Source organism: Ranitomeya imitator, chromosome 1 (genome assembly GCF_032444005.1).
Source record: "Ranitomeya imitator isolate aRanImi1 chromosome 1, aRanImi1.pri, whole genome shotgun sequence".
In the NCBI taxonomy this organism is placed as follows: domain Eukaryota; kingdom Metazoa; phylum Chordata; class Amphibia; order Anura; family Dendrobatidae; genus Ranitomeya; species Ranitomeya imitator.
In genome coordinates, this window is record NC_091282.1 from 857082475 (window position 1) to 857226653 (window position 144179).

Consider the following 144179-nt stretch of genomic DNA (forward strand, 5'->3'; position numbering starts at 1 on the left):
TTTTTACACTTGTGAAAATAAAAAAAATGGTTCTGAATTAAGATGTTTGCAAAAAAAAGTTAAATGTTAATTTTTTCCTTCCACATTGTTTCAGTTCCTGTGAAGCACGTAAAGGGTTAATAAACTTCTTGAATGTGGTTTTGAGAACCTTGAGGGGTGTAGTTTTTAGAATGGTGTCACACTTCATTATTTTCTATCATATAGACCCCTCAAAATGACTTCAAATGTGATGTGGTCCCTAAAAAAAAATGGTGTTGTAAAAATGAGAAATTGCTGGTCAACTTTTAACCCTTATAACTCCCTAACAAAAAAAAATTTTGGTTCCAAAATTGTGCTGATGTAAAGTAGACATGTGGGAAATGTTATTTATTAACTACTTTTTATGACATATCTCTCTGATTTAAGGGCATAAAAATACAAAGTTTGAAAATTGCAAAATTTTAAAAATTTTCGCCATATTTCCGTTTTTTTCATAAATTATCGCAAGTAATATCGAAGAAATGTTACCACTAACATGAAGTACAATATGTCACGAAAAAACAATCTCAGAATCAGCGGGATCCGTTGAAGCGTTCCAGAGTTATAACCTCATAAAATGACAGTGGTCAGAATTGCAAAAATTGGCCTGGTCATTAAGTACCAAATTGGCTCTGTCACTAAGGGGTTAAAGGGTTAAATGGCGGAAAACATTGGCGTGGGCTCCCGCGCAATTTTCTCCGCCAGAGTAGTAAAGCCAGTGACTGAGGGCAGATATTAATAGCCTGGAGAGGGTCCATGGTTACTGCCCCCCCCCCCGGCTAAAAACATCTGCCCCCAGCCACCCCAGAAAAAGGCACATCTGGAAGATGCGCCTATTCTGGCACTTGGCCACTCTCTTCCCATTCCCGTGTAGCGGTGGGATATGGGGTAATGAAGGGTTAATGTCACCTTGCTATTGTAAGGTGACATTAAGCCAAATTAATAATGGAGAGGCGTCAATTATGACACCTATCCATTATTAATCCAATAGCATGAAATGGTTAAAAAAAACACACACACACAATATTGCAAAGTATTTTAATGAAATAAAACACACAGATTGTTGTAATATTTTATTCCACTCTCAATCCACCTGAAGACCCTCGACCTGTAACAAATTAAAAATAATAAACCAACAATATCTCATACCTTCCGTCGATATGTCCCATGATGTAAATCCATCTGAAGGGTTAAATTATTTTACAGGCAGGAGCTCTGCTGTAATGCAGCTGTGCTCCTACCTGTAAAACCCCAGCGAATGAATGGAAAGTAGGTCAATGACCTGTAGTTACCTTCATTCGCGGTGATGCGCCCTCTGATGGATGTCCTCATATGACCTCGAGGCTGGGAAAATATTCAGAAAAGTTCCCACACTTGAGGTCATATGAGGACATCCAGCAGAGGGCGGGTTTAGGAAGGAGATAGCAAAGCCGGCAATTGAATTACCGGCTTTTAAGCTATCTCGCGCAGGATGAAATATTAAAATATATATATATAGACAGTACATATTTTTTTTATGTTTTTGGGAGCACATGGATCCATTGTATGTCCGTATGTCGGTTTTGCAAGCCTGCGAGAAAATCTCGCAGTACGGATGCCATACGGATTACATACGGAGGATGCCATGCGCAAAATACGCTGATACACCCTGCCTATGGAGCAGGTACGGACCACTATTTTGGGGACTTTTCTGCGCATTACGGCCGTAAATTACGGACCGTATTTTTATACGCTGAGTGTGACGCCGGCCTTATAAGCACCATTTTCTGTATTTGGCTGGGACTATTACATATGTTATTTGCCCATTTTGTGATTCAATATAGTATTGCCACACTGTTTACCCTCACCCTGTATTATCTGAGTAGATTTCATCAATGGTAATAAAGGAGCATGGGCATTTGGTGGGATGACCACTGGTCCATGCAGTTTCGGCTAGCGGATCAAAGCACCCGCTGACTAAACTATATCCCCCCACCCCCCGTGTCTCCACAACTCTGTTTAAATCATCCAGGATGAAAGCCTTCAATGAAAGTAGGGTAGCGATATTAATCCAATGTCCAGAAGAGCACACAAGTCTGTCCAGAGAGGCGACACTATGCATCTCCCATTATTGCTCTAAAAGTACATATGTATGTACAAGTCGGTCAAGCCCCCCCCCTTCCCCCTTGGTTTGGTGTGCCAACATGTCCTTATTTTAACAAGTGTGGAATAAATGTGAAGTTTTACTCATCTATGCAGGAGAACATTTTTTTATTTTTCTGTTTCAAGAAACGCCCAGGACCAGGGCTTCTCCAGGCGTGGATTTCCTCATCCAGTGCCAGCTATTCTCCCCTCTTTACATATGTATGTATCCCTACCACTCAAAGTTCATATACTGCTCCACATTTAATGCCTCGGCCATGATGTGACTTTCAAATAAATGGTAATACATAAAACCAATAAGACGATTAGATGTCATGGTAACCAACCGCCTAATTCAGATTATATTTTTGAATTCAAAATTATGAGAATGAAAGAAAATCAGCTTCTTTCTACTCCAGGTTTGATTTAATAAGTTATATTACAAAAGTTTATTTTTGTGTGTACTATTGATTTATGAAAAAATATATATAATAGAGCTCGATATCTACAGTACAGACCAAAAGTTTGGACACACCTTCTCATTTAAAGATTTGTATTTTCATGACTATGGAAATTGTACATTCACACTGAAGGCATCAAAACTATGAATTAACACAAGTGGAATTATATACTTAACAAAAAAGTGTGAAACAACTGAAATTATGTCTTATATTCTAGGTTCTTCAAAGTAGCCACCTTTTGCTTTGATGACTGCTTTGCACACTCTTGGCATTCTCTTGATGAGCTTCAAGAGGTAGTCACCGGGAATGGTCTTCCAACAATCTTGAAGGAGTTCCCCGAGATGCTTAGCACGTGTTGGCCCTTTTGCCTTCACTCTGCGGTCCATCTCACCCCAAACCATCTCGATTGGGTTCAGGTCTGGTGACCGTGGAGGCCGGGTCATCTGGCATAGCACCCCATCACTCTCCTTCTTGGTCAAATAGCCCTTACACAGCCTGGAGGTGTGTTTGGGGTCATTGTCCTGTTGAAACATAATTGATGGTCCAATTAAACGCAAACCGGATGGAATAGTATGCCGCTGCAAGATGCTGTGGTAGCCATGCTGGTTCAGTATGCCTTCAATTTTGAATAAATCTCCAACAGTGTCACCATCACACCTCCTCCTCCATGCTTCATCAAAGGAAAAGGTGGCTACATTGAAGAACATAGAATATAAGACATAATTTCAGTTGTTTCACACTTTTTTGTTAAGTATATAATTCCACATGTGTTAATTCATAGTTTTGATGCCTTCAGTGTGAATGTACAATTTTCATAGTCATGAAAATACAGAAAAATCTTTAAATGAGGTGTGTCCAAACTTTTGGTCTGTACTGTATGTGGCACCCCAGTAGTCAGGTTGCCACAGTGGCATTGCCTCCTTCACAGGGGGTGATGTCATGCCTGGGAGCAAAGAGGGGTCCCCTTACCAGATAACTTCCATATACAACATCTTTCCTGACTCTAGACCAGAAGGGGGAGCTCTAACACCTGTTTTAGGGGAGCTTCCGTATTAGTTCTGGCCTGGAAGCCGGGTTAGTTAGTCAGTGTGAGTGTTAGGCTGCTGTCACATTAGCAGTATTTGTTCAGTATTTTACATCAGTATTTGTAAGCCAAAACCAGGAGTGGAACAAATAGAGGAAAAGTATAATAGAAACATATACACCACTTCTGCATTTATCACCCACTCCTGCTTTTTACTGATGTAAAATACTGACCAAATACTGATCGTGTGACGGCAGCTTTAGTCTAAGGAGCAGACAGTGAAGAAGGAAGAGGCATGTGAGGAGAACCTGGCTAGGTGGACCCTGAAATGCTTCCTGGCTGCCCGTATCTCCATGACCACCTGTCACCTGTCACTAGTGCCCCGGACTGCATCTGCAATTAAAGGGAAAAGAAACTACAGTCTTTGTGTCCTCCAGTCATTTCCCGCACGTTCAGTCCTGCACCCCAATGTCCACAATCCCTGATAGACTGTACCCGTAGCCCTGGGGCCATGCTTCATCTGTGGGGAGCAGAACCATCTCAGCTGCGACACCATCGGCCCCAGTGGTCCCCTTAAGCAGCGTCTGCTACCCATTGCCGAACACCAAAGATGGCGTCATGTGAAATCCCCTACAAACATTCCCTCATCACTTTTATTGCGCGCCCAGGGCCACGGACCGGGTTACTGCTGCTGTGACCACCCCTTTAAGAACTGGGTCCAATGTGGGTCCGAATACCCCACGGTCCTAGGGGGCGTCGCATCTATATATCTCACCAGCATTTATTTGCATGCGCATGTAGCATTTATCTGCAGCTGAAAAGCATTAAAACCTTGTAGCCTGCTGTGTGGTCATGAGGCTACACAGAGAAAATTCAGTTTTATTCTCAGTGTAACCGATCTGTCGCCAGTGCAATGGTGAGACTACCGTATTTTTCGTACTATAAGATGCACTTTTTCCTCCAAAAATGTGGAAGAAAATGGGGGTGCGTCTTATAGTCCAGATGTACCTGCTCTGGCTGTGGTGGGGAGGTGGGAGAGCGGTAGCACAGCGAGTCACAGGAGGCAGAAGCTGGTGACTGCAGCTAACTGCTTGATGATAAAGAGAAATAAATATTCACTGCATTCCACACCCATGGAAGTGGAAAGCAGTGAATATTAATTTCTCTTTAACAGCGAACATGCTGTTAGTCTCAGCAGCCAGATTCCTGCAGCCGCCAGGCAATAATGTGTCCCCGCTATTTAAGGGAATGAATATTCACTCGACTCCACTCCCATAGGCGTGGAATAATTCCATTTAGTAGCGGGCACATGTCAATGCCCAGTTGTTGAATGAAGCAGGCGGCTGCGGCTAACACTGTGCCCACTATTAAAGAGCAATGAATAGTCACTGCCCTCCAGGCACATAGTCCCGCAATGCAGTGAGTATTCTGGCAGCTATCCTTGGCATGTAAGCAACGCATGACGTCACTGCCATGCACAGCTTATAAGCAAATCAGCTGCTGGCAACGGAACAAGATGCTGCGAGAGAGCGCAGGGAAGGCAAGTGAGTCACCCACCAGGACCGCGGGGTACTCGGTACCGGGTCCGGTCTTAAAGGGGATGTCACAGTGGCTGAGAACCAGTCCGTGGCTCTGGGCGCTCAATTAAAGGGGAAAGGTCTTTAAAGGGGTTTTTGTGATAAAGTCTGTCGTGACGCCACCTGTGGTGTTCGGTCAGTGGGGACCGACGCTGCCTTAAAGGGGTCCTCTGGGGGATGTTGTTGCAGCAATGATGGTGATGCTTCCCACAGGTGTAGCAGGGTCCCCAGGGCTACCAAGGTGTATGGCGATGATGGTGTATGCCAGTCAATAAGTAGAGGACACAAGCTGTAAAGTCTTTACCTGGTTTACTGTAGATGTAGCAGTGTAGTTAGGGTCCGGACGGCTTGGAGGCAATAGAGGAATCCCCCTCCCAGGTGAGGTCCGTAAGCCTTTCCAACTAGCGCTGTCCTATGAGGTCCCTGCTGCTTGAAGCGGTTTAGCAAAGTCCTCTTTCCCCCCTGTCCTAAGACAAGTACCTGCATGATGGGCAGCTTGAGCCATTTTACAGGGACTCTATCATGCCCCGGGCTCTTCAGGTGCTGCAGTGTCTCAGGCGTGGTGTGGGCCAATCACATAAAGTTCTTAGTCCTCCAGTTCTGCCAAGTGTCCTACAGTTCCACTAAGGCCTTGGGCTCCCAGTACCCGGTTACTGCACTCTGGCTCTGAGGGTGTCCTGCCGCTGTTCCCCGGCTGACCCCTGCTCCACTCCCATGCTCCTTTCCTTCTGTGCTCCACTGCACTTCACCTTTCAGGTTCTCCATCCTTTCCTGGAGCTGCAGCACTTCCCTGGCTGCACGGCTCCAGCTATCTGCTCCACGTCTCTCCTAGATGCCTGCTCTCCTTGGTCTCCCTGGACCAACTCTCTAACTCCTCCTCTAGGCCAGAGCACATAAAGTTGAGGGACGCTCCCCTGAATCCGAGTTCAGAACTCCTCCTTCTGGCATGGATTCAGAATGTGGTGCATGTGTGTGCTTACTTGGTAAAGAGAACCCCACTGCCTCCAAGCATGATATTGCCCTCCCCGAAAGGAAGGCAACATTACAGTAACAACCGGTCCCCTGGAGTGTTACACAAGTATAATGGTTTATGTTTCTTTAATATTTTTCTGATGGGGCCGTGCATACCAGAATAGAAATGAGGGGGACCATGCCTACCATGATAGTGATGAGGGGGGCCATGCCTACCAGGATAGGGATGAGGAGGCCATGCAAACCAGGATAGGGATGAGGAGGCCATGCATACCAGGCAGGGGTGTAACTACAACAGGTGCAGGGGTTGCACAGTCCACTACACTGTAAGGGATCAGGGTAACAAAACCCATATAGTAAAACACCACACAGTGAATTTTGATAAAAATAGGCAGTGATTTTATTTAAATTAAATTAGTTATGCTTAATTAAAAAAACAATCATAAGACTAAAAATATACCAATTTACCCCAAACCATTAAGAATTACGGTAACCAATCCACCCAGCAAGGACTGGGCGATTATCCCACTAATGAACATCATGACAGGGCCAGCGTTAGGGGCAGGCAGACCAGGCAGCTGCCTGGGGCCCCCGCTCCCCCAGGGGCCCCCAGCTAGCGGCATGTCACGCAGCCTCTATGGGGCCCCTGTGAGGCAGGGGGACCCGCCTGCCGTCAGCGCTGACTCCCCCACCGCATTGAAGTATACCGGCATCTGCTGGTACAGTTCAATGCAATGATGGAGGAGAGAGAGTCACCTGATGCTCCCTCTCCCATCATTCCCTGCTCTGCCTCTGACACTGCGGGTGCGCGCGCACTCACTGTGTTCCAGGCAGTGCAGCGGCAGCCGCCGAGACAGGAGCAGGGAGCACCGCAGGCACGTGAGGAGCTTGTGTTTTTTTATTTTATTTACTGGACTGTGGGGCCATTCTCAGGAGGAAAGAGGAGGGGAGGGAAGGGGGATGTGGGTAGTGCTATATGCTACTGTGTGGGCAGTGCTATATACTACTGTGTGGGCTGTGCTATATACTACTACGTGGGCTGTGCTATATACTATGCGACTGTTATATATTTGGGGGGTACGTTATACATTATATTCTATGGAGGGGGTTGTGTTATATACTATGAGGGGCTGCATTATATTCTGTGGGAGGGTTTTATTAGATTTTATGAAGGACGATTGCATACTCTTTGATGGGGCTACATTATATTCTATGGGGAGGTGGGCTGTATTATATCCTGCTTAGGGCTACATTACATTCTATGGGAGGCTTTATTATATTTATATTATATGAGGGTTGATTGCATCATACTCTATGAGGGCGCTACATTATACTATATGGGGGGGCTGCATTATATTCTCTGGGGAGGTTACACTATACTCTGTGGGGGGCTGCATTATACTCTGTGGGGTGGCTGCATTATACTATATGTGGGCTGCATTATACTGTATCAAGGACTATGGGGAATACATTATACTATTTGAAGAACTATGGGGTGCATTATACTATGGGAAGTGAATGTACTACATGGATGACTATGGTGGTGCATTATACTTTATGGAGCACTGTGAGGAGTGTATTATGCTATATGGAGGACTGAGGAGTATATTTTAATATATGGAGGACTACGAGGAGTCTATTATACTATTTGGAGGACTATGGGAAATGTATAATACTATATGGAGGATTATGAGGAGTGTATTATACATTTTACAATATGGAGGACTGTGGTGCACATTATAATATATGGAGGAGTATGGGGTGTATTATTCTAAACAAGCAAAATGCAGCATATTCATTGGGTGATTGGATTGTTTATGCCGGAATAAAAATCCTTGTTCTCAGCAGCACATCGCCGGTGTAAACAGTAGATGTACTGCTGATAACATGATACTGTATGGTGATCTGTTAGTGATCTATTAGTGATGGTTCTGTCCCCATCATTCTTTCTCAGATGGTGGAAAGAGGCTGGGAAACAAGCGTCCAACGACTTCAGTATTGTCGATCACACTCGTTTAGTGGCCTGAGATCAGTGCATGTAAGCACAACCGAAATGCTTCTATGTGATGTGCAATATGTTAGCATTTGGGGCCCCATTTTAAACTTTGCCTAAAACCGGCCCTGCATCATGAGAAGGGGTTACATGAGAAAAGAGGAGGGCTGGTGGGAGCTTTGCTCAGATGATAATGAATCAAATCTACGAACGTCAGTCTTTATACAGGTCCTTCTCAAAAAATTAGCATATAGTGTTAAATTTCATTATTTACCATAATGTAATGATTACAATTAAACTTTCATATATTATAGATTCATTATCCACCAACTGAAATTTGTCAGGTCTTTTATTGTTTTAATACTGATGATTTTGGCATACAACTCCTGATAACCCAAAAAACTTGTCTCAATAAATTAGCATATCAAGAAAAGGTTCTCTAAACGACCTATTACCCTAATCTTCTGAATCAACTAATTAACTCTAAACACATGCAAAAGATACCTGAGGCTTTTATAAACTCCCTGCCTGGTTCATTACTCAAAACCCCCATCATGGGTAAGACTAGCGACCTGACAGATGTCAAGAAGGCCATCATTGACACCCTCAAGCAAGAGGGTAAGACCCAGAAAGAAATTTCTCAACAAATAGGCTGTTCCCAGAGTGCTGTATCAAGGCACCTCAATGGTAAGTCTGTTGGAAGGAAACAATGTGGCAGAAAACGCTGTACAACGAGAAGAGGAGACCGGACCCTGAGGAAGATTGTGGAGAAGGAACGATTCCAGACCTTGGGGAACCTGAGGAAGCAGTGGACTGAGTCTGGTGTGGAAACATCCAGAGCCACCGTGCACAGGCGTGTGCAGGAAATGGGCTACAGGTGCCGCATTCCCCAGGTAAAGCCACTTTTGAACCATAAACAGCGGCAGAGGCGCCTGACCTGGGCTACAGAGAAGCAGCACTGGACTGTTGCTAAGTGGTCCCAAGTACTTTTTTCTGATGAAAGCAAATTTTGCATGTCATTCGGAAATCAAGGTGCCAGAGTTTGGAGGAAGACTGGGGAGAAGGAAATGCCAAAATGCCTGAAGTCCAGTGTCAAGTACCCACAGTCAGTGATGGTGTGGGGTGCCATGTCAGCTGCTGGTGTTGGTCCACTGTGTTTCATCAAGAGCAGGGTCAATGCAGCTAGCTATCAGGAGATTTTGGAGCACTTCATGCTTCCAACGGCTGAAATGCTTTATGGAGATGAAGATTTCATTTTTCAGCACGACCTGGCACCTGCTCACAGTGCCAAAACCACTGGTAAATGGTTTACTGACCATGGTATTACTGTGCTCAATTGGCCTGCCAACTCTCCTGACCTGAACCCCATAGAGAATCTGTGGGATATTGTGAAGAGAAAGTTGAGAGACGCAAGACCCAACACTCTGGATGAGCTTAAGGCCGCTATTGAAGCATCCTGGGCCTCCATAACATCTCAGCAGTGTCACAGGCTGATTGCCTCCATGCCACGCCGCATTGAAGCAGTCATTTCTGCCAAAGGATTCCCGACCAAGTATTGAGTGCATAACTGAACATTATTATTTGTTGGTTTTTTTGTTTGTTATTGAAAAACACTTTTATTTGATTGGATGGGTGAAATATGCTAATTTATTGAGACAGGTTTTTTGGGTTATCAGGAGTTGTATGCCAAAATCATCAGTATTAAAACAATAAAAGACCTGACAAATTTCAGTTGGTGGATAATGAATCTATAATATATGAAAGTTTAATTGTAATCATTACATTATGGTAAATAATGAAATTTAACACTAAATGCTAATTTTTTGAGAAGGACCTGTATGTTCTTTAATCTTCCCACTTTTTCAAAGATGGCCAATCAAAACATGTAAAAAAGAATGTCAAATCAACCAGCTGGAATCAGATAGAACTTGCTCATGTCACAGACACCGCTGACTGGATGACCTTTTGTAAGTATAATACAATGGTTAACACCATTACATCCACAAAAGAACCCACAACAAAATAAAATATAATTGGGGTGTGTTACCATGAGACCCACTTTCTATACTGGTTCAGGGAGGGCTTGCTGTTCCAAAAGTCCCCAGATAAGGAACCTGGGCTGATGTTGTGGTGGTCAGGGCACAATGCTTTGATGGTATAGGGTCCTTGAAAATATGCAACATGGGAGACTAGAGTCTAATGTAAAAAAAATAAATTCCAGTAAATATATGTATGCAGAACTGTTACAAGCAATAGCAGGCACAACACTTTTGGTACAAATCTTGTATCATACAGAGGCTCTTTATACACATCATTTGTGGAATTTTGAGCATATTGATATTCTGCATGAGTGTCAGTACTTCAAGCTTTCTAACCCTGGCCATCACTTCTATCCTCCACGACAGGTGTACCTTCATGTCCCCTCCTGGTCAGAGTAGGAACGGCTAGCTTCCAGGCCACGTTAACACTGCGCTCTTGTTGTCCACTTCTAGACATGGGGTATTCTGCTTCCCATAGTACGGATATGTTACAGCCATACACTCTGCGGGTGGAAAATATCTTCTTCATTCTTTTTGAAAAGTGAGGCATGTTACTTTCAGCATTTTTTTCCCACCCATAGAAAGCAATAAGTGCAAAAAAAGCAGCGAAAAGCAAAGATATCAGGTTTTGCTGTATTTTTTTGGTCCATAAACCTTAAGGAAGTTTCTGCGTTTTTTTGGGGGGGGAAGGGGAGGCACTACACTCTCAGCATGCACAAGAGACCCCCCCAAAAAACGCTGCAAAAACGCAGTGTGTGATCATAGCCTAACAATGTAAAAACCAGATAGCATATGGATCACACATGGATGGCAATGCAGTCCATGATTTTCATGGACAGACTAGTATAGGCGATTTGGATCCAAGACTTAAAATAAAATGAAAAAAAAAAAAACAGTCACTTCCGTATGTGAACAGCATAAGGGATAACTTCTACCCTTGAAAATCATAAGTAGGACACACATGAAAATCAACATCTGAATAAGACCTTAATTTAGCATGTTCTTCAACATTCGCTCTAAGCAGCACGTCAGGTACGGCATTATACTCAGCAATTGCAGCCGGTTTCTAGAGCCACTTTGGTCCTCCTCAGTCAGGTGACTTCTGTTCCAACTTGTTGATTCACACAAGTCACGTGACACAGAAAACAACCCGAGTTGCGTTGGAAACCTGGGAAGACTGTTGTTGACTGTATTCATGCACTTATCCTGAATATACATTTACGCAGGTTTAGTGAATGAGGCACTTCCATTACATTTTTTAAACAGCCAGTTCAAAATGTGAGGTATGCCAAAATGTAAAAAAAAATAAATCAGATGAATATCTGAATATCAGATTACAGACATCTGGCACTTCTACAGATCAGATGTTTTTGGGTCCCGCTGTGCCACATGTGTACAATGACTGGAGCTTAACAGCATAGTGCCCTTTACTGTGTAGTAGCCAGTCACATAGTAATGAAGTGAATGAGTTTAGTTGCAATCTCCGAGATTTGCAGTACCAGAAGACGGCCAAATATGGCGCTGTAGTGTTCTGGATCAGTTTACTGCAGCAGAAGCTGAAAGTGGCTTATCTGTGGAAGGTGGCAGGTGTTGAGCTTAAGTCACACTAAACGACTTACCAACGATCACAACCAGCGATACGACCTGGCCGTGATCGTTGGTAAGTCGTTGTGTCACACAGACAGCTCTCTCCAGCGACCAATGATCAGGGGAAAGACTTCGGCATCGTTGAAACTGTCTTCAACGATGCCGAAGTCCCCCTGCAGCACCCGGGTAACCAGGGTAAACATCGGGTTACTAAGTGCAGGGCCGCGCTTAGTAACCCGATATTTACCCTGGTTACCATTGTAAAAGTAAAAAAAAAAAAAAACTACATACTCACATTCTGATGTCTGTCACGTCCTCCGCTGGTGTCCACAGGGTTAAAACTGCTTTCGGCAAGAGCGCTGCTAATGCACACGCTGCTGCCGAGAGCTTCCCTACACTGACTGTGTCAGCGCCGGCAGTAACAGCGGTGACGTCACCGCTGTGCTCTGCTTTACGGCCGGCGCTGACACATTAGCAGCGCTCCTGCCGAAAGCAGCTTTAACCCTGTGGACGCCACGGGACGTGACAGACATCAGAATGTGAGTATGTACTGCTTTTTTTAAAAAACTTTTACAGTGGTAACCAGGGTAAATATCGGGTTACTAAGCGCGGCCCTGCGCTTAGTAACCCGATATTTACCCTGGTTACAAGTGAACACATCGCTGGATCGGCGTCACACACGCCGATCCAGCGATGACAGCGGGTGATCAGCGACCAAAAAATGGTCCTGATCATTCCCAACAACCAACTATCTCCCAGCAGGGGCCTGATCGTTGGTCGCTCTCACACATAACGAGATCGTTAGTGGGATCGTTGCTACGTCACCAAAAGCGTGACGTTGCAACGATATCGTTAACGATATCGTTATGTGTGAAGGTACCTTTGGCCCCCACTGATATGATTATCTTTAACATGGCTCATCAGTAGTGATGAGCGAGTGTACTCGTTGCTTGGGTTTTCCAGAGCATGCTCGAGTGACCGAGTATTTATGACCACTCGGAGATTTAATTTTCATTGCGGCAGCTGAATGATTTACAGCTACTAGCCAGGCTAAGTACATGTGGGGGTTGCCTGGTTGCTAGGGAATCCCCACATGTAATCAAGCAGGCTAGTAGCTGTAAATCATTCAGCTGAGGCGATGAAAACTAAATCTTCGAGCACCTAAAAATACTCAGAGGACACCCGAGCGTGCTCTGGAAAACCCGAGCAACGAGTACACTCGCTCATCACTACTCATCAGTAAGCACTGGAGAGCTGCTACTAGTGTATCAAGACCTGTACATAGACCAGGTTTCACAGTCATTTGAATATGCCCTTCGGCTGAGACGGCACAACGACTTTGCCCACGACCCACATCGCACGACTAAAGATCACATTACAAACCTATTACAATGCACCATAGCACTGCTCACAAAAAGGGATAGTTAGCTTTCGGGTGAAATTTCATTGTGATACTAAAATGCACTAAACTTTTCAGGTGAACTTAATTTAACTGTCTCTAAACTTTTGAATACACATGTCCAACTGTGCAATGTTTCAGTACAATTTGCTGTTCTACCAAAAAGGAGGTATTTGTTTTTGCGTTTTTGTTTTTTGCTCTCTACCCAGAGCCATAAGTTTTTTATTTTTTGGTCAAAATGGCCACGTGAGGACTTGTTTTTGCCAGACGAATTGTACTTTTGAAAGACACCATTGGTTTTAACATATCGTGTACTGGAAAACGGAAAAAAAATTCAATGTGTGGAAAAATTACAAAAAAAAGTGCAATTTCACGTGTTTTTGGTTTTTTTTACTATGTTCACTAAATACTAAAACTGGCCTATGAAATGTGTAGGTTGGAATTTTTTTTTCACCACTTAAATAAAAAACAAAGTTTGTTCAAAAAGTGCGCCATATTCTGATACTCATTGCGTCTCCATTTTTCATGATCTTGGCTTGGGTGAAAGCGTATTTTTTGCGTGGCAAGCTGTTTTTAATGATATCATTTTGGTGCAGATACGATCTTTACCAAAAAAAATGTAATTCTGGCGTTTTTACTTTTTTCTCGTTACGTTGTTTAGCGATCGAGTTAATTTTTTTATTTTGATTGGGCGATTCTGAACGCGGCGATATCAAATATTTGTATATTTGATTTTTTTATTGTTTTATTTTGAATGGGACGAAAGGGGGTGATTTGAACTTTTATTTTTTAATTCTTTTTACCATTTAAAATTTTTTTTTTTTTTTTTTTTAACATGCTTCAATAGTTTCCATGGGAGACTAGATGCTGCAGATGTCTGATCTCCACCAGGTGGCGCTCACAGCAATCCGGCAATGACAACCATAGAGGTCTGCTGGAGACCTCTGGTTATGATGCCAACCCATCAGTGACCCACAATCATGTCACGGGGTCACCGATGGGCGGGATTTCCAACGCGCTTCCGGTGAGCACAAGTTAAATGCCATCATCAGAGATTGACATCAGCATTTAACTGGTTAACAGCTGCGGGTGGATCGCACATGTCACCTGTATAGATCAGCTGACATGTGCCCGGAAAGGTGCGGGCTCCGCACCACAGTCCACACCAAACGGGGAGTCCGACATTTGCGTACTTTTACGCCCGATGTTGGAAAGGGGTTAATGGCAAAAAAAAAGTGTCTGATCCATGAAATCTCCAAATAAATTTTTAGGTTCAATTAGAATAGGTATTTAAGCAGTTCTCCTCATCATGCTGTTTACATTTTAACATCATGAGACTAAGAGGACACCTAACAATTGGTGAACAGTACCATGGTGAGGCTTCAATGGAAATGGCCACTGAGCTTAGAGTGTCAAAGTCAGCAGCAGAGTCCAACAGATCTAGAGATAGACTGGTAGAGTCACAGAAAGGTGACAACAGTGTAATCTGCACGCTAGATGACCTGCAATGGTACCAGGCACAGGTGTCAGTCTTGCATGGGCCAGGGAGAATCTACGCTGAAAGAGGGACCAGTGGGCCTCAGTGCTGTTTACTCATGAAAGTAGATTTGTGCTGAACAGAAATGATGGCTGCCAACAATGTTGGAGACATCAAGGGTAGCGCTATGTATCAGCCACTGTCAAGTGAGACTTTGATGGTGGTGGTGTTACAGTGTGGACAGGTGTGTCTAGTCAATACAAAACTGCTCTACACTTTGTGATCGGTGCAGTGACAACTAAAACATTAAAGGGAACCTGTCAGCAGATTTTGCCGCTATAAGATGCGGTCACCGCCTTTCAGGGCATATCTACAGCATTCTATAATGCTGTAGATAAGCACACAAAAAAAAAAGCAGAAAAGCACAACCGCACAGCTGCTGCTGGATCAAAGATTGACAGCGGTCCCTCCAGTTGAAAACGTGAACCTGACATCACGGTAGAGGTGCTCGTATAGAAAAAAGGAAACCATCAGGGAATGTGAAGAACGATACGGCAACACTCACCGGTCCAAGTGTGGTACAAATTCTTTATTGAAGCCTTAAAAAGCCATCTCGTTCACGGTGCGGGACAGTAAAACAGGAAAGGAGGTGAGCAGGATGTGACGACGGCCGTTTCGCGCCTACGTCAGCGCTTCAATGGGGACCCGTTGAAGCACTGACGTAGGCGCGAAACGGCCATCGTCACATCCTGCTCACCTCCTTTCACCTTCTCATTTTCATCCTGCTCACCTCCTTTCCTGTGTTACCGTCCCGGGCCGTGAACGAGATGGCTTTTTAAGGCTTCAATAAAGAATTTGTACCACACTTGGACTGGTGAGTGTTGCCATATCGTTCTTCACATTCCATGCTGGTCCCATCTGCAAGTGAAGAAAAATAAGTTATATTATACTCACCTGGGGGGGGGGGCAGACCAGTCTGATGGGTGTCGCAGGTCTGGGTCCGACACCTCCCATTAATCTAGTTATGCTTATGTGTGGCGCCCCAGGGTCTTGGTCATCACAGTGGCATTACTTTCCCCTTGGGGAGAGGGGTGTCATGCTTGGAAGCGATGAAGGATATCTTTCACCAGGTAAATCTCACATACAACACGTTCACACTCCAGGCCAGAAGGGGGAGCTCTGACCCCGGATTAAGGGTACGTCTTTAGATTCTGGCTGGAGGGAAAGTTAGAAGGAGTCTGAGAGAGACAGTGAAAGAGGGTAGATGGACATAGAGGGTTGGAAAGTCTGAAGGAGCCGTGTGGTCCAAGGAACCACAGCTCCTGGAGCAAGGGAACAGAAAGCACGTAGAAGGAGAATAGGAGGGAGAAAGCAAAGGAGAGAAACACCAGGGAGCAGAGCTGAGAAGAGGCTATCTCCCTGGCTAGTGCAGATTCCGGTAGCTGGAAGACCGAGGCCGTGCTGAACTCTAAAGTGGCATACAGGTACAGACTGGGGCTGAAATTCAGTCCTGGCATTTGAAATCACATAGGCCCATGTTGTCCCCATCCCCATGAACCAGATGGGATATATTACTAATATTACCCTGGATGGAGGAAAGGAAGATTTTCTACAAGACCAATATTTCTAATGATACTCGTGGCCTGCTGGGGTAAGTGACTGAGTCAGCAACTTTGCTCCATCACAACTCTTAACAGTATGGGTATCTTGAGAACAGTTAACAACGTAGCAGACAAGGCAGCCCATGATCAGACAGGCTCTTCTGGCATTTGCCAGAATTGCCAGATGGCCAGTCCGGCCCTGGTGGCATAGCTGAAAACGGCAGGACAGCTGGGTTGCAGATCGCCTGTCTGCATTTATACCCAGGAGACACAGTGATAATTATAGGGCCCGGGACATCCAAGAGAAAAAGGCCCAGTTCACCTGTCATACGGGTTTTGTCCTATCCTTTATGGGGGACAGCGAGAAACTGTGAGGACCTTATGTGAAGCCCTAGGCAGTAAGGGACCACATCACCACCGCACTTGGAGGAAGGCTTTGATCTCCACCTGGTGAAGGAGACTCTGGAATCGCTTCTAAGCCGGCCGGACCCTGCCTGCCCCGTGGTCTGGTGCCCTGGACTGCGGTTGTCTGAAGCTACAGTAAACCAGGTAGAGACTGCAAACCTGTGTCCTCGTTCTTCATCACACCATTCACCATCTTCACCTACACACCGGGAGCCCTGGGGACATACTTCACCTGTGTCTTCACCTACACACCGGGAGCCCTGGGGACATACTTCACCTGTGGGAAGTTATACCATCTAGCTGCATACCATCACCCCAGAGGACCCCCTTAGAGCAGCGTCGGTCACCCTGACCGAGAACCACAGGTGGCATCACGAACACAAACTCCATTCATAAAACTCCTTAAAGACTTTTCCCTCTAATTGGAGGCCCAGGGCCACGGACTGGGTCGCAGCCACCGTGACATCCCCTTTAAGACAGGACTTTGTACCAAGTAATCTTGCAGCCCTGGTAGGCGCGCCATATGCATGAACACCACAGGCTTAATTTCATCTTCATGAACGACAATGCTCCAGCTCACCGAGGTCACATCATTGGGGAATGGTTGCTGGAGACTGAGGTACCTCAAATGACATGGCTTGCACTTCCTTCAGACCTGAATCCCATAGAAAACCTATGAAATCAGCTGACTCGCCAAGCAGACGCTCGTAATTCTGTAGCCAAGAACATCAATGACCTGAGGGCCGCCTTTCAAGAAGAGTGGGATGCCATGCCTCAGCAGACAATAACTCGACAATGAAGTCTCATGCTGTTCACAAGACAATCTGTAATTTATACTCTAGGCCACATGAAAAGTTATTGAGACATTGTCATTTTGGCTGGTATACCCACAGTTAGCTATTGTTTCAATACATTGAGATAAGGAAATCACCTCTGCATGCTTCTACTTAAATGGCCTACTTTCGTGATAAAATATCACAGTAATGTGAAGTGTACATTTTACATAAATTTCACGCAAAAGCCAAAATATCCCAAACTTTCTTAGTAGAGCAAGTAAATGTGCTGGTTACAAAAACCAAAAGGATTTAGCTTTTTTTTTGCACTTCTGTGTCATGGTCCAGAAAACTTGTCAGTTGCAGTACAGCCGCATTCCCTTACATTATAGTGTTCAGGGAATTACAGCAAATGTTGCCATGTAACCCCATCAAGCTATTATCTCTGTGCAGTATAACCACTGCAAGCATTTCATATACAGCATCTTACTATGAGCAAATCATTGCACTAAGCAGCATTTCACACTTATCTCACTATTCCAATATAGTGTACGCAGGTGACAGGAACCCTCATTTACTCCTCCCCCACATGGGAAATATGTGGTCCTTTCTACATTTTGTTTGCCATTATTCCTATTGCCTTACGCTATACAGTATGTGTTATGCAGTATATAATGTCATGTGTTTTATGCTGTGATGTGTTTGCAATGTGTGTACCGCCATATGTTGCACGTTTACTATGTATTGTGATGTTCCACTTTAACTGGCTGTACATAGTTAGGGACAGTGAATAGCTAATACTGGGGGCTGTTCCATCAGCAGCAGAAAGGCGGAGGAGGCTGCTGTTCCTGGTCAGAAGCTCGGGTATTTTTGCCCAGAGCAGACGTGCTGAATAGATGGGACACTGCCAGACTCCCGGAGGGGAGAGATCTGTTGCCCCGGACTGAGGACTAAAATAGGCCTCAAGGCCTAAAAAGGCCCTAAGGACTAAAGGACAACTGAGGACTGCAACACGGGCCCGAGGACTCTGGAAGGGCCGCTGCGAAAGGGGTTTTACACGCCCAGATTCCAGCATGTGGACTACTGAAGATCTTCTGCTGCTGCAGCTGCTGTGGGTGTAGCTGTTGAGAGTGCTGGGAGAGATCAGGAAATTCAGTGTTGTACTCTCCATTTTATTCCATCCCTGTTCATTAAACGTTATTTCCTGTTGGACAACAGTTGCCTTATTGGACTCTATGTCACCTGGACTACCGTGGCCGGAGAGAGAACAAAGTAAGCTGTGGGAGGAGTTGTGTCGGTACCGTCTATTTATGTACAAGGAGCCAGGGGTGCTCGCTAACTTGCTCATTGGACTCTGTCTGTGAACTGTGCCTTTAAATAACTCAGCCACAACTACCCCCCCGGTCACCCTTGTTACAACAGCGCTCTAGCACCAAGGTAGAACCTGCCCCAGATCCCAGAATCGATCTCCCTGCTCTGCCATTCGATCTCCCTTCTCTGCCACACTCCTCCCATCATTCCCCCTGTCAGCGTCTGACGTCACCAACAGCGGGCGCGATTACGTCACTACTTGACACCTGCGGTCCAGAGTTGTGTGGACGCCCAAAGCAGCGGAGGAATCAGGAAGAAAGGCGAGTATTGGATTTATTGTTTTATAGGGCTGAATTACGCTGTAGAGTCTGCCTTTGGGGGGCTGCATTATACTATAGAGTCTGCCTATGGGGGTGCATTATACTATAAAGGCTGCCTATGGGGGTGTATTATATTAAAGTCTGCCTTTGGGGGGCTGCATTATATTACAATCTGCCTATGGGGGGCTGCATTATACTATAGAGTTTGCCTATGAGGGTGCATTATACTATAAAGGCTGCCTATGGAGGTGCATTATATTAAAGTCTGCCTATGGCGGAATGCATTTTATGAGAGTCTGCCTGTGGGGGGTGCATTATATAACAGTCTGCCTATGGGGACTGCATTTTATTAGAGTCTGCCTATGGGGGGGCTGTATTTTATTAGAGTCTGCCTGGGAGGCTGCATTCTATTAGAGTCTGCTTATGGGGGCTACATTATACTATAGTCTGCATTATACCATGTAGAGTCTGCCTATGAGGGGTGCAGTATACTATATGGAAGCCTATGGGGAGTGAATTATACTATGTGGAGACCTATGGGGCGTGCATTAAACTATATTGAGGACTATCTGTTGCATTATACTATATGAAGGCTATCTAAGGGGCCATCATACAGTGTGTCGATTACAGTGATGGAGTAATCAAACAGTTTGGGGGATACTGAGAGATGCGAACTCAGCTTCAGAAAAATGGCCGCCGCGATCTCCATCTGCGCACGCGCGGCATCCCGCGGCCATTTTCCTGAAGCCCCGGGAAGCCGAGAAGTACCATCTGCGCACGCACGGCCTCACAAAGATGGCCGTACCCACCAATAAACCACGGAATAGCGCAGATCGCGCTTTTTTCCTTTACCTGCGCACTGGATTCGCCTGCTGGGCATGCGCACACCAATACGCCACCAACGGAGATCTGGGGGAGAAACAGCGCTGTCACCACGCCTATATGACCAGACCAGCGTGAGTGACAGCCCAAAACGGCGACTTTTCAAAGGTATTTCGGCAGCATAGGTGGGGAATAAAGGCTCCAAAAATACACTAATTTAAAGCACAGCTCTGCCCCTATTTAGCGCTATTTTTATATCATCTTTAAAAAACGGGGTGACAGGTTCCCGTTAACATTAGATTTTTTACTATTGATGCCGCATAGGCAGCATCAATAGTAAAAAGTTGAGGACACACAGGGTAAATAGCGGCGGTAACGGAGTGTGTTACCCGCAGCATAACGCGGTCCATTACCGCCGGCATTAACCCTGTGTTAGCGGTGGCTGGAGGGGAGTATGTGGGCGCCGGGCAGTGACTGCGGGGAATAAGGAGCTGCCATTTTCTTCCGGACTGTGCTCGTGGTTTTTTTTCCGCGACCAATCAGTGACTTGGATTTCCTTGACAGACAGAGGCCGCGACCAATGAATATCCGTGACAGACACACACAGAAAGACGGAAGTGACCCATAGACAATTATATGTAGATTATCTTCAGTAACAGTGCGGTCATCTGCTGAGGTTCTCCTTTGCTATTAGGGCGCATCACCCAGTTGTATTCAAGGTTACCTGGTTAGGGGCCCACTCAGAAGTTTCACCACCCCCCCCCCCCCCGAACCGAAACCCTAGCTACGCCTCTGACCCGCCCACATGCAGGTCAGTACCTTAGGGCAGAGGTCCCCAACTCCAGTCCTCAAGGCCCACCAACAGGTCATGTTTTCAGGATTTCCTTAGTCTTGCCCAGGTAATAATTGCATCACCTGTGCAATGCAAAGGAAATCCTGAAAACATGACCTGTTGGTGGGCCTTGAGGACTGGAGTTGGGGACCTCTGCCTTAGGGCTTTAGAGAGAAACAGGCTGTAATATACAAGAATGTTAGGGATTCTCAATATTCTTATTGTACAGAAAGGTAGAGAACAGAAACAGAGCAAAGAGTCCATGTGCAAGAATGGTGTATGATCCTTCACTTTTAAAAGTGGTTGTCCAGGACGTCCATTTTTATTTTGGGCCTAAAAAAAACAGGCAGGTATTTAACTATCTGCCTTTTCTATCTGGTGCCTGGTCAGAAATATTACAGACCATTACATAGTTATAGGTTGAAAAAAGACCTAGGTCCATCAAGTTCTACCTTTCGCCACCAATTGTTTTTTGTCATTAAATTACACATAACCTAGAACAGGGGTGTCAAACTGCATTCCTCGAGGGCTGCAAACAGGTCATGTTTTCAGGATTTCCTTGTACTGCACAGGTGATAATTTAATCACCTACACAAATAATGAGTTGGTGATTAAATTATTACCTGTGCAGTACAAGGAAATCCTGAAAACATGACCTGTTTGCATTCCTCGATGGCTGCAGTTTGACACCCCTAACCTAGAAGGTTATAGTTATTGAGGAAATCATCCAGCCCTTTTTTTTTTAAAGCTGTTCTAGTGTCTGCCATTACTACCTCTTATGGTAGGGCATTCCACAGTCTGACTGTTCTAACTGTAAAGAACCCTTTCCTATTTAGCTGTCAGAATCGCCTTTCTTCCACCCGTAATGAATGCTCCCTGGTCCTTAGTATGGTTCTTGGAAGGAATGAGTCATGTGCCAGTCTTTTGTACTGACCACACATTTAGGCCGGCCTCACACTAGCGAGTTTTACGGACGTAAGAGCGCAGAAACTACGTCCGTAAAACTCGCATAAAATACGGCACAATTATTCTCTATGCCCCTGCTCCTATCTGCCGTATTTTCCTGATCAGTATTATACGGCTTTCTACGGCCGTAGAAAATCGCAGCATGCTGCATTTGTCACCGTATTGCGCAAATAAAACGTCAATGAAAGTCTATGGAAGCCCCAAAAATACGGATTACACACGGACCAGCAGTGTGACTTGCGAGGAATACGCAGCGGTGTTAGAGAGAAAAGCCGCTAATTCAGTGGGGTGTACAGTAAAATCACACTGACAGCTTACAGTAGAATAGGTAGAATAAATGTGTACACATTAATTATATATATATATATATATATATATATATATATATATATATATACCTATTCTATGTCATTGAGACACATATGTATATATATTATTACTTCATCCAGCGCGATATAGCAGAAAGTCGGTAATTCAATTACCGGCTTTTGCTTTCTCCTTCCTAAACCCGACATGATACGAGACCTGGTTCACATATAGTAAACCATGTCATATCCCCATTTTTTTTGCATATTCCACACTACTAATGTCAGTAGTGTGTCTATGCAAAATTTGGCCGTTCTAGCTAGTAATTTAAAAGGTTAAATGGCGGAAAAAATTGGCTTTGGCTCCCGCACAATGTAGGTAAAGTAGGTCATTGACCTATATTTACCTGCATTTGCGGTGAGGCGCCCTCTGCTGGCTGTTCCTAGATCGTGGGAACTTTCCTAGAAAGCTTCCTGGCTCGAGTTCATATGAGGACAACCAGCAAAGGGCGCCCTCTTATGATCTTGAGCCTGGGAGCTTTCTAGGAAAGTTCCCACGATCTAGGAACAGCCAGCAGAGGGCGCCTCACCGCAAATGCAGGTAAATATAGGTTAATGACCTACTTTACCTACATTCTCCAGGGTTTTGCAGACATGAGCAACGTTGCATTAGCAAAGCTCGTGGCTGCAAAATATTTTAACCCCTTCAGATGGATTTACATCGTTGGACGTGACAGATCCTCGGTATGTATATTGTTGGTTTGTTTTTTTTAATTTATTTACAGATCGAGGGTCTTCAGTGAGTGGATTGAGCGTAGAATAAATTAATACAACAACCTTTGTGATTTTTTCAATAAATTAATTTTTAATAATGTGTGTGTGTTTTTTTTTTAACCCTTTACTAGTATTGGATTAATAATGGATAGGTGTCAGAATTGGCGCCTCTCCATTATTAATTTGGCTTAATGTCACCTTACAATAGCAAGGTGACATTAACCCTTCATTACCCCATATCCCACCGCTACACGGGAATGGGAAGAGAGTGGCCAAGTGCCAGAATAGGCGCATCTTCCAGATGTGCCTTTTCTGGGGTGGCGGGGGGCAGGTGTTTTTAGCCAGGGGGGGGGGGGCAATAACCATGGACCCTCTCCAGGCTATTAGTATCTGCCCTCAGTCACTGGCTTTACTACTCTGGCAGAGAAAATTGTGCGGGAGCCCACGCCAATTTTTTCCGCCATTTAACCCTTTAATTTACTAGCTAGAACGGCCAAATTTTGCATAGACACTACTGACATTAGTAGTGTGGAATATGCAAAAAAAATGGGGATATGACATGGTTTACTGTATGTAAACCAGGTCTCATATCATGTCGGGTTTAGGAAGGAGAAAGCAAAAGCCGGTAATTGAATTACCGGCTTTCTGCTATATCGCGCTGGATGAAATATTAATATATATATACACATATATGTGTCTACTCTATATTTTTTTTTTTTTTTTACACATGGATCCCTTGTATAGCCGTATGTCGGTTTTGCAAGCCTGCGATAAAAACACACAGTACGGATGACATACGGATTACATACGGAGGATGCCATGCGCAAAAAACGCTGAAACACCCTGCCTACGGAGGAGCTACGGACCACTATTTTGGGGACTTTTCAGCGTATTACGGCCGTAAAAAACGGACCGTATTTTCATACGCTGAGTGTGAAGCCGGCCTTATACATATAAATAAGATCCCCACTGAGGAGTCTTTTTTTCTAAGCTAAACAAGCCTAACTTTTTCAACCTCTTATCAGATGAGAGGCCTTCCATCTCTTATAATAATCTAGTTGCCCACCTTTGAACTGACTAATTTCTGAAAGTCTTTTTAAATGTGGGTCCCAAAACTGGATCCCATATTCTAGATGTGGCCTTACAAGCAATTTGTAAAAGGGATAACAATACTTTGGGATAGCCGGATTTGTTTTCTTTTTATACACCCTAAAATTTTGTTTGCTTTGCGGCTGCTACTTGACATTGAGTACTACTGCTCAGCTTACTTGTAACCAGAATACCCAAGTAATTCTCCTGTTCTGTAGTCCCAAGTATACTCCTATTTAATGTATAGGCAGCAGTAGGATTACTCCATCCTAGATGCATTACTCTCAATTCAACCTCATTTGCCAAGTGTTTGCCCATTCGGACATCTTATCCAGGAAGTTTTGAAAAATGTTAATGTCAAGGTCAAATATTATCCTACATAGTTTTGTGTCATCAGCAAAGACTGACACTTTACTAGTAATGACCTTTTGGATGGGATTGAGAGTTAAGAGGTTGAAAAATATCTGTCATAGTACAGATCCATGCGGTACCCCACTGCGGACTATATCCCATTTAGAGAACGTTCCATTTAGGATGACCGTTTCCTGTCATTTAGCCAATTCCTTACCCATGTGTATACACTGCTCAAAAAAATAAAGGAAACACTAAAATCCCACATCCTGGATATCACTGAATGAAATATTCCAGTTGTAAATCTTTATTCATTACATAGAGGAATTTGTTGAGAACAATAAAACATAAAAATGATCAAAGTTAATCACAACTAATATCCCCAAGGAGGTCTGGAGTTGGAATGATGCTCAAAATCAAAGTGGAAAATGAAGTTACAGGCTGATCCAACTTCAGTGGAAATGCCTCAAGACAAGAAAATGATGCTCAGTAGTGTGTGTGGCCTCCATGTGCCTGTATAACCTCCCTGCAACGCTCCTGATGAGGCGACAGATAGTCACCTGAAGGATCTCCTCCCAGACCTGGACTAAAGCATTCGCCAACTCCTGGACAGTCTGTGGTGCAGCGTGATGTTGATGGTGCAAGACATGATGTCCCAGATGTGTTCAATCAGATTCAGGTCTGGGGAACAGGTGGGCCAGTCCATGGCATCAATGCCTTCATCTTGCAGGAACTGCTGACACACTCCAGCCACATGAGGTCTGGCATTGTCCTGCATTAGGAGGAACCCATGGCCAACCGCACCAGCATATGGTCTCACAACGGGTCTGAGGATTTCATCTCGGTACCTAATGGCAGTCAGGATACCTCTGGGGAGCACATGGAGGGCTGTACGGCCCTCTAAAGAAATGTCACCCCACACCATTACTGACCCACTGCCAAACCGGTCATGCTGAAGGATGTTGCAGGCAGCAGATCACGCTCCACAGCATCTTCCTAAGTGGACAGTTTGATTTCACAGAAGTTTGATTTACTTGGAGTTATATTCTGTTTAAAGGGAACCTGTCACCTGAATTTGGCAGGCCCTTTTTTGGCGGTGTTTTCAGGTCTTTTACTCACCCCTTCCTTTCCCGCTGGCCACAATATTGTCTGGAAGTTGATTCGCTTTCCTCCGTAGAACATACATGCGCAAGGCAATCTTGCCTTGCACAGTATGCTTTGCCCAACTGCGGGAAAAGCCGAAAAGCATAAGTGCGCATGCACTGGCACACCATGTCCCAAAACACAGCGAAATACTTCCGGGACATAGTGCGCCAGCACATGCGCACTAATGCTTTTCAGCTTTGCCCGCAGTTGGGCAAAGCATACTGCCCATAGCATATCCTTAAAAATGCCCCATTTATTGTCAGTTTCCCCAGTTACCATGAGATGGTCCCAGTCTAACTGAAGAGCTTAATCGTGTAATTTGTTGAAATCAGCTTTCCTAAAGTTCCAGGTTTCTTGCATTTCCCCTTTTGAATTTTTGATTGAAAATTACATTGCAATTCATCATATTATAGTCACTGCATCCCAAATGCTCCCTGACCTGTAGATCTGAAATTGTACAGAACCAAATCCAGCAAATAACCTCTCCTGGTCGGTTCATCTACCAGATGAGGGAAGTAATGGTCCTGAATTGTTAATAAAAACTTGCAGCTTTAGATGCATGGTGTTGTTGTAACGCATTTCTTGGTTAACATGTAATTCTGCCTGGTATCCTGTTGATCTACTTGATTGTACCGTTCACTTTTATTCTTTTTGCTTCACTCAATAAACATTATTTATACAAAAAAAAAAACTTGCAGCTTTTAGCACAACCAGACTTTATGTCCAATTCAATGTCTGAATAGTTAAAATCCCCCATAATATGGACTATTTGTTGTAGCATTTCCTCTACCTGTTCAGCTATATTAGGAGTTGTCAGGAACATGATGTATTTGATTGTCTATGATCACGCACACTGAGCTCTGCTATGTCCATTATAGCTGAGCAGACACGCCGCAGGTTTTCTTGCTCCCTGCTGACAAAACAGCCGTAACTTAAAACTCCACTGTGGGACTCTGTCCCCCCTCCCCTCTCGAAGGCAGTAGTGAACGGGAAAACAAGTCTTGTCTGAAATCATGTGCTCTTTTGTTCACATACAAACTTATTGGAGTCAAGTTATGCCTTACTACTAAGTGACAGATATGAAAGTTATATATTTGGTATCTGCATTGGCAGGGCCATCACCCAGTGTGTTTTCCAATTTCCTGTACCCTTGGTATCCGAGAAACGAATTACTGCTTACTGGTGCATAGCCAGGTCATGTTTGGTCTGAATAGAATGCTGGCTGCAAAACAAGATCAATGTTAATTCTATCATTGCTATACAAGGTTGAATCCTGGAGCTACGGTGGATATGAATGTTTCATAACTGAGTCCCTCTGAGAAAAGAGGAGTGCATTTCATAACTCAACCCACTCAGTGATGTCACGACCAGAGGGCATATATTAACCCTGCTGAGTTGTGAGGGAGTTTTTGCCCAGGAAGAGAGCCAACAGCTGCCCCTCACCCAGCTGCACGGTTGGCCATGATCTGAAATGATGAGAGAACTGTAAGCGTTTTTTTCCAACTTTAATCCTTTTTATTTGTAATCGTCTGTATATACATAATTGTCTCATTTTATAATATCCTTTCACCCTTTTGTAAACACTGCCTATCTTTTGGAGTAAAATATATAAAATTGCTAGCTTCGTTTCTCCTTGCTCTATAATGCATTGTCACATCCTCTGAAATGAATTACGCTACTAATTTGGGTTAGCTTCGGACCAGTAATTAATTAAGAAATCGGAGCTGGTGGCAGCGAAATTGTCATGCATTTTTGGGAAAACTGGCAGCAAAGGACGGCGTTAATTATTGTTCCCGCCTGAGTGGGAGTAGTTTTAGTTTTATCGCCCTCACTGCAGTGTGCCCATTTGCCAGTACAAAGTATGGCAGCCTTTCTGGCGACTAATTCTAGGTGTAGTACCCCGTCTGACCTGGGGGTAAGGTAGGGCGCCATAGAGCTGCAAGTTACAATCCGGAAGTGGGATATAGATAAATCCCCTTCAGAAAAGAACTGGGCAACCAAACAACCCCAGTTCATGACTTACTGGTGTGAGCGGTGGGGATGATCAAATTATCCTCCCTGTAGTGTAACCCTCTCTCATCCAGTCATGGCTTTCTTCAAACCTGGTCTCCGTAATGCCCACCCCATCGCATTCTCTTGCTGACATAAGAGTCTCCAGTTAATTTTGTTTGCAATACTTCTTGCATTTGCCAGTAGACATTTATTTAATACTATTAACACATGTATTACTCCTTCTCACCTTCCCATATTCCTTGCAGGTCCCAGTCCCCCAAAATTCTCAATCACCCCAACTGTCCATCTACTCTATCCTTTTTATCAAATCTACTTAGCTTCCAGACCTTAGTTTAAAAGCACCTCCATCCATCTGACAATTTCTCCCCCCCCCCAGCACAGCTGCACCCTCCCCATTGAGGTGTAACCCATCCCCACTGTAGAGCCTGTAGCAGACAGAAAAGTCAGCCCACTTCTCCATGAACAAACCCTTCCTTCACCAATTTCTAAGCAACTGCTGTCTTTCAAGTGGCACCGACAGTATTTTGGAAACCACCTTGAAGGCCTTGGCATTCAGCTTCTCTCCAAGCTCCCTGTAATCATTTTTAAGGACCTTCCACCCCCCTCTAACTTGGTCATGGTACACATCGGTACCAGTGTCAGTTGGGTTTATCCCAGCCCCTCCCAGCAGTCTGTCTATCCGATCCCCAATCTGCTGAACCTGAGCACCCGGCAGACAATACATTTTTCAGCATTCATGATCTCTGCAGCAAATTACCCTCTCTGCTTAATTATAGAGTCCCCTACCACCAACATCTGTCTGGCCTTTGCTGCACTCCTATGTCCTTCCTTCCTACAGCAGTCATTTTCCTGATTGCAAGCCCAGGATTTGCTCCTAGCATTCATAATATCAGCCAAACCGGCATATTTACTTAGTCCTTTTGTTTGCCCTTATTCACACACTGAGGTCAATTCTGACACATGGTAAGGTTTTTAATATTAGACAGCATATGACCTTCCCAATCAGGGCACCTTGCCGATGGTGTGATGGCTTCAGGGCCGGCATTAGTGGCAGATAGATTAGGCACTTGCCTATGGCCCCCACTCCCCCAGGGGCTCCCAGCCAGTCACCTGCCACCAGCACCGACACATTCAACTATACCAGCATCTAAGACTCCGGTACATTTTAATGCAATGATTGGTGAGTGAGTGTCAGCTGACGCTCTCTCCTCCATCATTCCCCTCTGCTTCTGACACTGTGGGTGCGCGATGGCGTCACATCACATACCTGCTGTGTACCGGGCAGACTGCAGCCGCTGAGACCAGAGCCAAGCCTGGAGCACTGGGAGCAGCACGGGACACGAGGAGAGGTGAGGATAGTGTTTTTTGTATTATACTATATGGAGGATTATGGGGAGTGCATTTTACAATATGGAGGACTGTAGTGAACCTTGTACTATGGAGTGCATTATACTAAAGAAACAAAATGCTGCCTATTCATCGAGTCACTGGATTGTTTATGCGGGAACAAAAATAATTGTTCACAGCAGCACATTGCCGGTGTAAACTGTAACATAGTTAGTAAGGCCGAAAAAAGACATTTGTCCATCCAGTTCAGCCTATATTCCATCATAATAAATCCCCAGATCTACGTCCTTCTACAGAACCTAATTGTATGATACAATATTGTTCTGCTCCAGGAAGACATCCAGGCCTCTCTTGAACCCCTCGACTGAGTTCGCCATCACCACCTCCTCAGGCAAGCAATTCCAGATTCTCACTGCCCTAACAGTAAAGAATCCTCTTCTATGTTGGTGGAAAAACCTTCTCTCCTCCAGACGCAAAGAATGCCCCCTTGTGCCCGTCACCTTCCTTGGTATAAACAGATCCTCAGCGAGATATTTGTATTGTCCCCTTATATAACTATACATGGTTATTAGATCGCCCCTCAGTCTTTTTTCTAGACTAAATCCTAATTTCGCTAATCTATCTGGGTATTGTAGTTCTCCCATCCCCTTTCCCCGTGCTGCTGATAACATGATACTGTATGGGGACAGATTGATCTAATAGTCATTGTTCAGTTCATCATTCTTTTTCAGTTGGTGTAAAGAGACCAGGAAACAAGCGAACTACTTCAGTATTGTCGATCACTCGTTTAGTGACCTGAACTCCGCACATGTAAATACAACAGAAATGCTTCTGTGTGATGTGCAATATGGTAGCATTTGGGGCCCCATTTTAAACCTTTGCCTAGGGCCCCACTTTGTCATAAAAGCCATCCAGGGCCGGTTTTAGGCATTTTTGATCAAAAACAGCATTTCTAATAACCGTTATTTGGATGAACTTTTGCCTTTTACTTAGTTACAACAGGGTTTATTTTGTTTGTTTCTTGTATGTTTTATATTTACTAGGTTCTGCCAGATAAGGACTGAGCTCCCTGGCACTTTTCCCCTACCCTTTATTGTAACATTTACCCAGCTGCGTACTCCTCATTCCTGCCAGCATTTCAGCCGCTCCAGGGAAGCAGCTCTTCCAGGCTACTCTGTTGATGGGGCGTGACTGCTGATTGATAACTGGTTTCCCACTGCTTAAGTAAATAAGGCAGCACACTGCAGCGCTAGAACATACAAACTTAAAAAACGAAATTTGAACTGCATTACTGCACTAGAAATATGAAAAATGAGAGCTTTTAGCGCATAAAAATGGCCAATTTTATGTGTACCTGGTAGCCCCGTTACGGCATCTCTCTTATACCAGGTCCTAAACTTGCCTTACCTCGCTGAGAATAAACGTCTCCATCTGAATGGGTACATGTGAAAACCTCTTACTAGACTAAAATTCTCTCTCTCTGTGGAGGGGTATTGGACCTGCTGTAATTAAAACACCTGAAGCTAGGAGGCGGAGTGCACGATCAGAAGGCTAAAGAATACATTTCAAAAACCTGACCGGCTGGCAGAGAGTGAAGGACCTTCGATGACGTCGCGGTCAGGTGACCGGTCACCTGACCGCGACATCATTGAAGGTCCTTCACTCACTACATTCTCAGGAACGGAGGCGGACGCTCGCAGCGGTGACAGCCAGGATTCTTCGGAGGGGTGAGTATAGCCATATATATTTTTTTTTTTATTCTTTATTTTTTATATTAATATGGATCCCAGGGCCAGAAGGAGTTTCCTCTCCTTCAGACCCTGGGAACCATACACACGGCACACTCCGATACCGATTTCCGATATCACAAAAATATCAGAACTCTATCGGAATTCCGATACAGCAAATATCGGCCGATACCCGATACTTGCAGTATCGTAATGCTCAACACTAATGAGCAGGGGTATACAAGAAAAAAATATAAACTCCTCTACACTAGGCTTTCTTTTTCGCAACAGAACTTTAAAAATGTAGGCCAAAAGAACTGCAGATTAGTACTGTACATTTTCACATCCAATTAAACTGTATTGTTGTGGACAATGGGATCACTTTCACACAGGGCCCTGTAGGTTTGGATTTCTTTGTCCATTAATAAAGACCTGCATTTAAAAACTGCATTTTGTGTTTGTCATTTTTGTCTAATATTTACATTTGTCACTTTTTCATGATTGGTGATCTGAAACAAGAATAGGGAATCAGGAAGGGTGTAAACACACCACTGCATGTGTAAAGGGAACACAAGAACACTACAGTTTAGTAAACGTGTATTTTTTATTCATTTATTTTTTCTAGCGTTCTAGATTGAATTCTTGAGTCTTGTGGAACTTCGTGTACCTTTTTATCTACAGGAACAAAGACCATAGATTAGACTACATTCGGAATACATATGAAATTTGATCTGAACAATCATTCTGTAAGGCTTGCTTTCACATATTAGTTTTTTTTGCCATCAGGCAGAATCTGTCGAATGTTACAAACAAAAAAAAACAAAAAAGAACAGTCGCAGATTGTGAAAAACTGATGCGACAGATCTGTTTGACAGATCCAACTAGCTTATCCAGCTAATTGGATCCTTGAAAATTGGAACATGCTCTGTTAAAAAAAAAAAAAAAAAAAAAAAAAAAACAGAATCCATCGCCAGATTCAGTCATTTGACGGATCTGGCGCCATAGGGTTCCATTGTAGCAAATGTCGGATGGATGGCGATGGATCCGTTAATGTCAGTTTTCGACAGACACAAATGTTACTATGTTATTTTTTTCCGGAATCCCAATTTGATGGATCCGGCAAAAAACGGATGAAACGTGAGACCATCCGTCACGAATACAAGTCTATAAGAAAAAAAATGGATCCAGCGGCAACTTTTGCCGGATCAGGTTTTTTTTTTTCCTTCCAGAATTCACCAGATTGAGCCTGACGGCAAAAAACCGGATGTGTAAAAGCAACCTAACAGAGTCCTTTTAACCAAGTACAGGTGATGAATGTTTGGTCACACCATGATTCATCTAAGTGCATCTTCCCACTGTTTTACTCCTCGGTCCATTCCCCTGTCCTGATCGACAGCTCTAGCTTTATAGCAGAAAACAAGCTGTTGGCAAGGAGCACTTGAATGTTTGGCCCTGCCATAGGTGCACGGAATGCCTGTACTTTATAAAAGTCATTTTTTTGCCGACATTACCCAAGAAAAAAAAAGTGACTGCAGACTTCTAGCCTATGGTTGGGCAACCCCTTTAGGAGTGATATGTCTATATACACAATTCTAATTTAATGATTTACCATTGTTTCAATATGTAAATTTTACAGCCCTGTTGTAATTTGATAAACTGTCCAGAAATAGGGCTATATCTGGGCTGCCAACTCCTTACTATCGAATAGATCAGCAAAATAATTTTTAAATGAAATACAACATCCAAGTTGAGGAATTAACTTTTGTAAATTTTAACAAAATGCTGTACCTTATTTTTCTTAATCTGTGTCAAATGTGGTCCTACAAGAAAAAAAAAATCATAATATAACCAATGTTAAAAAGGCAAGGGAAATAAAATGCAAGAAGAGTCCACAAACCAAACTCTCAAACAGAAGGCTTCAATATACAATATTAGATAATAGATTAAGCTACATATACTTATTCCCTGGAGATCTTTCAACTAGATTTCTACTTTTTTTTTAACCATTTACTCTTTTCCACAGGTGATCTATTCAAGGTACACCAGGCATAACAGTCTACCTCAACCACAACATATAATTTTGGTACCTGCACTGGAGACAGAAGAGGCCCTTGGGTAAGAACAATATACGGGCCCTTTGCAGCCCAATAGTTCATCATAATACACAAGTCCACTAGCTTTGGAGGTGGAAGTGAGCCCCTTACCTTGTGGCCCCCGGATGCACCAAAGATATGTCTGCCCCTGCATACGTGACCAAGTCAAAAAGGAGTGCACAGCTCAAATTGTACACTCCTGTAACACATGAAGTACAAGCAGAGGCTCATGCAGACTACTGTATAAATCGGATGTGCGCAATCAGATTTTTAATGCCAACTGTCCTTAAGGAAAAAAAACAGAACTACAGCATACAAGACTTTCTTTTGAGTCTCGTATGAATACATCTACGCTCATCCATTCCAGTCTGAATGCATAAATGTACATGATCATATAGTTTCCAAGAGAAATATAAAAAATATTTTTTTAAAATACACTTCTAAACTGATCCCACCAACATCCAACTGGCATCTGATTTATGGATACATTACTGTTAGCCTAGCAAACCATTTGTTTAGGTCCTTTTTAGCTCAATTGTAAGAAAACTGATCTCACACAGACTTAAAAACACTGATGAAAATTAGTTTCATCCAGGCAACTCAGAAGATTTTTTTGATTATGTCACGTACTAATCTGCAGTTGCGCCAAATCTGATTCTCGGTGTAAATCTACGGGGTCGGGAGGGAGGTAGAAAGCAGAGAAAAAAAAAGAAAAGTAAATTGAAATCTATCCATTTAGCTAGAACACACTTGTTATGGTGCACAGTCTTGACGCCCTCCCAGAAGGCCTGTGGATAGTGGTCATACTCAAAGAATCTGGATGGTGAGATGACAGGCTAATAAGGCAACATGGCTATTCCCGCCACTGCACAGGTCAAAAATAGTGATGAAGAGGGATCTCTTCTAGCCATTAGGTTAACTATTTTTTAGGGTGACCGTTATTGTTGTGTAATTCCACCTATTTAGCTACAGCAAGATAAAAAAAAAAAAAAAAAAAACGTGTGAGCACTGGCACATCGCACATTATCTGAAACGGCAGAATACCAAACATTTGTGTCAAGACCTTAGCATCTGGACTTAGAAGAATCTTAAGATTGTCCAGTGGGGAGGTGGGGGGGATAGTAAGTAGGACCCATCCGTTTTAGAATACTGTAAATGGACACCCAGGGCCGAATTCATCTCTTGCTGCCATTGTCTTTTTGGTGTGTATTCTGGTTTGCCAATTATTTTCAGTACTACATGGTGGGCCATTTATATAGATACACCTAAAATTAAATGGGAATGGTTGGTGATATCAACTTCCTGTTTGTGGCACATTAGTATATGGGAGGGGGAACTTTTCAAGATGAGTGGTGACCATGGTGGCCATTTTGAAGTCAGCCATTTTGGATCCAACTTTATTTTTTCCAATGGGAAAAGGGTCATGTGATACACTTAGAGAATTTCACAACAAAAACAATGGTGTGCTTGGTTTTAATGCAACTATTGTTTCATGAGTTATGCACATGTTTATGACCACTTATAAAATGCATTCAAAGTGCCGCCCATTGTGTTGGATTGTCAATGCAACCCTCTTCTCCCATTCGTGACATACTGATCGCAACACTGCAGAAGAAATTCTAGCACAGGCTTCCAGTATGACCCCAAAGACAAAAGTCTAAAGGGGTGAGATCAGAAGACCTTGGTGGCCATTCAACTGGCCCACAACGACCAATCCACTTTCCAGGAAACTTCATGTAGGAATGCTTGGATCTGACACCATAATGTGTTGGTGCATAATCTTGCTGGAAAAACTCAGGGAACGTGCCATCTTCAGTGCATAAAGAGGGAAACGCATCACGTAGCCATTTCAGATATCCATATCTTTGGATGGGTTTGTATGGGTATGGTGTGGTATATGGGGTACAAAGATAGTGGTGCCATTCTTCATCAATGGAAACCTCAATGCCACTGGATATCTGAAATTGCTACATGATGCATGATGTGTTGCCCTCTTTATACACTTAAGATGGCACGTTTCCTGAGTTTTTCCAGCAAGATTGTGCACCACCACATTATGTGTGTCAGGTCCGAGCATTGCTACATGAACAGATTCCTGGAAACTGGATTGGTCGTCGAGGGCTAGTTGAATGGCTACCAAGGTCTCCCAAACTGACCCTCTTAGAGTATGTGCACACATTGTGTATTTGACTGCAGATCCGCAGCAGATTTGACGCTGCGGATTTGCAGCAGTTTTCCATGCGTTGTACAGTACCATGTAAATCTATGGAAAACCAAATCCGCAGTGCCCATGCTGCAGAAAATACTGCGTGGAAATGCTGCAGTTTATTTTCTGCAGCATGTCAATTTTGTGCGGATTCCGCAGCGTTTTACACCTCTGCAGGTGTCAAAACGCATGTGGAAACCACACAAAAAATGCTGTAAATCCGCAAGTAAAATGCAGGGTGTTTTACCTGCAAATTTTTCAGATTCTGTAGGGAAAAATCCACACAAGTCTGCAACGTATACCCTTCGACAATTGCCTTCAGATGACCCCAAAGATAAGTCTATGCTGTGAAGATACAAGATGTGCAGCATCTGAAACATCAGATACTGGAAGCCTGTGCTAGCATTTCTTCTGCGGTGTTGCTATCAGTGTGTCAAGAGTGGGAGAAGAGGATTGCATTGACAATCCAACACAATGGGCAGCACTTTGAACACATTTTATAAGTGGTCATAAGCTTGTAAGTAATTCATGAAAGAATACAGTTACGTTAAAACCAAGCACACCATTGTTTTTCTTGTGAAATTCTCAATAAGTTTGATGTGTTACAACATTACCCTCTTCCCATTGGAAAAAAGTTGGATCCAAAATGGCCAACTTCAAAATGGCCTCCATGGTTCCCACCCATCTTGAAAAGTTTCCCCCTTCCCATATACTAATGTGCCACAAACAGGAAGTTGATATCACTAACCATTCCCATTTTAAATTTAGGGGTATCCATATAAATTGCCCACTGTATAGTTTATCATTGATCATCTACTGTGGCACAATGTATAAATGACATTTAACCCAGTGATCTATTCCTAGATCACAGCCAGGTCCAGGGTCCAGTAGTGTGCACTGGGATCACCAAGATTTCAGTGTTCTTAAGGAAGGAAAATAACCCTGCTATCCAGACTCAGAGTGCGCATATATAAATGTGACCAACGTTATTCAGAATGCAGTGACTACATGTTACCACCACAGCCTTAGCGGATAACACCACCAGCACCATGCCTGGATAATACTCCTATACCATGTCTGACTAATACTGCACAGTGGGGCTGGATTACACCTCCAGACTGAAAGTGACCATTTTTATTTAGTTTCCGTGTAGTGAAATTATTCAGATATCACACAGGTATACTTTAACCTGCGTCTGATCAATATGATATGTCCAGCCAAAGGCAAATTAATAAAGAGGTCACCTGTGAATTACGGATTTATCTCGTTGGAACCATTTGTGTTTTAAAAGTTGTCAGTATGGAGAAGATGGAAAATGTTAAACTATATATTTGACCAATTTGCATCCTTTAACCCTTCCTGACATTGCCATTTTTCCATTTTTGCATCTCCCCTTTAAGAGCCATAACTTATTTTCCCCATCAACATAGCCATATGAGGGCTTGCTTTTTTGCAGGATGAGGTGTAAATTTTAACGACACCATTCATTAATGTGATGTACTGGAAAGTAGGTAAAAATTCCAAGTGGTGCATTAGAAGAAAACAATTAGAATTACTTTTCTCTTTTTAACCCTTTGAGAGCTAGCCTGTTTTCACCTAAATGACCAGGTCAGTTTTCACAATTCTGACCACTGTCACTTCAGGAGGTAATAACTGAACGCTTCAGAGAATCCTAGTGATTGAGATTGTTTTCTCGTGACATTGTACTTTATGATAGAGGTAAAAATTTCTTTGATATGACTTGCGTTTATTTGTGAAAAAAAAAAATACGGAAATTTGGTGAAGATTTTGAAAACTTTGTAATTTTCAAACTTCATTTTTATGCCCATAAATAAGAGTCAGATCACACAAAATAGTTAAACATTTCCCACGTGTGCTTTACACCAGCACAATTTTGTAACCAAAATTTAGTCACCAAAATTGTGTTATGAAGTTAAGAGTCAAGTTAACCAGCGATCTTTAATTTTTATAGCAAATTTTACACTTTGAGGGGTCTATAAAAGAAAATACCCAAAAGTAACAAAGTGACTTAAAAAAACATTCTAAAAGCTACACCCCTCAAGGTACTCAAAACCACATTCAAGAAGTTTATTAACCCTTCAGGTGCTTCACAGGAATTTTTGGAATGTGGAAGGGAAAAAAAAAACCCACAAACATTTACTTTTTTTCACAAAAAACTTCCTTTAGACCTAATTTTCTTGTGCAGTTTCTTTTGAGCATGCAGATACCCCATATGTGGGGGAAATCTACTGTTTGGGCGCACGGCAAGGCTCCGAAGGGAAAAAGCGCCATTTCACTTTGAGCCCCTGATGTGCCTAAACAGTGGAAATCACCAAGTGATACCATTTTGGAAAATAGACCCCTTAGGGAACTTATCTAGATTTTTATTGCGCACCTTGAACCCACAGGTTCTTCACAGAAGTTTATAATAAGCCGTGAAAATAAAACAAACATTTTTCCAACAAATCTTTTTTAGCTATAAATTTTGTATTTTCTCATGGGCAAAAGGAGAAAAATCGACCCCAAAGTTTGTTGTGCAGTTTCTCCTGAATTCACCGATACTCCATATGTGGTCAAAAACTACTTTTGGAGGCACAGTGCAAAGATCAGACCAAGTAGCGCCTGTCATGATTCCAATGGCAGGGAATCACAAAAGGACAAGCACCAACGAGCTCTAGGGTGATGGAACCTGAGCTGACCGCGACCCTAAACCTGAACACACAAATAACAATAGCCGGGGAACTTGCCTACGTTGGTCCTAGACGTCTCGCACCAGCCGAAGATCTAACTTCCCCTATTAGAAGAAACACAGACCTCTCTTGCCTCCAGAGAAATACCCCACAGAAATAGCAGCCCCCCACATATAATGACGGTGAAATGAGAGGAAGGCACATACACAGTATGAAAACAGATTCAGCAAAATGAGGCCCGCTAAAACTAGATAGCAGAGGATACAAAAGTAAACTGCGCGGTCAGCAAAAAAAACCCTTCAAAAAACCATCCTGTAATTACTTGAACTCATGTTCCAACTCATGGAACATGAGGAGCAATTACAGCCCACCAGAGCAACCAGCAGCAAAGAAACAATTATATGCAAGCTGGACTAGACAAAAATAAAGCAAAACGTGGAACAAGAAAATCAAAAACTTAGCATGTCCTGAAGATTACTGAAGCCAGAAGCTGAGGTAACAAAACACTCTGATAACCTTGATAGCCGGCGGGGAAATGACAAGAAAGCCCGGTTAAATAGGAAACTCCCAAATGCTAATAGAACAGGTGGACACCAGAGACAGCAGAACACAAATCACCCAGTACCATCAGTAACCACCAGAGGGAGCCCAAAAACAGAACTCACAACAAGCGCCATATTACAGTGCATATTTTGCTGCACTTGTTTGAGGGTGCCATGTTACATTGACAGAGCCTCTGAGCTGCCACAACAGCAGAACCACACATAAGTGACCCCATTTTGGAAACTATCTCCTTTGGGAATTTATCTACACATGTTGTGATGATTTTGACTTCATGGGTGCTTTCCAGAAACAGGCAGCAGTGGATGTTGCTGAGTGAAAATTGCAAACTGTCATTGCAGTCACCAGTACATTATGCCCAGCCCATGCTTCGGGAGACACACGTAAATTTGGTGGGGTCTCATCACTACAGGAATACCAAACATGTGGGCGCTATATGTGGTTTAGGCACAATGGGGCTCAGAAGGGAGGGGGCATTGGGATTTGGCAGTGCAGAATTTGCTGAATTTGTTTGGGCAGGTGAGGAGCCATTTTGCTTTTCCAGAGCCTTTGTGCTACCAGTAACGTGAAAGCCCCCCTATATTTACGTTAACAGATGACAGATCTGAGTGGGGTCTTTTTTTGTAGATTGCGTGGAAGCTTTTATTGGGCACATTTTACATAATGTTTGGGATCCTATTTGGCGTTTTCATCTAAATCTCTGCAAATAGTGTAGGTGGCACTAGAGTTCTAGTCCTCTTCCTCTACAAAGACAAAGGTTACTACTTGGATCACAGCTATAACTTTTGCCATATTTTGTCCGACAGTCATGTCAGGGCTTCTTTTTTGCGGGACGAGTTGACGTTTGTTGGTATGATTTTCAGGCACATGACATTTTTTGATCATTCCATCTCAAAAATGGGAATAGAAAGCGAACAAAAACTAGCAATTCAGGAATTGATTTTTACCGCTCCGCGTGTGGTAAAATTGATAAGGCAGTTTTTTTTCTTTGGGTCAGTACAAATACAGCGATACCTCATTTATATTTTTTTATGTTTTGGTGCTTTTACACTATTTTAAAGAAAAAAAATTATTTTTGCATCGCTTTAGTCTGAGCTGTTACTTTTATTTTTCTGCTGATGACGCTGTATTGTGGCTTGTTTTTTTGGGACAAGATGACTATTTCTGGTGTACTATTTTTATTTACATCTGTCTTTTTGATCACATTTTATTGCACTTTGCTTGGCGGTATGATAAAGCATTGTATTTTGCCTTTTTTTAAAGTGTTCACTGAAGGGGTTAAACTAGTGTGACAGTTTTATAGTGCGGGTTGTTACTGACGCGGTGATACCAAATGTGTAATTTTATTTTTTTTATTTACATAAACAAATATTTTTCCCATATTTACATTTGGGGATTTAAAAAAATGTTTTTACACTTTATTAATTTTAATGTTATTAGATTATCCCAGTATGGAATATTACAGCAGATCGCTGATCTGACACTTCGCACCGCAGCGTGTCAGATCAGCATCTGACAGACAGGGAAGGCGGCATGTCGACGCCTGCTCAGCAGGCACTCAAGCCACTTCCCTGCAGGACCCGGAAGGACCCCGGGGCCACTTGGTGCCAGGGGTCTCCATGGAGACCATCAGAACAACATGATAACGCAATCTCATCACGTTCTGATGGAAGCGCGCAGGGAGCCCCCTCCCTGAGCAATGCTTCTCTATGCCACTGTCACTACTGACAGCGGCATCAGAGATGTTAATGCCCATGATTGGTGCCAGCACTGATCATGGGCATTGCTGCAGGATGTCAGCTGTTACACACAGCCGACACCCGCACACGATTGCCACGTGTTTTCTGTACTGCTGCGGACTTTTAGATACTGTGCTGCAGGGGACATTTTTGGCTGACAATTAGGAGTATTGCACATATGGGGGCAACTGGCAGATACTGGGAAACAGCAATGGGACTGACAACTGGGCATTGCGGCTCACACTAGGAGGACATGGTCTTGTAACATGAGCTTATTCACAATTATGTCTAACTAGATGGTGGCCCGATTCTAACCCATCGGGTATTCTAGAATATGCATGTCCACGTAGTATATTGCACAGCCCACGTAGTATATTGCCCAGTCACGTAGTATACAGCACAGAGCCACGTAGTATATTACACAGCGACGTAGTATACAGCACAGAGCCACGTAGAATATTGCATGGTGACGTAGTATACAGCACAGAGCCACGTAGTATATTGCCCAGCCACGTATGTCACAGGTTAAAAAATAAAAAATAAACATATACTCACCTTCTGAGAGCCCCTTGTAGCTCGGTCACATGACCGTGACGTCATGGTAGGTCCTTCTCCCATACCATCCTTGGCACCGGAACCTTCCGCTTGCATGGAGCGGTCACCAGAGCGTCGCGAAAAGTAAGTATATAATTTTTTATTTTTTTTATTATTTTTAACATTAGATGTTTTTACTATTGACGCTGCATAGGCAGCATCAATAGTAAAAACTTGGTCACACAGGGTTAATAGCGGCGGTAACGGAGTGAGTTACCCGTGGCATAACGCGGTCCGTTACTGCTGGCATTAACCCTGTGTGAGCGGTGACTGCGGTGAGTATGGAGCGGGCTCTGACTGCAGGGGAGGGACTAATCGGACTGTGGCCGTCGCTGATTGGTCGTGGCAGCCATGACAGGCAGCTGGCGAGACCAATTAGCGACTTGGATTCATGACAGACAGAGGCCGCGACCAATGAATATCCGTGACAGACAGAAGGACAGAAAGAAAGACGGAAGTGACCCTTAGACAATTATATAGTAGATGGGAAGAAAATCATTTATTCCTTATACACCCAAACAACAAAGTATAGTGCTTGTTCAAATTAGTTTCTTTTTCCCCTTAGTGACCAGGCCAAACTTCTGAAATCTGACCAGTGTCACTTTATGTGGTAAACTCTAGAATTGTTTAACAAATCCCAGTGTTCGAGATTTTTTCGTGGCACGTTAGAATTTTTGATAATGGTAAATTTAGGTTAATACGTTGTGTTTATAAAAAATATCAAAAATTTGACAAAAAAAAGAAAAATGCAAAACTGAGTGATTATCCCTTTAATCCAGATACCACAGAAAAACATTAACATTTGCTACACATCTACTTTACATCAGCACCATTAGTAAAATGTTATTTTTTTTTGCCAGCCGACGTACTATTCTGTCCATGTGACCTGGGCCTTACTACCCATGGACGGAATAGTACATCGCGATGGGCCGTGCACACGGGTGGGGGGGGGGGTGCGATTCTCAAAGCTGACACCCCGCACTAGGTGCTAGGAGAGGTCACAGACCGCTCCAAGCACTTTAACCCCCCAAAATACAGCGATCTAACAATCGTAGCATTTCGGAAGCAAGTGTGACGCCCCAGGGTCCTGGTTGTCACAGAGGCATTGATTTCCTCACAGGGAGAGTGATGTTACGCTTGGAAGCGATGAAGGATATCAGGTAACTATAATGCACACAACATGTTCATACTCCAGGCCAGAAGGGGGAGCTCTAAACCTGGTTTAGGGAGAACTCCCCTATAAATACTTTCTGATCTGGAGGGAAGGGCGAGTGAGTTGAGCATACTGTCAGAGACAGAGGAAGAGAGCAGACCAACAGTGTCAGAAGGTCTGAAGGGGCCCTGTAGTCTGAGGTACTACAGCCCCTCGAGAAAGAACAGAAAAGGAAAGCACATCGTTCAGGGAGCGTGAAGGATAGCGAGGTACAGAAGAGTGACAACAAGGGAGGACAGCTGCGAATGAGCTCTCTGAAGCACATATTACCGGTAGCTGGAACACCAGGGTTGTGAGGGACTCAGACTTACAGCAGAAACCGGCAGGACAGCTGAACTGCAAGTTACCTGTATGCCTCAATACCCAGGAGACACAGTGACAGAGCCCAGGTCGCGATAGAGACCCTGTAAAAAGGCTCAAGTCATCTGTCATACGGGTTTGCGTCCTAACCTATAGGGGGGACAGGAGAACTGAGGACCTCATCAGAAGCCGTAGGCAGTAAGACTAAAACACCACCACACTATAGGAAGGCTTTTAACTCCACCTGGTAAAGGGGGACTCAGGATTTGCTTCCAAGCCAGCCAGACCCTGCCTGTACCTGTGATCTGGTGCCCTGGACTACCTGGTTTACTGATGGTAGCAGGCAGCCACAAAGACTGCAAACCTGTGTCCTCTGTTCTTTATTGCAGCATTCACAATCTCCATCTACACACGGGAGCCCTGGGGATCTACTTCACCCGTGGAACGTTATACCATCTAGCTGCCATACCATCACCCCAGAGGACCCCTTTAAGCAGCATCGGTCCCTACTGACCGAACACCACAGGTGGCGTCACGAACAAACTTTATTCCTAAAACCCCTTTAAAGACTTTCCCTTTCACATGGGCGCCCAGGGCCGCGGACTGGGTCGCCGCCACGTGACATCCCCCTGTGAGTACCCCACGGCACTGGCAGGCGACTCACAGGCGCAGGGGCTGACCACCCCTCTGCATCGGAGACCCCGGGGCGTGATGTGGGGTCCCGGTCGCTGCCATGGTAACCCGATGTTTTTATAACATCCAGGTTACCACAGCTAAGAAACTTCCTGGTCATGCACAGTGCGTGATCAGGAAGTCTGTCAGACTACTGCTTCATCTGCATGCTATAGAAGCGATCAGCCTTCAAAAATATGATTGTCCCATAGTGGGGCAAAGTGAAAAAGTCAGAATAAAGTTAAAAAAAAAAAAAAAAGTTTAAATAGAATAAATATGGTTATTTTTTTTGTCTTTATATTTTTTACAATCACTAAGTAAATATTTGACCCAACCTATAAAACTGTCTTACTAGCTAACCCTTTCAGCGAACACCATAAAGAAAGGCAAAAAACTGCTTTATCATCATACCGCCAAACAAAGTGGAGTAACATGCAATCAAAAAGAAGGATATAAATAATCACAGCACCGCAAAAAAAAAAAAAAAAAAAAAAAATCTTGTCCCACAAAAAACAAGCCCCCATATAGCTCATCCACAGAAAAATAAAATAAAAAAAAAATGTTATAGCTCTTAGAATAAAAGGAGGCAAAAAGTGTTATGGTTTATGTAAACAAGTGAGGTACTGCTGTAATTTTACTAGCCCGAAGAATAAAACTGCCTTATCAATTTTACCACACGGAGCGGGATAAACTCTCGGGAACAGTGGAATTCAGAGACTACTTTCGGAAGAAATGGATCGAGACGAAGCACTATTGAATCATCCCTAATCAATAGATAAGGCTCTCTTATTGATAAAGCTTGTAATTCACCCACTCTCCTAGCTGTAGCTATGGCTACCAAAAAGATCGCTTTATATGCAAGGTTTTGGGGAGAGCAGGAAGACAACGGTTCAAAAGAGTGGACCTGTAAGCCCCTGGAGTACCACGTTGAGATCCCATGGAGGAACTATAATCCGTTTAGGGTTCATTCTGACTGCTGAGATCATAAATCTTTTGATCCAGCGATGACCTGCTAGATCTTGGTCAAAGACTGCGCTGAGTGCAGAGACCTGGACCTTCAGAGTACTAGGTCCAAGACCGATCTCTAATCCTTTTTGTAAGAAATCTAGAATTCGAGATATATTTGGTTTGAGTGGGTCTGGAAGGTTGGGTAGACAAAAGGATGAGAACTTTATCCAGACTTTATTGTAGATGGCGTTTGTTACTGGTTTCCTGGATCTTTGCAGGGTAGCTATAACTGGGTTTGAGAACCCCTTTTGCTTTCAGCACCTGGGCTTCAGTAACCACGTTGCTAGATTCCATCTCTGAGGGTCTAAGTGAAGAATAGGTCCCTGAGAGAGGAGTTAGTCTTTTACTGGTAACAGTACTGGCCCGTCCACCTGTAGCTGGATGATCAGATTGAACCAACTTCTTTTGGGCCATAAGGGGCTATCAATATAGTCCGGGTCCCGTCTACTCGAATCTTCTGTAGAACCTTTGCAAGAATTGGGATTGGTGGTAACGAGTAAGCTAGGTGAAAATCCCAACTCTGGACTAAGGCATCCACTCCTCTGGGATTGTCTCTCAAGTTCAAGAAGGTTTTGACTGTCACGTTTTGGTGAGGCAAAAAAGGTCGACTTCTGGAAGACCCCACCTGTGTACCAACATCTTGAAGGTCTGATAGTCCAAACTCCATTTCCAAACTCCATTTGCCATTCGCCCGGGTGAATTTCCTGGCAACTTAGGTTCTGCCAACGTTAAGGTAGATTATCTTTCAAGTGGACTGCCATCAGGGACAGTAGGTGTTTTCAGCCCAACAAAATATCCGAGCAGAAATCTTCTTTAGGCTGTTGAATCTTGTACTGCCTTGGTGTTTGATATGAGCCACCGTGGTCAGGTTGTCCGAATATATCTGGATGCATTGTCCAGAAATCCAACGACGTGCTGCCAACAGAGCTTCTTTCACGGCTTTGAGTTCTGAAATTTGACGATTTCCCTCTGATCGACTGATCCCAGAGACCTTGGAAAGGAACATGGTTTATCATTGCTCCCTAGTCCCTCCTGCTGGCATCTGACATGATCGTAGTTAGCGGAATCTGAATCCAGCTTACACCTTTGATGAGGTTTTTGGAATTCATTTACCATGTCAATGAGACTTTCACTTGACCCAGTGTGTGAATCCTTTTGCTCAGGGTACCAGGACGACCGTCCCAATTATCTAAAATGTGAGCTTGAAGGATTCTTGAGTGGGCTTGTGCCCAGGCCACCGACTATACAGGCTGTCATGGAGCCCAAGAGCGACTGTCTCCCGGAGTGTAGGATATCTCTGAATTTTTGAGCTTTGCCATTAATGGTAGCCTGTGGTCGTCTGGAAGAAAGGACATCTGTTTTGCAGAATCCAGAAGTACTCCCCAAAAATTTCTGGTTTTGGAGGGTTGAAGCTGGGATTTTTTTTAAATTCGGAATCCAACCCAGAGATCTCAATATCCCTAAAGTGGTTGACACGTGGGATTTCAGGATCATCTCGGTGGGAGCTACTATCAGGAGGTCGTCCAGATAGGGCACTATACAGACATCTTGTCTCCGGATAAATGACACTACCTCTGCCATTACTTTGGAGAAGACTCTTGGCGCTAATGAAATGCCAAAAGGAAGGACTCTGAACTGAGTGCTCCACCTGACGACTCCCCTGTACCGCAAACCTGAGATATTTTCTGTGTCTCGGGTGGATTGGAATATGGAAATACGCATCTTTTAAGTCGACGGTTGCCATAAAGGAGTGATGCCTGATCAGAGGAATGGCTGAACTTACGGACTCAGTCTTGAACTTGCGGTATATCACATGTTGGGTCAGACCCTTTAGATTTATAATGATACGAACGTTGCCTGATGGTTTGGGTACCAGAAATAAAATCGGGAATAATGTCCTAGCTCCCATTCAGATAGTGGAACTGGGGAGATCACGTCCAATTTTATAAGTTCCCTGAGACCTAATAATTTGTGAGCTTTTGAAGTTGGAAGGGAAGTGATCTTCATACCTGGGGGGGGGGGGGAAGGGAACAAGAGATTAACTATCAATAGGCCCTCTTTGAAAACATTGAGGACCCAGTGGGAACTGGTGATGTTTTCTCACTGACCGAGGGGGTGCTTTTTTCTTGTCAGTAGCTTTGTCTAGAATGTCATCTAGGGCTGGACCAAAGATTCTCCTTTAAAGGGTATAGCACACAGCTTGGCTTTGGAAGCAATATCACCACTCCACATTTTGAGCCAGAGAGCTCTTCTGGCAGAGTTGGAAAGCAATAGAGACCTGGCGGCAACTAACAGATTCCAGAGAAGCGTCCGCCAGGAATCCAGTAGCTTTATGAAGAATAAGCAGCGAGTCCAACATCTCACCTCTCAAGGTACCCTAAGAGATGTGTTTCCAATTTTTCTAGCCAGCTGGAGAGGGCCCTAACTACACAAGTGGAGGCGATGTTAGCCTTCAAGACAGATGTAGAAGTTTGCCATGACTTTTTTTTAGGAGACTCAATTTTCCTGTCCATGGGATCCTTCAATTGTGAAGAGTCATCAAAGGGGAGCACGGTTCTTTTGTCAACTCTAGCCACCTTAACATCAACCCTGGGAGTGTCCCACTTAACGAATTCACCCTCCAGAGGAAATCTATGTTTCATGTCCAAGGGAGTGCTGAGGCATTTCTCTGGTAGTTCCCATTCCTGATCTATCATACTAAGGATATTAGCATGTACCGGGAACCCCAACCTTTCCTCCGATCTAAGCCCACCAAACATTTGATCCTGGATGGACTGGGGTTCAGATTCCTCCTCCAGTCCCATGGAGTTACGAACTGCGGACACTAGATCCTCGATATACTCTGAGGACAAGAGGTATTTCCTGGCCTCAGCCTTGGGTGAAACCAGATCCTCCCATCCAGTCGACGAGGTATGAGAGAGGTCTGATTCAGAGTCAGAGTCCATGATCTGCATATTCCGCTTTTTAGCTGGAGAATGTGGTGGTGGAGGAGTAAAAGCTGCCAAGGAAGACTGCATTTCCTGTTGCACGAGAGAGCGATTTCATCTAATAGGATAGTGAGAGCCGAGCAACCATCTCTGTCAATGCATGGCTGGCAGAGTTTATCCCATAGAGGGGGGAATATTGTATTACAGACCGGGAACCTCTTCCCATAGGCGGCTTTGGGGGCAGACATGTCTCCCTAAAATGAAAAGGAGAGAGGAGTGAGGACAGATGATCCCCATAATTAACTACCTCCCGGACCCAATCCCTGCATACACTCAATGTAGCAGGGGCAGCGCTGGGCTCTGCAGACGCAGGGCATGACATCCATACTGAGGGTGTTTCAGTCTTACCTCTGTGGCGACTTCTACAGGATTTTTATGGAGATTCATCACCAGCACCTGCCTCCAGCATGGTACACTCCCCCTCCCCTTCCTGGGTCCATGTGTCAGCGACGCCGCTAATGCAGGCCTGTCACGCCGGCCGGCGAATCCCGGACGTCTTTGCGCTCCAGGAGGAATGCGAGAACCGGAAGTGAAGCGCGCACCCGCTGACATCACTTCCGGAACGCCGAGCACGGAGGGAGAGAAGCCGGGAAACTCCGGGAGGAGCCTGGCTGGGGATGCCTAGCCTGCTTTTCCCTCTTGGGGGCGCGGGAAAGCCAGGAGGAGTCCCAAGGTACCCACACATGGGACGACGGGGAGCAGCACCGGAAGAGGCGAGGAGCGACTACCAGCTGCCTGGCTACACAGGCAAAGTCTGTCACGAGGTACTGCAGTTGCCAGCCACTACAGCACATGGAACCTCTCCCTGTCCCATGGGGAACAGGAAAGACACTGGCAAGTGGAAGGTGGGAGGTCCTTTTAACCCCTCTGTTTCCTGTTCCCATCAGGGCAAAGAGACCACCTCCATATGCAGTCGTGGAAGGTGACTAGAGAAAATGGACATGTCAGCATGTTTTGCCCATGGACAAGGTCTGTGGAAACACACTGACATGTGCACAGACCCAGTCACTTGAATAGGCAAATAGCGCTCCGTTCCTCCAGAGTCTCTCCACATGGCTAAGGTAACGTTCACATTTGCGCTGTTGGGCGCAGCGTTGGCGACGCAACCAACAACGCATGTACACAACGCAGCGTTTTGCAACGCATGCGTTGTCATAAGATCGTACAGAGCAGGAATTTTGGCGCAGAGAAAAATCGCTACAAGTAGCGTCCTCTGCGCCCTGTCTGTGCGTGAATATGACGCATGCGTTGTAAAATGCAATACAACGCATACCGGCGCATGTCCATGCACCCCCCATGTTAAAGATAGGGGTGCATGACGCATGCGTCAATGACGCTGCGCCCAACAGCGCAAATGTGAACGTACCCCAAGTAGCACTGTACAGCCATATATGGGGTATTGCCACGTTCAGTAGAAATTGTGGAACAAGTTTTGATGCCTTTTTATTCATAGTTAGTAAGTAACATAGTAACATAGTTAGTAAGGCCGAAAAAAGACATTTGTCCATCCAGTTCAGCCTATATTCCATCATAATAAATCCCCAGATCTACGTCCTTCTACAGAACCTAATAATTGTATGATACAATATTGTTCTGCTCCAGGAAGACATCCAGGCCTCTCTTGAACCCCTCGACTGAGTTCGCCATCACCACCTCCTCAGGCAAGCAATTCCAGATTCTCACTGCCCTAACAGTAAAGAATCCTCTTCTATGTTGGTGGAAAAACCTTCTCTCCTCCAGACGCAAAGAATGCCCCCTTGTGCCCGTCACCTTCCTTGGTATAAACAGATCCTCAGCGAGATATTTGTATTGTCCCCTTATATACTTATACATGGTTATTAGATCGCCCCTCAGTCATCTTTTTTCTAGACTAAATAATCCTAATTTCGCTAATCTATCTGGGTATTGTAGTTCTCCCATCCCCTTTATTAATTTTGTTGCCCTCCTTTGTACTCTCTCTAGTTCCATTATATCCTTCCTGAGCACCGGTGCCCAAAACTGGACACAGTACTCCATGTGCGGTCTAACTAGGGATTTGTACAGAGGCAGTATAATGCTCTCATCATGTGTATCCAGACCTCTTTTAATGCACCCCATGATCCTGTTTGCCTTGGCAGCTGCTGCCTGGCACTGGCTGCTCCAGGTAAGTTTATCATTAACTAGGATCCCCAAGTCCTTCTCCCTGTCAGATTTACCCAGTGGTTTCCCGTTCAGTGTGTAATGGTGATATTGATTCCCTCTTCCCATGTGTATAACCTTACATTTATCATTGTTAAACCTCATCTGCCACCTTTCAGCCCAAGTTTCCAACTTATCCAGATCCATCTGTAGCAGAATACTATCTTCTCTTGTATTAACTGCTTTACATAGTTTTGTATCATCTGCAAATATCGATATTTTACTGTGTAAACCTTCTACCAGATCATTAATGAATATGTTGAAGAGAACAGGTCCCAATACTGACCCCTGCGGTACCCCACTGGTCACAGCGACCCAGTTAGAAAGCAGAGGGTGGTTATAAATGGTATAGTCTCTATCACTAAGCCAGTTACTAACCCATTTACACACATTTTCCCCCAGACCAAGCATTCTCATTTTGTGTACCAACCTCTTGTGCGGCACGGTATCAAACGCTTTGGAAAAATCGAGATATACCACGTCCAATGACTCACCGTGGTCCAGTCTATAGCTTACCTCTTCATAAAAACTGATTAGATTGGTTTGACAGGAGCGATTTCTCATAAACCCATGCTAATATGGAGTTAAACAGTTATTCTCATTGAGATAATCCAGAATAACATCCCTCAGAAACCCTTCAAATATTTTACCAACAATAGAGGTTAGACTTACTGGCCTATAATTTCCAGGTTCACTTTTAGAGCCCTTTTTGAATATTGGCACCACATTTGCTATGCGCCAGTCCTGCGGAACAGACCCTGTCGCTATAGAGTCACTAAAAATAAGAAATAATGGTTTATCTATTACATTACTTAGTTCTCTTAGTACTCGTGGGTGTATGCCATCCGGACCCGGAGATTTATCTATTTTAATCTTATTTAGCCGGTTTCGCACCTCTTCTTGGGTTAGATTGGTGACCCTTAATATAGGGTTTTCATTGTTTCTTGGGATTTCACCTAGCATTTCATTTTCCACCGTGAATACCGTGGAGAAGAAGGTGTTTAATATGTTAGCTTTTTCCTCGTCATCTACAACCATTCTTTCCTCACTATTTTTTAAGGGGCCTACATTTTCAGTTTTTATTCTTTTACTATTGATATAGTTGAAGAACAGTTTGGGATTAGTTTTACTCTCCTTAGCAATGTGCTTCTCTGTTTCCTTTTTGGCAGCTTTAATTAGTTTTTTAGATAAAGTATTTTTCTCCCTATAGTTTTTTAGAGCTTCAATGGTGCCATCCTGCTTTAGTAGTGCAAATGCTTTCTTTTTACTGTTAATTGCCTGTCTTACTTCTTTGTTTAGCCACATTGGGTTTTTCCTATTTCTAGTCCTTTTATTCCCACAAGGTATAAACCGCTTACACTGCCTATTTAGGAGGTTCTTAAACATTTCCCATTTATTATCTGTATTCTCATTTCTGAGGATATTGTCCCAGTCTACCAGATTAAGGGCATCTCTAAGCTGTTCAAACTTTGCCTTCCTAAAGTTCAATGTTTTTGTGACTCCCTGACAAGTCCCCCTAGTGAAAGACAGGTGAAACTGCACAATATTGTGGTCGCTATTTCCTAAATGCCCAACCACTTGCAGATTTGTTATTCTGTCAGGTCTATTAGATAGTATTAGGTCTAAAAGTGCTGCTCCTCTGGTTGGATTCTGCACCAATTGTGAAAGATAATTTTTCTTGGTTATTAGCAGAAACCTGTTGCCTTTATGGGTTTCACAGGTTTCTGTTTCCCAGTTAATATCCGGGTAGTTAAAGTCCCCCATAACCAGGACCTCATTATGGGTTGCAGCTTCATCTATCTGCTTTAGAAGTAGACTTTCCATGCTTTCTGTTATATTTGGGGGTTTGTAACAGACCCCAATGAGAATTTTGTTACCATTTTTCCCTCCATGAATTTCAACCCATATGGACTCGACATCCTCATTCCCTTCGCTAATATCCTCCCTTAAAGTGGACTTTAGACAAGACTTTACATAGAGACAAACCCCTCCTCCTCTCCGATTTTTACGATCCTTTCTAAACAGACTGTAACCCTGTAAGTTAACTGCCCAGTCATAGCTTTCATCTAACCATGTCTCGGTTATTCCCACTATGTCAAAGTTACCTGTAGATATTTCTGCTTCTAGTTCTTCCATCTTGTTTGTCAGGCTTCTGGCGTTTGCGAGCATGCAGTTGAGGATTTTGTTTTGTTCCAATCTCCTCACTGTGGATTGTTTTAGAAATGTTCTTACCTCCCTTCTGAGTATGTTTTCCTGGGTCGTCTTTGTTCGAGTCTAATGTTTTTCTTCCTGTCCCCTCTTCTTCTAGTTTAACGCCCTCCTGATGAGTGTAGCGAGTCTTCTGGCGAATGTGTGTTTCCCAGGTTTGTTGAGGTGTAGTCCGTCTCTGGCGAGGAGTCCATCATACCAGTAATTCACACCGTGGTCCAGGAATCCAAATCCTTGTTGTCTGCACCATCGTCTTAGCCAGTTGTTTGCATCAAGGATCCTGTTCCATCTCCTGGTGCCATGCCCGTCTACTGGAAGGATAGAAGAAAAAACTACCTGTGCATCCAGTTCCTTTACTTTCTTCCCCAACTCTTCAAAGTCCTTGCAGATTGTCGGTAGGTCCTTCCTTGCCGTGTCATTGGTGCCAACATGTATCAGAAGAAATGGGTGGACGTCCTTGGAGCTGAAGAGCTTTGGTATCCTATCGGTCACATCCTTGATCATCGCACCTGGAAGGCAGCATACTTCTCTTGCAGTTATGTCCGGTCTGCAGATGGCTGCTTCTGTGCCTCTCAGTAGTGAGTCTCCCACCACCACCACTCTTCGTTGCTTCTTGGCTGTACTTTTTGCTGTCACTTGTTGCTGTGTGCCCTTTTCTTTTTTGCTTGCTGGTATTGCTTCATTCTTAGGTGTGCTATCTTCATCCTCTACAAAGATTTGATATCGGTTCTTCAGTTGTGTGGTTGGTGATTTCTCCATGGTCTTCTTGCTTCTTTTGGTCACATGCTTCCACTCATCTGCTTTTGGAGGTTCTCTGACACTTTTTGCACCTTCTGTGACCAGTAGAGATGCTTCTGTTCTGTCTAGAAAGTCTTCATTCTCTTTGATGAGTTTCAAAGTTGCTATTCTTTCTTCCAGACCCCGCACCTTTTCTTCTAAAAGGGCCACTAGTCTACACTTCTGACAGGTGAAATTGGATTCTTCTTCTGGTCGATCTGTGAACATGTAGCACATGCTGCAGCTCACCATGTAGGTTGTCACATCTGCCATGTTGCTCCTAGATCCTGCTGACTTGCTGTGTGTTTTCCTTCTTGTGTAATCTACTCAGCCAAGCTCTCTTGCAATAATGTCCTACAGGCAGCTGGTCCCGGCTGTACCCAACGATCTTCTAGCTTAGGGAGACTTCGCTTCTCCCAGAAGGCACCTGGAATATGCAAATTAGCCTCCTGAAGCTTGAATCCCTGGTTTGGTGATGCTTTCGAAGCAGCTGGTCCCGGCTGTACCCAACGATCTTCTAGCTTAGGGAGACTTCGCTTCTCCCAGAAGGCACCTGGAATATGCAAATTAGCCTCCTGAAGCTTGAATCCCTGGTTTGGTGATGCTTTCGAAGCAGCTGGTCCCGGCTGTACCCAACGATCTTCTAGCTTAGGGAGACTTCGCTTCTCCCAGAAGGCACCTGGAATATGCAAATTAGCCTCCTGAAGCTTGAATCCCTGGTTTGGTGATGCTTTCGAAGCAGCTGGTCCCGGCTGTACCCAACGATCTTCTAGCTTAGGGAGACTTCGCTTCTCCCAGAAGGCACCTGGAATATGCAAATTAGCCTCCTGAAGCTTGAATCCCTGGTTTGGTGATGCTTTCGAAGCAGCTGGTCCCGGCTGTACCCAACGATCTTCTAGCTTAGGGAGACTTCGCTTCTCCCAGAAGGCACCTGGAATATGCAAATTAGCCTCCTGAAGCTTGAATCCCTGGTTTGGTGATGCTTTCGAAGCAGCTGGTCCCGGCTGTACCCAACGATCTTCTAGCTTAGGGAGACTTCGCTTCTCCCAGAAGGCACCTGGAATATGCAAATTAGCCTCCTGAAGCTTGAATCCCTGGTTTTCACTTGTGTGAAAACAAAATCTTTGGCTAAAACAAAATGTTTATGGCAAAAATTTAGTTATTTTGTCCTCACTGTCCAATGGTATAAAATTCTGCGACACCCATGGAGTCCATATGATCACTGCACCCCTAGATGAATTAATTGAGAGGTGTAGCTTGCAAAAATGGGGGTTCTGCTGTTTTGGCACCTCATGGGCTCTCCTAGTGGGTTATGGCACCTGCAAACCATATCTGTAAAATCTGGCACTCCTTCCCTTCTGAGCTCTGCCATGCACCCAGTAGTTTATTGGACCCCCAAAAGTTGTGCAATTTGTCCCGTTACTCTTAGTAAAATAAAATAAAAATTTGGTCTAAAAAAAAAAAAAAAAAAAAAAAAGAAATTGCTGTTCGGAAGCTAAAAATTAATTTTGTTTCCAAAATTGTGCTTATGTAAAGTAGACATGTGGGAAATGTTACTTAAGTATTTTGTGTGACATATCTCTGATTTAAGGGCATGAAAAAATAAAATATGTTATGACTCTTAGAACGGAGTAGAAAAATAAAAGCTCAAGACGAAGATTTACCAGTCACAAAAAAGGTTAAAGGGGAGAAGTGGGTTTAATTTGTTTGTTTTTTTTAAAACTTTTTGTATTAACTACAGTGAGGCTCAGTGGTTCGCACTGCAGCCTAGCCACACTGGGGACATGGCTTCAAATCCCACCAAGGACCACATCTGCAAGGAGTTTGTATGTTCTCCTCAAGTTCACGTGGGCTTCCTCACGGTTTCCACCCACACTCCAAAGACCTACTGATAGGAAATTTAGATTGGGAGCCCCAATGGGGACAGTGCCAATAATGTATGTAGAGCGCTGTGGAATTAATGGAGCTATATAAAATGAGTAATATAAATAAATTCACTATGCAGAGTGCCACAGTCAAGTCAAATCAGGACCGCTACACAGCTTTACAGAGGAAGCAGTTACACTGTCATCGCAAAGAACGTGTGACAAGACAACGGTCACTGGCTACAAGGTGAACTAGTCTGCGGCACTTTCAGCTCTTAACACGGCACGGCAACAGCATTAACCTTAGAGGTTTTTAGTAACAAGTCTGTAACCTGTCCTTCGTATACAATGGTAGGCTACTAGTGATGAGCGAGTGTGCTTGTTACTTGAGTTTTCCCGAGCATGCTTGGGTGTTCTCCGAGTATTTTGGGGGTTTGTAGATTATGTTTGAGTCCCCGCAGCTGCATGATTTGCTGCTAATTACAGGCAATCCCTGAATGTGTTCAGGTTGTCTGTTAGGGAATCCCCACATGTTTTTAGGCTGTCTAGCAGCCGCAAATCATGCAGCTGCGCGGGACTCAATCTACGAGAACGCCCAAAATACTCGGAGACCACCAGAGCATGCTCGGAAACCTCGAGTAACAAGCACACTCATCACTATAGGCTACCCAATAAGTTCTCACAGCTGTTGCCCAAACTTAGTGTTCAGTGGGGACCAAATTAAGCCATATGACGGAAACTGCAGCTCACAAGGCAATGTACTGCAATAAAATGGCATTTGGCTTCCTCCACAGCTGTGAACTGTCCATGAAATGAGGGTGCACAGTCCACAGCTGAAGTGGCAATAAAGGAGATTGACACTGCGAAAGTTATCTGTCTGACCCTATGGCCTATGTGCAGTAACACCAACACTATCAAAGGCCTACACAACATGCAGCCGGCAGACCTGCTGAACAGTGTTGTGCAGCCCACGTAGCTGTCTGGGAAATGCCCCCCCTTCTATTTAATATTGAACACTGCACCTCCGAAAGAGGGCCAAAGAAAACGCTGGTCAGCCCCTGCCGGGATATGCAGCATGATTAGGTCAGCACGCTGCTGACCTCACCACACTGCTGTCAGTGTCTCACAAGCAGGGGAGACCTCTGACTCCTTCATGGAGCTCTTGCCAGAGCCAAAGATTAAGGGTCATGTTATGTTAGATGAGGGGCCAGGGTAATGTTACTACAAGGACACATGTGGCAATTTGCAACATTATGGTGCCGATATGGAAGGGGTCACTATATGGGGGGAATATTATGGAGAGGGGTTGTGTGAGGGATATGTAGTAGAGATTATATAGAGGGGTAGATTGGAGAGAATTTGAAGGGCGGCAGTGTGGGGGGGGGGGGGGTTATTCTAGAGAAGGGTAGTGTAGGCGAGATATTTTGGAGCAGGGCAGTGTGTGGTCCTGATGCTGCATGCATTCATTTACAGATTGTGGTTCTGATCTTGTGCATATGTAGCAATCCATAAACAGTTTCATGACCAAGTAATACATTTTTAAAAAAAAAAACTCTCCAAATGCACCTCCAAAATCTCAAGTCTCTAAATTAGTGCGTGTTCACACTGAGCAGGATTGAGAGCTTGTTACATCACCAGAACCAAATTTTGACTATTGATTTTTTTTGTATTAACATACTGATGGTGGTTCTTGTGAAGTATTCATGCAAGTAACCCTTAAACAGCAACACATTTATTTAGTTTTTTGTTTTTGTTGTGCACACCTGAAGTAATAAGTGAAAATTGCGGTCCCCAGTGAATAATCAAGATAAACAGCGATGTCACACTTGGAAGCGATGAAAGACCTCATCAGGTAATCACATATGTACAACACGTTCATACTCCAGGCCAGAAGGGGGCCCTGAACCCAGATTAAGGGGAACTTCCCTAATATATTCTGGCTGGAGGGGAAGTTAATGGGCAGTCTGCCAGAGGAGCAAGAGTTGCTACAGCTCCTAGAGAAAGAATTTAAGGTACCGTCACATTAAGCGACGCTGCAGCGATCTAGACAACGATGCCGATCGCTGCAGCGTCGCTGTGTGGTCGCTCGAGAGCTGTCACACAGACCGCTCTCCAGCGACCAACGATGCAGAGGTCCCCGGGTAACCAGGGTAAACTTCGGGTTACTAAGCGCAGGGCCACGCTTAGTAACCCGATGTTTACCCTGGTTACCAGTGTAAATGTAAAAAAAACAAACACTACATACTTACATTCCTGTTGCGTCCCCCGGCGTTCTGCTTCCCTGCACTGTGTAAGCGCCGGCTTTAAAGCAGAGCGGTGACGTCACTGCTGTGCTCTGCTTCACGGCCAGCTGGCGCTGACACAGGATGCAGGAGGAGTGCAGGGAAGCAGAACGCCAGGGGACAGACACCAGAATGTAAATATGTACTGTTTTTTTTTTACATTTACACTGGTAACCAGGGTAAATATCGGGTTACTAAGCGCGGCCCTGCGCTTAGTAACCCGATGTTTACCCTGGTTACCAGTGACGACATCGCTGGATCGGCGTCACACGCCGATTCAGCGATGTCTGCGGGAGATCCAGCGACTAAATAAAGTTTTGACCTTTCTGCTCCGACCAACGATGTCACAGCAGGATCCAGATAGCTGCTGCGTGTCAAACACAACGATATCGCTATCCAGGACGCTGCAACGTCACGGATCGCTATCGATAGTCTTAGTTACTCACCGGTTAACGGTGTTTTTCGGAGTCCATGACCGCACTACGGAGAGAGGGGATCCGCCCTTCAGGAACAGGAAACCTACAGATACATAAGGGCGGCACCTCTCCCACGCATCAGTTGCTTTACAGAGCACAAGAGGACCACCAAGGTTAATAGCATACATAATAAACAATAATACAATAACTAACTATTCACTACCCGTGAATTATATATAAATAAAGGAAGAGGTGTACACCCAGAACTTAAGACGGGAGGGTATGTACAGGTGCTGTCATGGACTCCGAAAAACACCGTTAACCGGTGAGTAACTAAGACTTTATTCGGTCGTCCATGACAGCACTACGGAGAGAATTACAGAGAGTAACTAACTAGGGAGGGACTACAGCTTGCAGCACTCTTACACCAAAAGAGGTCAGAAGAGACACCCAGGTTCAATCTATAATGGTTATAGAAAGTGTTGAGAAGACCAAGTAGCAGCCTTACAAATCTGGTCGATCGACACCTCCAATCTTTCCGCCCACGAAGCCGCCATAGCTCTAGTGGAATGTGCTTTAAGACCTTCAGGCGCCGGCTTGCCCTTTGAGATGTATGCCAGCGAGATAGCCTCCCTGATCCATCTAGCTAAAGTAGATTTCGATGCTCTATGACCTTTCCTACTACCCTGATAGGGCATTATCTAACTTCCAGGGATCAGTTACCGCTAGATACTCCAGGATACATCTTCTTACATCTAAAGTGTGTAACTTCCTTTCCTTATCGTTAGTAGGATTGGGGAGGAAAGATGGAAGAACCATTTCCTGTGTTCTCTGGAAACTGGACACTACTTTAGGGAGATATGCTGGATCAGGGGATAGTATCACTCTATCATCTCTAAGCTGCATGTAAGGGGGAACCCTGGATAATGCTTGTATGTCACCTATCCTACGCGCCGATGTTATGGCCACCAGGAAGGCTACTTTAAGAGATAAATTTTTAATAGAGGCTGAGGAAACTGGCTCAAATGGGGCCTCTGTCATGGCTGAGAGGACTAGGTTCAGGTCCCAAGGCATGACTATTCTTCACAATTGGCCTAGACCGTTTTGTCGCTCTGATGAATCTGCTGACCCAGTGATTCTCAGCAATGTTGCAGCCAAAGAGGGCCCCTAAGGCTGATACCTGCACTTTAAGAGTATTTGGGGACAACCCCATATCTAACCCCCTTTGTAAGAATTCCAAGATCTGGACAATCGGTATTGACTGTCCAGCTGTTGCCCCCGAGTTCTGAAGAAATCTCTTCCAGATTCTGACAGATTTTTGTGGTCATCATTTTCCTGCTTTTCAGCAGCGTGTTAATGAGGGCCGGTGAGAACCCCCTATCTTTTAGCAGCGCCCGCTCAAAATCCACGCAGTCAGATGAAGGCCAACCGCTCGAGGATGGTAGACTGGGCCCTGGGATAGGAGATCCGGAATGTCTGGCAAGACCCATGGATCGGACATCGACATAGCCCTCAGGCATGGAAACCACGTCCTTCTGGGCCAGAAGGGGGCGATTAATATTACGGTGGCTTTGTCCTTCCTGATTTTCCTCACCACCAGAGGAAGTAGAGACAGGGGAGGAAAGGCGTAGGCTAGCCTGAAGTCACAGTTTATGAGGAGGGCGTCTACTGACAGGGAATTTTCTCTGGGGTTCAGAGAGCAGAATTGTGCCACTTTCCGGTTTTCTTTTGTGGCAAACAGGTCTACCTCTGGTTGTCCCCACCTTCCCACGATAAGGTCGAAGATGGTGCCGTTCAGGGACCACTCTCCCTGCCTCAATGTGTTGCGACTTAAGAAATCCGCCGTAGTGTTTTCTGCCCCTTTTAGGTGTAGAGCCGTCAACGAGAGAAGATGTTGCTCTGCTAGATGAAACAGACGATCTGCTACACACATCAGGGATCTGGAACGAGTCCCGCCTTGGTGATTTATGTATGCCACGGTGACCCGATTGTCTGAGAATACCTGCACGTGGTGGCCCTGTAGATAGACAAGGAGTGATTTAACAGCCTGTTCCACTGCCGTTAACTCCTTCAGGTTGGAGGACATCTCCATCTGATCACGATCCCAAAGCCCCTGGACCAATGTATCCCCCATGTGAGCCCCCCCACCCAGAAGGGCTAGCGTCCGAGGTGACAATACGAGTTATATTATATTCCCAGGGGACCCCTGTGGACAGATTCTCTTGGTCTAACCACCAACTGAGGGATACAATGGCGTCTTGGGATAGGGTCAGCATACTTTCTAGACATCCCCCCAACCTTTTTTGATGCAACAGCACCTCGCCCTGAAGTATCCTCGTATGATACTGAGCCCATCGGACCGCTGGAATACAGGACGAGAGAGAGCCTAACAGACATGGCTCTTCGTAGGGACATGGTGGGGTTTTTTGAGGCATTCAGCACCTGAAGGTGCAGGCGATCAATTTTTTCTTGAGGCAAACGGCATTCCTGAACCTGGGAATCCAGGGTCAGGCCTAAAAATCGCTGCACCGTCATGGGCTGTAACCGTGATTTTTTAACGTTTAGCATCCACCCCAGACGCTCTAGAGCCGACATCACTTTATGTAACTGTTCCAGACAGTGATCCGCCGTTTTACCTACGATAAGGAGATCGTCCATGTAGGGGATTATTAGAATGTTGGACTCATGCAGGTGTGCCATAACTTCCGCCATTACTTTGGTAAATACCCGAGGGGCGACCGAAATCCCAAAGGGAAGGGCCCTATACTGGAAGTGTTTTACTACCCCATCCAACCGTACCGCCACCCTCAGGTATCGTTGGTGACCTGCATAAATAGGGATATGGTAATAGGCGTCCTTCAAATCCAATACTACCATAAAGCAGTTTTTAAACAGGTGCTTTATTGCGGTGTTAATAGTTTCCATTTTAAATGGTTGAACGGTCAGAAAATTATTCAGCGCTCTAAGGTTAATGATTGTTCTGAAGGAGCCGTCTGGTTTGCTTATTAGGAATAGAGGAGAGTAGAAACCACTACCCTGTTCTCCTTCCGTAACCTCTGATAGGACATTTTTATTGAGCAGATCGTGAACTTCCGCTTCCAGGGCCGCCTGTTCCGCTGGAGAGGATCTGAGAGGGGTGATTCTGAAGAAGTTCTGAGGGATACAGGAGAATTCTAGCCGCAGACCCGTAGCTATCAACTCCAAAATCCAATCACTACTGGAGATCTTGGACCAGGCCGGGTAGAAGGCAGATAGTCTACCTCCCACCGGGGCGACTAGTCATTGGGGTGGTTTTTTGATTTCACAGGATGGCTCCTGACGTCCTCCACCAAACATGAATCCAGTACCTCTCTTTTTATCTTCCCATCTGCTCTGGTCTCTGGCTGGTCTCTTCCGAAAGAATCTTTTCCCTGCGAAGGGGCGCCTGTAAGAAGTAGTTGGTAGATTAGGAAACTTCTCATCTCCGGCTTTCTCTAGCAGCTCATCTAGAACTGGCCCAAACAGGTATTCCCCTTCGCATGGGATAGAGCACAGACGAGATCTGGATTGAAGGTCACCCGGCCAACATTTCAGCCATAGGGCCCTGCGTGCTGCGTTCGATAATCCTGCCGCTCTAGCTGCCATTCTTGCCGAATCCGCAGAAGCGTCTGCGAGAAAGGCAGCAGCATTTTGGATTGTTGGCAGGAATTTCAACATGGAATCTCTGGAAACACCTTCTTCCAATTTAGACCCTAGCTGATCCAGCCAGACCATCATCGATCTAGCTGCGCATGTCACAGCTACAGCAGGTCTCAAGGCACCCGCCGACATCTCCCATGTCCCTTTAAGGAACGAGTCAGCCTTTTTATCTAGAGGATCCTTTAGGGAAGCCATGTCATCAAAGGGGATAGATTATTTCTTAGATGCCTTAGACACCGCCGCGTCTAATTTTGGCACCTTATCCCAGGTGTTCACCATGGGGTCCTCAAAGGGGTATCTTCGTTTAAAGGCCGGTGGAAAAGAGCCTTTTTCTCTGGCTTCTTCCATTCTCTTTTGATGAGGTTCTGCACCTTGTCATTGAGCGGAAAAGACCTACGTTTTTTAGGGTCTAGACCGCCAAACATTAGGTCCTGCGTTGAACGTTCTGGCCTTTCGTCTGCCACCCCCATGGTGGATCTAACTGATTTAATTAGTTTGTCCATTTGGTCCAACGGGAAACAAACGGTTAGACTCTTCTTCCGAAGAGGACGCTGAGGAGACAGAGGCGTCTGAATCAGTCTCCCTACTTGGGCCAGCGGACGAATCTGAATTTGAGGCGCTAGGCTCCCTTCTTCTCTTGGAAGGCTCTCCCCGGGATAGGGATTTCAGGGAATCCTTCACCTCCTTCCTGATAATCTCCCTAAGATTTGAAGTGAAATCGGGAGACTCCTCCGCCACCGTCTGCCGCACACACGACTGAAAGTCTTTTAGGGTAGGCGTCTGGCAGAAGGCAAGCGCACAGCGCGCACTCCTTGTTTTTTGATTTAACCAGCTTTTTTTTCCCTTACGGAAATAAACATAGGAAAAGACTGCATCAGGGTACATTCACGAAGATCTCTTACCCAGGCAGTAGCGGTAGGTACCGGATCACTTTCGGTCCAGATCCTTCTGCCTTGATCTGCGACTGGCCTGATTACTGCGTCCGCGGGTCTTCTGCCGGGGGTTTGCAAGGGTCTCCGAGGATCTGTCCTGCTCCAGCAGACCAACAGCAGCTTCCGGCACATCCATAGCTGCAGATGGCCATAAGCAGCTCTGGCAGCAATCTAATCGGCTATATATAGCCTTCCCCCGCCGGAACATGTGCAGGTGTGTATGGCCAGTAATCAATCTCCCCCCTGCACCGGACCCTGCTCGATCCTCCCCCGCCCCTGAACGCTCCCCCCCTGCAGCTCCCATCACATGCAGGACGCGGCATTTCCAGCTGAAGCCGGCCGGCATCCGACTTCCGGTCCTGGCTCCGCCCCCCCGCCGCATCACTTCCAGAAACGGCTAGAGCGCCCAGAGACGCGCCCGGAAGCTGGGGACGGCGTCGCCGGATCCTCCAGCCGCACGCCGCTTTACCAACACTGCACGCGGCCCCAGCACAGCGACGATCGCGGCGGAAGCCGGTGCCCGACACCCGGATCCGGCCCGATCCCAAAGGAGTGCAGAGGGGCATTCCAGGAAGCCTGCGCCGCCTGGATAGGACCAGAGGTAGGGACACAGGGCACGGGAGAGTGAACGGACCGCGTGGGGGGGGTGGGGAGACATACTCACCTCGCTGACCCCAGAGACAGACCTCCTCTGGACGCTGCTCCCCTCTGCACCGCTCACTGTCGTGGAGCCCTACCCGGGCCCACCGTGGCGCTTCCAGGGACCCGCACTGCCCGAGGTAGGAGACCCCCTCGCTACCTGGGTCGGACAGCTGGCCTGGGTGCTTGATAGGTGACTGAAGATAAATCTGTAGGGCATCCTGTCCTCCAGGAACAGGAAACCAACTGATGCGTGGGAGAGATGCCGCCCTTATGTATCTGTAGGTTTCCTGTTCCTGAAGGGCGGATCCCCTCTCTCCGTAGTGCTGTCATGGACGACCGAATAAATCGTTGTTAAGTTGTTCAGTGTGACGGTACCTTAAAGGACAAAAGAGTAAATAGCGGCTGACAGCACTCTACATCGGAGCGCCCGTTCACCATCCAGGGAACCGTCCCGGATCCAATGTAGTCAGAGAAACGTAGAAAGAACAGCGCTCCATCCGGGTGTAGAATTTCTTAGAACAAATTTATTAAAGCCATAATCAAGCAACGTTTCGACCGGTATACGCTTGACAAAGACCGTATACCGGTCGAAACGTTGCTTGATTATGGCTTTAATAAATTTGTTCTAAGAAATTCTACACCCGGATGGAGCGCTGTTCTTTCTACGTTTCTCTGGGTACCTTAAAGGACAGCTTGTGGAAAGTGTGCAGGAGAGAAAATGCACAGGAGAGTGACACCAGGGGAGCAGAGCAGTGATTTGGCTACCTCCCTGGCTGTGCGCAGATTCCGGAAGCTGGAAGACCGAGGCAGTGTTGGACTCTGAGGCATAGCAGAAACTGGCAGGACAGCTGGACTTTAAGTTGTCTGCCTTTACACCCAGGAGGCACAGTGACACAGCCCAGGTCATGATAGAGACCATGTAAAAAGGCTCTAGTCACCTGTCATATGGGTTTGTGTCCTAACCTATATGGGGACAGAGGAACTGTGAGGACCTTATCAGAAGCCATAGGCAGTAAGGGACTACAACACCACTGCACTTTGAGGAAGTCTTTCATCTCCACCTGGTAAAGGGGACTCTGGATTCGCTTCCAAGCCGGCCGGACCCTGCCTGTACCTGTGATCTGGTGCCCTAGACTGCGGTTGTCTGAAGCTTCCGTAAACCAGGTAAAGAGACTGCAAACCTGTGTCCTCATTCTTTAATGCACCTCTCACCATCTTCACCTAGCCACCGGGAGCCCTGGGGACCTACTTCACTTGTGGGAAGTTAAACCATCTACCTGCCATACCATTACCCCAGAGGACCCCTTTAAGCAGCGTCGGTCCCCACTGACCGAATACCGCAGGTGACATCACAAACTTTAATCAATTTCCCTTTTACATAGGCGCCCAGGGCCATGGACCGGACACATCCCTTTAAGTACAGGACCCGGTCTAGAGCAGAGGTCCCCAACTCCAGTCCTCAAGGCCTACCAACAGGTCATGTTTTCAGGATTTCCTTTGCATTGCACAGGTGATGCAATTATTACCTGGGCAAGACTAAGGAAATCCTGAAAACATGACCTGTTGGTGGGCCTTGAGGACTGGAGTTGGGGACCTCTGGTCTAGAGCATCCCCATGGCCGTGGTGGGAGTTCCACATGCTGTGCAATAAATTATAATCTAGCTCACACAGACACGTGAAGTCTCCCAAGAGTGGCTGGTGGGTGGTCAGTGCTCATTGCTTGTTTACTCTTCAGCCAATTCAGGAGAATGTAGCAACATTCTGTTCCAGCTCCAACATTGCTTCACAAGAAGTGTTTCCCCCACTCCTTTCAGCTGATGCAGTTAACACAACCTGCCACCCTAGGCACTGGCCTTCAAGGGCTTTCTGAAGAACAGCCTCTACCTGATCAGCAGTGGTGCCACCATCATCAAATGCTTCATTGAGGAAGGTTTCAGAAGATTCAGTGGTTTGAATGTCTAGAGGTTCCAGGTCCTTAGCAGAATGCCTAGTCAGGGTCCTTGAAGAAGCTGAGCTGGAAGTCCTAAAAGTATATGGATGGGGGTGTAGAAAAGGATGAACACAAATAAAGACAGTTTCAGAGTCAATGCAAGATTGCGTTCTGTCAGATTTCATAATACAAACAGATCAGCTTTAAGCATTTGCAGTCCGTTGATGAATCTTCCACAAACTACATACCGTACATTAAAAATATTTCTACACTCATGAGGCTGGTGTATTTAGGAAATTCACATCAGAATAGCGGTACCAAAATTATGCTGGGACAACCCCAGCATAATAGATTCAGATCCCCAATAAAAACAAAGTATATTCACCTTGCACAGCAGTGCAGTTTCCAGCATGAGTAACATGGCTGCAGCTCATCAATATTCCAGGACGGCAGCTCTAATGTAAGACGCTGTAGCCAAACAGCAGCCTCTCATTGGCTGCAGTGGGCATGTGACTCAACGACACCAGGATCTTAATTTCTGCTCTAAACCAATTATGTTGGGTGTTGTCCTGTAGTGGATAACCCCCTTTAAATACTCAGCAGCTTTACTGTTCAATAAAGCGGTCAGGCTTGGTGGGTAGAAACTGAATACACGAACTCAGGCATCCATCGATGGAGAGCACTCAACAGTGCTCTAGGTCCATTCTGACATTTTCAAATAGCATACATTAGATTCCCCATCTGAGAGCAGTATAATGTTGGGCAGAGACCCAGATTACAACAATGTATCATTTATTGGGTTGCTCGCTGTCATTTTGATAAAATCATTGTTTTATCTGCAGCAGATCTCTGAATTCCAAGCTCTGTATAACCCCGCCCACATCACTGATTGGAAGGTTTGTGTACATCGGCGGAAACCTTCCATCCAGTGGTGTGGGCGGGATTACACAGCTCATGAATATGGAGGACTACCTGGCAGCAGGTTTACTAGTCCTCCAACAATCTTAAGTGATTTTATTAGATCTACACCAAGCAGCCCAGTGACATCGCTCAAATCAGGCTCTGTCTACATTATGCAGCTCTCAGATTAGGTAGCAGAAACCTGGTGGTGACAGGTTCCATTGAAGGCCCAGTAGCAAAGCTTGGAAACACTGCCCGTAGTTGGCCACCACTTCCACCTTTTAGGATGGGCTATAAAGATTACAGCAGGTGGGGTCCAAATCTCAGCATTCCTGCCCGTTTGAAGGGGCTGCAGCTCTGCAGGCTCTGTCACTTACATTTACTTTCACAGATTCCTACAAACCGACTGAAGATGTCAGCCATATTTTTTAAGGCTTTCGCCTGGACAGGCCATCAGTTTAAAAGCAAAGTGAAGCCATCTGGATTTTTAAAAAAGTGCATTGATGCCATGGCCCCAATACTCAGCGATCTGTTAAAGCTACTAACCTCTGTAAGGCTCTTCTTTGGGTCACAAACACAAAGACTCCAGCCCCCAATGCAAAGACAAATAGAACTGCAACTGTTCCAACAGTTAGGGGCACCGCTATAGGTTTCACCCCATGTTCACAGAAGTCTCCACTGTAGTCTGGAAAACAGCTGCATTTGATTACACCAGCATCTACTACACATTCTCCCCTCATGTTACAAGTTTCAGCGTTACATGGCCTAGACTCCATGTTTCTTCCAAAACCTTCATTATCCAGGCTATCATCATCACGTCCTTCAAAATAATCAGGGAACATTTTTCCTGGAGATGGTGCTTTGGTCTTTAACAATGTTTCGACAGTACCCGCTTCAAGTTTTGGAGAAACCATGCCCTTGGTGGGCATTTTGGATTTTGTTGGAGAGGTGACAGACTTTAAGCCTTTATCACTGCTATAGGTACCTGAAAAGAGGAGATAATATCAATAGAGTCAAGTTTTCATTAAGCAATAGTTTGTGTTACATCTCAATATGGAGGAATCAACTAAAAGTCTTCAGATGACAACACTGCCATTTTACAGCAGATCGGTCAATAGTATATTTTGACCACCCAGTGACTGAGCAATGGCTCAGTCAATGGTTAGAGGGTCAAAGAGCATCCTCACGACTAGTGCTGTTAATTTTTCAATCCCACCCAGGAGTTGGGACAAAAAGCGTATTTCTTTGTCCATATACATGTTACCTATAATGCATGACAGACCTACTAGAGTTCATGAAGGAGTAGTCCGTTTTGTTAGTCAGCTAGTGTAGAGTGTTAAAGAGGTATTCCCATCTCCATGATCCTATACCAATATGTAGTAGGTGTAATATTAGCAAATGACTCCAATTAGAAATGTAGTATAGTACAGTATACAGGGGACAGTACAAGTCCGGTTATGGACACATTACATACACCATTTGAAGTGTAGGTGGGCAGATAATGCTGCAGGTTCAACCAGCCACACAGCGAGGTGATAGGATCTACAGAAGCAGTGTGGCCGAGCTCCACTATGGAGACAGGCCCGGTTTATGCAAGCCAAGCACTCAGGACAACAGGTGCTGACCATTCACTGCCAGCATCAGTACTCCAAATGATAATGTAGACAACTGGACTAGGGGTTTATGGTGGGTGGGGGACACCTGCTTGTAAGAATTCCCCTAGAAAAAGTGATTTGCAGAGTTCCATAACTTATTTTTTACCTTTAAAAAAAAGTTTGTAAATTTCCGTTTTATTCATGCACATTAAGTTGGCCATAAGTGTCAAAATAATAGTCCAAATTACTGTCCACTGCTGCGGTCCTTCGTATGGGAGTCTAATACATTGTAAGAACTTCTTTAATGGTGTTTTGGCGTTATCAAACAGGATTTTTAAATGGACAATGATCAAACAGCACCTCTGAAATACCAGCTTTTTAAAATTTAAAGGAGGGCATGCAATAGACCGCATACTTATTGGATATGTTCATACATCTCAAAAGCCACTTACAGCCTTGCTCATCAGAACCATCCAAACAGTCCATCTGATTGTCGCATCTCTTGTTATTAGGGACACATTTTAACCCATCTTTGCAGAGCATATAGCCTTTGTGACAATTAGGTTCCTCGAGGCACATTGTTGCATTCACTAGATGGTACGTAGGTGAACAGCGGCATGTACGACTTCCAAGGTTTGGCAGACAAATTTGGCTACATCCACCATTGTTTTGGGAGCATCCATTTTTGCCTGGTATAAAAAAGGAAGAAATTAATTACAAAGTTCAATTTAAAAAAAAAAAAAAAAAAAAAACACAAGCGCTAGTAGTACAAAAAGTAAAAACCCAACAAACTTGGGTTATGACTATATCTGGATCGCTCATATCTTGAGCATTAGCATGCTGATTGTTGTCAGGGATAGGTGCTGCGGGAACTAGCAGAAGTTTACCACCATGGTAGTTTAACAGATGTTTGCATGGCAAAGAAGCAAAAGTTATAGCCTGTGAGTTTAGGTACAGGTTATCTGCAGTATAGTAAGAAGTTCTTCTGAGAATTGCAAATTGTCCCTGATCCAGAGGAGAACCTACTCATAGTTCATGGTTAAACTTCTGGGACCTGTAACCATCCTAAAGTGCTGCACTTTGCCTTCTCTGGCAGAAGTGACAATTTGACTGATCCGGTGTGTGAGTACATCAAGTTTATTTTTGTTTTTTTTAATAATTAAAAACCAACCACTTGCTCAGGCAATGCCTATTAAGTATCCTTGTGGCCAGGAAGTGGATATTGCTGGTTGCAAGCGAAACCATGTCTTTGCCCAAAGCTCAATTGACAAGCCAGAACCCCCTTTGCAGATTACCTGCTGCAGCCATCTCGAGGTACCGTATAGGGTTGTTTTAAAGTTGATATTCCGGTTTACGCTGTTCAGATCTTATGTAACTGCAGAGACATTCACTCTTCATTAAATACTCATGTCTTGTGTTCTTTATGATCAAACTTTCTTTTATTCCCTAGATCCAATCACTCACATGACCTGAAACTGATCTTTTGTCACTTGAAATTCTCAAAACTTATGGTCGCCGTTATTTATTCTACTATGGACTACTGCAACTCTACTGATCAGTCTCCCTCTTGCCAAACTTTCTTCAATCAGTTCTGAATGCGGCAGCCTGTGTTATACTTCTATCCAGCTGCTACAATGATGCCAACACCATGTGCCAATCATTGCACCGATCACCAATCTGCTACATTGTACAATATAAACCTCTCACCCACAAAGCCCTCAAAAGTTCTGCTCCACCCAACATCTCCTTCATTTGTCCATCACCCTACCTGTGTGGTCCATTGTGCAACTGATCCAAGACCAACATCCTCCACAAGCAGAACATCCCACTTCAGTCTTCAACACTTCTCGTATAGTGCCAGTTTTCTGGATTGCACTACCCCAGAAGATCCCAATAGCTAGTCAAACTAAAAAGTGTGTTTTTTTGTTAAGACATGCCCTTAATTCAGAACAGCCAGCTACAACACTGGTCGTCCTGCATAGGATGAGAGGAGACCAATACGAGTACCTGTATACTATACTTGAATGGGTTTGAGGTTGAGTAGAGAGACCTATTTGTCTCAAATGCATACATTTGGAGGTGGTTTTCATTGGGGAAATTACTTTGGCAAAAGAGGAATGCCGAGCACACCTTTTCAGAGAACATGGCAAAAGTGTTGTGAGGATGCTGAACCAAGTTATAGGACAAAACCTCTGTGTACTATTATATATTGTAGAGTTTATCTAGAAAAAAAAAATCTATTATATTAACTTACCTTGCTGAGCTGGTCTGCTATATACTTTTAGATCCACCACCTTTTGGTTTGTATCAAAATACTTATCTTCAGTTTTACCAATTTTGCTAAACCAAATTCTTCCCATTTCTAAAGAAAAGAAAACTAAATAGAAATCTATACAAGAAAACATTGCGAGCAATACTTTTGTAGCCCTTGCCGAACTGGACATACTATAGGTTAGCATTGACCAGAGAATATGGCATCTCCTGGTCAGGAGCTACTGTTTGAAAAGATTCAAGTTCAAATACCTAACCCTGGTCAAAGACAAATTTAATAAAATGATTATACTAATATGGATGAGCAAACCTGCTCGGATAACTTCTTATCCGAGCATGCTCGGGTGTTATCCAAGTATCTTGGGCGTGCTCGTATATTATGTTAGAGTCCCTGCAGCTGCATCATTTGCGGCTGTTAGACAGCTACAGCAGATGCGCAGATTCCCTGTTAGGGAATCCCCACAAATGTTGAGGCCAACAACCACAGTTGTTACAGTTAAAATAAGCAACTTTGTTCTTGAGAATGTGAAAGAATTTTATTATCCATTTTAAGAAGTTTTTACTTGGCCATTAACCTTGGAGGAATTTTTAATTTTATTTGAGTATCATTTCCAACGCTTCAGTCTGTGGCATTCTCCGAGGCAAGGACTTCCGTGCTTACAAGCCATTTTCCAGTGGATTACTAAGCCCAGCCAAATCTATGGCTCTGGTGTGCTCCACTGATCCCGCAGAGGTAAAGCGGCCTCAGCCTACAGAGCTCATTTCTGGCCAGCAGAATCAATTATGCTGCTACCGCCCCGAATGGTCAGTCAGGAGCACACCCCAAGCAAGCCAAGACTTAGGACATAAGCAAGCTTCTCAGAATGAGTACGATAGAGCTAGATATAAGGCTTTTGTGGTACATGTATTTTTAAAGTTCTAACAGCTTTTCAGATTACTTAACATTTTAGTCTTAAACTTTTAAAATGTGTGTAATTTGTATGACTGTACGAACATGCTCTGATCATACCACATCTCGTGGGCAAGGGTGGAAGCAAAAGTATAGACAGGACAGCATAGGTTTGCAAATGCTGCTTTCTGAGTTAAAACATTTCCCTGCCTTTTTATGTTCACGTTTTATCTCACAAGGAAATAAGCAGTTATCCCATGCTGTCCTGTATGTGTACTCTTGCTTCCTCCCCTGGCCAGGAGCTGTGCTATGATTAGAACATGTTCCTGCACCAGTGGCGTAGGAAGGGGGGTGCGGGGGGGGGGGGGGGTCCGGCCCGGGCGGCACAATGCTGGGGGCGGCCGGCGCTGCAGGAGAAGAAGATTTAAAAAAAAAAAAAAAAAAAAAAAAAGACGCCCCTTTAAATCTTCGGGCGGCGCCGTCCGCCGCCACGACCAGGGCCAGCTCCCCCCACCCCCGGGTCCCGCCCCCGCCCCCCGCTCTAATACTCACCTCTCCTGGTTCCTGCGGCTTCAGCGTCCTCTGACTCTGCGACGTCTCAGAGCAGAGGGCGCGATGACGTCACTACTGTGCGCGCCGCTCTGCCTCTCTGTCCTGAGCGTCGCAGAGCCGGAGAGACGCTGACTGCACCGGACCTGCGCTGGGAACGGGAGAGGTGAGGATTTTACTTTTTTTTTTTTCTTTATGTCTGACTGTCTGGGGCTGGGGCAATGCTGGAGACCATGGGGCAGATTGCTGGACACACTGGGGCAGTACTGGAGACCATGGGGCAGAATGCTGGACACACTGGGGCAATACAGGAGACTATGGGGCAGATTGCTGGACACACTGGGGCAATACAGGAGACCATGGGGCAGATTGCTGGACACACTGGGGCAATACTGGAGACCATGGGGCAGATTGCTGGACACACTGGGGCAATACTGGAGACCCTGGGGCAGATTTCTGGACACATTGAGGCAATGCTGGAGACCCTGGGGCAGACTTCTGGACACACTGGGGCAATGCTGGACACTGGGGCAGATTGCTGGACACACTGGGGGTAATATACTGGACACACTGGGGCAATGCTGGACACTGGGGGTAATATGCTGGACACACTGGGGCAGACTGCTGGACACACTGGGGAAAGGCTGGACACTGGGGCAGATTGCTGGACACACTGAGGGCAGATTGCTGGACACACTGGGGGTAATATGCTGGACATACTGGGGCAGATTGCTGGACACACTGGGGGTAATATGCTGGACACTGGGGCAGATTGCTGGACAACATGGGGGTAATATGCTGGACACACTGGGGCAGATTGCTGGACAACATGGGGGTAATATGCTGGACACACTGGGGGCAGGACTTGAGGCATGGGCAGAATGTAGATACGGGGCATGATTGGAGACACGGGGCAGGATTGGATCATGGGGCAGGACGGATACGATGGAGGCTGGTGGGGCAGGATGGGGAGATCATATGGGGTAGAATGGATACTCATGAGGGCAGGATACGACAACATATGGCTGGAGCCAGGAATGAGATAAACGGGGCCAGGGTGGGGAATATTATTACCATAGGGGATAATTAAGGGATATTGTTACTGCAGTGATGTATTTATTTTATTTTTTGAGTATACTGTTTTAAATGGGGGGGCGGTCCTGTTACTGTGCAGAGTGACACTATATCACCTTTTTTTCTTCATGTGGTGTAATGTAGAAGTTGTGAAAAATTAAGTAATGTGTTCTGCAAGCGGAGCTCGAGATAACTGTTATTTCCTGCAGAAACGAGTCCTGGCTGGAAGGAATGATGGCGGTCTGTGCTGGATGAAAGATGAAGGACTTCACCTAGAGACGTCACTGGTGAGTCAGTGTTACCTATACACTGACACTATACACTGTATACTATATAGAGGTCCTGTGTATAATGTCACCAGTGATCTCTGTATTACCTCTACACAGACACTGCATACTAAGTACAGATCTCCTGTGAATACTGGCACTTATGGTGATAGTATTGTGGTTTTTTTTTTTATTACTGATCAGTATTGTAGTATTCAGTCACTATGTGGTGGTAATATGTGGTCTGGAAATGGTGCGGCGGTATTTGTCCCTTGTATGTAGTATTATTCGGTCACTATGTGGCCTGGTCATGGTGTGGTGGTATTAAGTCACAGGTGTGGCATATGGGGGTGACACCATTAGGCCCAGTTTAAGTTCTACAAAACAGGAAAACCATTTTTGGTAACCTTTGTGTGTATTGAGCTGGGGGGGGGGATGGGGGGGGATGGGGGGGGCGCCAAACTCGGGATCAGCCCCGGGCGGCAAAAGCTCTAGCTACGCCTCTGTCCTGCACAGTCAGACGCAGCCATTACAAAATATGTAGCAAAGGCCCTTATTTTTACAAACACATACAATTGTGAATTATTCATATTTTTATTCCAAGAGCCATTGGTTAAAATGTACTTCATGGGGCATCCCACTTTAACTCCTCCAAAGCAATTCTAGTTTACCAGAATTGCTGAAGTCCTGTAAGGCTGTGTGCCCATGTTGAGTTTTTGGGGAGTTTGACGCTGCATTTTTTTTTTTTTTTTTTTTTTTTAATGTAAGTAACCTACTTAAGTCTGCAAGATCAAAAACTCTCCAAAAGCTCATTGTGGGAACGTAGCTTTAATGAGCTTACCATCATCAGAAGTGGTCCAGAATAATAAACCACCCCCAGCAGTGAACATGTTCATGCCACGGAGCCCACTGCGGAGTAGCTGGTAACTTGATCCATCTGCCATAATAGATTCAATAGAACCAAATCCTGCAGTAAGTCAAAATAAATTTACTCAAAGTTTTGTATAGTGAAAATTTAGCATTTTTTAAGTTGTAGCTACATTTGTTACAGTAAGGAGATAAAAATCGAAGTTTTACCTTTATCAGCCCAATAAAGTCTGGTCCCGGAGTCTGCAAATGTCAGACCTACCACAGCTTTGCTCTTCCGCCACACAACTCTCGGGTTACTTCCATCCATATTGGCACATTCTATCTTTAAGCTATTTTTTTTATTCTCTATTCCTGCATCAAAATAGCACATCAGGCCAATGGCTGGGTTGAGCACCAGGCAGGATGGTTTATACAAGTCATCATTTACTACAGCTTTATACATCCCATTTGAAGTTGACACTTGAATGGCTGCTTTGGATGTGCCAATCCAGAAAATATTGCCAGTTACCCAGTCCACAGCAATACATGTCACGCTGTCCTCAACAAAAACAACTTTCTTCCAGTCTTTAGATTCAAAATCTTTGACTTTTGTCAAGCCAATATATCCACCATACTTAACAGAAAAAACAAGGGATCGATCTTGTAGGTTGTGATCAATAGACGAGATCTGGTTAACGTTAGTTAGACCTGCAATCTTATGCTTTGGAGGAGGAGCCTTCTCGTCTAGCAAATTAAGTTTTTGCATATCAACCTATGGGCAGAAGAATACTAGATTAGCCATTTTCTAGTGTGGGCTTCCTAAGTATTAGAAAGTTATTAGAGTAGAACTCATTGCGTAAATTAATTGCAATATTTAAAGTACTGTATATGTACAGAAATTGATATAGCAGGTAATGCAAGGTGTGGGTTCAACTCTTTTAGATCTCACTGATTCCAGCTGCAGGTAATCTTAGTGATTTAACCCTTTAGATGTCACAGCCAATCGCGACTATGGCGGCCAGGTGCTTACAGAGAGGGGCTTCATCTGTCAACCTCATCAGCTCCTCCAAAATAAAATAGAACCGATTGGATCTCTGGAATATTAACCAAAGCCCTTAAAAAAGAATTACCATTTTATCATCACCAATACTGTAATGTGCAACATATACAAGTTAACATGTGATCACCAGTAAGGGTAAGTTCTCACAGTGCATTTTTGCTGCAGCAAAACCGGATCTTAGCAGGAAAGAAGCTGCGCCAAAAAATTAGGTTTAGGTGTGCTTTTTCCCCTCTTTGTCCATGCTACTGTCCTTGGATTTTCAGCAGCAAAAACGCAGCAAATAATGATACCTGCGTTTTTATTGACACCCATTCAAGTCAATGGGTGAAAAAAAAGCAGCAAAAACGCTGAAAGTAGTGACATGCTCCATGTCCCAAAAAAAGCAGCAAAGCACAATACACTGATCACAAAAAAAAAAATTATATATATATATATATATATATATATATATATATATATATATATATATATCAAAAACATAGCACTCAAGGCTTCATTGAAATCTTGAACAACCTGGTTCCACTGGGAAGGGGTAAGTTGGTTCATTATTAAAAATTGAATACGTGACTGTGCTGTGATTGACAGCATTCTTTGGTTTGTCTGATTAAGGGCTCACACTCACTTGCAAAGCAAACCGAACGAGTGCAATCCTAGAAAAAAAACAAAAACAGATTGCACTCGGACCAATGTTATTCAATAGGTGACATCTCCTTTGCAATTTTTTTTCTCAGCCGAAATCGGACTGAGGGAAAAAAAATAAATAATCGCAGCATGCTGCGAGTCTCGCCACTGCAAGTCAATGGGTGCGAGAAAAAATACGGACGGAATACAGACCATCCGTTTTCCGTCTGTTTTTTACAGATACCTTACCATTCTGTGGCATAGAACACTGTAAATGATTGTATAAAAATTGCAGAGAAAAAAACAAAAAAAAAAAAAAACAAATTGCATACGATGTCATACAGATGTAAAACGGATGGTGCGATTAAAATTCGCATTGAACTCACATGACAATCGCATAGTTTGCATCAATTTTTTCGGTCCAGATTACGGACTGTTTTTTTTCTAACAAGTGAGTATGAGCCCCAAGTCAGGTTATACTGATTCTTCTCACAAAACTATCAGTCTACTCCACTGCACCTACTCCAACAAGGTGCCTGCAGATTGTACTGTATTTTCATGATGACAAGTTTCCTTCAAATGTTTGGCCATGTCCTTGTGCACCAAGCTCCTGTACTTTGCTTCAATAGTCATGTGCTGATGGCGTCCTTCTAAAGAGGCCATGGCTCACCTGACCAGAACCAACAGCCTCATAAGCTTATATGAAGGTGGTGTAGATGACCTGTGGAAAGTTCAGGAATTCTGGATTTGTGGAACATGTCCATACACAGAGCTGGCTTAGAGAACTTATGAAATCTGTCTTTAGACAGCCCCCATACAAACGTAAGCTCAGCTCCATCTAGTATGACCTTTTTCTTTGAACAAGGATTTTTGTTGTTATTAGTTTGCCCTTGTATGATTTTTTTTTTTTTTTTTTTTCTTTTTACCATTAGTGATTATACAAGATTAGAGCATCCCTGTATGGTGAGGTTACTTGTTTGGCATGCGTCTTGGATTGTATTGGCTTCAGTAACCTTGAAGTGTTAATGACCCTCATTGCCCAGCAAAAATCAGTCTGCATCTAGTATTAGGAAACCATTTCAGTGGTTGACCAAAACCTCATGTACATAGCTTTACAGTAGTGTTTGGAGGCTGTATGCAGACTCGTGCTGATGGACAATTGCCATCTGTATGACCATGCAGCGCCCCAGAGTCCTGGTCGTTGCAGTAATGTCGTTCTTCCACCAGGGGGGAGTGATGTTACGTCTAATGGCACCAAAGGAGTTCACCTTGCCAGGTATCACAGCCACACACACACACACACACACACTTCACACTCAAGTCCACCAGGGGGAGCTAAGGGTTCTATCTACTAGGCCACTCCTCACATAGGGTAAAGCTGGTGGGTTGGTTAGGAAGTTAGTCAGAAGGAGGAGAGGAGAGTTCCTCGCTGGGGACCGACGAGGAAAGGTCTCCAGGTCGAGCTGGCTGGGGTGATCCCTGGTCAGATCCAGACAAGTCTGAGGAGGGGCGAAAGAAGGACACGGAGCTGCACCTGCAACCCATGCGGCAGCATCCTAAGAAAGGACACGGAAGGAATTGTGCTGTAGTGAGTGAGAAAAGAAGTCATGGCAACAGGAGTGAAGCATCAGTGGGAGACGAGCTAGAAGCAGGCTGCCTCCTTCTGGAGCGCCGGCCGGTGGCCGGAACACCGAGGGAGTAATAGACTACGCTTTACTTCAGAGACCGGCAGGGCAGTCAATTCCAAGTTGGCTGTCCGACCTAAACACCTAAGCAGACACGGTGGCAATTGTGGAGGAGGGGCGTCTCTAGGGTCCCTATAAAATAGCCTCAGGCCATCAGTCATACGGGTTTGTCCTATCCATCTTGGGGAGAGAGAGAAGAAACAGTGAGGACCTTATGGTAGCTTATGCAAGTAGGGACCTACTACGTTACTGTGCGCAAGGGGAAGGCGACTGATTTCCACCTGGATAAGGGGACTCTGGAATTGCCATCAGACCAGCAGGACCCTGCCTACCCTGTCATCCGGCACTCTGGACTGTGGATGCTGAAGCCTTCAGTAAAGGTAAAGAGACTGCACCCATTGTGTCCTCGTTATTCGCCACGCCTTACATCATCCACCATCATCTACACTTCTGGGAAGTCCTGGGGAAAAACTTCACCTGTGGGAAGGTATACCATCTAGCTGCCATAACATCACCCCAGCGGACCCCTGAGCAGCATCTGTCACTCTGACTGAATTCCACAAGTGGCGTCACGAACACTACCGCTATCTACGAACTCTGCCTTTTATTGGGCACCCCTCATAGGGCCACGGTCCGGGTCGGGCCACTGACATCCTCACTGAGGGAACTGAAGGACCCAGTACAGAGTACCCCACTGCCATTACATGGGGGCGATCCAACCAACTGTATAAAATGTAATTTTTCGGTCCAATTTCTACAGAATCAGATGAATCTTCATATGAAATGAATAAAATACTAATATTGGTATAGGCCACTTTTTCCTCTGCATTGATTTGTAGTCACAACCCAACAGAACATTTATGAATAATGGCACTTATTCTAAACCAAGTACATTCTGGATCCCTGGCCAAAGCAGCATATGATCAAACTAAGACTACATTTAAACGTTATCATGACTTATAACTAGTATACCTGATTGACTGATGACGATGATGCAATAAGAAGAAATGGCAAATCCTTAAGTAGAACACAAACAAACAAATTACTTGAAAGCATAAGTCCTATGGGACACCAGCAGCTTGCTTTTAATCCAGGACCAATTAGGCACATATGAGAACAACTCAGTTTTCGGCAGTTGTTGTCTACTGCTGGTTGTAAAACTTCATGCATCACCTAAAAAAAGTTTAATATAAATATTCATAGTAAAGTGTATACATTATAGCATTTGACTTGAAGACCTACACAAAAAAAGGCAAAAATATTAAGCCAATTAAAATGGGTATACAGAAAGTGTTGAGACAAATTTGAGACATTTAACTGTCCCTGTTCCTTCTTTTGACTCTGTAAAAGGCAATCTGTCAACATTTGAGTGTTTGATGTATTAACATAGGACTTTTCAACATTCTAGAACCTGTATACCTACTTGTGCGTTTCACATCAGATGGGTTGTTGTGGCCAAATCATTTATCACTTTAAGTCAATTTGTTCTTCCAGGCTATGGGGCATAAGCTGCCTCATCACGTCATTATCCCTCCTCTCTATTTCCATAGTCACTGTCCGAAATGTAAGGTGTACGACCGGAAATACCACACCTGTGTATTTTGACTTCAGTCACTCCTCTTCAATGTCACCCCCTCCTATGGGCATTGGCTTCAGTGGTGCTTTCACTCCCAGTGATCTTTAGCACGTTGAATAGGTGCACTCCCGACTTCCTCCCCTCCTTACAGTTTAAGAATGTCATTTTCAATGCCCCAGTTTAATAAAAATCACTCAGATCAGAAGTACCAGTGACTCAACTGAGCAGAATCTACATGCCAGTGCTCATAGAAGGACAGAACACTGAAGAGGAGCAACAGCAGTTGGATTGCACAGATGCAGGATTTCCAAATGTGCCTCAAATACTTAAAACGTTGTTCTGGTGTTGTATTAATGTACTGATTGTGGTTCTGGTGATGTATTTATGCAAGTAACCCCTTTATATATGTTTTGCAGCACTTGGGATTGGCTCAGTATGGAAATGTGGCCTTTGTGTACTCATAATATAGGACAATGGCCCCCTAGAAGAACTTTTTTGGGGGCCCAAGGAAACCAGTTGCAAAGGCAACTGTACCTAACATGTAAAAAAAAAAAAAGGGAGACTAGTTGTCAAAGCATAAGCCCTCAATGCACTTTTTTTGAGAATGTGTTCCAAACGTGTTTGGTTTAAATAGACATTTTGTGCCAACAGACCCTTACCCCCTTTATATCTGCTTAGTGGCAGACCATAAACTAAGTAATTGTGAAATGTAAGTGACATGTTACCCTTGGTAAAGTACCTTAAGGCCGTAAGGTTGTCCATGGCGCTTCATCAGAACAGATAAGTTCTTGCCAGTCTTCTTACTGATTTTTTGCACTGTCCTTGCTTTTATTTCAGACCAGTAGATCTCGTCCTCAAAAACAGCCAAGGCAAAGGGACTTTGAATAGTTGTTAGCTGAATCACCTGTTTTGAAGAGGAAAATACCAAGCCTTTCCAATTATTGTAAAGCCATTACTACAGATTTAAAAAGGTTTGTCTAAATGGGAAGAAATAGGCTCTAGACTCTTGTTAGCAAAAAAATAAAAAAAAATAAAATCGTACTTTGAAGGGGATGTGGATTTAACATGGTTGTCAATTTCCCAGTTCAGTTTAGTGTGTGTTGGGAGACTGGGCACATTGTGGCCAATAACCACTATTAAACATGTATGAGCAAGCTACAACTTACAGTTACAGTAGCTACCTTAATGTCAGTCCCGTCCAAACTAGCTGAACCAATTGCGTGAAACTTATCATCAGACCAATAAATTCTCCAACTCAGCAGATCAAGTGCTAATCCGGTTGGCCAACCAAGTTGTTCTGCAATTAAAACTCTTCTGTGACTGCCATCCATACCAGCACATTCAATTTGCGTCCGAGTTCCAATTTCACACCAGTACATAAGTCTGTAAAAAGTACAAGTAAATTAGTTTTTTCAATGGAAGATAAGATTTTTACCTCAAGATGACGATATTCACTTTACAAGTCACATGATTAGAGATTGGTTTACTTTTTGCTTCCGAGCACGAACAACTCACCCACTAAGTGGCTGTAAAACCAAAGAACGTGGTTGATCTACATCTTCATCGAGCACTACTGCGTATTCAGGAAAGCCCTTCCATGATGCATTGAGAGCTGTTGCAAGGATCTGCCCAGCTATTCCATCTGTCCAGTATAGATTGCGGCCAACCCAGTCAACAGCAATGCAATCAGATTTTATTCCTGAATAGAAAAACAAAAAAACATGATTCATCATGCCACATCTTGTCAGCCATCGACAGCCATACACAGAGTATAGTATGAAAGCATGCAAGATCAGCTCCCTACCTTTAACTAGGGTTCCTTTAGCTTCGGTGCCCAGAGTTTGCCACTTGACGCTCTCAGCATTAAGGTCCATCCAGAAAACTTTCTGCTCCATTATGTCATAATCTACAGAGAATATCATTGAGCTTTTATCTGTAGACACAAGAATCTCTTCATCAAATGACCGTAACTTGTATATTAGAAGATCAAATTGCACCGCTACCAGCAAAACTGGTTCTGTACCTAAAATGTTAAGGAAAAAAAAAAAAAAACACATGGGGAAATGAAAACACTACTTCATGAACTGCAAACTATGTATACCCACCAAACACCGTATACTATGGAAATTTAACAAGAGTACACAACGACAAGAGTTGAATTGGCAGTCAAAGCATGTTTTCTATAGTCAACAAGGATTATAAAACACTTTTGACCATTGACCTGAAATAAGACTGTAGACTGATAATTCACTTTCAACTGATGCCCATTACGAAGAACATTTTGCAGTTCTGAACTTTCATTTTATATAAATTAGTAGAGATGAGTAAATTGATTTGAAGTGAATCTGTGTCAAACTTGTAGGCATGTACGGAACCCGGCAAGTTTTAGTACAGCCACTGGCATTGCTCAAGGTTACATCAGCCAGAGAAACTTCACATGGCCTATAGCAAAGCCAGGCTTCCACTTAATGATTTGTGGCCATCACATGGTATAGTACAGCCAGTTAGCAGGGACTTTCAAGGCTTGTATAAAAGCAGGGGAAGGAAATGCAGCAGCCATTTTGTGGTGAATCTAGATAATGAGTATGTAGTTGCTTAGAGTAGCCAGGACCTAAACACAGAAGAAACAAAGTGACTGCACTACAGTGAAGATTAGTGTGCACGAGGAACAGTGTTGGGTTACTACCATTAGTTTACCAATAGCCATTACATGTTAAGATCATGTTAATGCAAACAGCCTTGGTAATCTTTAAGTGCTATGTCTTTTCACTTCAGTGGATTTTTTTTTGAAATCATAAGGATTCTTAAGTGAAAAGACATGTTTACCTGTAACTTTACATTGGAGACCGTCTCGCTGCAGAACATAACCTGGATGACAAGTGCAGTTGAATGTGCCATTAAGGTTGATACAAGACTGGCTGCATGGAGAAGGATCAAGTTCTTTGCACTCATTTATGTCAACGCAAAGACTCCCATTACCTTTAAACTTGAACCCTTTGTCACACATACACTTCTGAAATTTAAAAAAAAAAAAAAATGTTAATTAAATCGAAAATGCACAGACCACCATTAAGACAGGCGTTGAATTTTATGCTAAACATTTAAAGTAGTTTATAAAAACCACTAAAAGGTTTGCCAGAGATCATTTCCTAAAACATGACAAAAGGAACAAAAAAAAAAAAAAATGTGCAAAAATCCAAAAGTCAAAAGGGGATTAGCAACTACTCCTGACGTGATTAACAAATGATGGAAATTAACCATGCAAAAAAATCTGAAGTTAATGTTTTTTTGTTTCATTTTTCCAAATCCTCACTTACATCTCCTAGAAATTTGGATTAAAATGAGATCTGGGAGCTGCCATTTTAGCGCCAAGGGTGTGTTAATGCAGACTAAGAAAGGGAATCCAGCATTCCAGGTGTAGTAAATAGAAGTTTTATTTGTTATGCAATTCCAAAAGTAACACTTCGGTCTTAAAGGGCCACAGTCACCCCCTCCAGCTGTTATAAACTAAAAGCCACCTTGTGCAGCAGTAATGCTCCTTTCTAACAAGGTGGCTCTTTTAGTTCTTTGTTCATATATTCCCAAAATAAAGCGCTTTGAAATTTATCTAAAATACCTTTGTCCATGGAGGCGGGTCCTCACTCCCCAGCTTGAACCGGTACTCTGCCATCACTCCAATCTTCAGGGGCTTTTGGCGCTGCCCCCTCCGCGCTGTTTTCGCTTCAAAACCTGCACCTGCGCTGTGTACAACTGTGTGGGGCAGGCGCAGTAAGCTCTGGCCGTCTGACGTCCCAGCCAGGCTTGCAGACTGCGCCTGTGTGGGCAGTGCGGCCACCCACCTTGGGAATCCCAGCCCCACAGTGTGTTATGCATTATGCACAGTGCGGGGCTAGGATTCCTGGGCATGCGCACTGCGTGTGTCAGCCTGTCACCCAGGTCCCCTGCCTTACAGCGTCTGTATAATCAGCTGATCGGGCCTCCTCCTAGCAATTCTTTCCCGGCGATTGCTAGGAGGAGGCACGATCAGCTGAATATACAGAGGCTGTAAGGCGGGGGACCTGGGTGAGTGGCTGACACACAGTGCGCATGCCCAGGAATCCTAGCCCCGCACTGTGCATAATGCATAACACACTGCAGGGCAGGGATTACCAAGGTGGGTGGCTGCACTGCCCGCACATGCGCAGTCTGCAAGCCTGGCTGGGATGTCAGACGGCCAGAGCTTACTGCACCTGCCCCACACAGTTGTACACAGCGCAGGCTTTGAAGTGAAAACAGCGCGGAGGGGGCGGGGCCCGAAAGCCCCTGAAGATTGGAGCGACGGCAGAGTACCGGTTCAAGCTGGGGAGTGAGGACCCGCCTCCACGGACAAAGGTATTTTGGATAAATTTCAAAGCGCTTTATTTTGGGAATACATGAACAAAAAACTAAAAGCCACCTTGTTAGAATGCAGCATTACTGCTACACAAGGTGGCTCTTTTAGTTTATAACGGCTGGAGGGGGGTGACAGTGGCCCTTTAAATTCAGACCTTGAGAGATTGGTTCTCTTCCCTGCATGATGGCAAAGAGAAGCACTACATGTGTAGTAGGTAGCTGCCTCTGAGAATAACCGTTATTACAGTCTGGCACAATCGGAACAGATTGCTCAGTAGACTACTATGAACCCATCTATCAACACCCAGTTGTCAATTTAAATCATTAATACCTAGGAGGAGTAACCAATGGCAAAAATAGGATTGTAATAAGTCAAATTCAGTAAATCCTTGATGAAATCTCAGGTGCAGCCTCTGGTCCACTAACAGATTTGAGTACATACCCAATTGACCCAAACAAAATGTTTCCTTAATTATATAGTGGATGCTTTCCTGAAACGGAAAGTACTTGCAAGCAGCATAATACAAAGAATAGCAGGTTTACCCAGAATCCTTTGCAGTAGGCGGAGCTATGCAAATCATCTTTCCACCCCAGTCTAATCCACAGCGCTTGGAACCGCCAAGCGTGCAATGCTGCGGATTAGTATCGCTTGCTCACCGAGCCCCACTCCATACAGCCAACCAATTCCAGCCCTGTGCTGATGAGGGCCTAAAGCCCGAAACACGTGTCCACAGGTAGGAATTGGTTGGCTGTGTAAATTTAGAAACTAATCCGCAGCATTGCACGCTTGGCGGTTCCAAGCGCTGTGGATTAGACTGGGGTGGAAAGAGATGATTTACATAGCTCCGCCTACTGCAAAGGATTCTGGGTAAACCTGCTATTCTTTGTATTATGCTGCTTGCAAGTACTTTCCGTTTCAGGAAAGCATCTACTATATTTTCCTTTAAGTAGAGGGCTTTTCGGTCTTTCGTCCCGCTACATTTAGCCCAACTTGGGTCTCTCCCTAAGGTGGCTAGCATATATCCTTAATTATACTTTTTTTTTTTAACATAGAAACAGTATTTCAAGTTAGGTCTGAATGATGTTTAATAATGCTTAGTGGACATGAAAGGGAATTGGTCATTGAAAGTTGGATAAAACGACTGATTTGTACAATTAGATGTACATATTAATAAAATGTGAATTTTTCTAGAATAAGTCATTAGTTGGTAAGATCTGTTGGATAGAACACCTCTGGAGGCAGATACTCATGCAGCTAAATTACACAAAAAAGGTGTTACCATTAAGACATGTAGACCGAGCCTACTTGCCCGATCTCACTGAACAACTGTCTGCCATTACAGAGCCAAAGAGTGAGAGCGAAAACGAGCACAGTAGAGCCGACCGTACATCTGTAAATGTATTTGTTAAGAGTAGGGTTGAGCGAAAGAGCTTAGATAAGGTGTTATCCGAGCACGCTCTGGGGCTAGCAGCATCTTCGTCATGCTCAAATACCACGTTCAAGTTGCCGCAGCTGCTTGTCTTGCAGCAGTTAGTCAATCCCTTCATGTGTTGTGGCAATCTAACAGTCCACGCATGTGTTGCGGCTGTCGAGCAGCCGCGGTGATTCTAACATAGTATTCAAGAATAAAGATACTGTTAGCACCTGAGCGTGCTTGGATAACACCTTATTCGAGCACGTTCACTAAACACTAGTAAAGAGACCAGATTCAGCTAGGCCGTACTGCTGCTACAGAGCTGTGCATGATTACAACTGACATCACAATGAGAGGACAACATCTGCTGCAAATTTGTTTGCAATAAGACTAAAGGTACCTTCACACATAACGATATCGTTAATTTTTGTGACGTAGCAACGATATCGTTAAGGAAATCGTTCTGTGTGACAGCGACCAATGATCAGGCCCCTGCTGGGAGAGTGTTGGTCGCTGAGGAAAGTCCAGAACTTTATTTCGTCGCTGGACTCCCTGCAGACATCGCTGGATCGGCGTGTGTGACACCGATCCAGCGATGTCTTCACTGGTAACCAGGGTAAACATCGGGTTACTAAGTGCAGGGCCGCGCTTCGTAACCCGATGTTTACCCTGGTTACCAGCGTAAAAGTAAAAAAAACACACTACATACTTACCTACCGCTGTGTCCCCCGCTCTGCTTCTCTGCACTCCTCCTGTACTGGCTGTGAGCGTCGGTCAGCCGGAAAGCAGAGCGGTGACGTCACCGCTCTGCTTTCTGGCCGCTGTGCTCACAGCCAGTGCAGGAGGAGTGCAGAGAAGCTGAGCGCCGGGGACAGACAGCGGCAGGTAAGTATGTAGTGTGTTTTTTTTACTTTTACGCTGGTAACCAGGGTAAACATCGGGTTACTAAGCGCGGCCCTGCGCTTAGTAACCCGATGTTAACCCTGGTTACCGGGGACCTCGGGATCGTTGGTCGCTGGAGAGCGGTCTGTGTGACAGCTCTCCAGCGACCAAACAGCAACGCTGCAGCGATCAACATCGTTGTCGGTATCGCTGCAGCGTCGCTGAGTGTGAAGGTACCTTAAGTTCAGCTCTGCTTTATTGTGTTCTAATCACATACAGCTCTGCAGTGAGATCAGGAGGTCAGACTGTCAGGCAGTCATTACATCTCTCCAAATGGTAATGCCGTCTTTAAATGACTCCATGAAGGCAGATCCTCATGGAGATCTGGGTCTGACTCATATCTTAACAGCTCATTTACATTTTACAATAAGTGTCCATTTCTTTGGAATAAAAGATTGCCAATATCAACATTTTATTCAACTTCTTAGGACCTATACACACATAGATGGCTTAGGAGGGTTGATCGTATTGACAAATTCACAGATTCTGTTGTCTATACTTACTGGACCAAGTGGCGTGAAATGGCAGACATGGGAGCATCCTTCGTCACACGGGACTTGACATTTTCCGCCTTCATCTGAACCATCCGAGCAATCAATTTTCCCATCACAAACTACAGCTATAGAAATGCAGTCAAAATTGCTACACTGGTACATGTGACTATCACACTTTTTGGGTTCACCTGAAGAACACAAGAATAGAGCTGAATGCCCATGTAGCTATATTTGTGCAGACAAATTGACATGTTTACATCCTGCAATCAGCAATTTTAGAACCTATAATGACAGCCTAAAAATGTAAGATATTGGTGTGGCAGAAACAGGTCTTAAATGTGGAAGAGTTTAATCAACATGTTTAACGGGAACTTTTTATTGGAAATAAAGCAACATCTGCAACTTCACTTGTGGGGTAGTTTGGAGCTGAGCAAATGGCACCAATCTGTTAGGGTATGTGCACACATTGCAGATTTTCATGAGTTTTTTCATAAAGATTTGTATGAGTTTTGAAAACTAAATAAAGATCTATTGAACAATCTAATATATAATTGCCTAGAATACTACTTCCTGCAATTTGTGCCAACTTCCGTGGCTTTGTCCGGAGCTAATGTCCGGAGCTAATGTCCGGAGCCAAGTGACGTCAACAGTGTTCAGTGTCTGATTGGTTGCCGCCTGCTGCGAGCGACCAATCAGAAACGTGCCGTACTGTGACACACTCCGCACGCCATTTTGGTGTGATTTTTGAATTTTTACCTCACAGCAAGTTTCTACTGCGTGGAGGCGGGCCCAGTGACGTTGCTCTTCAAGCTCCTGCTGAATTTCGTCAAAAAAATGATACCATTTACCAAAACTATATATATTTAGTTGTGAAGTGGTTCAGTGACATTTTCACACCAATTTTGAACTTTTGTTTGGTGTTTTCTCCATATACTGCCTATTATTTTTGTTCTTTCTTACTATTATTTATTAATTGTATTATTCTTACATTTGAATAAATAAAGTATATATGGATTCTAGACTCCCGATTCTTTAGAATCGGGCTGCCATCTTGTAAAAAATAAAAAAAATTGTGATGTAATTTGTTAAACTTCATTTACATACGTCATTGAAGAATAAGGTTTACAGTTAAAGAAAAAAGAAAAAAAAGAGCTATAGATAGATCTATAGATAAATACCTAGCCCGATGTTTAGTAATAAACAATAAAATGTTACATAAAGAGTTAAATAAAGACAATCTGTTAGGCTGGGGTCACACTTGCAGAAACGCTCACGAGTCTCAAACCTCAATACCAGGCACTGACACCAGCTACATAGAAATGCATGCAGCCGCACATTCAGGTCCCGAGTGCCAGCGGCAGTGCCAGGTATTGATAGAGACTCATGCGAGTTTCTCGCCAGTGTGACCCCAACCTTAAACGCAATATCTGTTAAAAAAAAAAAAAAAAAAAAAATTGCATGGGCTCCCATTCAATTTTCTGCGCCAGAGAGGGAAAGCCAGTGACTAGAGGCCGATGTTTATAGCCTGGGAAGGTGTTAATACCCATGGATCTTCCCAGGCTATGAATATCAGCCTGCAGCTGTATAGCCGTTACTGGCTATTAAAATAGGGGGACCCCAAAGAGCAAAAAAAAAAAAAGCGTGGGGTCCCCTTTAATTTATAGCCAGAAAAGGCTATGCAGACAGCTGCGGGCTGATATTCATAGCCTAGGAATGTACCATGGATATTGCCCCCACCTACAAACACCAGCACACAGCCACCCCAGAAATGGTGCATCTGTAAGATGTGCCAATTCCAGCACTTACTGTAGCCTCTCTTCCCACTGCCCTGTGACATTAAGCCAGCTTATTAATGATGAGGTCTCAAAACATCTATCCGATACTAATCCTATAGTTATTAATGGGTTAAATAAACACATGCAAAATTAAGTATTTTAATGAAAAAACAGTTTTGCCATCTTTATTGTACGCTCATTCCTGCGACGCCCTCATTCTCCTGGAAAATAAAAATAACAGTATACTCCCTGGTCCGTCGCAGTCCATTTTATAAAGAGTGTCCCAAGACGATCTCTCCTATAGAGCTGTCACATCAGGACAGCTCTATAGGCATCCAGTGACACACTGAAAAGGAGACAATGTCTCCTGTAGTATTATCACCGAGGCTTTAATGGCCTTAAACTTTAAAGTGCTGCTGCATGAGAATTTTCCCAACCAGCAGTGCTGCAAGAGACAGTATAAACTCCGCACTCAGCGGCGGAGGGATTCAGTGCAGAAGGATACCTTCAGTCACCATCAGCGGAGCCCCTGGAGAGCCGTCGCATCTACAGATGTGACAGCTCTCCATGGGAGATCGTCGTGGGACACTCATTATATGGATTACTGCAGATCAGGGAGTATATTGTTGGTTTATTATGGGGGTTTTTTGTTTGTTTGTTTTTTTATACAGGTGATCGATTGCTTCAGGCAGTGGTAACTTGAAACTCATGGGCCCCGATGCGAAAGCTCCAACGGGGCCTCCAAATATTTTAAATCATTAATAGCAATAGTCTTTCTATAGGCCAAAGGGACTCTTAAGGGCCCCTAGGCTCCAGGGCCCTGGTGCGATTGCAACCCCTGCACCTGTTGTAGTTACACCCCTGGCTTCAGGGATTAGCTGGTGTTGTGAGTATATGTTGTATGTACTGTATGTGTATATGTGTGTATTTGTTTTTACACACATGAACACAGTAGCCAGATGACAGGACTACTGCTGTCCCATCATCCGGCTACCTGTCACTGTAGCAGACATAGCCGGATGGGACTAGAAGTCCCATTGGATGATACCTGCACACACACACACAGCCCCACACTCAGCCCTGTACACACACACACACACACACACACACATCTTCCCCACCCACAATCTTCACCCTCCTGAGCTGCAGCGTTTCTCTCAGGCACATCTGCAGCAAACCTGCAGATCCTGACACAATGGAAGTCAATGGGTGCAGAAATTCTGTAGATCCGCAAAAAGAATTGACATGCTGCAAAAAAAAAAAAAAAAAAAAAAAAAAAAAAAAAGAATAAAAAAATAAAAAAAAAAATCTGCAATTTCGTGCATTTTTCCCCCCACAGCATGTGCACAACAATTCTCAATTTCACATTGACCAACATTGAATCAAATCCAGTGTAGTGCAAAAGCAATTCCATGCATCCAAAAATGCATCAAAATCTGCAATGTGTGCACATGGCCTTTAAAAAAAAAAAAGAAAAAAAAAAAAAAAGGGTCTTACAGTTTGGGAAAACACAACTTGTCAAGTTTTTTTTTTTTTCTTTTTTTTTTTTTAAACAAAGCCAAACTTCCTTGCTCATGCTCCACAGGGCCAGTTCAGAACCTCACTGCTGCTACTATTAGTCATTAAATCTATACGAACTCAAGCTACCTACACATGTTAAAAATCAATAATTTTTTTATTCAAATTCAACCAGACATGCATATTAAAATTAGATTAAAAAAAAAAGAGGAATGAAAAAGGGTAGTCTGGACCAAAACATGTTGCACCCATGACATGAGGTTGTTGCTTCAGGCAGAACATATTCCCTTGAAAAAGCAGCAATAGAGAAACACGTGTCCGGGCACATTGAGTGGATTGCACACTATACACAATATGGGTAATCATCTATTTCTTGTTATGATCTACCGGCTTAGTTGCACTAGCACTTTATTACATCTATTTCTGCATTTACTGGCAATTGGCTTTAATATAGGGATGTAGTATGATATTGTGGCACCCCTAGGGGTATTTGCCACAAAAACAGTTACTGACACTGGATACAAATACTAAAATAGCAAGACTGCACTACCACCTCCGGCCAGAAGGGGGAGCTCCAGAGACTCCCCTTGATCCATTCTGGTCTGAGAGAAGAAATGGCAGTTGGGCTAAGGAGCTGATAGTGAGAGGTCATACAGCTGAATTTCTAACAGCCCTATGACTGTTTCCAGGCCCAAATCACCGGCCTGAGGAGAAGAGGGATAGAGAAAAAGGACATTGTGAGAACCGGGTAGCATTAATGACTACCCAGAACAGGCGCAAAGACGGATACCGGATCCGTGGCTGTATTCATTACATATAATACAGCAACCGGAAAAACGTGAGGTGATATCAGCTTCACTAGGGCCGGACGCAGCAACAGACACAGAGTTCAGCGGTACTCCCGGAGGGGGTAAGCCGATAAAAGGACTCGGGTTGCCCGTCGAACCAGGACCCGGAGGGGACAGATTGGGCCGGCAGCCAGTTCACATACAGCAGCAGGGCCACACAGAAATTGCGCACAATAAGAGGCGAAGACCCCGGCAGGGTCAAAGTAACTCCGTTCCCATACAGACTCCGGTGACAGGACTGGTTGTAAATCCTTTTATGTTAAAGTAAACTGGTTAAACGTTTCAGTGCCTCAGTCTTTCATTTGGACAATAGCCATCTATCCAGGATCGGGATCGTCACCGCTGGGAGAACCTGCTGCTGATCAAGTAAGTGCCTGTCCCCTCACGATACCCCTTACACTGTGCATTGCCTGAGGCCACAGCACCGGGTCAAGCCACCCGTGACATCCCCCTCAAGAGACAGACCCCATTGGCCGATGCTGGGTATCCCGGTCTCCTGGGCGTCACAATATACTGTGATCTATAGGTCTAGTCGATTATAACATCAATATTATTGTCAATGGCAGCTTTATAATTACCTTGTTTTTGTTACACTTGCACCTCATTTTTAATTACAAAAAGCCGGATTACGTACCGGTAATGCTTTTAATGAGCCACGACAGCACCCACTTTGAGAGAGGGACCCGCCCATAGGAACAGGAAACCTACAGAGATAAAAAGGGCGGTCCCTCTCCTCCTCAGTTGTTTTTCAGAGTACGAGAGGAACCGCCGTTGTTAAAATTAGTGTACATCCTTAATTACAAGTATATCTTATCATATCTATAATCACCCATGCGAATATTTTAGTATTAATAAACATACATATCTACAAGGGTGGGAAGTGACAGGGTGCTGTCGTGGCTCATTAAAAGAGCATTACCGGTACGTAATCCGGCTTTTTACTCTTCACCACGACAGCACCCACTTTGAGAGACTTTCAGAGAACCTTCACCTGGGTGGGATTACCGTACTAAGGACGGCTCTCCCGAATGCCAAGTCAGAGGTGGAAGACAGATCAAGTCTATAGTGTTTATAGAATGTTGAAGGCGACGACCAGGTTGCGGCCTTACATATAAGCTCGATGGAGATGTCTTTATTCTCCGCCCATGAGGATGATACGGCTCGAGCTGAATGCGCCTTTACTCCCTCTGGAGGATCTTTGCCTTTTGACAAGTATGCAAGACAGATGGCATCTTTGATCCATCGAGACAAGGTAGCTTTTGTGACCCCGTAGCCTTTTCGATGACCCTGAAAAGAGACAAACAGAGCCCTACTCTGTCTGTAGGACTGGGTTCTCTCTATGTAGCTCAGGACCGCTCTTTTAACATCCAACATATGTAGCATCTCCTCCTCTGAATTTGTTGGATTATCATAAAAGGAAGGTAGAAAAATTTCTTGGGATCTATGGTATTTTGTAGCTACTTTAGGGAGATCTGAAGGATCGGGTTTGAGAACTACTCTGTCCTGATATATCATTAGGAACGGAGGATCTATGGAAAGAGCTTGGATATCTCCCACTCTTCTGGCAGAGGTCAAGGCTATTAATAAAGCTACCTTGTATGTAATATTTTTTAAAGGGATAGAATGCAAGGGCTCAAAGGGAGGTCCCGTTAAGGCATCTAGGACTAAATTCAAATCCCAGGGAGGCAAACGTGGGACATGTACTGGTGTACATCTTTCACATGCTCTAATAAATCTTTTAATCCATCTATTAGCAGCAATATTAGCACTATAAAGGGCTCCCAGGGCAGATACTTGAACCCTCAAAGTATTGACTGATAACCCCAGCTCATGGCCTTTTTGTAAAAATTCAAGGACAGCATTAATAGGGACTTTGCTGGAAAAAGGTTTTGTATAGAAGTCGAGGAATTTTTTCCATATCCTACTATATATTATAGTTGTAGACTTTTTTCTGCTTAACAGTAGTGTGTTAATTAGCTCTTGAGAGAACCCTCTCGAAGTCAGTATCTGCCTCTCAAGTTCCACGCCGTGAGGTGGAGGCCCTTCACTTGTGGATGGTAGAATGGACCTTGGGAGAGTAGATCTGATGTCATTGGCAGAATCCATGGATCGCAAACGGACATCGCTCGAAGACAGGAGAACCAGGGCCTCTTCGGCCAAAATGGAGCTATCAGAACCACCCTCGATTTTTCTTCTCTTATTTTCTTGACCACCAATGGGATTAGCATCATTGGTGGGAAGGCGTAGGCTAGATCGTAATTCCAAGGATACTGGAGAGAGTCTACTATATCTGGATGATCTGCCAGACTCAGGGAAGCAAACATTGGTACCTGCCTGTTGCTCCTGGTTGCAAACAAGTCTATCTGCGGAAGACCCCATATGTCCACTATGTTTTTGAATATGCGAGGATTGAGGGTCCATTCTCCCTGGCGGAGCATGTGACGACTTAGGAAGTCGGCTCTTAAGTTTTCTATTCCTCTGATATGGACAGCCATGAGAGAAAGGAAATTGGGTTCTGCTAGATCGAATATTTCTGCCGCTGAACACAGACTTCCCGATCGTGTTCCGCCTTGCCGATTTAAATATGCGACGACAGTTGTGTCGTCTGATTGGATCTTGACATGAGAACCACGAAGCTGGGGAAGAAAAAATTTCAAAGCATAATATACTGCATTTAGTTCTTTCCAGTTGGAAGACTGCTGAATCTCTAAAGCATTCCAGCGACCTTGGGCTATATTTTGGTCTAGATGGGCTCCCCACCCTTCTGGGCCTGCGTCAGTAGCGAGTAATTTAGAGGATCTAATTGTCCATGAGACTCCTCTGGACAAATGGTCTTTATTCAACCACCAAAGAAGTGATTGAAGCACGTTATCAGATAAGGTAATTTTTGAATTTAGATGCTCCTGGCAATATGACTGGGCATGGAGTATCTGGTGTTGTAGAGCCCTAGTATGGTATTGGGCCCATTGAACCGCCGGAATGCAGGAGGAGAGTGAACCTAGGAGAGACATGGCCTCTCTAAGAGACATACGAGGACTAGATCTTGCTGTAATGATTTTTGAAATTGATTGATTTTTTGTCTTCTGGTAAGAGACATTTTTGACTTACAGAGTCCAAGAGTAGTCCTAGGAAGGACTGAAGAGTTTCTGGAAGCAGCCTTGATTTTTTGAAGTTTACAATCCAGCCTAGAGCCTGTAACGATGAAATGGTATTAGATAAGCGTTCTTCACACTGAGATGCTGAATTACCAATTATTAGGAAATCGTCCAAATAGGGCACAATCAGCGTGTCCTGATGACGTAGATAGGCCATCACCTCTAGCATGACTTTCGTGAAAATTCGAGGAGCCATAGAAAGGCCGAATGGCATGGACTGGAAGTGACGGACCCGGCCTTGCAGGTTTATCGCCACCCTGAGATATTGTTGGTGGTCTGCATGGATTGGAAGATAATATGCATCCTTTAGATCCAGCCCTGCCATAAAGCACCTAGGAAACAAAAGTTTTATGGTTGATCTTATTGATTCCATCTTAAAGGTATGCCCATGCAAAAAGGAATTTAATTTTCTTAGATTAATTATAGTACGAAAAGTACCATCTGGTTTCGGAACCAGAAATAAAGGGGAATAAAATCCCCTCCCTTTCTGACTGTATGGTACTTCGATGAGAACATTCTTAGCCAAAAGGCTCAGAATTTCTAATTGAAGTGCTTCTTGTTGTTCCGGCGCTCTTAATGTTACTACAAAGTTATCCTGTGGTAATTTACAGAAATCTAGTCTTAGTCCAGTTTTTATTAGACTGAGAATCCACTGATTTGATGTTATCTCTTCCCATTTATGATAAAAAAACTTCAGTCTGCCACCAACTGGTATTTCATTACTGATAGTATCGCCCCCGCCTAGATGTTTCGGGGTTACTATATACGGCACCTTTCGGCTTGGTGTCTTGATTCCCAGCGATCTTTTTGTGGCTCGTATGGCCTCCTCCTGTTAAATGGCCGTCTTCTAAACGCTCTCCTGTAAGAAGGAAGAAACTGTTTAGGGAAGCCTTTCCTTCTCTCTCCAGCTTTGTTAAGTAGGTCATCTAGGACCTTCCCGAACAAGAACTCACCCTGGCATGGGATTGAACATAGTCTAGTTTTTGACTGAGCATCTCCCTTCCATCCTTTGAGCCAAAGGGCACGCCGAGCTGCATTGACCAGACCTGCTGACCTCGCTGCTAAACGGAGGGAGTCCGCTGAAGCGTCAGCTAAGAATGCCGTGGCACTTTTAATCAGTGGCAAAGCTTGGAGGATTTTATCTCTTGAGACCTTGCCTCTTACTTGTTGCTCCAGTTGGTCTACCCAGACTAATAGGGACCTGGCTGTGCACGTGCCTGATATGGCCGGTTTGAAAGCTCCTGTATTCGTCTCCCAGGATCTTTTCAGGAGAGCCTCTGTTTTGCGGTCTAAGGGATCTAGCAAGATTCCTGCATCTTCCACAGGAAGAGATGACTGTTTCGAGGTGGATGCCACAGCTGCATCCACTTTTGGGACTTTAGACCATACTGCTAAGTCCTCATCGCTAAAGGGGTAACGCCTCTTAGAAGAGGACGGGAGAAACCCCTTCCCCTGTTTGTCCCACTCTTTCTTTACCAGGTCCTTGATGGCAGAAACTACTGGAAACGCTAGTCTTTTTTTATGACCCAGACCTGCAAACATAATATCTTCAGCAGATTTGACTCCTTTAGCGTCTGGGCACCCCATAGTATTTCTGTTTTTTTATGGACCCTGATCCCAGAGACTGTATTTCTTGCCGTATTATGGCTCTAATACTTGTGGCTGTAACAGCCGCCTCATCCTGTAAGGTCTGACTTATACAGGACTGACACAGCCTCTTAGGATATGTGTCCGGCAAGGGCTGCGTGCACAAAGCACACTCTTTATGTTTAGATTTATTGGTCTTCTTAGCCTAGGGGAGATCAGAGAAGAAAGGAATCAGCTTATAGGTAGAGGCATCGACTCAGGCAAGAGGCGCTTATCTCAGTAGTTTGCTGCAGCGTGGTCTATATTGTGTCTGCGCTGCAGACAATCAAACAGACGCAGAGCCCCAGTACTGGACCAGGAGAGTATAAGTTCGTCTTTCCAAAAAGAAAACTGCAACCAAGGGTTTCCAAAACAAGAAAACCATTAAGGCCATGTTCACACCATCCTTTTTTTAATGCGGAACTGCCGCGATTTTCCCGCTGCGGGTCCGCAGCCGTTTTCCATGCAGGGTACATTACAATGTACCCTATGGAAAACAGGAACTGCTGTGCCCACATTGCGGAAAATCGCAAAAAAAGCTGCGCTGAATAGCCGCGGTAAAAAAGAAGTACCATGTCACTTCTTTTTGCGGAACTGCAGCGGTTCTGCACCCATAGACCTCCATTGTGAGGTCAAACCCGCAGATGAAAAAAATATCTGCGGGTTTTCTGCGGTTTGTGGTGCAGAACCGCTGCAGTGTGGCTGCCCCCCCGTGCCCCAATCCCACCCCCCCCCCATGCTCCGATGCCACCCCCCGTGCTCAGACGCCCCCCCCCCCCGTGCCCTCATCTCCCCCCCTTATACTTACCCGGCCTCCCGGTGTCCGTCCGGCTTCTCTTCTTGCAAAATGGCAGGCGCATGCGCAGTGCGCCCGCCGAATCTGCCGGCCGGCCGATTTGTTCCAAAGTGCATTTTGATCACTGAGATATAACCTCTCAGTGATCAAAATAAAAAAAATAGTAAATGACCCCCCCCCCCCCCCCCCCTTTGTCACCCCCATAGGTAGGGACAACAACAAAATAAAGAATTTTTTTTCGGGTAGGGTTAGGGGTAGGGTTCGGGTATTTTCAGCCATTTTAACCCTAAAAAAAAAAACTTCCTAGAAAACACAGACTCTGCATAGAAAACTGCATAAAAATAACGCACCAAAAAAACGCATCAAAAAAACGCACCAAAAAAGGCACCAAAAAAAGGACCTGCGTTTTCTGCCAAGAGCTGCGGTTTTTAGTGCAGAAAAAACAGCAGGGAAATCAGGAACGTGTGAACATAGCCTAATTGTATGGGAACGAGTTTTTTTTTCTTTTTTTAACCTTCTGTATAAAAATTAAAAAAAATTGAAACAAGACATATGGAAATGCAGGGTGTATTCCTCCCCCCTCCTACCCATTTTCCAGAACACCATATGGTAAAATGGATGGGGTCATGCAGAAGTACAAGTATTCTCACAAACAAGCCCTCACTTTGCTTTGTCAGTGGGAAATAAAGTTACAGCTCTTTGAAGAGGGAGGAAAATAATTAGGGTGCAAAAATGAAAATTTCCTCAATTAACGGGTTAACAGCTTAAAATAGAGAAAAACTGATGAAAGTTATTTCTCGAGAATAATAGTTAAAATTATGAAGCATTTTAAAAATGATGATTTTTTCATTATGTTTATGGGCTAGGTTACCAGCCACCTCTGCAGTCTAGAAGAGCACGCTAAGTATTTACATACTCAGAGGACTGAACGGGCCTAAAGATGGCTGGATCACATGATCTGTCCAGCTTTAGTGTCCACATGTCCTGCCATGCTGCAGCATTAGAGTGCCATCATACTGCAAACTTGAAGCAAACTGGTCATCAGGATATTGCCAAGTAAAGCCAGTGTCAGGTCGGCGCCATTATCCGGAGTAAAAGGATACCTCAGTTGATGAAATCCGTCTTGTGGTTTAGTTAAAACTAAAGATGGTTGTTTAACTAAAGACTAAAGATTAATAATGATCTGCTCGTGCTTCGGGCGGCCTTCATGTGGTGCTCCACGTAGGTATTCATCAGTATGATTTAGGACAGATCACCGATCCTTCAGTGATCTGCCCACAATTTTACATACTGCATATCATTGTGGGCTTAGAATTTTTTTTTCTCTACATTGAGCAAAATGATAGATGCAAGCAGCCATATAGCTCCTGCCCAAAATTTGGCTGGATGCAAGTTTTCCTAAGCCCACAATATTATACGCATTATGTAAGATAGGGGGCAGATCACTGAGGGATCAGTTACTTGTCATATGCTATAAGGATGAATATGTAAGCAGAGCACCACAAGCCACCCCGAAGCACTGAAAACTACAAAGAATAAACCACCACAAGATGGATTTAATCAACCCAGGTATTTTATTCAGTATAACTGCATCAACCCGAGTGTAGCTTAAAGCGAACTGGTCAGCATTTTGTTCAGTAAACTATTACTACGCAGGAGCACACTGCACCAACAAATGGGAAGCCAGGATGCATATGGAGCGCCCCCAGACGCAGGGCCGCGGGTTACTCGATACCGGTCCTCTGCTGGCTCAGTTCTGGGGATGTCACGGTGGCTGGACCCGGTCTGTGACCCTGCTAAGGGGCGTCCAACGAAAGGTGATAGGAGTCTGTCAAGGTTTTGTGACGCCACCTGTGGTATTCGGTTAGGGTGACCGACGCTGCTTGGGGTCCACTGGGGTGATGTGATGGCAGCTAGATGGTAAACCTTCCCACAGGTGAAGTATGTCCCCAGGGCTTCCCAGTAAGGTAAATGGTGATGGTGTGAGGTGCTGACAATAACGAGGATACAGGGTTGCAGTCTCTTTACTGAAGACTTCAGGATCCTCAATCCAGAGCACAGTTAACAAGGCTGTCTGCGACCGGCCGGTCCGAAGGCACATCCAGAGTTCTCTTTGCAAGTGGAAATCAGTGCCTACCACTAGCGCCTGTGTGTTGTAGTGCTTCCCTGCTGAGCATTCAGGATAGTCCTCACAACTTCTATTCTCGTTCTTTCTAATTCGTTCCAGTTCTCCGTCCCCCAGGTATGTTATGGCTAGGACGTACCCATTTGACGGGTAGGCTCGGAGTTCTTCCGGGACCCTAGAGATGCCCCTCTACACGCGTTGCCCCCTATGTCTGCTTAGGAGATGTAAGGTAGACAGCCAACCTATAATTAACTGTCCTGCGGAGTTTGAAGTAAGGCATAGAGTGCTACTTCCTCGGTCTTCCGGCCACGCGCCTCAGTCGGATGTTGCCGCTCTCCGGGCACGACTCCTACTGGCTCTTTGTGCTTGATCTCGTTTCTCACTGTCCACAATATCCTTCGCTTCGTGTCTTTCTTAGGATACCGCCGCGGGGTGTGCAGGTGCGGTTCCGTAACGTTCTTTTCTCGTCGCTAGGTACCTGCCAGGTTCCCACGCCTGACAGGGCCCCCCCTGAATCTTCTCCCTGCAACACCCCCTGCCACGGGATGTTGCCTGAATCCAACCCAGTCAGCTTCTGGCTAACTTCCTATCCAACCCCTAGTTTTACCAGTGTGAGGAATGGCCTAATAAATAAAACCTTTTTCTCCCCCTAGTGGCCGGAGTGTGAAGTGTAATGTGTGCTGGCGATACCTGGTCAGAAGAACTCCTTTAGTGCCATCAGACGTACCATCACTCCCCTTAGTGGCAGAGCGACGTTACTGCAACAACCAGATTTCTGGGGTGCTGCACATAGAAGCAGTGGGCTCCTGAAGATAATATTGTGGCTCGGTGTCTAGGGCAGCAAGAGGTTAGTCATGTTCTGCTAAACACATATCTATATATATAAAACCTCTGGGAAAATATTTTTCCTTTTTACATAGGTCTTTGGCACAACCCAATATATCAACCTCTTGATAGTTTTAGAAACAATTTTATACTTTACACAAAAAAAAACAGTCACTATTTTGTTGCACAAAACAACTTACATCCAACTTCATCGCTGCCATCTTCACAGTCCTTTTTTCCATCACATTTCCAAAAAGATGGGATACATTGCTTTTCACCAGCACAAGACCATTGTTGCTTTTCACAAGGTACCTTCTCTAAATGACAGTCCTGAAGACAGAATTAAAGATTACATATATTGAAGGCAGCTCACCATCAGCTATCAACCAGTATTCCACGCACATAGTGGCAGAAAAAGTGCAACAATGCCGAGAGTCACCTACAGATATGAAGACCCCAGGGGCATCGAAACACTGAAAAACTGGATTACTTATCGCTTGTGAGTGCAGGCGACATTTAGGCCCAGCAACGAGCCACTCTAAAGCTTGGGAAAGGCTCATTGTGTGCGATGTTTCGGCTCAACACAGTAATAAATCCACACTTAATTTTTCCAAGATCTTTGTGCTGTGGTCTTTCAAGATCTAGTGAATACACAGTACATATTTAAACACATTGCCACATATCTATTTTTCAGTTACCACTTATATTAACTATTAATCTGTGAAACAGCCCATCTCAACAGCAGGTCAAAGTGGGAACAGTCATTGGTTTTAATAAGTCTCGCATATTTAATTTCTTGCAGAAAAAAAAAAAACACTTATGAAAGTGTATAAAATTCTTGTTCTTTATTCTGATCCAGTCGATTGACAGGATCAGGTTTTGAAAATTTGCTTTGGTAAGGAGGAAGAACAGGAGAGGACAGGACTGATTGACTGAGCAAGCTGGAGAAGGGAGGAGGAGACCTTAACAGAACATGAGGGTTGCCGCCATTACTAGAGGAGACCGCAGTGATCCAGAAAGAGCAGTGTGCCGAGTCCGACTGATCGTCGGAAACAATGAAAACCCTATATTAAGGGTCACCAATCTAACCCAAGAAGAGGTGCGAAACCGGCTAAATAAGATTAAAATAGATAAATCTCCGGGTCCGGATGGCATACACCCACGAGTACTAAGAGAACTAAGTAATGTAATAGATAAACCATTATTTCTTATTTTTAGTGACTCTATAGCGACAGGGTCTGTTCCGCAGGACTGGCGCATAGCAAATGTGGTGCCAATATTCAAAAAGGGCTCTAAAAGTGAACCTGGAAATTATAGGCCAGTAAGTCTAACCTCTATTGTTGGTAAAATATTTGAAGGGTTTCTGAGGGATGTTATTCTGGATTATCTCAATGAGAATAACTGTTTAACTCCATATCAGCATGGGTTTATGAGAAATCGCTCCTGTCAAACCAATCTAATCAGTTTTTATGAAGAGGTAAGCTATAGACTGGACCACGGTGAGTCATTGGACGTGGTATATCTCGATTTTTCCAAAGCGTTTGATACCGTGCCGCACAAGAGGTTGGTACACAAAATGAGAATGCTTGGTCTGGGGGAAAATGTGTGTAAATGGGTTAGTAACTGGCTTAGTGATAGAAAGCAGAGGGTGGTTATAAATGGTATAGTCTCTAACTGGGTCGCTGTGACCAGTGGGGTACCGCAGGGGTCAGTATTGGGACCTGTTCTCTTCAACATATTCATTAATGATCTGGTAGAAGGTTTACACAGTAAAATATCGATATTTGCAGATGATACAAAACTATGTAAAGCAGTTAATACAAGAGAAGATAGTATTCTGCTACAGATGGATCTGGATAAGTTGGAAACTTGGGCTGAAAGGTGGCAGATGAGGTTTAACAATGATAAATGTAAGGTTATACACATGGGAAGAGGGAATCAATATCACCATTACACACTGAACGGGAAACCACTGGGTAAATCTGACAGGGAGAAGGACTTGGGGATCCTAGTTAATGATAAACTTACCTGGAGCAGCCAGTGCCAGGCAGCAGCTGCCAAGGCAAACAGGATCATGGGGTGCATTAAAAGAGGTCTGGATACACATGATGAGAGCATTATACTGCCTCTGTACAAATCCCTAGTTAGACCGCACATGGAGTACTGTGTCCAGTTTTGGGCACCGGTGCTCAGGAAGGATATAATGGAACTAGAGAGAGTACAAAGGAGGGCAACAAAATTAATAAAGGGGATGGGAGAACTACAATACCCAGATAGATTAGCGAAATTAGGATTATTTAGTCTAGAAAAAAGACGACTGAGGGGCGATCTAATAACCATGTATAAGTATATAAGGGGACAATACAAATATCTCGCTGAGGATCTGTTTATACCAAGGAAGGTGACGGGCACAAGGGGGCATTCTTTGCGTCTGGAGGAGAGAAGGTTTTTCCACCAACATAGAAGAGGATTCTTTACTGTTAGGGCAGTGAGAATCTGGAATTGCTTGCCTGAGGAGGTGGTGATGGCGAACTCAGTCGAGGGGTTCAAGAGAGACCTGGATGTCTTACTGGAGCAGAACAATATTGTATCATACAATTATTAGGTTCTGTAGAAGGACGTAGATCTGGGTATTTATTATGATGGAATATAGGCTGAACTGGATGGACAAATGTCTTTTTTCGGCCTTACTAACTATGTTACTATGTTACTATGTTTTGCAGCTCCATGTGAGGACAGAGCTTTGGAGCTGCACCACTACATTCCGGGCAAGCTGCCCATCTCCTCCTGGCGTCCCATGAAGAAAAACTGCCTTGCACCCCTAAGCAACTGAATCCTGCAGTTCATGGCTGGAACCCTGTGTGACTGCCGAACTGCCTCATTGAGGGCATAGCTTGCTGGGACTTTTATAATTGACCCCAGTGAGACCACAAGAGCCATCTATAAGGGAACATTGTTGGGACTTGTAGTTTAACATAGTTCTAATTGAACCAGCCGTTGAGGGACATCTTGCTCCTATGGCTTTACATGCACTAGCAGACTTCCATCACACCATCACCCGCAGCAGCCATTTCAACACTGAATTGTGTTTTTTCCATTGCTTCAGCCAAAGTGGAAGTATTCAGGTTAATCGCAAAGCCCTATATTGCTTTTGTACTTGTAGATAGCAAGTAACAATAGGTCACTATTTCTCCACTATATAAATAAATATGTTAAACTGTCCCAACCTCCTCTTGTGATTGTATACAGAATGTTGATAGGAGTCAACCCCTGGTTGAAGTGGAAGACCCTCCGGCATCCCATTACCGCTCCCGATAAGATTTGGGTGGAAGCACTGTGCTATATTGGAGGTGAGACCTACCAAACACCCTGCCCATGGACTTCTGGATGCCAGTTTTGTCCAAAGGAAGGAGTGTGATTCGGTCCATTAGCAGTCACGGCTGCAGGGCTCGTGTGACATAACGTCATGCAGGCCGCGGGAGCCAGAAGACCTTGCACTGATGTGAGGATGATGCCGATGCCAAAAAAAAAAAAGGTTTTTTCATTCCATGTTAAGGAAAATTGTAATGCAAGAGTGATTGTCCGAGAAGTGGATGTCCCCTTTAACAGTTAATCATTTATTGTACTGTATTAAATATGCAACACTGAAAGGCCATCTGCTATAAAATGCACACAAAGGAAGGTTTCAACTCCTTTCACTTGCATTGTAATGTGGGTTCAGTGCACAAGGAAAGACTGAAGCAGTGTGAGGGTTTAGTATATCGTCTATTTTTACCTTTTCATCACTTCCATCCTTACAGTCTTTGGTATCATCGCATTTCCATTCTTTTAAGATACATTCACCACTTTGACACCTGAAATCCCCATTTTGACAATGTGCAGGTTTAGAGATTATGCAGTTTAGTTCATCTGAGTGATCATCACAATCGTTGTCTCCATCACAGTGCATACTGTAGGGAACACATTGTCCACTTGTACATTGGAACTTGCCCCTGCTACACTCCTTAGGCACTGGAAGTAAAATCAGATTATGGTCATATATTTACCCTCAAATGAAGCTTACTGTTGCCTGTGAGGTTTTAGGTCCAAACCTCTGCTGAATTTCCCAGAATATATCACACAAACTGTATAACAGCTGAAGTCTTATGCAGGTATGGAAAAATGGTGCAAAGTAAAAAAAAGTCTAACAAAAACTGTTTACATTTTAATTGGAAAATAAACTAAGTGAATGAACAAAAGAAATGTAAATCAATATTTGAGTTACGCCCATCCCCATTGCCTTCATAACATGAGAGCATCAATTCTTCTTGTCACCGTTGCACTCAGTTTTTGAAGGAACTTGGCCGGTTGGTAGTTTTAGCTACAGATCTTCTGTGGATGTAGGTTTCTGCAAACACTTCTGCATCTTTATACAAACCCAAATGGATTCAAGGTTCGTTCAGAGCTCTAGAGCCCATAGAAAAATCACTTCCAGGACTCCTGGTTCTTTAAGCCAAGAATAATTCTTAAAGACATTTTTTGGCGTTGCTGTCCTGCTGAATAAATTAAAATCAGGATTGTACATGGTTTGCTCCTATTTAATGAATGAAGTATATGCATTTACATGCATTTCCTAGCATTAACCATTAATCTTTGCCAAAATGCCATTAGCAACCCCAAATTTGCACGCAATCCAAGTCATGCTTCCTCTTTTTACAGCAGACTTGCCCTTCTACGACAAATTTTCTGTTACAGACAAATATCAAGTTTTGACTCAGTCCAGTGCACCTCTTCACAAAAGTCACTTTGTTGGCCTGGACATTTGTTTCATGTTAAAGGTTTTTGGTCACAACTTTTCAACGACCACTTCTGACCAGATTTCTACAGAGAAGATAGGTGCAGCTTGGTCCCACTTATAGCATTAATGGTCATCTTCATATAGAGATTGCCAAACCAGCGCATCCATCATCCTTAATATTGCCCATTCTTAGAGCCAATGTAAGGAGAACACCCGGATCAGGCATACCTACTCCGTGACGGATCTGGAACTATCAGGGCTGTCACCCAGGTTGCACAGGGGAAAGCATAAGACCCCGAACTGACCTTTGCACTTGGGTGTAGGGGGCACAGCCAACTTAAAAGAGCTGCAGAGTGTGGGAAGTCAGAGCGAAAACGCACAGGAGGGCAATGTCAGGGCTCCTACTGTTGGACAAAGCAGGCCACAGTAACACTGGTCTGAGAGCTGTAACCAGACACTGCCGACAAAGACGTATTTGGCCTCGTGTGACAGCATTGACCATGAGTGACAAGTCCTGCAGTCAGGACATTGACACGTGCACGTATCATCGGGGAAGTTGCCGTGAGTGGTTTCTCTTTACACCTGCTTTCAACCAATTATTATCACTGGACTAACAAGGCAAAGGACAGTGTTCTTTCCTGCTCACCGCTCCTAGACCCCGCCGATCGGACAACAAGGATTCCCTGCTGCCGCCAGGATCCAGTACGCCATCTCCTCCAGGACTACACTGGACCCCTTATGCACCAAAGTCTTGGTGCCAACAATCACCACTCAAACTGCGTTCTGAAGTCGGACTGATAAGTTTTGCCATTCTTGAGCTTTCCATCTTATACCCTACACCCATCTACCCAGAGTTCCAAACCACTTGTTCAATTATGCAGTTTTCCATTTTTTCCTCCGAGTAGATATGTTAAAGTAAACCCCACGTTAACCCTTGCTCTGCCTCCAACACCAACAGCACCCAATTAGTTCAATCTTTGGGTCATTGGATGCAAACTCATTTTGCAGCAGGACAATGTTATCAAGTGCTATTTTCAGCATGAAGAACCAGGAGTCCTGGAAGGGCAGATATGGCCCCTACAGAGCCATGTTCTTAACAGTTTGTTTGTAATTACATGATGAGAGAAAGGATTGCGAGAGTCTACATCCACAAAATAAGGAAAATAATCGCCATCACAGGGAATGCGACCGCAACTATGGATAGAGTCCATCAGGTGAACTACCAGTTAAAAACCATTGTGGATTAGAGAGCCACTGGCTTCCTTTCCCACACTTCAGTCACAGGCCAATCAGAAGCCTGTTAAAAAAACAAAAAAACGACAACTTGAACAAAATAGTCAATGGATAACAAGAGTCATTCCATACAACAATCAGAAGCCTGCAACTGCAGAGAATGGCAACATGCTTTGCAGCTTCGGGTCTCCAATGAGCCTGAAGCTGTACAGCAAGTATGGGGCAGGTACTGGTCCAGCAGAAGGTGAAAGAACAACCTGCTTAGCATGGGAGTGGGTTCAGTTGAGATTTTTTAACTAGTGCAAGCATTAGTACTCCATAAGGTCCACATTATGAGGATATTGTTAATGCATGGGGCCTATTATGTTATCTGAGGCTAAGAGGTACATCACAAGTGTGGGGGAAATTCAATTGTAATCATATACAAAAGGCAATAAGCATTACATTTATTGGGAACACTGCTGTATATAATTTTATTTGGGGATATACTGTTACTGGAGGACAAGGAGGGGGCATCATTACAGTACAAATGGGGGGTGGAAAGGGTGCTCTGCAAATGGTCAGCTGTAGATATTACATTTTGCGCAGATGAGTAGTGGATGTACAGTCAAAGCAAGAGAAGACCACTTTAGTTGGAGGATTTGTGGATTATTACTCTGGAGTTAACTGTACGGTATATACTGAGAGTTTGCATACATTGGATGGAAGTTAAAAAAATAAATAAGCTTACCACAGACTTGCTCATCTGTCTCATCAAAGCAGTCTTGTTTTCCATCACATATAAAGCTCTGAGGAATACAACGAGTGTTTCTATCACAGCGCATGGCACAGGTCTCTGAGGGACTCCAGCATTTCTCCTCATCAGAGCCATCAAGGCAGTGGCGCACACCATCGCAGTGATACCGATCTTCAATACATTTGTTACCGGTTATACATTGAAACAATCCTAAAAAAATAAAATATGAGCACAAATCTTTAACAGACCTTTCTGTCTTATCCGTGATTGGTATATTCTTCAAATATGGCCAAGCATCATTTCTTCTATTTGTGACAGCCATATGGTCTAGCAACACTGACGTGCATAGCCGCTTTACAATTTGTAAGACCAAGGTCTTACTGAGCGATATGTGCAAGCAGGCTTGGGCTGGTCCACAGGAGAATCCTCTGGTGGGCCGCTGTGCAGGAGTGGGCCACCACCCTCTTATATGAGCAGTAATTGACACAATATACTTGAATCCCTATGTACAGACCAAAGCAGCATCTTACTCATTTATTAAACTACCCAGTTCATTATTATATAAATTTGTGATTGACAATAGTCACATTTGCATGTAGGTGAAAAGTAGTGCCCTGGAGTTGGATACGGGTTGGCCCTTGACACTCCAGTCCAACACTGCACGGATCATGCTTTACTTTGAGTTAGAGTTTTTGTAAACTGCTCATGGACCATCCAAATGCCACTATTCTAGACCTTTTTAGGCAATGCTTCCACATTGAGCTTTTAATGCACTTGACTATGCAAAATTTTCTGTATTACCCGCATTTCTTCATTGCATTTATCGCTGTGGTTTTTGTGTGTTCGTGTCATGTGAAACAAAACAGCTGTATTATTAATACTGCCTGTTATTTGGCCATTAGGAACCACTACATACAGTCATGTGCGGATTACATTTTTTTTTGTACCTGCAGATTATCTGCAACAAATGCAAGTCTATGGAGAAAATCTGCAGATAAAACTCCACATAACCAAGAGAAATTGTAATTTTGCAGCTCTGAAACACCCCACAGGTCAGTTTATGCTGAGTAAAGAAAGCACCTGGGCATCAGATTTCTATAAATCCCATCCACTCTGCTGAGATTGCAAGACTGGGTTGATGCAGCAAACAAACAAACAGCATCAAATTGAAAAACTCATGGACACAGCCTGTCAATTTAATGACCTTATATTAAAATCTTCTATTCGATTGATGCAATTTAGTTCCAATTGTTGCATTGTAGTTCTAAAGCTAGTGTTCAAAAATATTGTAAAAAACAAAAATAATCAAACTTTGTACTGTGTTTTGATAAGTATGCATAGATTGGAAAATACTGGGTATTAATGTATATAGCAAAATAAGCTTTAATAAAAAACTTCCCCAAGCATCTGTTACCTGCTTTGTTACAATAGCTTCTGCAATTTTGCTCATCAGATCCATCGAAGCAATCTTCTTCACCATCACAAATAAATTCTACAGCCACACACTCTTTTCCATCCCGACATGGAACAAATGCACGTTGACAAGTCAAGGTCTCTGAGGGTTTTTCTTTTAAAGCATTTTCACCTGCCATGCACATGTCAAATTAAAAGAAAAAAAAAAAATTAACCTTCTAACATGCAAGTTTGCCATCTGTTGGTTATGTTGTTTTTGTATAAGTGGACAGTTCTATTCCCACTGCATTTTTGGCCATAAAGCTCTATAGACATGTTAATTTAGTGACTAGTGATGGGTGAGAACTAAAATGCTCCGGTGCTCGTTGCTCAGGTTGAGCAAATTTGAATACTCGGCCAGAACAACGAGTCCAATGTAAGTCTATGGGAAACCCGAGTATTTTTACCACGATCCCCGCGGGGGTCCTTTTAAGGTCTACAAACGTCTGAAAATGATGGAAACACTGCTCAAATGACACAGGGACATCATGGGGATCGCCCCTGGAAGCATTCCTGACTCCTAGTTCACAGCCTTAATTTTTTCCGAGATTCATGCCATTTTTCCCGGTGCCACAAAAAACAAACATGAAAACGAAACCAAAACAGGGTTTTGCTTAGAAATATGTCAAGGTACATCCTTTGCAGGTTAATGACTTGCCTGTAAGGCCAAATATTTAACTCCAGACCGAAAATTTCCTCTCCCACTTAGGCTTAGTTCAGACGCTGCGTTGTTGAAGCGTTTTTCAACTTTAACATTGCTTTCAACCACTTCAAATGCATTCACTGGGAAATGTCATTGTAACATTTAACACCCCTAGCTGACCATGTGGTGTGTGACACATAAGCAGACCCATCTTGTTTCATTTATGAAGGAGGGAGGGACTCTTAAAAAATCACAGAGCCTATTTTTACTGGTGCATCAGGCAGCATTAATCTTCTTAAAGGGCCATTGTGAAACAGTGTGTCTCCTAAGCTGTTGTAGCCTATGCTGTGAGTGGATGGGCTGCCAAGAATTATGACGCACCACAATACCCCTGTCATAAGATGTCCAGGGGGTTTACTCCTGAAAAAGTGTTGCATTGAATTCAAGGCCTGCCCTGCTACCAATTCATATGCACCCCATTAGGCCTTGGAACCCACATACTCGATGGACCCAGGAAAATTCACTCATTTTTTAATGGTATGATGGTTCCCTCTTTGCCAAATTCTCCTGTAAATTGTGCAATTTTAACACTTAAGGTACAGTCACACTCAGCAACTTTGCAACGAGAACGACCGACAACGATCCGTGGCGTTGCAGCGTCCTGGATAGCGATCTCGTGTTTGACATGCAGCAGCGATCTGGAACCCGCTGTGCCATCGCTGGTCGGAGCTAGAAGTCCAGAACTTTATTTTGTCATCAGGTCGGCATGTATCGTCATGTTTGACATCAAAAGCAACGATGCCAGCAACGTTTTACATGGAGCCAACAACCAGCGAGAACGATAAGCGAGTCGCAGTTACGTCACTGGATCGCTCCTGCATCGTTCTGGAGTTGCTGTGTTTGACGTCTCTACAGCGACCTAAACAGCGACGCTCCAGCGATCGGCTCGTTGTCTATATCGCTGCAGCGTCGCCGAGTGTGACGGTACCTTAAGGCTCAGATATGGCTTTAAAAAAGGCAAATAATTGCAAAACAAGGCATTTTTATTGCAAACTACAAAATTCAAGGAATAGTATGATTGAATAGTGTGAGTGTGTACACTTTTGTATGTGTTAACATACACAGGTTAATAAGTACATATAAGGATTAAATATAGTGATTAGGTATATATGAAGATTAACTACATACAGTATAGTTAGATCACCACCAAGAGGCTTTTAAACATCATCCGTTTGGAATATCGGAGAAGCAACACCAAGACAGAACCCCTGGGAGATTACCTACACTGCATGTGTGTCCCCAATTTTGCAGGTATCAGCACACTGTACATGTACCGGTACCCCAGTTTTGGCATCGGTCTTTGTCATGTTTCCCTGGTCATATAGTGAATAACACTATGTAGTAACTCGTTTCACCCACACCTTCAAGTGGCCACTTTTCAAGGTTGGATGAAACATATCATGGAGTCAGACGAGGGGCCATAAACCCCTAGAAAATAAAAGCCACAAGGATTTACATCAAACCACCACCAGCATAGTTTCAGTAAACCTTAATGTTTTACAGTGACAAACAGCAGACAGAGGCTTAGAACCGTTTGTGAAGTGAACAAACATTTATCAAGATTGTGTCAATATGAGCATTGTCTGTCACATCTCTAAATGTTTAACAAGAAATGCAGCTATGTGATTGAAATACTGTATACTGAATGCATTCAGACAATCTTGTTTACAAATCGCCATTTGTATATTCTCCAGTTGTGGCAGACAAGGTTAAGGCTCGCTAGCTGAGAAACAAATCTAGTGGACAAAGCTATATTTTTAAAAAACTACTGAGGCAAATTAACAGCATTGCTTTATCAAATTTATATGAAGTGAACTGTGTCCAATGTTCGCACCAGGCAAAAAAAAGGAGCTCTTAAAGTACACAAATGTTTTTAAGCGTTTTCCAACAAGGATGTGATTTCACCAATGGGGGGTACCTTTCGTAAAAATAGACTAGTGCCATCACAGCCCTCCTTGACCAAACTTCAACCTATAACAGTACAAAGCACGTTCACCCTGGTGATCTAGTGGCAGTTATTCAAGAGACATTGCAGGAGACAGTTAAGATGTAGGCCCAATGTAATGTAATGCCCAATTACCCAATGTAGGGTTCTGTTTTTACAAAATGAAATAGTGCCTTCACAGCCCATATGCCCAAAAATCACCGGCCTATAACAGTACTGAGCACGTGCACCCTGGTCATGATGGAGATAAGGAAGAGATATTTCAGGAAACAGACCCACACCACTACATTGGCCCTAATTCTTAACTCAGACTTTTAATGCAGTGCATGATCTGCCAAACAATTCCCCAATGGGGGTACCTTCTTTAAAAATACACTAGTGCCATCACATGCCCCTAGCCCAAACTTCAACGGCCTATAACCGTATTGAGCACGTTCACCCTGGTGATCTAGTGGCAGGTACAGGACAGATTGCAAGAGACAGTTAAGAAGTCGACCCAAAGAAATGTCATGCCCAATACCCCAATGGTTTTTTTTTTTTTTTTAAAGGACAAGAGTTCCATCACAGCACCCTTGGTCAACATGCACCATACAGACCAGGTTCACCCTGGTGATATACTGGCTCTGGATGAGGATAAGGAGGAGGATAAAAACAAACAGACCAAATCTGGAAGCGTATACCCATGTGTGGTTGTTAAGAGGTGCATGAGAATACACCTCCCCAAGAGAGAATGTATTTGAGGTTATGTTTCGATGTTTTCACTTGGTGGTGCACAGAAGTCTTTCCCCATCCAGCCCTTGTTCATTTTGATAAGTCAGCCTGTCAGCATTTTCAGTTGACAGGCAGATGCGCTTATCTGTTATAATTCCACCAGTGGCACTAAAAACCCCCTGACAGAACGCTAGCAGCAGGGCAGGCCAGGACCTCCCAGGCGTAGAGAGCCAGTTCATGCCACGTGTCAAGCTTGGATACCCAATAATTAAAAGGCACAGAGGAATTGCGGAGGACGTTTGTACGATCTGCCAGGTACTCCCTCACCATCTTCCCAAATATTGCACTTCTTGTGACAGCACCCCTTGCCTCTGTGCCGCCACGATGGGAGGGTCTGAGAAAACTGTCCCGAACTTGGCCATTGTTCCCCTGCCTGAGCTGGATTGTACTTCTGTCTCTCGCTTGGAGTCCTTGGTTGTACAAAAAAAAAAGTGACGTCTGCTGCCAGTGTTCTCACATGGGAATTTTCTAACTAATTCTACTACAAGGGCCCTGTGGTACTGCAACATTTTAATACACCTCTCTACCTCAGGCAGAAGAGATTGAAAGTTCTTCTTGTAGCGTGGGTCTAGAAGTGTCACCAACCAGTAATGAGTGTCACCCAAAATTTTGATAATCTGAGGGTCACATGAAAGGCAGCTCAACACAAAGTCAGCCATGTGTGCCAGACTTCTAACAGAAGACTTCCGTGTCCTCACCAACAGGACGACTGACCGTGCTGTCCTCCTCCCTGCCCTCAGGCCATCCCCGCTGAACAGAAGCTAATACACATGTGTTTGTAGTACCGTCTATAGCGCATGAAAGTAGCTCCTGTTCCTCCTCATCATTGCCTACCAGTCCACGTTGAGAAGACATGAGGCTGGGCTGAGTGTAATCCCCATGTATGTTTCCTTGTTCTATGTCCTCGTGCTCCGCCTGCAATACATCCTCTGATTGTGAGCAGAGAGTTTTTCAGAATGCTGAGAAGCGGGATGGTGATGCTAATTATGGAGTCATCGCCGCTTACCATCTTGGTGCAGCCCTCAAAGTTTTGGAGGATGTTACAGATGTCTGTAATCTTGTGGGGAATCTGACCTGAAATTCGATGGCCTTGTTGATGTTGGTAGTCAAAAACGGCCCTCTTCTGCTCACAAATCCTTTCCAACATATGCAGCATAGAGTTCCAGCGCGTGGGGACATTACACACCAGTCGGTGAGCTGGAAGCTGACAATGCTGCTGAAGCACGGCAAGGGCGGCTGACCTTCTAAAGTGGTTAGACAGACAGTGTACTTTTACTAGCAGATCCAGCAGCTCCGGGTAGCTTTTCAGAAAACATTGAACCACGAGGTTAAGCACATGGGGCAAGCAAGGTACATGTGAGCTCACCTTGCCTGAGAGCTGCCACCAGTTTACAGCCATTGTCACACGACCATGCCTGGCTGTAGGTTCAGAGGTGTCATCCAAACATCTGACTGCTTTCAGCACGGTCCACAACTCTTCTGCATTGTGTGGTTTGTCACCTATGCAGATTAGCTTCAGCACAGCCAGTTACTGCTTGGCTGAGGCAGTGCTTCCAGCTTCTAACGGAGGAGAAGGAGGAGCAGCTGTAGACTGGGGGCAACCCTGATTGACGTAGGGCCAGCAATCCTCGGAGTGGGGAGGATGTGTTCCATCCCAAGGTCCAACTGGGTCCCAGCTTCCACTATGTTAACCCAGTGTGCCATCATTGAAATGTACAGTCCCTGCCCACAAGCACTTGTCCACATGTCCGTGGTTAGGTGAACTTTCCCGGTAACAGCATTGTTGAGGGCATGGCTAATGTTGTGGGACACATGCTAGTGTAATACCGGTATGGCACACCAGGAGAAATAGTGGCGACTGGGGACAGAGTACCTTGGGATGGCCGCCGCCATCAGGTTGCGGAAGGCTCCTGTCTCAACAAGCCTAAAAGGCAGCATTTCTAGTGCAAGCAGAAGAGAAATATTAGAATTCAGGACTGTGGGGCGTTGGCTGGGTATTTCCCTTTGCGTTCTAAGACTGGGCTATAGACAATTGAACGCTGTGCTGGAACAAGGACGCGCTTGCTGATGGTGCTGCTTGACAGTGCCACAACAGGTGCAGGGCTAGAGGCATCTTCACATGCACAGTATACTGGGGGATTGGCTTCTAGGCAAAACAGTGGAAGAAGCAGTGGTGTGACCAGCAGGCAGTGGTCCTGGAGTTTGGCCCGCAAAGTCGGGTGCTTTACTTGCATGTGCTTGATCATGCTGGTGGTGGTCAGGCTGGTTGTTTTGCTACCCCTGCTGATGTGGGCATGGCAGGTGCTGCAAATGGCCTGTTTGGGGTTATTGGCAGAGTCTTTAAAAAGATAGCCAGACTCTGGAAGATCTCACAGGTGGAATAGCAACTTTACTCATGTTGGTGTTACGGGGAATGGATGCACGCCTTCTGTCTTTGGCCACCACACTGCTTCCTGTCTGTTGGGGGATATGCCTCCTTCCCATTTGTGCTGCTGTCCTCACTATGCATGTCCACCTGCCAGGTTGGGTCACCAAGTCATCCACCACCTAGTCTTCCACATCCGCACCCTGCTCCTCCTGACTTTGTCAATTGTGTCTCATCATCATCGTCCTCCTCTTGTGACACTTTCCACCATCGCCTTCATGTGACCAGGGCTGGTCAAAGCTTTGGGCAGCTCTACATGCGATCTCATCTTTCCCCACTTCAAGTTGACCGGCAGAGATTTCTGAATCTTGAAATGGAAAACTGAACAGCTCTTCAGTGTCCAAGTGTGGGATCAGTTGTCTCAGGGCACTCGGCATGGTGGGAAAGCATTAAGCTACTTACTGGTAGCGGCATTTCTCTGAGGCCCATGACAGCACGACGAGAGAGGGGATCCGCCCATTAGGAACAGGAAACCTACAGATACAGAAGGGCGGTACCTCTCCCTTGCCTCAGTTGTATTTCAGAGTCTTGAGAGGACTACTGCGGTTAGTGGCACAAAAAATATACACTATATACAAATTATATACAGATTATATACAAATCTCCAGCTATATATTTGGAACTGGTATCATGTGTGAGATCTATACATCTATAGGAAGTGCAACCCCCACGTGAATAGGGAGGGAACTAAGGGTGCTGTCATGGGCCTCCGAGAAATGCCGCTACCAGTAAGTAGCTTAATGCTTTACTCGGACTCCCATGACAGCACGACGAGAGAATTACAGAGATGTAAAACTACCTTAGGGAGGGACTATGGCTTGTAGCACCCTTAACCCGAATGTGAGATCAGAGGAAGCCCCCAAATCCAACCTATAGTGCTTAAAGAAGGTGGACGGGGATGACCATGTGGCTGCCTTACATATCTGGTCGATTGATACTCCAGATTTTTCCGCCCAGGATGTAGCCATGGCCCTGGTGGAATGCGCCCTCAGATTCTGCGGAGCCGGACCCCCACCTGCAGTATAAGCCAAAGAGATAGCCTCCCTAATCCACTTTGCTAGTGTGTATTTTGATACCCGGAGTCCCTTTCTAGGATTTTGGAAAGATAAAAATAATGCATCATCTTTCTTCCATGTGTCGGTAACAGATGTATTCTAGCAGGCATCTCCTAACGTCTAATGTATGGAGTAGTTCTTCCTTAGGGTTAGCAGGATTAGGGAGGAAGGATGGTAAAATTATCTCTTGTGACCTGTGAAACCGTGATGACACTTTTGGTAAATAGGCTGGGTCCGGTCTGAGGATTACTCTGTCTGGTAGAAACTCTGTATAAGGGGATACCCTGGAGAGAGCTTGTATGTCTCCTATTCTACGGGCAGATGTAATTGCTACCAGAAAAGCTGTCTTAAGGGATAGGGCCTTAATTGAAGCTGATTGTAAAGGTTCAAATGGCTCTTTAGTCAATGCTGATAGGACTAAGTTGAGATCCCAAGGCATAGATCTATCTTTCTGAATGGGTCTAGATCTACTGGATGCCTTAATGAACCTTGAGATCCAGTAATTATTGGCGATGTTACAGGAGAATAGAGCCCCTAGGGCTGAGACCTGTACCTTTAGAGTACTAGTGGATAGACCTAGCTCTAAGCCTTTTTGCAGGAATTCTAAAATTTGTTTTACAACTGAGGCAAGGGAGAGGTACCGCCCTTTTGTATCTGTAGGTTTCCTGTTCCTAATGGGCGGATCCCCTCTCTCGTCGTGCTGTCATGGGAGTCCGAGTAAAGAAGGAGGATCAGGGCGAGGAATATCCTGGTCACACTCACGGCCACTCAGACTTGACCATGTGGAAGACAAGGTGTGGTTAGTGACTAAGTGGCTAAGTGACGAAGCATTATCCGCTATCCAACCAACAACTGTTTCACACTGCCCTGGCTTCAATACTAGTGTGGTGCAGTCCCCCAGAAACTGGGACAGGAAGGTCGAGCAAGAAGATGTGGGTCTTTGTTGTTGCCCACGGCCTTGTCCTCTGGATGCACCATCAGCATCCCAGCATCCTTGCCCATTTTAAATGGACTACTGCACTATTTCAAATGCTCAATACAAATGTCTTTATTAGAAGTGAAATAATGTGATCAGTATGCCTGCAAATCTACGATTTTTCAAACCCAAACACCAAGCAGGCCTCAGCCTGACCTCGCAGGTTATTTATTTTTTTTTTTTTATTAAATAAATTTATGTAAAATAGCACTGTATAGGATTTGGGTATCACAGCCAAAAAATAAGTACACTGGCCTCTAAGTACCAAACTTTGAGCACAGATATACCGTATGAGGCCTTTTTAGGTGAATTAAAAGCCATCAGAGGGAAAAAAAAAAAAAAAAAGCACAAGGGTAGCACACACACACACACACACACACACACACACACACACACACACAACTATGCTACGTATGCCTGACAAACTAATTTTTCAACAGGCCCTCAGTCTGTTATGGAGCTTTGGGAAGGATGCAGTGGGAGCAATGGATGCACATACAGTGCCTGCAGGCCTTGCACTGATGTGGATATGCTGTGCCCTGCCTGCCTAGCGCTGCAATATCGGGACCCACAAATTAGCCCTAAAAAGGACTGTTGGTTTCTCAGGAGTTGTGGATGTTAGAGTTGCAGACCTACACCAACTCTAAAAACCACAATTCTGACCCTCTCGGCAGCAGCTCTCCCTACTCTCGCTGAAACAGGAACAGAATGCGGTGAGCAGGGTGGCACCAGGTCTCATACTCTGGATGATGCTGTGCGGCCAAGCCAATCTCTGCACGACCACAACAAAGATGGCTGCGGTGTTTCATGGCCTGGCAGACAATCCCTGCAGCGTGATTGGGTCTCTAAAGTCCACCAAAACTGCTGGGTGGAGACTCCAGTTACCGTCGAATAATCCCGGAAATGCTCGCCGAGTACACAGAGCATAGCGATACTCTGGCGAGTAACGAGTAGTGGCGAGCACGCTCACTCATCACTATTAGTGACTAGTATGCCAATTTTGTCTAAGGGGACGTTGCTCAAAAGCTTACTAAACTTGAACAGCCTAGAGACAACCAGAGAATCCCATGACTACCCCTTGGTGAGTTAAAAGATCTACAGTATTTAATGATGTCATTTTGTTTTGATGCATAAAGTCAAATTGAAAAATTACACATTTTAGTCAATGGTCAAAAGGAAAATCAATTATTAATTTGAGGGATATTTAAATTCAAACTTTAATTGACTCAAGTATAAAACCGAGAGATTAAAAGGGTTATGCAGGTTGTTTTTTGTTTTTAACCACAAACCAGTGATCCCCCCCCCCCCCCCCTTCATTTAAAATTAGGCTCTGGAGGCAGATCAGTGTCTGGCCCATGGATCTTAACGGCTTCTATCCATATCTATGTCTAAGGGGCACTTCCGTCTGTTTGTCTGTCACAGAAATCCCGTGTCGCTGATTGGACCAATCAGCGACGGCCACAGTTCGACCGCGAATTTGCACCTTCCTACTCTGTCAGTGCCCCCTCCATACTCTCCTCCAGTCAGCGCTCACACAGTGTTAATGGCTGCGTTACACCGCGGTGTAATGCAGTCAGTTAATGCTATTAAGCCTGTGTAACCAACTTTTTACTATTGATGCTGCCTATGCAGCATCAATAGTAAAAAGATCTAATGTTAAAAATAAAAAAAAAAAATTACATACTCACCGTACGGTGCCATTCCCGCTCCTCAGGACGCTCCGGGCCTTGCATTGTGGTCTCGAGAGACAGCCAAGTCATCTGGGTAATTTCGCAATGCATCGCTGGGAACGTGGGCTGTGTTATATACTACGTGGCTCCTATATACTACATGACTGTGCTATATACTACGTCGCTGTGTGTTACGTGGCCTCTGCTATATGCCATGTGGCTGATATATTTTCTATATTCTATATATTTTACACACACACACACACACACACACACACATTCTAGAATACCCGATGCGTTGGAATCGTGCCACCATCAAGTATTTAAATTAAAATGGATCTCTGGCATAAGAAACCTGATCACATACGTAGGTTTTATTTAACTCTTGAACCTGAATGCCCATTTAGATGGATTCAGATTGTTGGGATTTCACAAATTTGCATGTGTATTTTGAGCAATGCACATTGCGTTTTTGTGCACAGTAACCTATACACAGTGTCAGGTCAGCACTATTACACTGATTAAAGTGATACCTGGATTGATTAAATCCATCTTGTGATTTAATCTTTATTTTCAGTTTTGAGTTAATGATATGCCCGTGCTTTGGGGCCGCCTGTGGGGGGGGGGGGGGAGGGGGTTCTGCATGTGGTGCTCTGATTAGTTATTCATGTGTATGACTTCTGACAGGTCACCGATCTTCCAGTGACCTGCCCACTAGATTACATAATGAATATAATATACTGTATATCTTGAAAGAAAAAAAAAAAAAACCCTTCAGCAGGCAGGCATGCCTGCACTACAGCATGATTGCATCTATAATGTGTATGCAATTCATCTTTGTCATCCATAAAAAAAAACAAAAAACTAAAGCTTCAAAATGGCACTGGCCGCACTTGCGCAGTAGCCGCTATCGGCAATCCTGTAGCTGCTACTGTGCAGGTGTTGCAATCGTCGTGGAGATCTTTTTTTCCCCCTAGCAAGATGATGCCGCCTGCACAGTAACAGCCATCAGATCGCAGATAGACGCTATTGCACAGGCGGCGCAATTTTGTTTTATGAACATGAAAGAAAATTACTACATACACAGATGCAATCATGCTGCGGCGCAGGTGCTTGTAGAAAGATTTTTTTTATTTCAAGATACAATCGTTATTCAAGATGGGTCACTGACCTGCCCCCTATCAGAAGACATACAGATCAGAACCCACAGGCCTCCCCAGAGCACGAGCACATCAACTCAAAACTGAAAATAAAGATTTGAACAACCACAAGATTGATTTCGTCAACCCAAGTATCATTGTAATCAGTTTAACGGTGCCAACCTGACACTGTAGGTTACTGTGCACAATCCTGCTGACAGATTCCCTGTTAAAATACTTAGTGCCTAGTAGAACTGTATTACACCTCTAAAGATGCACACTTAATACAAAGAATTGCTAGGCTGGTACTAAAGTTGACAAATTTTATGGATGAGAAATTGAATCACTCAAAACTCTGTTCACAGGGAATAAGTTAATAGCATCAGAGGCTATCCAGACATTTTAACATGACCTCAAAAGAATGCGGGAATTCAGAACCTGCTTTTATACATTGTGGTTGTGATTAAATTTGAAGTTAATCCTGCAGTTTTGTTGAAAGGTATAAATTAACTGATTCTAAAGATAATTGATCTATTTTGAGGGCCATTACACTACCTGCACGTTAAAAAGCAGTGGCCTGGAAAACTTACCTCTGGAGCAGCTAACCCGGTCATCTGGGCATAGACAGTGTTTAGAGTCTTTAAACCCAGGAACACAGATTTCTTCTGATGTACAGCCACCATTGTCCACACTGCAGGCAGAGTGGCTTCCTTAAAATACAAAAGCGAGTTAATTTGCAACAAACCATCAGAATAATACGGTTGAGACACTAAGAAATCATTACCTTTGACATAACTGGATGCCATTACAAGTTTGGTAACATTTGCTTCATTGAAAGTGGAAACAAGCCTCATGGTTTTTCGGTCCCAAATTTCAATAAACAGATTTTTGTAAGAAATCAGATATGGTTCAAAGGAATCCATTAGTATGCTTGTGAAGTTCTCTTTTAAATAGAGGAGTTTATCTTTAAGAAGGCTAAATGAATACAAACCTAGAAGAAAAATAGCAAACATGTATGGTTGCGATTCTACACAATCAGGACACAAAAAAATACAACCACAACATTAGGCCTAAATAAAGAGCCCAAAAAAGTAAGTACAACCCATAAATTGACTTGTAGAGCCACTTAGCAGCAATGACATGGAGTTATAATTTTCTGTACGATTCAGTCTGTTCTGGAAGAATTCTCTTGCATTTTATTATAAAAATACATTTACGCTAATGTTTGAGCATGTACACTACCGTTCAAAAGTTTAGTGTCACCCAGACAATTGTGTTTTCCATGAAAACTCAATTATCAAATGAGTTGCCAAATGAATTGAAAATCTAGTCCAGACATTGACAAGGTTAAAAAAAAAAGATTTGATATAATTCTCTCCTTCAAACTTTGCCTTCTTCAAAGAATGCTCCATTTGCAGCAATAACAGCATTGCTGACCTTTGGCATTCTAGCAGTTAATTTGCTGAGTTAATCTGGAGAAATTTCCCCCCATGCTTCCAGAAACCCCTCCCACAAGTTGGTTTGGCTTGATGGGCACTTTTTGCATACCATATGGTCAAGCTGCTCCCACAACAGCTCAATGGGTTTGAGATCTGGTGACTGCACTGGCCACTCCATTACAGATAGGGAAGAAGCAGGCAGCTGGTATTCTAAATAGCTCGGGCATAATTTGGAGGTGAGCTTTGGGTCACTGTCCTGTTGTAGGATGAAATTGGCTCCAATTAAGCGCTGTCCACAGGGTGTGGCATGGCGTTGCAAAATGGAGTGATAGCCTTCCTTATTCAAAATCCCTTTTACAAGTCTCACACTTTACCAGCACCAAAGCAACCCCAGACCATCACATTACCTCCACCATGCTTGACAGATAGCGTCAGGCACTCTTCCAGCATCTTTTCAGTTCTGCGTCTCACAAATGTTCTTCTGTGTGATCCAAACACCTCAAACTTGGATTCGTCTGTCCATAGCATTTTTTTTCCAATCTTCATCTGTCCAATGTGTTCTTTTGTCCATATTAATCTTTTCCTTTTATTAGCCAGTCTCAGATATGGCTTTTTCTTTGCCACTCTGCCCTGAAGGCCAGCATCCCGGAGTTGCCGCTTCACTGTAGACGTTGACACTGGCGTTTTGCATGTACCATTTAATGAAGCTGCCAGTTGAGGACCTGAGAGGCGTCGATTTCTCAAACTACAGACTAATGTATTTGTCTTGTTGCTCAGTTGTGCAGCAGGGCCTCCCACTTGTCTTTCTACTTTGGTTAGAGCCTGTTTGTGCTCTCCTCTGAAGGGAGTAGTACACACCGTTGAAGGAAATCTTCAGTTTCTTGGCAATTTCTCTCATGGAATAGCCTTCATTTCTAAGAACAAGAACAGACTGCCGAGTTGCACATGAAAGATCTGTTTTTCTGGCCATTTTGAGAGTTTAATGGAACCAACAAATCTAATGCTCCAGATTCTCAACTAGCTCAAAAGGAAGGTCAGGTTTATAGGTTCTCTAATCAGCCACACTTTTCAGCTGTGCTAACATACTTGCACAAGGGATTTCAAAAGGTATTCGAACCATCCATTAGCCTTCTCACACCGTTAGCAAACACAAAGTACCATAAGAGCACTGCAGCTAGAATAGTCATTTACCACATTAACAATATATAGAGTATTTCTGAATCATTTAAGGTTAGCTTCATTGGGAAAAAAAAAACTGCTTTTTTTACAAAAATAAGGAAGTTTCTAAGTGACCCTAAACTTTGGAACAGTAGTGTATTTATGCACAGCTACTGTATATTAAAAGTCCACAGAAAATTTCCTTTGGGTTGAGGTCTGGGCTTACTGGTCCATTGTAACATCTGGATACAACATACAAAGCTCAAGAAACAAAATTCATAAATAGCAATAGTGCATACAATTTACGCAAGTCAAAATATATCTCTATATTTATTTCCATCCCACTGCATTAAGGCGACCCTAGTCAAAACTGGTCCTAACCGATAGGTTAAATTATGTGTGAATAAGGGCACAGCTGGACAGATATCCTGGAAAGCCACTGGAGTGTGGTTCTTCAGAGAAGGTATGTTGCGATGATTACGAAGTTGCTCTTTCATGTGGCTTTTGTCGTGGAGTTTTTTGCTGCACTCCGGGTCAGTGAATTGGTTTCAGCTTCCCACAAAGTTCGTTTGTGTTTGTCAAATATCCAGGTTTCTACATCCAATATGTTGATTTTCATATGAAAAGTTCAAACCAGACCAGTGTGGTAGAGGTGCATCAGTCACTTTTGTTGTCCAGATTCTTTAGAGTTTGCCCAGTTAGCAATGTGGAAGTTTGGTTAAAATGTAGGGGAGTTGTCCCTGGTCCTTTGTCATAGCAATGGTTGCCCTGCAACAGTTTATCAGTTCAATTTTATTTGAAAGAAGTGCTTGAGTGGAGTCTGCTTCACTTGGATGGTTTTGAGTTCACTTCCCATTCATTCAGGATTGGAGAGGGTACTACTGCTGCTAGTTTAGGTTTATGCAATTCTTTAACTCAAAAAAATTGGGAGATTACAGTCTAAAAAAAATTAAGTTGTACATGCGCCCTCAATTGCTTTTGCTGCAGTGAACTAACTTTCTCCATTTCCTCATGCTTAAATTTGTTATGGCTGGTGGGTCACTGAGCTCACCAGAGAGCTGAGAGTGTTATTCCAATAACCTGGATTTTCGAACAAATCAAGTGTGGGTATTCAGCATGGTAAAAGGGGCATCCGTTGGGCTGATCTGCCTGAGTTTTTGACTGCACTGTTTTTCCATCCCCAGACATTTTAGTTATTCATTTAGTAAGAAACGATATAGGCAAGATTCGTGACTGGGATTTATTATCTCAAATGAAAAGAGACATTGGATCCAAACAATGTCAATTTGGGTCTTGCTACTTGGTCTTTTCTGAAATGGTCCTGGAGGTTGCTTCGGCATGCTTCTGGATTATGTTTTTTTGGAAAGGTTCCAGAAGCACATAATTAAAGATATGTGCAAGTTTACGATAGCTATTAAGATGAACTCTTAGGCACATTGACTTGGAGGGCTTCAGGTCGGATCTCTATTGGACAGATTTGATTCACCTGTCCGATGTGGGACTTGATATATTTAACATTGGACTCCAGAAAATTTGCTGAGGTGTGTTGGGGGAAGGAGGTATCCAATTCTTGAATACCCCCTTGTGGCGGATTGGTTCTGGTATTTTATTAATTTATTCATTCTTTTTACGGATCGATGAATTAAAACTCAATTTATTCATGTAATCTCTTAAAGGCACCTCGGCCAGTTTTTTGACGCCACAGCAGTTGTCACATGTCTTATTTCCCAGTTGAGTTAAGTGGGGTTGCTGCAATAGGTCTTGTGTCATCATGACTAGTGGACACCAAGCCATGGGGAGCTATATAAAAGTAATGTACAGGTCAAAGAAAATGGAGATCAACCTAAATTTGCACAGAGCAAAAACCCTAAAAAGATGAACTGGAACACAAGTTTGTATGCATGCAACACTGCAGACTCCTAAATTTCCCTGACCTCCGACTCCACAGCACTGATCATTACTGAGCATGTACATAAAGTGCAGCACAGATTCATCTTGCCTAAAAGCAGAGATCTTTAGATCAGGAACAGAACAGACATTTATAGGACATTTCATAACTTTACCAAATTCTGATGAAAACATTTGCAGAACATGCTGTATTGAACAACTGTACCCAATGTAATATATTGTCAGTGTCCATATTATACCAACTAAATCCAAATGGACACCGGCAGCCCAGGTTTTAATATTAAGTGAGGACCATCCCAAACAGTCACCAAAATGGTGGCATTGCCTTTACGTTTAACCAAATATTTTTAATCAAGTAACCCATGTTATTTTCATGCACTATTGACATTTAAAATGTATTTTAAATTTACTGCAGTGTATTTGCTAATTTTGCTTTAGTCTTAGGTTTTGTCTGTTTAGTGCCAGTCCTAACATGCATCCCAACTAATGTTACAGTTCACTAGTGATGAGCGAATATACTCGTTACTTGAGATTTCCCTAGCATGCTCGGGTGACCTCAGTATTTTTTAGTGCTCGGAGATTTAGTTTTTTTTGCAGCAGCTGGATGATTTACAGCTACTAGCCTGCTTGATTACATGTGGGGGATTCCCTAGCAACCAGCCAACCCCCCACATGTACTTAGCCTGGCTAATAGCTGTAAATCATTCAGCTGAGGCTATGAAAACTAAATCTCCGAGCACCAAATACTCTCAGGACACCCGAGTGCTCGGGAAATCTCGAGTATATGCGATCACCACTACAGTTCACCTTTCAGGTTTTTAACATAACAGTACAGTTAAGGCCACATTCAGTATTTGCTTAGTATTTTACCTTCGTATTTGTAAGCCAAAACCAGGAGCGGGTGATAAATACAGAAGTGGTGACTTGTTTTTATTTTTTCCTCCGATTGTGTCACTCCTGATTTTGGCTTATATATTTAATTACATGGCAGATGTAGTGATATGCCATATAATGTATCACTACATCTGCCATGTAATTAAATATATTAATGGCAAGTACTCCTAATAGGTATAATCACTACCCAGCACCAATCACATAAACAAACTGAGCAATAACCCAGTATTGCTTATCTACTGTGGCACATAGTCATAGTATAACTCTGGGTGGTGGTCCCGCCACCACCCAGGGTTATAACAAGTAAATATGAGTGCTCTATGAACATATACAAGTACATTGCTCAGCTTTAAATAGGGCCTATGTTTTTTGAGATTTGGCAATATATTTCCTTATTGGCCGAGGTAGTATCTTGATAGTAGTGATAGATACCTGGATGGTTTTGGTCCCATCGGTAGTTTCCTGACACAGTCAGCTCTTTTCCCCCTTGTTTTAGTTCATGAGGTTTATAATATAACCTTTGTAATTATTTATGTTGTATTACATCTAATTATTGATATTTGAGAAACTAATAAATTTGTACCTTTTTAAGCATATTGTACCTTCATTGTCCTCTATGGGTCATATTTGTATTTGGGTGTGTTCACACTGTTTTTGCCTTGTTTTTAGAGCAGAATCTATCCAACCAGAACTAGTTTTTCATGTGAAGAAACTCCGTGTGCATATACCCCAAGGGTGGGCTTCTACTCACTGGCAGTCAGTGCAGTCCGCGTTACCTCAAATTGAAATTCACTAGCCAGTCCCAGTTTAGATTAAATTACAGAGCAAGCACTTCATTTTTACAAGTATTTATTGATTATACTTACTATAATCTGGTGAGGTCCACACAATGCTATTGGATTTAATATCCAAACTCATGTGTGTAAATGTTGTGCCATTCAATACATTCTCCACTTCACCACCAGAAAGATTCATTTGTCGGATTAGATTGTCATCTTCCACTACATACAGAAATGCCTTTTCCCAATTAAGCAGCAAGTGCTGAATGGACTTTTTGGACTCATAAATAACCTTAGTCCCGGTTCCAGAATGTTTGGTCAAACAAATCTTGTTCTTTTCGCAAGGAAGCCAATAAATGTTTCCTGTGGCAATGTCTATTTTCACCACGCACACTGGAGGAAAAAGAAAAAAAAGATTTGCTGAAGGCAAATGTTTAGTCCAGTTTTGAAAAAGTGTTTAAAAAGTTTCATCTACAACAAATTCTAGCTTTCCCATGCCTTTTGCCAGTATTCACACATTTTTCAAGCACATACATACAGAACATACCTGCACCACTAGTGTGGATAACTCTAGGATTTTCAGAGAAGCCATCAGACCGCAGGAGAAGACCATGCTCATCTGTCCAGTATACAAAGTCTCTTCTCCAGTCAACAGCCATCAAATTTATCTTTGGCATCTTCCAGATAAGAGCGCGTTTTATAACGACGCCCTGAAATCCCAGTTCCAATAAATAAATTCCATCACGCTTTCCATATACAAGCTTAAAATCTATATTAAAAAGAAAAAAAAAATATTCTGTATAATATGACAACTTGACTTCAAAGTTTATCAATGACACACGTTTATAAGTGAACTCACTTTCACATTTTCCCGATGGCAAGAGAAACAGTCCTGCAGGACAGGCACACTTGTAGGATTTGGCCATGACAGGCGATAGCAGACAGATATGACTACAGGTCCGTATTGAACATGGAGATGGGCCCTCTAGAAGAGTTAAATGCAGTTATTAAAAGGTTTACTTCTCATTGTATTAGCTTACATCATTCATAGCAAATCCTGGGGCTAGCCACTTTGCTTGGCCACGGAGTTCAGCATTTGGTTTTATATCAGCCACAGGGACAGAGGTCAAAGTCACGGATTCCATTGGGCACGTGCAGACACTGGGTCAGTTTTACTCCTGCGCGTGCTCTACAGAAAAGTCAATCCATGAGAGTTTAGCAAGTGGAAATACGCTTTTTATTTTTGTTAGATATGTACATGGGGGAAAAAAAAAAAAAAAAAAAGTGTACCACAGTTTCACATTCGCAACTTAAGCAAGTTTTGGGAAACTTAAAATAAAGGTTTGGATGGGAGTGGATGTCCCAAGGAAACCAGTATGTTTATTTTACAATCGTGATGAGCCAACATGCTTGCGTAAGAAGTTAGCCGAGCACTCGTATACTAAATGAGCGACTGGCGTGCCTGAAAACTGTTTGAGTTCCCGTGGCTGGATATCTCACAGCTGTTCTGCAGCCATAGCACGCAGGGATTGCTTAACTGATTGTACATGTGGAGCGCCCCCAGACAGGGCCACAGGTTACTCGGTACCGGTCCTTTCTGTCTCAGTTCTGTGGTTGTTACGGTGGCTGGACCTGGTCCGTGACCCTGCTAAGGGGCGTCCAATGAAAGGTGATAGGAGTGTCAAGGTTTCGTGACGCCACCTGTGGTGTTCAGTCAGAGTGATCGACGCTGCTTGGGGTCCACTGAGGTGATGTGATGGCAGCTAGATGGTATACCTTCCCACAGGTGAAGTATGTCCCCAGGGCTTCCCAGTAAGGTGGATGGTGATGGAGTGAGGTGCAGACAATAACGAGGACACAGGGTTGCAGTCTCTTTACCTCTTTACTGAAGACTTCAGGATCCTCAATCCAGAGCACGGTTAACACGGTTTTCTGAGACCGGCCGGTCCGATGGCACATCCAGAGTTCCCTTTGCAGGTGGAAATCGTTGCCTACCACTAGCGCCTGTGTGTTGTAGTGCTACCCTGCTGAGCATTCGGAATAGTCCTCACAACTTCTGTTCTCATTCGTTCATTCTAGTTCTTCCTAATTCTTTCGTTCCAGATGTTTCTAGTTTCTCGTCCCCCAGGTATGTTATGGCTAGGATGCACCCGTTTGACGGGAAGGCTCGGAGCTGTTCCAGGACTCTAGAGACGCCCCTCTCCACGCGTTGCCCCCTATGTCTGCTTAGGAGATGTAAGGTAGACAGCCAACCTATAATTAACTGTCCTGCGGAGTTTGAAGTAAGGCATAGAGTCAGTTACTTCCTCGGTGTTCCGGCCACTGGCTACGCGTCTCAGTAGGATGTTGCCGTTCTCCGGGCACGACTCCTACTGGTTCTCCTTTGTGCTTGATCTCGTTTCTCACTGTTCCACAATATCCTTCACTTCGTGTCTCTTAGGATACCGCCGCGGGGTGTGCAGGCGCGGTTCCGTAACGTTCTGTTCGCTAGGTACCTGCCAGGTTCCCATGCCTGACAGGGACCCCCCCCCCCCCCCCCCCCCCCCGAGTCTTCTCCCTGCAACACCCCCTGCCACAGGATGTTGCCTGAATCCAACCCAGTCAGCTTCTGACTAACTTCCTATCCAACCCCTAGTTTTACCAGTGTGAGAAGTGGCCTAGTAAATAAAACCTTTTGCTCCCCCTAGTGGCCGGAGTGTGAAGTGTAATGTGTTCTGGTGATACCTGGTTAGAAGAACTCCTTTAGTGCCAACAGACGTACCGTCACTCCCCTTATTGGCAGAGCGACGTTACTGCAACGACCAGATCTCTGGGGCGCTGCACATGCATGTAGCCACAGGACACGAACATTTTTTCAGGCACGCCAAAGACTTCACACAAAAGCATGCTCAGATAGCACCTTATCTGAGCACGCTCGCTCATCACTAGTTCACATGTTGTGCATTTTCTACACGCATATCCATATGGAAAAACCGTCATACTGTAGAACCTTAGCAATTTAGATAAGATGCAAAATCCCATCTGATATTTTATGCATGCAAATCGACATGCAGTGTAGATTTTTTAAATATGCGGCATGTTAATAAGTTGTGCCATTTCAATGCAGATTTCACCCTTTCCATTGCAAAATCTGTGTAGGACATGCAGATTTAAACTTTATTTCAAGCATAAAAACATTCACCTGCAGGCATTTAAAGCATATCGGTGTACAAACCAGGATTTCGTGATGTCCCATGGGTCTATTGCACAGAACCAGTGTCAAATTTCCTCAAACTTTTAGTTAGAGTCAGGCGACCTACAGTCAGTCCAACCATCATGGTTCCCACACATAGTGAGAGGAGAACTTGTGAAGCCAGCCATAGCATGCATTTTCTGGGAACTAGATAGAACCTCAGACAGCATCTCTTGTAGCAATATGCCTTGGTGCATCCCTTCTGACTTTCAAAAACTTTAGTCATCTCATTGACATTCGCTATATAAAGACTGAGGACATGAACACCCACCATTAGGTTGCTGCAGCTCATGTAGAACAGTGAATGCCGATATATTAGACGTGTTCATTAATAGCCTTCTCTCCTTTGGATTATTTCTTAACAGCGAAAACAGGTGACTTTCATCAGCCATAAAGAACCATCCTTCAAAGATGGACAAACCCAGGACATTCTGGTCTTTGTGCAGGACATTTGGGAAAGTAAATCTTCCACTTCCATCAGTTTTAATGGTTTCTATTGACTAGATTGAAGACAAAAACGTAAGTGCACCATAAAGCAATTTTTTTTTTTTTTTTTTTTAAACACCCTGGCATTTCTATTTTCATGAAGCCTTTGTGCTTAGAAACAGTTTGTGGCATGTAATCACAGCGCATTACTCATCCTAGTGGGTCCAGCACTAGCTCTGCACAGCAGCCCTAAAATCATTTGTCTGCAGCGCTTTGCAGACCTGTTGATGTGACATCAGCACTACAGCTGACAAACCCTGAAGCAGCAGTGAGCTGTTGCTGGACCTGGGGAAGGAGTGCAAGGCCAGTTTCACACATTCAGATTTTTCCGGTACCGGTAGAAACGGTCCCGGAGCTATCCGTGTCAGTGTGTGCACATAAGCCATCCGTGTGCCCTGTGTGTGCTACCCATGTGCTGACCGTGTATTGAAACAGTTTGTTTCAATTTTAACTAGGACTTAAAAAAAGCACACGGACAGCATCCATTGCAGTTCGTGTTTACACGCACCCATTGACTTTAATGGGTCCGTGTGATCCGTGCGCTCCCACGAACACTGACATCTCTGTATTTTGCACACGGACTCATGGTCCATGAATACTCGCTGACATCTCCAGAGACACATTCATTTTAACGTGTCTACGTGTGTCAGTGCTTCAGTTACGTGAGGAAACTCACCACACGTACCGGAGCCAATGACTCGTAAAACCGGCCTAAGGGTACTTTCACACTAGCGTTTTTTAAAATCCGTCACAATGCGTCGTTTTGCAGAAAAAACGCATCCTGCAAAAGTGCTTGCAGGATGCGTTTTTTCCCCCATACACTTCTATTGACGACACATTTGCGACGGATTTGCACACTTCGCATCCGTCTTGCGACGAATGCGTTGTGCTTTGGCGGACCGTCGGGAGAAAAAACCCTACATGTAACGTTTTTTTCTCCCGACGGACCGCTTTTTCCGACCGCGCATGCGTGGCCGGAACTCCGCCCCCACCTCCCCGCACCTTACAATGGGGCAGCGGATGCGCCGGAAAAATGCATCCGCTGCCTCCATTGTGCAATGCAGCAAACGCTAGCGTCGGAATCTCTCCCCGACGCATTGCGACGGGGAGATTCCGACGCTAGTGTGAAAGAAGCCTAAGGCAGAGTTTTAGCATTACAGAGCAAAGCATCTGGGGACAATCTTTCTAAAAAAAAAATAAATAAATTTTGATATGCACTATAATCTTAATTCTCAGGTCTCCTGTTTTTATACTAATTACTTGCCCCACACTTTCCTTCCTATATGCCATAAGTACATCACATGTCGTAGGCTTAATTTACTCCTGCGAACATGGATGTTGTCACATGTACCAAGCGAGAAGCAATGATTTGAATCAGCCAGTAGGACATGGCATCAGTGCCAACACTTAGATTTGCACTGCAGATGGAAACTGTAGTTTGTGAGTTAATAACCCTAAATGGGAATCCAAAGACCCCAGAGAAGAGCACATATGGAGGATCAGTTGAGGGGGTGGGAGGTTGTCCACTTGACATGTGACTTAACCCTGTTTATGTCACTTGATGGTTGTTAAAGAGTAAGGTGCATAGAGAAAAAAAAAAGGTTGGGGATAGGTTACTAAATGAAAACTGTAGCTTAGAGTGCTACTCATTCTAAAAGATTAAATATTCCCTTCTGATCCCAAGTGTCAATAATATTAATCAGAACAAGAATTATGCGTTTACCTAAAAGGTTTAAATTAAAAAAAAAAAAAAAAAAGAAAAAAAAATGCATGCCATAAGATTAATTTTTTTATGCTACAAACATGCCACATTTCTGTGTGGATAAAAAAAAAAAAAAAAAAACTCAAGACAAGGCTTCTCTTTAGGAGCCCTACATGACCCTCTGTGCCATTGCAGTTATTAGGATTTTATTACTGCCCAACTTCTGCAAGTCACTAATACATGACAATATCCTGCAGACCTTAGAAGATGCCTCCTGATATTGCATAGTGTTAATCTACAAGTACACACTGATTCAGGGACAACTTTGACTAAAATTCAGCCCCGCAATTAGAAATCTCACAGGCCCATGCTGGCTCCATCCCCTTCTGGAGTTTAGGGTCTCCATTACTTAAATCATCATGCCTGCAGGAAAAATTTTCTGCCACTAATTCCAATAACCACGCTATATAAAAGATTTAATAATGATAATGCAATATAACAAATATCAGCATTTATAATCGTGATAATCCTGCCTTGTTTGTTAAAGAAGCACTCCCACCTACATTTATGTATGTAGTGCAAGTATTACGGTAATTTACTCCTACCACTGTCTTCACTTTTCAGTGATGTTGCCACAATTCCCAATAATGCAAGTCTAAGGAGTGTCAGAACGAGGCACCATTGGCTTCCATTGTAAAAGCCATTGCCGGGTCACACATACAGTTAGCTGATTAGTGGGAAATGTGGTCTCACCACCAAGAAGAGAAGTAGAAAAAAAAAAAAAAAATATATATATATATTCTATATCAAGGTCAAACCAAGGTTGGGTATGCATGCGTGTGTTTTTTTAGCTATGGTGCTCATAGATTGTGAGGGACCCCCTCACAACCACGATACTATATGGGCACCATAGCTAAAAAAAAATAAATAAAAAATGTATACACATACATATTCCCCTAACTTAATCCAGCCCCAACAGCTACCACAGCTGCTGTTTTCCCATTCTATTGTGTGCGGTGTATGCCAGCATCATCATGCAGTGATGCCATCACACCAACAACCTGTGTAGCACTGGCTTCCAGCAAGCCAAAAGTATATTGCAAAGTGGCATTTTGAGGACAATACCTTAATGTCGAAATTGATGTAGTCCAACCCAAACAGGCATTTGCCAGAAGTGCTGGGATCCCTCTTTGCAAGTTACTTTGTCTTATTTCACCTAGAACATATGCCTTCAGTTTAGGACATGTTCAATGTGGTGCACATAGAACCTCATCTTACAAGTGAAAGTTCAAAAACTCAGTTCAGGTCAACATGTATCAATTTAATTGACTGTTGTGAACCTCCGAATACACCACTTATTACTGGAGGACAGTCAGTAGCAGTCATTCACCACAACGTTCTAGGTGTAGCATTTGTAATTGGATCGAAAACTAGCACAAACTATTCTTAACCCATGTACCTCAATGTACCCATGGGGGGGTGGGGGGGGGGAGGAGCTATATGCAATATATAGAAACATTTGCAAAGTCCAAGACACTGAGCAGCAATTGTCCTGTCCAGGCTTCTAGTTAGTCATAAAAACACAAGTTTATATCACAACTTTTGTACTTCATAGAACCATGCTCTCCTGTACTAGTCACTAGAGAAGCGCAACATTATCAGGGGTAATATTGATAACGAAAATCAGATTCTTTAAAGGGGTTGTCCAGTCTGCAGTCTGACTGCAGATGTGAATTCTCACATTGGGCACTGAGGGTTCTCCAGTGTCCGTGCTGAGAACAGTAGTTACACGACCACAGGTATGCAGTTTCTGTACTCCTGGCCACATTACGACTAGACAGTTTCCAGCCCTGCTCAATATGCTTGCATTGAATTAGACCACATCCATTTAGTTTAATTCTGGCCTGGAGTCTGCATATCGCACACTAACGATCGCCATTCCCAGCACAGAGACTGGAGAAACCTCATGGCATGTGACTGCATACATGTTTTTGACCAGACAACCCTTTTAATAATTCTTGAATGTTAAAAGCTGAGTCCAGATCTGCTGCATTCATATTTAACTTATGCCTGGACCATCCACTTTTGGCTTTAACCATCACAAACTCCAGTATAAAAGATTCCAAAACATCACTAAGGCCACATTCAGTATTTTACCTCAGTTTGTGAGCCAAAACCGGGAGTTGAACAGTCAGAAGAAAAAGCATAGTAGAAATATGCACACCAATTCTGCATTATTCAGCCACTCCTGGTTTTGGCTTATAAATACCGAGGCAAAAACTAAAATCCTGAATGTGTGATTGGCCTAAGAACCTGCTACCAATAAGTAGGGCACCCACGTGCTTCTCTGAGCATTAGGGAATTTCCCAGTTGGGAGTAGTTCTAGTTGGGACACTTCCTGGTTTAGAGTAAAGGTACCTTCACACTGAACAACTTAATGATATCGCTAGCGATCCGTGACGTTACAGCGTCCTGGATAGCGATATCGTGTGACACGCAGCAGCGATCTGGATCCCACTGTGATATCGTTGGTTGGAGCTAGAAGGCCAGAACTTTATTTCGTCGCTGGATCTCCCGCAGACATCGCTGAATCGGTGTGTGTGACGCCGATTCAGCGATGTCTTCACTAGTAACCAGGGTAAATATCGGGTTACTAAGCGCAGGGCCGCGCTTTGTAACCCGATGTTTACCCTGGTTACCATTGTAAATGTAAAAAAAAAAAAAAAAACGAACAAACAGTACATGCTTACATTCCGGTGTCTGTCCCCTCGCCGTCAGCTTCCCGCACTGACTGAGCGCTGGCCGGCCGTAAATCACAGCGGTGACGTCACCGCTCTGCTTTATGGCCAGCCGGCGCTGACAGTGCAGGGAAGCTGAGGCCGGGGGACAGACACCAGAATGTAAGTATGTACTGTTTGTTTTTTTACATTTACAATGGTAACCAGGGTAAACATCGTGCTACTAAGCGTGGCCCAGCGCTTAGTAACCTGATGTTTACCCTGGTTACCAGGGGACTTCGGCATCGTTCGTCGCTGGAGAGCTGTGTGTGACAGCTCCCCAGCGACGCTGCAGCGATCGGCATCGTTGTCTAGATCGCTGCAGCGTCGCTTAATGTGATGGTACCTTTAGTGAGTTGGACAGGGATCAGTGATACTGTTCCAAATAAGTTCAGTGGGAGCCACAGTTCAGGGCCATAGGACTGAAAGTCACATGAATTTGGGAAAAAAAAAAAAGCAAAAAAGAATGGCAGCAGTTAGGTTTAGTCTCAACTTTGAATTTTTAGCACAACTTTGAATTTTTAGCACTCAGTCAAGTTACATTTGGAAAACTATCTGTAAGATACGGTAAGTTAAATAATTACCTCCTTGTACTCACTGATCCAGTATAACCGAGATGTAATGTAATCAATAGTGAGGCCTGTTGGTTGTTCCATAGGTATAAATAAAATCACATGCCAATCTGATCCATCCATTCCTGCAGTCTGCAGAGTGGTATTACCCTTTAAACCATAATTTACCCAGTACATGTACCTGGATGGATGAGTAAAGAGGAAAATAGAAAGTCCGAATCTAATTGATTTACTTCTTTCTGACATCTTCCAAAAGTTTAACGTTTTAAGATTGTGCAAAGTGATGGTATTTGCTGAAACGTTCTTGATTGGCAAGTGTAAAACATCCAGCATCTACAAACTTTTCCTGATTAGGGTAATCGTTGACAAGCAGTCCAGATAAAACTAGTCTCTAAAGCATATAGTCATGAGAAAAACCTAAGGGCATGAATGATTGACTAAAAAAAGTTAGGTAATTGCCTTAGTTATAACCCTTCCAAGATTGAGGAGCTGTAACAATACCATCTTCAAGATAATTCCTGATGTCCTTCATCCTTGGCATTAAAGGGTCTTTATTTAAACAGGACTTTAAATTTTTTCCCCCCTCTATAGAGCCAAGAGTTTACCAGACGGTAGTTGCCCATTACCTGCCTTTTCTACCCAGCAACGGATCTCTGCCATCAGAGTTGTCATGGACTGCTGTTGCCAGCGACATCCCATGTACTAGCTTCTTCTTTGACACGGCATCACTGCCGATGTAATGGTAATAGACAGCCAGCCTAGCACTGCTTAACTGCAGGGAGCTGCATGTCAGCATAACCTAGGCTTTGATGCCCAATCGACAGATCAGACAAGACAAGGTGCTGCTCTGTTGAGAGGCAAAATTAAGCAGGGAAATTACCACCCAAGATCATTGCCGAGTAGAACTAACCTGTAGTTAACTACCAGCCTGTTCGTTCTTCGTCCCACAGTATAAAGTAACCAGAGTCCCAGATAACTGGGAAACATGCCTGAATGCTTCAGTCCAGCAAACTGTCCAAACATCTGCTTTTATATAGGTGATTATACTTGCTGATCAACAACGAAGCCCAATTTGTAGTACTTACCACTTGCATTTTTTTAGAAACTTCAAAGCAGTAAGAGTGTTCTTAAGTTTCACACAACTTCTGCATTTCAGCCTAGGCTTTGTTAAACAGTGCAATTTGTCATGCGTTAATTTTTGATTATTTAGGCAAGTACTACAAATTTTTTTATGTTTTGGTATGTAAACAAGAATGTTTAAGGGTGAACCCTCTCTATAGAATGAAAATTTGTATCAGTTCAGCAGAAACATTTTTTTTTGACAATTAGTAATCGTGTAATGTAAGCAATGCATTCTGAATAGATTAATGCCACAAAGTGAGATTTGCAGCAAAGATGGAAAAAAATTAAAATTCACATTACCGTTCTGGTGGAAAGACTACAAGCTGATCTGGCACAATGCCCTTTTCAATGATATGGACATAGCCTCGCCCATCAGTCAGGCCAACAGAAATGGTTTTGTCTGCACTACTTGCCCAAACGAGTTGTCCTGTAAGCCAGTCTACAGACAAGCTGTTAATATTCCTTACATCTGCAAGTAAAAAAAAATTAACAATATTGAAATTTAGTACCTTGTCCCCTGCAACACTTATACAGGATGGGCCATTTATATGGATACACCTTGGTGGGCCATGTATATGGATACACCTAAATAAAATGGGAATGTTGATGATATCAACTTCCTGTTTGTGGCCCATTAGTATATGGGAGGGGGATAACTAAGATGTGTGGTGGCCATTTTGAAGTCAGCCATTTTGGATGCAGCTTTATAAACGGCCCACCCAGGTGTATCCATATAAAAATGACCCACCCTGTACATTACTTTTCTAGAAGGAAATCTGTGCCAGCGATGTTTGAATGCATCACCTTCATGTTGCTTGCAAGAACCAGGATTTTCATAGTAAAAGCCATTGTTCAGCAACAGGTTACAGTTCCACTAAAGGGGGGACTCAAAACACAAATGTATTCTCAATTTCCATGATTACATCAGCCATCAAGTCCAGGGAAAGGTGTAGGCTCAGGCATCAGAGGCAGGGACACGACTAATATACAATATGCTTCATCGATTGTGAAAGGGTTAACCAAATTTAATCTGTAATGTTGGAGAAGGTGTGCACCGAAGGCCATGCGACAGCCCTGTGGATCTGCTGGATAGAAACACTAGTCTTCCGAGCCAAGGAGAGCGTTCTGCTTGAATGCAGTTTCTCCAGGGAAGATGTATACTGTATCTGGTAAGATTGACAGATTTTGATCCATTTGACTAGGGCATTTTGCATCTTCATCCCTTTTGTTAGGACCACAACAGTGAAAGACTTTTCAAAAGGACTCCAACTTCTAAGTTTGAGAATAGTTCTGCAGATATCAAGAAACTGGAATTTTCTTAGTTGATTGTAAAACTGTTTTGTGACATTGAAATCAGAAACCTCCTTGGGCTGGAACACAAGGTAGAGAATGATTGTCACCTTGAACTTGTAGATATGGTCTATCTAGAATAAGACCCATGTGTCTTACGCTTCAGTGATTAGACCAATAAAGGCCATTTTGAATGATAAATCAATGATTCAGAAAGGATATGCTACATGTAAGACATTTGAATGAACGCAAGAGTTTAATGAAACATACAACTGGCAGCTGTAATCTATATGCAGTGATGACTTGCTAGCAGGGCCGGCGTCAGCACCCGGCGCACCTGGGCAAATGCCGGGGCCCTGGGGAGAGAGGGGGCCCACTCACGCTGTCATAGATACAGCTGGGAGAGCAGAGCAGGAGAACTCTCCGCCCACAAAGTCACTGCTGGCTGCGTTCTCTTAACCCCTATGTGCCAGCTCTGACACAAGCATCTTCTCACTCAGTCAGTGCAGCCAGGCAGGCACACATAGGGGTTAAGAGAAGGCAGCCAGTGTGACATTGTGGGTGGAGAGAGCACGTTCTCCTGCTCTGGCCCCTGGCTGGCTGCTGCTGAAGTTTATCAGGCAGATTCCGGAGCTCCTACCAGTGACTGAGTGAGTGCAAAGGTATCCAGCAGAGCAGTGGTTGCAGATGGACTTGTGGCTCAGTCTGCTGCTGTCTGTCTCCGCTGCCTAAAAATGTGGGTGATGTCTGGAGGAGCAGCTGGTGGGGTCCAGCCTGCAACCTGCAGCCACCCAGCTCTCCCAGAATACATGCATGCTGCACCAAACCTGCACCAGTGGGGTAGGAAGAAGCTTAACCCTTTCCCATCTGTATGAAGGTTATTGCTGAACCTTAAAGATAACAATCCGACCCGCATAAATGGGGTTAACCAGATGCCAGGAGGAAGGGGAGATGCTGCCATGGATAAAACTGAGCTGTGGGCTGTACCTTGGGGCCCTGTGGCCCCAGGCTGGTGACTGGAGGGACTCTGCCCAGTGCTGGCATGTGGGTGATTTCTGAGTCTCAGCTTCTCTCCTCCAGGTCACACTGTGCAGTCACAGCAACATTGGTTGTGTCTGTCCAGGTCCCGTCTGTCCAGGTCCCAGCAGCTGCCACTGCTCCCACCAAGGACATGGCATCACTTAACCCTTCCCCTGCGGCCACCGGCAACAAATCTACATTATTCCTTGATTAAATCAGGTTCCAACCCAATAGAGGAGCAGACATTTCCTGCTGCCATTAGGGTCCGGGAGGGGGTGACATTGGCTGCCCTGCTACTCTGTAGTGGGGGGTGACAAGTGTAACATGGGGTAACGATGAAGGAGAAATGCACAGGATAATAGTGAGCGCGACAGAGGGCAGTGTATGGTATGGAGCAGTCAGGGGGTGGGTTGCAGGATCCCCCCATACTGTACATGACTACTCAGGACAGGGAGGTGTTTAATGAGGTTCTAATGATGGGGCACTAATTGGGTCATTAGGGTTTGTGGAAAGGATTCAGCATCAGGTCCCTCATTAATGCCCGAGCCACCTGTTACTTTGTAGCACAGATCTGTTGGGGCCGCAAAACCAAACAAAGTTGTTTATGTAGAAAAGTCTTTGTTTCATAGAAAAACTCAACACAGAAAAGATTTTCTGATACAACGCCCTGCTCACGACACTGCACAGCACCTCTCCCCCTGTATATATACACTGCACAGCACCTCTCCCCCTGTATATACACACTGCACAGCACCTTTCCTCCTGTATATATTCACTGCACAGCACCTTTCCTCCTTTATATATACACTGCACAGTACCTCTCCTCCTGTCCTGTATATATACACTGCAGAATTTACAATAGCTGTCACTCATGTAAGAAGTGAAATCTGGCATTGTACTATACATTTCTCTGCCGTATCTGTGCATCATAAATCGGGGTATGTATTAAAGGGGGGGCCCACTGAGACTCTTTCGCCCGGGGCCCTCGAAAACCTGGAGCCGGCCCTGCTTGCAAGATCATGATCAAGATGTGAACTTAAGGCTGAAATCTGAATGAACGCATTAGGTTTTAGTCTGATTTATAAGCTATTTAGAAAGAAATCCAAGTTCAAGAAGTTTGGATGAATGGAACAAGATGTAGGCACACCAACTAGAAAAGGTCTGCAATATCTTGCTATAAATGGAAAGGTTCTTAGTTTAAGAATGTGCGCACATAACATCTTTCATCTTTGCTGATTCGGACAGGAACTCACCCAAAGCATTCAAATATTAAAAATAATGAACATATGCAGGTCTTGTAGAATATTTTTGAAAAACAAAATTTGAGAGAGTGCCATTAACAAGGTCAAATATAATGCTCGTGGCCTATTTTTGAGGACAGCAACCATGAACTGAAGACCATGTCGATGCCTTGTGGATTTGCTTGATGGAAACACTTGCTTTCTCAGCCCATGAGAGTTTATGGTGGAATCCATTCAGTTTCTCCAGGGAAGACACGATCATGATCTTTGCATAGCTAAGGAAGTTGCAAAAGGCAGGACATTGAACTGGAAGCTACAGATTTGTGGTCTTTAAATTATGGGCGATCTTACAAATTTCTGGAATTGAGATGTAACATACATCTTTGAGCTTTTATTGCCATAATGTCTTGTTTTATTAAGAATAGCTGCGACTTCTTGAATAATTTGTATGCCACAAACTGAATACTCTAGTGCCACGTTTCAATAGGTGGCAATATAGTTCAAGACCTCTGATGAAGCCATTTACAAACCAAACCGTTTTAATGAGAACAGGTGATGTCCCAGGAGAAGATTAACCATTTCTTCTGGAAGCTACCAGATTTCAGTCATTCAGATGTGCCCACAGCAATTACAGACATAGCTCACAGCACGGAGAGCGGTGGCTGTAAGCACATCCTGGAATGGATCGACATTGGCTTTACAGTATATCAGTAATGAGAGTCAGTGCTGGAGTGTACATCGGCATGACAAAGCTGGCAGCTCTTAGGAAAAATTAAGTTCAGTTTTCCTGGTGCTGGGCATCTTCATAACTTGCAGATTAACCCTGTATCTGTAGGGTAATAGCATTTTCTCTATTTTTCTAGCATTTTTGCCTTCCATGACAGCCTAGGAGGTTGTCTCCATATCCTAATGGGGACAGGAAGCACAAGAGGTTAAAAGTCCCTCCCACCTCCCATTAACCAGTGTCTTTCCTGTTCCCCATGGGGCATGGAGAGGTTCCTGGTACGCTGCGGGGCCGGCTCGCAGTGGTACCTTAATCTTGTGCCGGGCAGTGGTGGTCGGGCCCCGGGCTTCCTCCTCCGTTTCTGCTAGTCTCCTCCGGGTTCTGGGACCGCATTCCTGGTCCTCCTGTGTCCCCTTGCGGGGGTAAAGCAGACCAGCGATTCCCTGCCGGAGGCCTCCCTGAGCTCTCTGGCATCTCCCCCTCCTGTGCGCGCTGTTCGGCGACACGGAAGTCACGTGGTGCTTCACTTCCGGGTCGCGCTCCTGTACAGGAGCGTTACTACGTCTGGGATTCTGTACCTCCGAACGGCGGGTGAGGCACGCTGCATCCTCGCACGCCTGCCTGGGACTGTGGAGGGGGAGGGGGAGGGGACGGCTAATTGCCAGGCGCTGGGACAGCATTTATTTTCTATAAAAAGCTGCAGAAGACGTCTCAGGTAAGCCTGCTCAGCATGGATACGTCTTGCCCTGCAGCTGCAGAGACCAGCGCTCCCCAAGCCCCAGTACGTGTGGCAGGGACGGGTCCCATTTAAGTGTGGATCTTAGTATAGTATACCTTCTCATACTGCTCTCTCGTTTCAGGGAGACAAGCCTGTCCATAAATCCACCACTAAACGCAAATGCGCTACATGTAATGAAAAATTGCCCTTAAAATGGGAGAAAAAAAAAAAAAAAAGTGCCAACCCTGTATAGACAAAATTATCCAGGCTAAACATCCTTCACTAATTGAAAAGATATGTTCCTTGGTTAGACAGGAGGTTCAAACCTCTTTAGCCACGTTTGCCCCTCCCCCGCCACCACCCTCACCTGGTCCATTGCTTCCAAAGAAAAGATCCAGGAATATTCTGACTCAGAATCTGATGACTTATGAGTCATCCTCAGTTAAATGGGAAGAGGTCTTACCTCAAAACTTCTGAAATCAGAAAACTAGTATATAGTTAATAGCGCTTGTTTTAGCCCAATAAATCTATATTATGATCTTCAGTATCATGATACTTAGATACTTGTGGCTAGCGCTTAATCAAATATAGAGATTCGCTATAAAAATGCAGAGTTTTTTTAATTTTTTTTTATGTTCTTGCTTGGAATTAAGGTTATTCCCTTTTCCAAAATGGCGCCGATGTCTTCAGAGCACTAGTGCGCAGGCGCTGACCATAATGCCATGCGTCTCAGGTCAGATGCCATAGACATGCGCAGTGTCTCCAGGAAGACGCCGAGAATTGAATACAAGCGGCGATATGCTTGTAAGTGTGCCTTCTGCCTAATTATATATTAGATTGGGACATCTGTTTAGGTCTAATTGCTCATTATTATATCTGCGAGATATTTATAGTGCACTGTATATGATGGATATTGTTTTAACGATGTATTTGTAGATGTATGCACATAGACACTGACGCACTTTATTAGAATATGGAGTCTATTAGCACTAATGCCAGAAATATGAATTTTAATGATGATTAATAGAGAACATATGTATTAGCTATATATACCCACTTCATTTGTATGTTCACTGCTTGAAAAAGGATTGGAAATCCAAAACACGTGTGTGTATATATGTGTGTATATATATTTGTATATATATATATATATATATATATATATATATATATCTCTCTGTGTGTGTGTGTGTGTGTGTGTGTGTGTGTGTGTGTGTGTGTGTGTGTGTGTGTGTGTGTGTGTGTGTGTGTGTGTGTGTGTGTGTGTGTGTGTGTGTGTGTGTGTGTGTGTGTGTGTGTGTGTGTGTGTGTGTGTGTGTGTGTATATATATATATACACACACAATTTTTTTTTTTTCAAAATTTGGAAAAGGTTCTCCTCGTGGTGTCACCCTTGTAATCCTGACCCCCATCCACCCCAATATCTCTCAAATATTGGACTTTTTTAAAAAAAGGGCTGGAATTGGGGTTAAAGCCGAGTACATTGAAGGTTCAAGTATCAGCCTTGAGTTCTGTCTTTGCCCTTGCAGGTTATCGTTGGATAGCATTAAGCTACTTACTGGTAGCGGCATTTTTCGGAGGCCCATGACAGCACACGAGAGAGAGGGGATCCGCCCTTAAGGAACAGGAAACCTACAGATACAAAAGGGCGGCACCTCTCCCCATGCATCAGTTGTATTTCAGAGCCTGAGAGGACTGCCGCGGTTAGTGGTACACAAATATACATTATATACATTTGAAACAAAATAACCCATTATTGTAATAAGACACCATACGTGAGATTTACATATTACGCTATATACATATCAGGAAGTGCTACCCCCACGTGAATAGGGAGGGAACTAAGGGTGCCGTCATGGGCCTCCGAAAAATGCCGCTACCAGTAAGTAGCTTAATGCTTTATTCGGACTCCCATGACAGCACACGAGAGATTTACAGAGATGTAAGCTACCTTAGGGAGGGACTATAGATTGTAGCACCCTTAACCCAAAGGAAAGATCAGAGGAGGACCCCAAATCCAACCGATAGTGTTTAAAGAAAGTGGAAGGGGATGACCATGTGGCCTCCTTACATATCTGCTCCACTGACACTCCAGATCTTTCTGCCCAGGATGACGCCATGGCCCGGGTGGAATGTGCCTTTAGGTTCTGCGGAGCTGGCCCCCCACCTGCTGTATAAGCTAGAGAGATAGTTTCCCTAATCCATTTAGCCAGTAAATATTTCGATACTCTAAACCCTTTCCTTGGACCTTGGAAGGAAAGAAGCAGTGCCCCATCTTCCAATTATCAGTAGCTGAAATATACTGAAGAAGAGATCTCCTGACATCTAACGTATGAAGCTCCTGCTCTTTAGGATTAGAGGGATTAGGAATAAAGGACGGCAAAACTATCTCCTGTGATCTATGGAACCGTGTCGCCACCTTTGGCAGATATGCTGGGTCTGGTCTAAGGACTACTCTGTCTGACAAGATTTCAGTGTATGGAGGAGCTCTGGAAAGTGCCTGTATATCCCCTATCCTGCGAGCTGAGGTTATGGCGATCAGGAAGGCTGTCTTAAGTGTCAACATTTTGATCGAGGCCTCCTGCAGAGGTTCAAAGGGGGGTTTAGTTAGAGAGGACAGAACTAAATTTAAATCCCATGGAACTGTTCTGTCTTTATGCAGTGGTGTAGATCTACTAACTGCCTTCATAAACCTCGCTATCCAGTAGTTATTCGCTATATTACAGGAAAATAGGGCACCTAAAGCTGAGACCTGTACCCTAATGGTACTAGGAGAGAGTTTTAACTCGAACCCCTTCTGTAGGAACTCTAGGATTTGTTGTACTGGCACCCCGTCTTGGACATTAAACTTTGAACAAGACAAGAACTTTCTCCAAGTCCTAGAGTAGATTCTCGTAGTTATTTGCTTTCTACTCTTTAGGAGCGTCTCCACCAAGTTTGGAGAGAAGCCTTTCCCCACTAATAGTGACCGTTCAAACTCCATGCCGTCAAATGGAGCCCCGCCACTTGTGGATGGGAGATCGGTCCCTGAGAAAGCAAGTCCGGGATCTCTGGCAGTACCCAGGGGACCGCTACAGACATTGTCTTGGGCCAGGCAAACCAGGTTCTTCTGGGCCAAAAGGGGGCGATAAGGATGACTTTCGCTCGATCCTCCCTGATTTTCCTCACCACTAGAGGTATCAGGTTCAGTGGTGGGAAAGCATAGGCCAGTGGAAAATCCCATTTTATGAGAAACGCGTCTACCGCCAGGGGATTCTCCCTGGGATTTAGGGAGCAAAAAAAGTTTTACTTTTCTGTTGTTTCTGGTGGCGAATAGATCCACCACTGGTTGACCCCATCTGCGGACGACGAGATTGAAAATGTCCTCGTTGAGAGACCACTCTCCCTGTTTTAACACATTTCGGCTGAGGAAATCTGCTGCCACATTTTCTTTTCCCTTGATGTGAAGAGCTGTCAAAGATAGAAAATTGAGCTCTGCCACCTGGAACAACCGATCCGTGATCTGCATTAAAGTTTCGGAACGAGTTCCCCCTTGCCGGTTTATGTAAGCGACCGCCACTCTGTTGTCCGACAGAATTCTGACGTGCTGGCCCTGCAGATATACGAGGAATTTTTTAACAGCCAGTTCAACCGCCAACAACTCTCTTTGATTTGATGAAAATGTTGTGAAGGGTTCCCACTGTCCCTGGACCACCATGTCCCCCATATAGGCTCCCCACCCTGAAGAGCTGGCATCCGTGGTTATCACGTGGGTGACATCTACCATCCAGGGAACCCCTGCTGATAAATTTTGTTTATCTAGCCACCATCTAAGGGAATTCAATGTTATCGGCCTCAATGTCAATTTCCCATTCAATGCGCCTCCTAAGGCTCTGTCATGGAACAGGACTTCTTTTTGTAGGGACCTGGTGTGGAACTGAGCCCACTTAACTGCTGGGATGCAAGATGTGAGTGACCCAAGTAGAGACATTGCTTGTCTAAGTGTCATGGAAGGTGTATTGATTGCTCTTAATACAAAACTCTGAATTTGGTCCATTTTCTCCATAGGGAGGAGACACTGCTGTGTCACTGAATTCAACATTAACCCCAGGAATTTTTGAACATTTAGGGGCTGTAATTTTGATTTTTCAAAGTTTATGATCCAACCCAACCGTTCTAGTTTGGTTTTAGCAATCTCCCATTGTGACAGACAATGATCTACAGAGTTACCTACAATGAGGAAATCGTCTAAGTAGGGGACTATAAGGATATTTGACTCTCTTAAATGCGCCATGACTTCCGCAATTATTTTAGTAAACACCCTAGGTGCCGAGGTGATCCCAAAGGGGAGCGCTCTGAATTGAAAATGTTGAATCCTACCCCCCATTAGTATCGCTACCCTCAGGTACCGTTGGAAATCAGCATGAATGGGTACATGATAGTAGGCATCTTTCAAATCCACTACCACCATGAAACAGTTGTTGAAAAGCATTTTTATTGCCGAATTGATGGACTCCATTTTGAAAGTGTGTTTCACCAAAAACTTATTGAGACCCTTAAGATTTATAATGGTCCTGTAAGATTTATCAGGCTTCTGGATTAGAAACAGGGGAGAGTAAAACCCTTCCCCTGCCTGAGAATACGGCACTTCTACCAAAACATTTTTGGAACAAAGAGTCCTCACTTCCTCTTCTAGGGCGAATTGTTCAGTGGGAGATGAGCGCCAGGGTGTTAAACTAAATTTGTCCTGTGGAATATGAACAAATTCCAGCTTGAGACCATGGGAAACAGTGTCTTTTATCCAAACGCTGTTTGTGATTTTCGACCACTCTGCCGAGAAACGCAATAGTCTCCCTCCCACTGGAATTGCCAGTCATTGGTCTTGTTTTTTATTTTCCGTCTGGTTACGGCGAAACATGAGACCTGTACCTCGCTTTCGCCTATCCTCCCATCTGGGACGATCTCTCCCTGGTGAAAAGGCTCGCTTTCCTCCCCGGTTGAACCTTCTTTTGTTGAAGGGACGACGGTATGGATTGAACAGGTTGGGAAACTTTTTCTTATCTCCTGCTTTCTCCAGGAGTTCATCCAGGGTAGGCCCAAATAAATACTCGCCTTTACAAGGGATAGCGCAGAGCTTCGCATTTGCCTGCATATCCCCCGGCCAGCATTTCAGCCATAGGGCTCTCCTTGCAGCATTAGAAAGTCCTGCTGCTCTAGCTGCCAACTTTACGGAGTCAATTGAGGCGTCTGATAAAAAAGCCGCCCCCTCCTGGATTACAGGTAATGCTGAGAGAATGGAATCTCTAGAGGCCCCTTGTTTTAATTGGGTCTCCAACTGGTCCAGCCAGACCATCATTGACCTTGCCGTGCAGGTTGAAGCTACCGCAGGTCTTAAGGAGCCAGCTGCCATCTCCCAGGTTCCCTTCAGGAAGGTATCCACTTTCCTATCCAGGGGGTCTTTAAGTGTTCCCATATCTTCAAATGGGAGAGAAGATCGTTTAGCTACCTTGGCAATTGCTGCATCCAGCTTTGGTGCTTTCTCCCAGTTACCTACTGCTGGGTCATCAAAAGGGTATCGACGTTTTTGCGCAGGTGGTAAGGAGCCTTTTCTCTCCGGTTTTCTCCACTCCCTATTAATAAGATCTTGTATTTTCTCATTTAAAGGAAACACTGCGCCTCTTTTGCTCCAATCCACTGAACATCATTTGTTCTTTGGATAGTTGAGGCTTGGGTTCTGATATACCCATTGTGCCTCTGACCGCCTTTACCAATTTGTCTATCCTTTCTAGGGGTAGGCAAAACCGAGCAGCGTCTTCTTCCGAAGAGGAGGATGATGCTGCTGAATTGTCTGATTCTTCGGACTTGTCCTTTTCCATAGACGAATCAGATGCCCACTCAGTTCTCTGCCTAGAACCTCCTGACTGTGAAAGGTTTTTAAAGGACTCTTTAACCTCCATTCTAATTATCTCCTTGAGACTGGCCGTAATAGAGGAGGATTCTTCGGCTACCTACGGGGATAAGCAAGGTAGACTAGAGTAAGATCTACATGCTATACCCCCTCCCCTCCTTCCAGAACCTCACCGTCTGCTGGATACAGGGGTCACATAGTTTTTTAGGGTGTGAGTCAGGCAAGGGAACCCCGCAGATGGCACATTCCCTATGCTTCGCCTTACTGACGTTTTTCCTTCCCTACATAAAAACACATGAGGGGAGACTAGTCACTAAGTGAACTTTCTCGAAGATCACTTACCAGCTCACACCCAGAAATACCGAAGCACGAGGGGGATCCTTTTTGGCTGACCCTCCAGACCCCTGTCTGGAGGAGCTTCTGCGGCCCGAACCATCGCTCCTCTTTTCATGTTCCTTCTCCTTGGGTTTCTGGGATGCTTGTTCCAGCAGCACAACCTGCTGATCCTGATCTGAATCCATTTTCAGTAAATTGGAGCCAGAACCCGGGAACATGCTGCTGGAGCCGCCTTATAAAGCCCCTCCTTCGGTCAGCGCATCCTGCCCAGCTTGCTTGTTTAATTTTCCCACCCTCCCGCAGCTGTGGGGAATCAATCGTCACTCCGGAGGGATTGCGGCATGATCTCCGGTGGGCGCCGCCATCTTGGAGCCCCCGCACATGCGCAGGAGCTCACCGATCCGGAAGACGTCGCCGGCTCCGCCCCCCGACGTCACCACAGCTTTCAGCGCTTCCTGTCAGCGCTGCAGCCCTCGTGGAATGCCGAGGCCGGCCAGCTACGATCCGATCGGCGCCCCCTAGATGCCGCCGCGCCCCCTCCTGTCCAGAGAGACCCACAGCCCACGGGAAGGGCGACTTACCAGACGCTGGCCCCGGAGACCGGACACCCCCTGGCGACCGCTCCTCGCTGCCTAGTCACCGCCGTGCCGCCCTGCCAGGGCCACCGTGACTACATCAGGTACCCGCACCGGCCGAAGTGGGAGACCCCCTCGCCACCAGAATCGGTCCGGCCGGCCTGGACTCCTGTAGATTCTATAGGCATCCAGTCCCTTCAGGAACAGGAAACCAACTGATGCATGGGGAGAGGTGCCGCCCTTTTGTATCTGTAGGTTTCCTGTTCCTTAAGGGCGGATCCCCTCTCTCGTGTGCTGTCATGGGAGTCCGAATAAAAAAAAGGTTTATGGTCTCAGCATCAAGACATCATCCAATACAACAAATCTTTGTACCATCATGGGAATTAAACATAGTCCTAAAGGGCCTTACGGCTCCTCCATTTGAGCCATTATCTTCTTGTTCCTCTCTGCTCTTATGGCAACTAAGAAGGCTGCTTTGCAGGATATCTACTACGAGACGAGCGGGGGAAATACAAGCCCTTTCAATCAGGGAACCTTATCTCAGCATAAGAGACGATTCCATTGTGTTCCGACCTGCTCCATGCTTTCTTCCAAAGGTGGTGTCAGACTTTCACCGATCACAGGACATAGTCCTCCCATCGTTCTGTCACAATCCTACAAATCCGGAAGAACATAGATTCCATACTTTGGATGTCCGTCGCATAGTCTTATACTATTTAGAACAAACTAAATCTTTCAGAATTGACCAAAATCTCTTCGTTCATTTATCTGGCCGAAACAAAGGCAAAAAA

At 44.3% G+C, this 144179-nt stretch overlaps 1 protein-coding gene across 1 annotated transcript; it reads right to left on the reverse strand.

Annotated features, from left to right (window-relative positions):
- Positions 1-31035: 31035 nt before the first annotated feature.
- LOC138648973 (low-density lipoprotein receptor-like) lies at positions 31036-116382 on the reverse strand. The gene is made up of 21 exons (XM_069739035.1): positions 116313-116382; positions 116119-116238; positions 104807-104977; positions 103387-103602; positions 100422-100657; positions 96847-96976; positions 83988-84166; positions 79583-79769; positions 78561-78779; positions 78272-78455; positions 77938-78139; positions 77496-77660; positions 76153-76353; positions 72043-72586; positions 71807-71932; positions 68171-68278; positions 66369-66605; positions 64868-65306; positions 63376-63514; positions 32239-32270; positions 31036-31125 (listed from the first exon to the last, which is right to left on the reverse strand). Exons 1-20 carry the CDS (start codon positions 116380-116382, stop codon positions 32259-32261), a joined length of 3885 nt encoding a protein of 1294 aa, XP_069595136.1. The 3' UTR covers positions 31036-31125; positions 32239-32258.
- Between the last annotated feature and the right edge of the window lie 27797 nt (positions 116383-144179).

What these genes read in the sequence shown, in the direction of transcription:
- LOC138648973 (XM_069739035.1), bottom strand. Translation starts at nt 116,382, where the DNA reads ATGAGGCTTGTTTCCACTTTCAATGAAGCAAATGTTACCAAACTTGTA. An exon ending in TGGCAGCGATGAAGTTGGAT is followed by an intron (nt 84,167 to 96,846) that starts GTAAGTTGTTTT and finishes TGTGTTCTTCAG; the next exon opens with GTGAACCCAAAAAGTGTGAT. An exon ending in CAAAGAAGAGCCTTACAGAG is followed by an intron (nt 63,515 to 64,867) that starts GTTAGTAGCTTT and finishes ATATACTTTTAG; the next exon opens with GACTTCCAGCTCAGCTTCTT.